Genomic DNA, 121,896 nt, shown 5'->3' with positions numbered 1-121,896 from the left:
ATCAAGTTGTTTATTTTTAATATATTGAAATAATTATTTAAACATTGATTTAAAATGTCGATTCATTAATAAATCAAGTAAACAGGATTAAATAGATTATTATAAATGAGTTTTATATTTTAATTTAATTTGAAATCTGTTATAAAATAAGAGTGGTCTCATGTGAGACCGTCTCATGGATTATAATTATGAGACAGATCAATCCTACCCATATTCACAATAAAAATTAATAATCTTAGTATAAAAAGTAATACTTTTTCATAGGTGATCCAAATAAGAGATTCGTCTCACAAATATGACCCGTGAGACCGTCCCACACAAGTTTTTGCCATAAAATAAATAGTGGTCTCATGTGAGATCGTCTAACGGAGCCTAATATGTGAGACGGGTCAACCATACCAATATTCACAATAAAAAATAATACTTTAGCATAAAAATAATATTTTTTCATGGATGACTCAAATTAGAGACCCTGTCTCATAAATACGACCCGTGAAACCGTCGCACACAAGTTTTTGCCTAAAATAAATTAAACAAATGGATATGTTTTTTTAATATAAAAAAATTTAAAAAAACACACAAAAATAAAAAAGCAGCAGCTTCAGATGTTCAAAGCGACGCTTTTCAAAACAAAGCTCATTTTTTAATTGTTCATCGCCTTGGATGCAATGGAAAAATTGGCGTGGGTCAAAACAACCCACAATTCAAGAATTCCATCACCCTACTATTCAAATCGCTTGATTGATTCTCAGAGAAAACCCATTTCCATCAATGAAACACATATCAAGTTTGGGATTGACTTCCAGCCGATTAAGGTTCAGGGATTAGCATTACAGAGTAGCAGTTATGATGAAGGAGGCTCGATTGCCCAACCGGGGGCGGAAAGCTTGCAGCATTCGATGAATCTGGAACCCATTTCCAGTGAATCCCAGTTCGATAGAGTCGTTGCCGAGGCTCAACAGCTTGAAAAATCTGTTGTGGTTTTGTGGTATGAGTTTGGATTGCTGTACGACCGTTTATTTTTCTTCTTGCTTCTGTTGTTACTGTTACAAATTATTTTGGTTTGAGTCGGTTTGCTTTTGTGCAGTTTGTTGGATAAATTCAAGTTCTTTCGTCAGGAAGAGTAGGAAACAGAGAAGCAATGATAAACTCTAGGAAGTTTGGATTGATTTGGTCCAAGCTGTAGTGTGGTGCCGATGGAAGCTCGACTGATAGGAGCCAAGTGCATCAGTTTCTCTCTGTGTAGACTGTAGATTACTTGGTTTACCCCTAAAGTTTACGACTGCCTAGTGCTACCAAGACTTTTAGTTACCTTAGTCTTACTCGGAACTCTATAGCTAGTGCACTGGAAGTGTACATCGTGTTTCGTCTATCATTAAACCCACCTAATATTGGTTTAATCTGAAATTCAAGTTTGAATCTTTTCTCAAATCAAATCTATCTACTGAAATCCGAACTTCCATCTATACTCACTCGACGTATATTGTTTGTCATTTGATACTTTCATGAATCAGTTATCCTAAATTACTTATTTCTAATTTATCAGTCATGTGTAATTCCATTGCTTTGACTAAACCAGTGTTAATCATGTTGAAAATTTTGTATATTGAGAGAGAATTAATCACATGAGTTGATAAGTATCTCTTGCATAATTTCTTGTGGTGTTAGTAAGTTTCTGCATGCCTGCATATCCATCCTTCACTTATTTGCTCATGTTTATCTAGGCGTGTACTGGTGGCTAAGTATGTGAATAATTTGGTTGTGTAGGATGGCAAGTTGGTGCCGGAAATGTATATATTTGAAACCAAAGCTGGAAAAATTAGCAGCTGAATATTATCCAAGGTTAGTCGCCATTCAAGCTTTGTCTGTTTTAGTGCTCAATCTGGTCTGTAGATTCATTTCTCCTCCATTGAAGTGATAGTGAAACTTGTATTATCATCTATTTCTTATGCAAGATGGTCCATGGTATGTATATCCTTACGCATGCACCAGGTTATGCATGTGCATTTATGTCATATTTTCAAATATCTTACCCACACCCTAAACTTGTTTCTTTATTCTATTGATGCAGTGTACGATTTTATGCAATTGATGTCAATAATGTTCCCCATAATCTCGTTGTTCGTGCTGGAGTTACTGTAAGTTCCTCTTTGTATACTGTTGCTCCACAAAATCAATCATGATAAATTTGGAACATCTTGTTTTGTTAGTTTGGTATTTCCATTAGTTTGAATATGCTCGGAATGTGCTGCAGGAGCTGTTTTTGCCCACTTATGATTTTCTTTGTATCTATGCTTATGCGAACTTTCTGGAATTTGATGGAAAACTTTTTCTATCTTTCCATGTTTCTGCACCCTTTGACTACAAAAATCTGAACAGAGAATGCCCACAATCCAGGTATATCGCCTGCACTTCTTATGTATAAAACAATATTTACGATCATTATTTCGAGCTTTATAGGAAATGCAAGTATAACTATATAGAGGATTACATTGTTTGTGTGACAGCTTTGGAGGGATGGGAAGAAACAGTCGGAGGTGATTGGAGGCCACAAAGCTTATTTGGTAGTGAATGAGATTAGAGAAATGATAGAAAATGAAAATAGCTTGTAATCTATTTTTAAACATCCTGTTTTCTGACATTTTCCCTCTCATTTGGAAAATATATCCCTTGTTGAATGATGGCTGAATTTAGTTTTCTTGTAGAGAAGGAGAATATTGATCTTGTTTCTTGTCTTCAACATTCATCACAAAAAGGGTTTTATCATTTTTTTTCCCATATTTATATTTTTAACTTTTAGATTGTGTTGGAATGGAATGATTTAATTTATGATGAAAGATTTCTTTCGATCAAGGATTTCACCTTTAGAATTCAAATGAAACTCACTCGTAAAATTATCTGAAATTCATCATAATTATTGATACTGATTTGGAATTTAGATAGATTAAATACGTCGAAACAAATCGAATGAATTTAAAATAATAGATTTAAATATATTTCAAATTTCTTAAACCAAATGTATTGCTAATTCAAATGTGTTGTATGCATTTGTTGATGATTCAAAATATATGGAACATCTAAAGTTATGTCAAAGTTGTGACAATTGTCCCTCCAAGGCTTTAAAATTGAAATAATTTTATGCATAAACGAATATGAATTAGTTCTTTTTTGCCAAACCTAAATAATCGATTCTAATTCAATTTATTTGATTTTAGATTTTGAATTTTAATTGAAACTTTCTCCCTTGATTTTGGTAATAATAATAATATTATTATTTATAATTGTTGTTAATTTTAGAAATTTAACACTACTACTACTATTATTATTAATTCATTTCCTTCGATTTATTACTATTTTCTTATATTATTATTAGGTTTTTTATTGAATTAATGAAAAATAATAATATTTGTCAATTTTGTTTTTCGAAATAAATAAATAAATAGATGGAGCTCAGGATGAGAGTGGACTACGCCGATGGCTTCTTTAATCTGCAACCAAAATTCTCATTTCTACTTTCCCCGTAAAACTAATGCACTGCCATTATCTACAAACTCGCATGTCGCGCCTTCTTCTTCTTCTTCACGGGCTTCTCAGTTCAGCCCCAAGCTTAAGCACAGAATCTCAAGAGCATCTTCTCAAGGTCCTTTCTTTAAATTATCTACACTTGCTTCTTCAGGTTTTTTTTTGTATTGTTGGCGTTCTTGATCTTGTGGGCCTATTAAATTTGTGACTTTGTTCTTGTTGAAATAATGAATTTGACGTGATTCTTGAATATTGTCATTCGTTTGCCTTTTTGAATGATGTGGGTTTGAAGGTTCAGAAATATCTTCTTCTTTTCTTTCATGTCCGACTGTTGGACTTACATGGCTGCTGCATCAAGAACAAGGACCACAATTCTGTAGTATGCGTGCATAAGAGATTCCTGACGTAATCCTTCTATATTATGTTTTTTTTTTTTTTCGTTTTAATGTAATGACTTTGAACTGAAATGTTCTAACGATAACAAATGCCTTCTGAAAATAAACTAATCGGTACGAATTTTTTTGGCCCAAACTCATGTAAAATGTTTGAGCTGGAGCTAGAGCTTGAGCTAACTCATTTCACTAACTTCAACTTAAGTTTAAAAATTATCATTGTCCAGTATATAAAGAAAAACTTTATCACTAATTTAATAAGATAAATTCCATCGACAGTTAACTAATTATAATGTTAATTAGGGATATATATTGTGATATACTTAACATGCAATGATGCAGAACATTGGATTCTTCCTTGTATATTCTGTAATTTCCAAAACCTTTGATGTGGAAAATTATTTTCATCTACCATCACTTGAATTTAGTACTCTTTATCACAAAATTTTGATCCGGAATTTGTTCTCTTCGTCATATCACAGATCTTCCCACGGAGTTGATAGAGGATTCCAAGTTTGTTCCCTTAAATGCTGAGGATGAAAAATACGGTCCACCTGTAAGTTCTGGTCCATTTTATCGCATTTGGGCATCATACCTGGTCACACTTTAGATCGACATGCTGGAATTTTGTTTGTCAAAATGATCTACGCTTCCGGCTAGTTATTGATTTGTGAAGAAATTTATGTACTTTTGATGTTACGTTACGAAGAGGCTTCGTGCTCTCAAACTAATTTCTAACTTGGGAACATGCCCATGTTGCTTTCCAGGCCTTGTACGTGTGATAATCTCTCTTCGTCCTCTATTCATTATAGACTGTGATAATTTGGCAGTCCTCAGATTTTTTCATGTTTAACTTTGATATTGTTGATGATCTTCGTTATTAAGTTTTTGTGGTTGGCTTGGCTCTGATGATATTGTAATTTTAATTATAGCAACTGACCTTGCAAATACATAACACATGCTTAACATGTCGTACATTCTCGTCAGTCCAGCCAAACGTGTGAACCAAATGCAGATGTGAAACAGGCACATTTTAAACTCTGACATTTTAACAGATGAAAACGAAGTTTCACATTTATGCAATTTTCAGGCTTTGTTGTTACTGGGGTTTCAGATGGAAGATTCGGCGGAGGTAATATATCTCGCATTTATCTTCTCCTTTGTATTCTAATCTTTTAGACTCACATTCTTCTTGCATCTGCAGATTGTACAAAGCCAAATTTCTTTATATTATTCCTTTATCTGTTTCTCACCGCTCAGTGTCTTTTTGTAGCCTCAATAGTAATACTAAGAGACATATTCCATCCAAATTTCTTTTCAACTGTCATATACTATCATCTAGGCTTATTGGGAGGTCCAATGACAAGAGTTGAAGCTTTGAGAACGCCAGAATTGTGCTGGATCCGGAGTTCAAAGCTTGGAGGACCAAAAAAGTTTGATACCTCTAATAAAGTTGAAGATCAAATTAATTAAGCCATGGGCTGTGATTCTATTTAAGCAGTGGGCCAAGTTTCCCAACAAATGGTCCTAAAGATGCTTAGGTTTAGATATTTTAAGCTATTGATAAGTTGTTTTACATTAATTGAACTTCTTTTAGGACCATCTTTGAGTGTCGATTAGTTTTGTTTTATACAGGCTGAACATCATCTTATGTTAAGGTCTTGTTTTGGTAGTCAGCTTGTATTTGTTTCCTATATAAGTAACTTGGCTTATGGTCCATAGAGAATTCACAAGTTTCAGTTTGAATACTGAGGGGACTTCTTATTCCGGTGACTTGAACTCAGTTCAAGGTGTTTTTTGCCACGTTGAATCTGATTTAGCTTTCTTGTGTTTTGAATCTCTAGCATCACTTATGGTAGGAACTCATAGCATAACGTGGTTCTTCATTTTCTTTGCGTTGTGTCTTGAAGATTACGATTTTTCACAAATGATAGTTGTTATGGTTGGAATCTTGTTTTCTTCCTAGGCAGGATAGTGTTGTTATCTTCAAATCAGTAACCACACGAGCTTTCATTTAGGTAAAATAGGGTGATCCGGTTTTCTTAATTATGAATGTCATAGCTTTTGACGTTATATGTTTTTGCAGATAAAACAACTTCTGAAAGAGTTGGATGGCGAGTTTCTCAAGGTAATTGTCCGCACTGCATTTTTGTAGTTAGTAACGTTATCACCAGTGGTACATTAGCTTAAAATACGGTGGTTTATTTTTTGATGCAGATTATCTTTTGTACTGAAGACATGCTTAATCTTTCGTTGTGGCAAGCTGTGAATACTGAACAATCAAATCTGAAAGCATCTATGGTTATACATCTGAAACTACCTTGTATTTTCTTTTTTTCATATATGACTAGAGCAGCACGAATTGGAAAAGTTAGCTCATAACAAATAGCAATTCACCTCATTCTTGAGAGTGAATCTTCGTACTGTGATTTTCACTTTATGAATGATGGTTTTGACGACGTAAATACACAAAATAAAAGTTGATTAACTAGGTAGGAAAAATGGAAAATATGTGTGTGGTTTCTATATTTTGCTTGCTTTACTTTGTAAGCTCCTGCCTTGGATCTTGTTGTTTAGGGAGAACTCTTTCCATTCAATGATTAGAAAATTATCCTGGTAGAACTTGATCTAGTCACTGAACAATGTTACCTTGCCTTCTCTGTTATTCTTTTGCTTGATGTGCTTTAAGAGATGTATGCTCTTGATTATGATGGTGATGTTAAAATTCTGCTTAAAATGGTGCAGGTTGCAGCGTCACTGCCACGGATTTGCTTCCTATCAGGTCTTACTGGGGAGGAGATGATGATGTTTATTGACGCCTTTCCTGAATGTGGTAATCAATTTTTCAGTGATTTTTTTTGTTCAAGCATAAAAAGAAGGCTTTTCTTCGCTTGCTTCTTGTTTTTGTCTTGGTCAGAAACCAAAAAAAGGTTTTTCGAAAATTTTCATGCAATCGAGACCATTCAAGCATTAGACTTTCTCTCATAATATACTTCAAATCAAAAGTCAATGAGTTATTGCCAATAAAAATACTGGTTGTTCGTAGGTTGTGTGACAATATTACTTCTACATAAGATGGAGGTTTTGAGAAGAAATTTGCCATTTTAGAATATTAAATGTTACTTTGGTATGCCCGAAAGGGAAAATGGCAAATTCAACTAGAGACGAATGAGAGCTCAGCATATATCTGAATAATCTTAGGATTAATCCGTCTGCCATCTGAGGTTGCCATCTCCATTTGAAATTAGATTCACTCAAATTCTGTGAGATTGCATTTTTTTTGGCAGGAGTGAACTTAAGCAATTCGACAGAAAGGGCTGCTTCGTTTAATTCATTACTTGATTCTGTGCAGGTTTAGAACCTCCTGTCTTTGCTGCTCTTGTTCCAAATAGTGCTGACAAACCTGTAACAGAATTAATCGAAGAGATTATGGGCGATCATCAAATGCTAGTAAGTTCACGACTCATTCTCTTCAAAAACCAACGAGCACGCTCGATGCAGTTACTTAACCATTCACATCCCGTTACCTCGTGTAGTCTTCAAGGAAAATGAGCTAGAGGGCAGGCTGCAAAATTTTAACAAGTTCATCGAGGGATGCATACATTGCATGTTTCGTGGAGCATCGTTTATTAAGAGCTTCGCGTGGGCTTATGATAGATTCGAAATCACACCTAAACCTGAAGAGGAAGACTGGAATGTTCCTTCTTACTTCTTGTACTTCCAACCCATTAGTTTGTTTATCTGAATATAACATATGTTAGCTATACTATTTTGTATCGGTTCAAAATATTTATCGACAACTGCAATATTGTTAAGTCACTGGATGACATATAATATATATTTTTAGGATACAGTTTGGTGTGTGCCGAAAATTTTCGTTTTTATCATAGCGAAAATTTGGGTATAATAAAATAATTCGTCGATACCGTAATGAAAATTCGATATAATATAAATTTCATATCGAAAATTTCGATATCAATATAATATTGTTTATACAGAAATAAAAAAAAATATTTGTGCAATACAGAAAAACTATACCTAAAAGGCTAATAATAATAATGAAACATATATTATATTATAGGAAATTTGTTCGAAATTTTATAAATTTCATATTGATGTCAATATCGAAATTTCTTTAGGACAAAAACTTGTGTGAGACGGTCTCACGGGTCGTATTTGTGAGACGTATCTCTTATTTGGGTCATCCATTAAAAAATATTACTTTTTATGCTAAGAGTATCACTTTTTAGTGTGAATATGGGTAGGGTTGATCCGTCTCACAGATTATGATCCGTGAGACGGTCTCACATGTGACCCACTCCTTTCTTTATTTGTTTAATACCAAACATACCATAATTTTATTTAATATTAAATATTTAAACAACATTATTTTATCGTAAACTTAGCAAAACATCAAACTATCTCTACTTTCAAATTCAAACGATCATATACCCCCTCAACAAATTATTATAAAACATATAAATTTATTAAATCAAAATCTTATAGTAAAATAATACATATATATATATATATATATACACATAATATATATAATATATATTAATTTAAACACAAAAAAAAATATTTTAAAACAACGTACACCACATCCCAAGAAACAGATGTGATATACTTTTGGCTAGAGCGAGTGGGTTGAGGTTTGTATCAAGAGTGAGTCTCATGTGAGACCATCTTATAAATGGATTTTAATATGTAAGACGGGTCAATCATATCGATATTTACAGCAAAAAGTAATATTTTTGAGTGAGTCTCTTGTGAGACCGTCTCACGGATACTAGACGGTTCAATACTGTCACGCCCCAAGCCTAGGCCCGCGCCTGCGTGACTGCACAATGGGCCCCTATAGCAACTATTTCGTATTCGTCCTCGCTTTACGAAAGTGATTAACCTAAGTTGCTATAGAAGTCCATTGTAGCCCTTTATAAACTCATTTTAAATCTTTAATTTTTCAGACGTGAGACAAGAGTATCACAATCACCCCTCCTTTAGAACGCGACGTCTCCGTCGCGGCCCGACCACTCGATCCACCAGCACCGAGAATCGAGAGGTGGCTCCTACAGGTTCAAGAGGTGGCTCCCGTCATGTAGCACTTTGCCCCGACAGGTTCAAGAGGTGGCTCCTATGCACATAGCACTTTGCCCCGCATAGCACTTATTTCTCGGTGTTCCATGCCGGTGACCGGCTCTGATACCATTCTGTCACGCCCCGAGCCTAGGCCCGCCTGCGCGACTGCACAATGGGCCCTTATAGCAACTACTTTGTATTCGTCCTCGCTTTACAAAAATGATTAACCCAAGTTGCTATAGAAGTCCATTGTAGCTTTTTATAAACTCATTTTACATCTTTAATTTTTCAGACGTAGGACAAGAGTATCACAAATACTACTCATATTCACAATAAAAGTAATACTCTAAGCATAAAAAATAATACTTTTCATGGATGACTCAAATAAGAGATCCGTCTCACAAATTCGACCCGTGAGACCGTCTCACACAAGTTTTTGCCAATACTTTTAGCATAAAAGTAATACTTTTTCATGGATGATCTAAATAAGAGATTCGTCTCAAAAGTACGACCCGTGAGACCGTCTCACACAAGTTTTTGTCTTGTATCAAATACAAAATGTTTTTTTTTAAAAAAAAAAAGTTACATTGGATACTAACAATATTCTTATTTTAAAATAATGTATTATAAATTAAATTTTTTTTATCAGATTCCTCGTAACATATTTTCAAAACAATATTCTCCATCTTAATTCAAAATGCTTGATTACATACTAAATTTACATACAAACTTTTTATTTTATCCATATTTAATCCATTCAAACAAATGGTGGTGCGTTTTCAAAAACTTAATTAATACTTAAGAATGATAAAAATATATCAATAAATTTTAAAAACTCGACTATATATTTGAGACAATGGAAAAAAAAAAACAGAAGTTTTATAAGTGGACGTAAGTAGTATATCGTATTCATCTTCTATTTACATTCAAAATCGATTCAAAATGTAAATAAATCATAAAAAAATGGAACCAAAACTAAATACAAACATATGAAAATGGCAAAAACTTGTGTAGACGATCTCACGGGTCGTATTTGTGACACAATATCTTATTTGGATCATTCATGAAAAAATATTATTTTTTATGTTAAAAATTAATAGAATTGACCCGTCTCACATTAAACTCATTCGATGAAAATTGCCCTATCAATTCTAAATCTCAAAGAGATGTCATCCATGATGATGACGGGCCTGCATTCTTTTGTCCATGATTACAGCCGTATTTTGAAAATGGGTGTTGAAATATGCCTAATCCACGCAAAATCTATACATATCGCATGCACATTTTCACACGTGGATGTCCACCACGTCGTATTCCGAAGTAGTTGTCTCGTATTTTTTTAGCGTCTAGATGGTCCATATCTTTACTTTATTATTATTATTTTTCCAACTACCAAATATATTTTTGAGGATTGGTCCTTTTGTAAGACGATCGTACGAATCTTTATCTATGAACAGGTCAATCTTACCGATATTCATAATAAAAAGTAATAATCTTGTTTTTGACAACAAGGATTTAGGAGGATTTCATGAGATTTGGAGGTCCAAAATCCTATTTTTTGGATATGGCAAAGTGATTAAAAAAAAGAATTCGGATTTGTTTAGAATATTATGAGATTTCAATGAGTATATCCAACTCTCATCAAATTTGATGATAAGATTTGTTCAGATTTGGATTTTAAAAACATATAGTTATTTTTTTTATCCAAATGAAATTCATTTGAAGATTTCACATCTGCTGGTCTTTGGTTAAATTGGAAAATGGACAACTCATCTTAAGATAAAATCTGAATTTGATTATGCATTAGATTCGTTGATAAATTTATTAATGTTTTAGATTGTTTTGATTTCTTTGTTGATAATTTTTCTGGTTTTAAATTTTCATATTTTGAATTTGTTTGATATTTTTTAATTATTATTTCATGTGCACTATGATTAATAAATAATAATAAATTTTAAATTTACACGCACAGAGAAGAATTATTAATTTCTAAATTTTTTTGAGTTATTTATGTTTAGAAAATATTTAAAGATAGCTTAGTAAAATTTTAAATTTTCAAATTGGAGTAGAGAGTAATTGAAAATTTCAACTATGTTAAATTAATTTCAATGGATTAAGTTACAATTTGCCAAATGGCAAAGACTCTTATGTTTATCCCATATAACATAATAAATCAACACAAACAATGTAAAAGCATGGAATGAATTCAATAATTCCATATACTTGTAGACAAAATTAATCATGTACCATCCCAACAATTGTCAACATTTGTAGCCTTTATTCTATACCATCAGTTTAAAAACGGTGCTGTCCCAGAGTACTCCAATTCCATTGGCAACCACTTCCGGGTGTTTGGATTTTTTAAAATTCTTGGTGTCCCACTTGTGCAAAGAAAAAGTATAGCACCGTTGATAGAATCTTTTCATGCATTTGTGCCAAATTCCATCCAATATGCATCCCTTTTGTGATGTAAGTTCTTTTACCTTTGGAGGGATATGCTTCAAAAATTGGTTTCTGCGGATTTGTTTAATCAAGAAATGTGTTTTAAGTTCTTTTTTGTAAAGCAATCATTCATGTGTGTGGTCTTTTTGTTGGAACTTTTGTGTTATCCTTGCTTGAGCGTTCAGTAAATAAGATGCTCGATTGTTTTTTTCTTGATGGGCACAGAAGTAACTTTGACATTTACGTTGCTGAGGTTTTAAGCTTTTCTTGTAACGTAGAGAAATGATATGATAACCAATAGTTTAGTGAGAAAAGTTTTGTCTTTGATATTGATGAATTGATGGATCCGATAAGCTCATTTGTGGTGATATTTCTCTGCAGCTTCAGCGAATTGGGTAGGGATTTGATTTGGAGAGGTAGAACTAGGAATTGAAGAGCAAAGGGGGTGACTTTTCATTGAAAAAAAAATGGCTCTTGCTCCGGATGACATTGGCAGCAGCAAGGTCCCTAAGCCGACATTCGACCAGCAGGCGGATCAGTTTCGCATCAGTCAGCACCAGAAGTTGGGCTTCTGCTAGTGTTAGGGAAGTATTTACCGCAGCAGGGCAGGATGTCTTTCAAAGAAGTGGGAGAGATCATGACGATCATGAGGAGCTTATGTGGGCTGCCATTGAGAGGCTACCGACGGTCGACCGTGTGAGAAAAGGTATTCTAGAGCAAGTGATGGATGATGGAAAAGTTGTCCGTGAGGAGGTAGATTTTGCTAATCTTGGAATTCAAGATAAAAAGCATCTCACAGAATACATTCTCAAAGCTGTGGAAGATAATGAGAGGTTTTTGCACAGGCTAAGGGATCGAACAGATAGGTTGGGATAATAATTGTTGAACTTTTATGGCTCTGTTAATTATTACCCGAATAAGATGGTATGTAGTTATTTTTTCCTTTAATTCCAAACTTCAGTTTTGAAGTGCTGGTTTACTGTTAATCAGGGTGGGAATCGACATTCCTAAAGTAGAAGTTCGGTTCGAGCATCTTTCAGTAGAAGGTGATGCATTTGCTGGATCAAGGGCACTTCCCACTCTGCTGAACTCTACTTTGAATGTGATCGAGGTATTTAGTCTTTTTATTTTTTTACTATCACGCACTGCTAAAAAGCAATTAATCTGATATTAATATTGGAATGTATATAAATGGATATTCACTCTCTAAACAGGGATTTTTCTTTTTGGGCAACAGGGGATTTTTGAAAACCTAAGGATTCTCCCTTCGACGAAGAGGGCTGTCAAGATTCTTCATGATGTTAACTGGGATTGTAAAACCTTCGAGGTTTGGTTTTCTTGATCTAGATTCTCTTTATTATGTGCACAGTTAAACTTTACGCTAATGCTTGTTTCATTTTGCCACAAAAGTGAAAAGAAACAAACGTGCATAAGCCAAAAACATTTTATTAATATTTCAGTTGGTTTATTACATTCATAGCTAGAAATTGTATCAAGGCATGTCCGGCTGATTGAAATCATGAACAGTGTTTATTTTGAAATTATTAGGATGACCCTGCTGCTTGGACCTCCAGGCGCTGGGAAAACTGTATTGCTAAAGGCGCTCGCTGGAAAGCTAGACACAGATCTCAGGGTGTGCGGTTCTTGGTCTCATTTATCACATAAATCTCCTCACTTTTTCGGGATTACCAAAGTTCATGATTTACTTGAAACTTTTTGAACAGTTTAGTGGACGAATTTCGTATTGTGGCCATGAAATGTCTGAATTCATTCCCCAAAGAACTTGTTCATATATTAGCCAGCACGACCTTCACCATGGAGAGATGACTGTTAGAGAGACGTTAAACTTTTCAGGACGCTGCTTAGGGGTTGGAACTAGATATGACCTCCTAGCAGAATTGTCAAGGAGAGAAAAGGAGGCAGGGATTAAACCTGATCCTCAAATTGATGCATTCATGAAAGCCATTTCAGTACCAGGTCAAGAATCCAGTCTCGTAACAGATTACGCTCTTAAGGTTTGTTTTTCTTCTTGTAGCAAGTTCATCTTCTTTTAAACTGGCCAGTCTAAGCAGTCATCTAAATTTATGTTGCGTCATTTTGTGCACAAACATAGATTCTTGGACTAGATATATGTGCTGATATAATGGTGGGAGACGAGATGAGAAGGGGAATCTCGGGTGGACAAAAGAAGCGGCTAACAACTGGTATGTAAATACAGTTTATTGCTCCACTTCTCCAGTTTACTTTGTGCACACCCGATTTGACAAGTTTCCCTCTCTTTTGTGTAATGTTGATGTGAATGTAGGAGAAATGTTGGTTGGACCAGCAAAATTTTACTGCATGGATGAGATTTCAACTGGTCTCGATAGTTCCACGACTTTTCAAATTGTTAAGTACATGAGGCAGATGGTTCAAATCATGGACGTGACAATGATAATCTCTCTTCTTCAGCCTGCACCTGAAACTTTTGAGCTTTTTGATGACATCGTTTTGCTTTCTGAAGGACAAATTGTCTATCAAGGTCCACGTGAAAACATTCTCGAATTTTTTGAGAGTGTCGGATTCAAGTGCCCTGAGAGGAAAGGAGTGGCAGATTTTTTACAAGAGGTCACGTCCATTAAAGACCAAAAGCAATACTGGTTTAACAAAGATGAACCCTACAGATATATTTCAGTGGCCGAGTTTGTAGAGCGCTTCAGCTCTTTCCATGTGGGACTGAAGCTTTTTGATGAGCTGTGTATCCCTTACGATAAAACTAAAGCTCATCCTGCTGCATTGGTTACCGATAGATATGGAATATCCAATATGGAATTGTTCAAAGCATGCCTGTCCAGGGAATGGCTCTTGATAAAACGCAACGCTTTTTTGTATATATTCAAGACATTTCAGATAACTGTGATGTCTATAATTGCCTTCACGGTATTCTTTAGAACAGAGATGAAATATGGTCAGTTAGTCGATGGAGGGAAATTTTATGGTGCACTCTTTTTTAGCCTCATCAATGTCATGTTTAATGGCACTGCAGAGCTGGCATTGACTATTGTTAGACTTCCTGTGTTCTTTAAACAACGGGATGCTTTGTTTTACCCTGCTTGGGCATTTTCTTTGCCAATTTGGCTTCTGAGGATTCCCCTTTCACTCATGGAATCATTGATATGGATCGTTCTTACTTATTACACTATTGGATTTGCTCCTGCTGCTAGCAGGTATGCTCTTGATCTTCCTCTTAAGATGAAGAGTGTGTTTTTTTCTTTGTTTTTATGACATTGTTTCTGACCTCATTCTTTCAGGTTTTTCCGCCAATTACTGGCATTTTTTGCACTGCATCAGATGGCTTTATCCCTTTTCCGATTTATTGCTGCACTTGGAAGAACGCAGGTTGTCGCAAACACTTTGGGTACTTTCACATTGCTACTGGTGTTTGTTCTTGGTGGTTTTATTATCTCAAAAGGTCAGATAATCACCGCATTATCTAATTTTATTACTTTTGAAAGCAAACTCGGTCTCTAATAAATGGTGCATTTAGAATTTACAAATTACCTGTAGTTATGAATGTTGTTTTTGTCTGTGGTTCGCTGAAATCAGATGACATTAAACCGTGGATGATTTGGGGCTATTACGTTTCTCCAATGATGTATGGCCAGAATGCTATAGCCATTAATGAATTTCTGGATGAGAGATGGGGCTCCGTAAGTTCTTATTGTAAACTTGAGCGTGCAATTATTTGCATAGTTGTATTCAGATTCCTGAGTTTCATTCTTGTTTGTATTTAGCTGAACAACGATACAAGATTTTCTGAACCTACGGTTGGCAAGGTTCTTCTCAAGACGCGGGGCATGTTTACTGAGGAATATATGTATTGGGTTTGTGTCATTGCTCTCTTTGCCTTTTCTATTCTCTTCAACATCTGCTTCATTGTGGCACTGACATACCTGAATCGTAAGATATGACACTGTTTTCTTTGTTTATCTTTATGCTTCAGACTTTTAAAAATTATCCTTGTTAACCATTGCACAAAACTATACAGCTTTCGGAGATTCAAAATCCATTATAACTGACGAGAAAACCAAGGATAAGAACAAGAAAAATACTGCATCCAATAGTAGTTCAACCACCGACGAAGGTACTACCTCTGCAGCTCCAATAGCTGAAGTTACTGGACGATATTTATTTTAGTTTTCTGTTAGTAAATTTCATTTCCCTGAATATTTTCTTTGTTTGCTCATATAGAGATTGAGCTCTCTCAAAATGTTTAAACTTCTCTATCTTCCAAATTTGTCTTTTGCCTGATGTCTCAAATATGTTTCCGTCAAGAGTTGTGTCATCATGCAGAATTTCCCATGAAACCCCCCATTCCCTTCTTGTTTTTCCGTCTACGTGACTAGAATTATGAATAATAATAACAGGCATAGACATGTTCACGAGGAACAAGTCCGGAAACAAATCCTCAGAGGAGGCAATAAAGAAACGAGGAATGGTGCTTCCGTTCACCCCATTGTCTCTAGCGTTTGATCATGTGAACTACTATGTTGACATGCCTGCTGTAAGTTCCTTTTTTGGTATTATAAATTCAAAAGATTATAAGATGCATCCCTTCTTTCTGACGGTAAAATATTACTTTCTGCAACGAGTTCGATGTGTATGATGAGATTATTTTGAAAAACATAATCAAAAGTAGATCTTCCAAAAACTCATGATGAATAAAGCTTTTTTCATTTATTCTATATACATTTTTGAGTAGATACACTATTGCAACAATTGTTGTATGTTGTTTAGGAAATGAAAAGCAAAGGCATGGAAGAAACTAGGCTTCAATTATTGAGAGAGGTCAGTGGAGCTTTCAGGCCTGGGGTCCTGACTGCATTAGTGGGCGTAAGTGGTGCTGGTAAGACAACATTGATGGATGTGTTGGCTGGAAGAAAAACAGGTGGATACATTGAAGGAAGTATTAGCATATCTGGTTATCCAAAAAACCAATCAACCTTTGCCCGTATCAGTGGCTATTGCGAACAAACCGACATCCATTCTCCGTTTGTCACTGTGTATGAATCAATTGGATACTCTGCTTGGTTACGGCTTTCACCTGACGTTAGCAAGGAAGAACGAAAGGTACACTATCTTGACTGGGTTCGAGTCGAACAGCTTACAAGCCAGCTCGACTCCTCTCACACCCTTAGCTACACGTGATTGTTCTTTGCGAGCATCAAGATCTTTGAATTTTTGTATGTTTCTGAATGATTTTTGTGTTAGATGTTCGTTGAGGAAGTGATGGAATTGATTGAGTTGAATCCACTGAGAGATGCTTTAGTTGGTCTTCCTGGGGTGGATGGTCTGTCAACAGAACAGCGAAAAAGACTTACCATAGCAGTAGAGCTGGTTGCTAACCCATCCATTATCTTCATGGATGAGCCTACATCAGGCCTCGATGCTAGAGCTGCTGCAATAGTTATGCGTACCGTGCGCAACACTGTAGATACTGGACGAACAGTTGTTTGCACGATTCATCAGCCTAGCATAGATATTTTCGAAGCTTTTGATGAGGTGAGTTTACAGAATTTCAAGATTGAGCTGGGATCTTCTTTATTTTCTTGGGAAAATGCTGTTGTTCTTAACTCTGCTGCAACTTTCTGTGTAGCTACTGTTACTTAAGAGAGGAGGACAAGCTATTTATGCAGGACCTCTTGGTCGTCATTCTTGCCTTCTTGTAGAACATTTTCAAGTAAGTTCCGAATCAGAAAATATTCAGAGTGAGGATAGAGTTAGGATAGTAAATTATACTTGTAGTATGCACGGAAATGAATAATTTCTATGCTTCTAAAATTAACACTCCAAATAATTGCTGGTATGTTGCACGAGAAAGTTGTTACCTCTTTGATTTAAAATGATTATGCCTCTACTTCAGTCTGTACCCGGAGTTCCTGAGATCAAAGAAGGTCAGAATCCTGCAACTTGGATGCTGGAGGTCAGCACTCCTGCCATGGAGGCTCAGCTTAATGTGGATTTTGCAGAAATTTATGCCGGCTCTGAACTACACCGGTAACTGAAACACATGGATTCTATATTTTCTTTTTGCAGATAATTTCTCACTCTCTCTTTGTAACAGGAGGAATCAAGAACTAATTAAAGAACTCAGCACCCCGGCTCCAGGGTCGCAAGATCTATATTTCCCAACTCAATATTCACAGTCATTTACTACACAATGCAAAGCCTGCTTTTGGAAACAGCATTTATCTTATTGGAGGAATCCAAAGTATAACTCGATCAGGTTCTTTATGACAACCGTCATCGGGATTATATTTGGAGTCATATTTTGGGACAAAGGGCAGAAAATGTAAGCTATTTTGTTAAATCCCAGAACAAAAAATTGATGGAACGATATGCTCATCTTTCCATCATTATTGATGCAGGTCTAAACAACAAGACCTGATGAATCTGCTTGGAGCTATGTACGCCGCTGTTATGTTTCTTGGAGGAACCAATACTTCTGCGGTGCAGGCAGTTGTAGCAGTAGAGAGGACAGTCTTCTATCGCGAAAAGGCTGCCGGGATGTATTCTCCGTTGCCTTACGCATTTGCTCAGGTGGGAAGAGTATACATACGCTTAAAGAAAATTGATTTCATGCTATAGAAACTAACATACATCTTCTACAGATTGCCATAGAGACCATTTACATCGCTGTCCAAACATTTATCTACAGCCTTCTTCTTTACTCCATGATTGGCTTCCACTGGCGAGCTGACAAGTTCTTCTGGTTCTATTTCTTTGTATTCATGTGCTTTGTCTACTTTACTGCATATGGGATGATGCTTGTATCCCTCACTCCAAATTACATGATCGCTGCAATCCTCATGTCGTTTTTCCTCAGCTTTTGGAATTTGTTCTCCGGCTTCCTTATCCCAAGAACGGTGAGTAAACTCGATAATGATGATTAGTATATGCTACATTGTCCAGTCTTATGTCGGAACTTAGTAGTTCACGGGGAACTAAAAATCTGATATTTCCAGGAAATTCCTATATGGTGGAGATGGTATTATTGGGGTTCTCCGGTCGCGTGGACTATATATGGTTTGGTCACGTCGCAGGTCGGGGACAAGACAAGTCCACTCGAAGTACCTGGAATTGCTGTTGATGTTCCACTCAAGGATTATCTTGATAGTTCTCTAGGCTTCAAGTATGACTTTTCTTGGAGCTGTTGCTGGAGCACATGTCGGCTGGACGATCCTTTTCTGTCTCGTGTTCGCTTACGGGATCAAGTACTTGAACTTCCAAAGGAGGTAGAAAAGAACACTTGAAAGTATAAGATTTTTTTTCTTGTATATAAACAGTTGCATTTACTTTGGCTTGTTTAGTGTGGTTTTGATTTAATAAAGGAAAATCTCTTTTGCTGTGGCTATTTATATGTGTTTTGTGTGTTTCGGGATTTAATTTATTTGTTGCTTATATTTTGCTAAAAGTGTTGTATCTGTGGAATGTTACCACATTCAAAGCAATCCATTTTCATTACTTTTCTTCATGAATAATATTAATATTAATATTAATCGGTTAAATATTTGAGTTGGGGATTAGACTTTCATCGTGACAAAATTATTGTTGAAAAATTAGAGCAAGTCAATATATTATATTATTGTAATATTTAATCATCACAAACCAAAGGTCTGGTGAGCGAAATTTAAAAAAAAAATTATGATCAAATATATGAATTTCATGAAAAACAGATCTAAAAATCGAAGGACAAAATAAAAAAATGTGAACTAAAAAATTAGTGCATGATCAAATTTAATTAATAAATTTAGAGTCATAATTGGTATCGTGAAAACTTCAACTGTAGTAGGGCTTCACAAATTTCTCCATTGATTATATCTGACAAGAATTTAAATATCTCGACACTTTTTAAGAATTGAATATTATGAGGTACTGATATTGATAAAACAATAGTAGTAGTCGCAATAAGCATTAAAACTAAATTAATTTTTTAAAATTGGTATATGCCGACAGGAGATATACGCCATATATATTGATTTATGATAATATTTCATTCATGGAAATGACTAAAGTTTGATGACACGAAGTTAATGGTCAAATTACAAGGCTATAGCAAATCACAAATCGGGCAAAAAAATAAAGAGATTCAAGCTTCTGACGTGAGAAACACAGCCATAATCACTTGATCATCAGATAGGAAGGCTCCCATACTAGCGAAGCTATAAGCAGTAACACGTTGCTCGCATTTCACTTATTTTTTATTCATTAGTAGGAGTCATGCCTTCTCTTTCCCTTGTCTTTCTTATGCTTACTATGATCGTCTGAATCGCGAGAATGCTGCTTATGGCGGCCCTCACGCTTCTCCAGGTTCCTCTCCTTGCCATGTTTATCTCGGTTCTCCTCACGCTTTCTTTTCTTTTCGCTGCTTTGATAATCCGACACTTCATCATTCCTTGAAGATAAAGTTGGCCGAGAGACGAGCATTTCAACCCCTTCAGACTTCAGATTAGATGGCAAATCAGACTCTGCTGCAGGGCGATGCCCTCTGCAAAAGTATCAATCATCCAGAAATTGTTAGCAATAACATTTCAGAACTTTCTATGGACCTTTTCGAGCAAGAATTAGTTTTCTACTTTAAAAAGAGAGGTATGGGATAAAATTGCATTCCTTGAACCTCCCACATACCAAAACAGATGCATTTTTTCTGAGCAATGGACGAAGCAAGAGTGGCATTTGATATTACTTTTCACATGATCGAAGAATCAGAGATCTATCTGGGAACATAGTTCAAGTCTGCAACTTTCAATTCATACCTAGAAAAACCAAGACCCTGAACTTGAGCTGCTTCAGCATGGCCAGCTCCCAAGTCTTCTGCTGTTGAGCTTCGTTTAACCAGCTCTGAAAATTCATGTTTATCGAGTCGATTCCCTAGAATTTTTGTTGCACGCTTAGGAGCTAAACCGAGAGCCTCTCTCATGGCCTGCTCCTCTTCCTCCTTGATTCTTCTTATCTCTTCTTTCAAAGCATCCGAATTCGAACTTCCTGATTTTTTATCACGAGCATACCAATGAGGTCTTTTCCTGCAGAAGTATTGAGAATCACAAATATTCCAGAAAACTAGTGAGATCAGACTTCGAAGGATGCCACGCATCATTAATAAAAGTGATAAGGAAATAAAAAATCAAGTAATACGGAGTCCCCTAATGAATGTTCACAGTCTCAAAGCAGTTGCTTGGAGACAACAGAAACTTTAGTCTTTAGATGCCAGTTATGATCCTTGTACGCTTTATGGTCTGTAGTTAGAAGCTTTCGATGAACTAACAGAGCCTGCAGACCAGCCAATATGTTCTCTTACAGTACATTACCCCACCCCCAACAAGATAAATCATTCTAGATTGAACCAAGGAGATCAGAAAGGGGAGGGAGAGCAGGGGAAAAAAGATTGGATTCAGGATTGACATGAATCTCGGATATTCCAGACCTCCTAACACTAAGTAATTCAATTCATCACACTCCAAATAGCCAATTCTTCCCAAAAAGAGAGAGAGTACCTTTCTGCCATCTTCCAACAGGTGCCTTGAGGCTGTGACCTAAATAATTTTCTCGGTGTTTATCAACTTTCACATCGTCCCAGTTGAATTCTGCATACAAAGTTTTGTGGATATTTAAGTAGTTCACAATAGATAGCTATAACTTTTAGAAAACGGGGAATACATGTTCCAAAACAGAGACAAGGTAGAAAGTAAAAGGTAGCAGCACAAAATCTAAAAAAAGATCAATGAGATCAATTATCCAACATCTCATACAATATCAGGATTAATATAGTGCATACAGTTGACGACCAATGTTCTCGAAGAAAATTCTAGAAACTCGAATCTAACTGGGATGGGACTATAGCTACGATATTCAAGAAACTTTGGTCTTTGAAATATACACCTATAAGCAATTTGTAGAACCTACAAGAGAAGGTAAAAAACATATATGGTAAGTTCACAGCCTTTTCTCCACACCCCACTTTCTGCCACCATGCAGCCCTCATTTTAAAAAAACTCAAAAAGACGCTTCAGAAACAGATGTAATAGTTAACTGATTGCCCATGGGTACAGAAGAACTGTTATAGCACCAAATTTTCACACTTAAAACACTGACAACAGTTACAAATTTTCTAACAGTTCATTATCAAACATATAGGTAGGTTCTTATTTCTGACAATCTTTACATCATAGAATCCATTTTCATTGTTTAGACTTTAGATTCCTCATAAATCTTATCAGAAACTGATAGAAGAACTTCATGAAACACTCGGTTCATTTTTTAATAGAAACAGTAACAGAATGCCTCGATATATTTCAATCTGGCTTCTTTTTATTCATGAATAAAGCTACACACTTACAAATTACAAAAAATCACATGAGGTTTGATACTATGCAATCTCTCAGCATTATGCTTCAGAGAAGAAAATTGGAATAGATATAGGAACACCTGGCCTCCTATTGAGAAGTTGAACAAAGAGAGAGGTATACTGAAGAAAGAGAATCCATGTATACTCAAGCTTTTTCTCCATCAAGTCACCAACAATCCCTTCTATTTGGCAATTCTTCGAGAGCCATCTAAAGTAAGCTATAACAGACTGAATTGAAGAATAACCCAGAGGAACAATCAAGGCCAAAAAGAGTCTGAAGTGGGTTAGACATTGTCTTTCATGCCTAGATGCTTTACTTTTCTCGTCCTTTGTCTTTCTCTTCTCTTTTTAGCTTTGTTTCTTCCACTAGGTTGGGCTGATAGCCGATAGGTAAGCTAAATTACTATAAGAAATCCCACATTCAAACTCTGGAAACCCGTTCTGCTAAATAAGACCCGTGACACTCAAATCAACGTATTGCTAAAAAAAATAGCAATCACATCACCCCATAAAGTATTAGGCTACCAACATACTTAGCAAACAACAGCAATAGCAATTTATTCTAAACAATAAATTCATGATGATCGATAGATAAGCTGAAGAAACAAAAATTTCACAACAAGGACATCTGGATTTTTCAATCAATTATCAAAATTGCAGCTAAAATTTCAGTCGCATCGAATTTCAGAAAAGGAATCAGAAGCCCTAGAAATCATGGGGAAAGGAGAAAGAATAAAGGGCTTACGATCACGGCCACCGCGAACTCCACCTCTTGACGGATGATACATAATCTTGATTACTCGGTGAATTAACAAACTGCTGAGTATCTTGGCTCGGTTTGTCCGATCTTTAGAAGGGGCAGAGAGAGCGACGATGCCCAGTACTTACGCGGTCAGAGACTGAACGGAGCACCACCCGTTTCTTTTCGGGTCTAAAAGCCCAACTAGTCGGTCTAATAAGGCTGGTATATAATATCGTGTAATAAGCAGTATTCTAAAAAGCATGTTAAAATGTGATTAAGCTTTAAACTCGATAAAAATGTTTCGTTTCGAAGAAAAACGGTTAAATTGTAGTTTGATCGAATTAAGTGTAATTAATAAGTTTAATTAAACGTACTTAAACACAATTAATTTCATCTTTTTATTTTTAAATTTTTTATTTTGAAGGTATGTCTTTTTATTTTAAAATAATAAATTAAGTTTATAATTTAGATGTTTATTTTTAAATTTTAAATATGATTAAACATGTCTGATAATGATTTCACAAATATTTAGCATTTTTTAATGTGATCTAATTGCAAAAATAAATAAAGGTTGTAATTTTGAGATTTTTATGCTTTTATAAATATGAGAATTAATGCATCATACTTAAATTTATCATAATTTATAAATGATTTTTATAAATCTATGATATTAGGTAGAAATTAAAATCAAATAAATATTTTTATTTATTTTAATATATTATATAAAATGATAATTATATAAATGAATTCGTGATAATTATATAAATAATTTTTATAAATCTCAATAAAATTATTAGTATCATCCGATTAACTTTAAAAATTGATATTTGACATTATTCACAAAATCAAAGGCTCAATTATCATATTATATAATATATAAAATTAGATAAAAATAAATAAATCATGCAACACTATCGACGCATGAACAAATAAAAAATATGAAGTCAAGCAACAATTTTGAAATTATAAAATTTATTATGATAAGGTTAATTTTGTCATTACAATCTAATATATAAATTTAATCACTCTTATTAAAATCATACCAAACATTAAATATGGTATCTTTTATTGATTTGAGACAATTATAATTACACTAAAATTAAAAAAAAATCAAGCTTAAGCATGTGCTAATCTCGCTTAAGCTTAAAAAGCTTAGCACTCGACATCCGCGTTTCAGGGCGCTTCACGCTTTTTAGAATCTTGGTAATACGTACCCAGAAATGTATATAATATAGAGAATCGAAAATTACGATATTAAAAATATTTATATTGATAAAGAAATTTTCGATATATATGATTAAAATGCATATTATATCGAAATATTATGGCATGTTGAGATTTCGATATGGTATTGGCTATACAGTTTTATACAGAACAAAGATCTTACATTTTTTTAATTTTTTAAAATTTTATCGTGTAAAAATATTATATAATATTTAATTTATATATATTATTTTGATATATACCGAAAATTTTCAAATTTCATACCATTATTGTACCGATTTCGGTATCGATATCATATTGTACCAAAATATACCTAAAATTTTGATAAATTCGATATTTTCGATACGATAACCTCGCTATATCGAAAATTCGATATTTTTCTCAATGCTAAGTCTAATACAGATGCACACATGTGGTGTAATTTTTGGTTTTTTAGAAAATCTTTTTTATATTATTTATTTTATCATTATTAACTTATTCCGCCTTCTTATTAATATTTGTATTAGTTCAATGAAGTAGGAATTCTAAATACGTAAATTTAGTTTGGCGTTCGATTGACAGACCAAAACGATAACCATACATAATAATGATTGTAGCTATCAAATTTTCTTTTCTAGTGTAAAAATATCAAATAGTCTAGTCGTATTTGGATCGATGAATTTGATATTGATAAATATTTGAGGGATGAATTTCAAATAATACTCGTATTTAGTGTATTTACAATCCACCAAATTTTTTATTAAAATTGTATAATTTGATATGATGTGAATTTTAAATATGAGCGAATTTTGTCAATCTGTGTATGCTAAAGAATTTGAAACTGATCCAAGCACATATATTAATATTTTCCATTAATTGTCAAAAAAATATAATTATTCGTGGATATGTTGTTTCATCTTCTTTTTTTTATTCTTTTATGCTACCCAATAAAGTATGAGTATGTATCACGTGAGACGAGTCGATCAGATCCATGTATGAAGCGAAAAATAATATTTTTGATATAAAAAATAATATTTGTGATGAGTCTCGAATAGGATATTTATCTTACCAAATTGTTTCGTGACACAGTATCATAGAAGTTTTGTGATAAACTATTCATCTGCATCAATAGGATGAGTTTTATTTTGTTTTTTTGGGCCAAAAAGGTGTTTGATGTACGGGGGAATTGAGTGCATTATATTTACACGAATTAACAAATAAGTCTGTTCGATATTATAAAACATAAATTTATGGATTATCTTGGCGTCAAATAATCGAATTTATCATTAAAAGATTCACATCTATGTTGTTACCTAAAAAATTTGTCATCATATCAAATATTGCACTTGGGTGAAAGAATTTGATTTGGAAAATTTGAAGAATGGATTTAAAATACACCAAATACATCACAAATATCATTACATCTAGGAGTGTTTAGAAATGAGACCAAACCAAATTATTAAGCTAAACCAATCAGCATAGTTGGAGTGGTTTTCAGTCAATCATAATTTTGATTTGTTTTGAAATCATTAGGGTTTTGGATAAAGAGAAGGTCTCATGTGAGAACCCTACCCATATTCACAATAAAAAGTAATACTTGTAGCATAAAAATAATATTTTTTCATAGATAACCTAAATAAGATATTAGTCTCACAAATACGACACGTGAGACTGTCTCACACAAATTTTTACCTTGGAATAAAAATAAATCATGCCAAACCGATCGATTACATTAATATGAAATTTGGTATGATTTTTTTTTTGTATATAGATATATATGGTTTGATTTTTATTTCGTATTTTATTATTAATAAGTTTCGTGTCAATTCAATTATACGAGAAATTTATTTATATAAGATTTTAACCCAAGTAAATATGACACCACCCATAAAAGTTTGGTTTTTATAAAGTTAGGTTTGATAATTACAATGTGTTTTTGTTATTTATACTTCATTTATCAATAAATTTTTAATGATACGATAAAAATCATATCAATCATATCAATTATATTTTAGAGATATTTCAAAATATTGCATAGATATAGATAAATTTAATTCTCATACATTACAAAATTATATATCATATGCGATTCTCTTCTCAAAATAAAGGTTTCTTAACCCTAATCAAGGTATGATGTGCAGAGTCATCTCACTCATTTTCTTTGATATACAGTTATACTTTTGGACGGATCGATTCGATTCCATTGGTTCGTGATAATTGATTCTTTGTTTTTTATTGGGTTTGATTTTTTTTTTTTTATCACATCAAATTTGACACACATTTTACACATGAGTTGAAGTATAAATAACACAAAATGTATTGTAAATATAAATCCCATCTTAATTTATGATATTTCAATTATAATCATTTTATTTTTATTATTAAATAAAATGTTCATTCAAATTTAAAAATTAATTTTTCAAACTGGACCAAACCGAAATTTATGGTTGGATTTGGTATAAAAATAAAACAAATATAATATTATTTGATTCGAATTTCTATGTATAATCGAATAAAATCTTAATTAAACATCCTTTATTACATCATCATAAATTAAAAGACGAATGAATTTTAAATTCTTACCTGGTTATAATTCATTCACGATAATGGAGTCAAAAAAACAAATTTATCATTAAAATATTGGGGTTTTTTTTAAAATATTATAAATTAATAAAATAATTATAAAAATATAGCAAATTGGGAAGGTTTGTAAAAATATATCAATCCGGGACTTGCTGTCCCGGATTCATATTTTTTTATATTTTTTTTTTAAAAAAAGGAAAAGAAAGTGGGGCACGGATTTTTTTAAAAAAATATAAGGGAAAATGGCGCCAGTTTATGTAAAACCGTCGCTAGTGGCGACAATTTGCAAAAACCCATCGCTATTCGCGTCCGTTTAAGCAATAACTGTCGCTAAAGTAAATCCGTGAAGTACTGCCACGGATTCTGGGAACACGTGCCCAACTAGAAATGCATGTATTTTTTCATCATCGTAAAAAATAATTGTTCCTCATATTCATTCTCGCAACTTATTTTTTCATTCGATTTATATGTTCAAAATCAATCTTTTTTTCTTCGATCATATATTAATATTATTTGTTGATTTTATCGTTCATTTTATTTGAAGAGATACGAAGATGTAATTTTTAATTTCGTTGATAATATTATAATTATATATTAAGAAGTAATTTTTTTGTGTAATTTTTTTATAATAGTTGTCATTTATCTCATATATTAGCATCGTCCGTTGATATTATTACAAGTTCCGTATAATTACGTCTGAGAAAATAATTTAATTAATTATTTAATATTTTGTTTGTATTATTTATATTATATTAATGTAATTATAATTTTATTCACTAACATTATATGATTAGAGATAATTTAATTAAATATTATATTTTTAATATTAATCGTGATGTTAAAAAATAGTTTGATATAATATTATATCTATAATAATTATATTTAATTTACGTGATATAATATTATATCTACAATAATTAAAAAATTTAATTAATATACTTATTTTAAATACAATAATTATATTTACTTGATATAATATTATATTTACAATAATTACATTTAATTTACGAGATATAATATTATATCTACAACATTTACAATAATTACAATATTATAATATTAATTGTTTTATTGGAATTAGAATATGTATATAAATAACGGATTTTATATTTACGTGACATTTTATGTATACTATATGTATAATTATAGTATTAATTGAATGATAAATTACGGAGGTTAAAATTACGTGAAATTTTAAAAATTATTCTCAAAATACTTTAAAAACATAACAAAATACTTTATAATTTCATTAGTATTAAGTACACTAATATTAACTCATTCTTATATTAAATTAAATTATTTATATTAAAATTACTTTTTAATATATAATTATAATATTATCAACAAAATTAAACATTACCTCTCCGTATTTATTCAAATGAAATGGACCATAAATTCAACAAATAATATTATTATATGATCGAAGTAGAAAAGATGGATTTTGCACATATAAATCGAATGAAAAAAATAAGTTGCGAAAATAAATATGAGGAACAATTATTTTCGACGATGCTGTAGTTGAAGAAAGCGGATTTAATTTAGCGACGGTTATTGCTTTAACTGTCGCAAAAAGCGACGGTTATTCTGTCGCCAATAGCGACGGTTTTACATAAACCGTCGTCGATTTTTATTTTTATTTTTAAAAAAATTAATAAATATGAATCGGGACAGAAAGTCCTAGATTGTTATATTTTTACAAATCTCTTCAATTTGTTATAGTTTTACAATTATTTTATTAATTTATAATATTTTTTTAAAAAACCCTAAAATATTGACATTTATGTAGTTAATTCGTGAGTGGAAACAAGTTTTTCTCCCAAAAAAAAAATTTAAAAAATAAATAAGAAATGTTAAGATCAGTAGGTGGCAAAAACCCCGAGTGCCGCCCCGAGTTTTCGAAAACCGCTGCAGGTACCGATTCAATCAACCCGTTGCCCGAATCCGACCCGTTTCATCTCTCGCTTTATATTTTGGCTATATATAATTCAGGCTAGTTAGGGTTGAGCTCGAGCTAAATTAGTCAGCTCAGATTTAGTCAGTGGGGTGTGTTGATGGCGATGAGATCTGTGATAACACGCAGCGGAGTTCGTGGTTTAATGGAAGGTAGCAAGGGAAAATGGGTTCAGGGGCCGCGTTATTTCAGTGATGGCAAAGGTCGAATTCTCAGCGAGGAAGAACGCGCTCAGGAAACCGTCTACATTCAGGTAATTTCTGTTTTGTTTTGTTTTCTTTTCTTTTCACAGTTTGTGTCAGAATTTTGAAACAAAATTTCTTTCTCTTGGGTTTTATGTGAAGAAAATGGAGAGGGAGAGAGCGGAAAAGTTGAAGAAGAAGGCCGAGCTTGAAAAAGCTGAGAAGGAGAAAGCTGGCAAGGTAAATTACACTGTAAAGATTTATAGGTTTATATGCGGAGGATGCCATGTTCTGATCCTTTTCATTGTTTTCGTCCGGTTTTTTGTGGACAAGGATTATTGTATGGGCGATCGAAATTTTGTATATATTTTTGAAAATGGTTTGTTTCATTTTTAAAAAAGCACAGCTAATTCGCGCACAATGCATTGAGTTACCGGATCGAGTATTCCTGCTTTACGGCCTAGCTGTAGATTGATTTGTAGCTTTGTGATATTGCCATGTGAATTGAGGAACATTTGTGTATATCACTATGATTTGAGATCATTTAGATTCTGGAAATCTCATTTAAGATCAAATTTGCTCTAGGATTTGTTACATGAGTCATGACAATGATTTTCGTTTTATTGCATCCTGTATTGTAAATCTCACAAATCGTTGAATGGAAGCTAGTTTTGGGTTTTTGTTAGTTTCTCATCTTGAAACGCCTTAAACATGGCATGTAAATCCTTGTATTATTCTCATTTCTGGCATTGACGGCCCTTAGATTTGTTCTAGATTATCTCCAGTGACCATTAAAACTAATTATAACTTTTTAAATGTGGTATTTATGCCATTATCTTTTTGTTATATTTGAAAAATATGCGGACTCTCTATTTTCAGATCCAGTACCATCCTCATTCGTGTGATTACTAGTTGAGTCTTTGAGATCAAGGATGATGTGCTTATTTTCGAGCATCTTTGAGTCATGGTTTGGATATAGTTTAAGTTGTAATTGTGAAATCATAAATTTGTAAATTCTGGCCTGTGATTATGAATCTCAAATATCATTAAATTATGGATCGTAATAATACTAATATGGGAAATAGACTAATAAGATGTTGTTAGGATAGACAATGGAATGATGTTTTAAACCCACGATCACCTCTTGATGTTGAGGTTTTGTGACTTTAAAACATCATTACCTTGTGACTGGCGTTTCTGACCATATATATGCATGTGGAGAGACTATGAACTAATTCACGATCTCGTGTCCAAACACAGTATTTTTATGGAGAATATAAAAGAAATAATATTATCATAGGTTGTATAGAAATCAAATCCGATATGTCTTTATTGAGCTTTGTGAAAAATAATTACTCTATTAATCACAGCACAGTATAAAATATAATCATAAATGAAATATGCACATCATTAATCAAATATTAAAACCAATCATAAATATGTAACAATCGTATCATGAACTGATAATAAAATGTGTTTGTTAGTTATTTGGTCGAAACTTGTACAAAGTTGGCAAGTTCAAAGCTTAATTCCCATAGTATTAGGAGTTGAGGATTGTGGTGCGAGTAAAATAAGCTTGTATAAATGATGAATTTAAGAACATTTTACCCAGGTGCCAGATGTAGATTCAGATTATTGACCATATGGCATTGAAAGATACTTTTAAAGCAAATGTTGTGTTGTGTTATGGATCACTGTTTCTCAAGCAGTGATGTTTGTTTAATCTGCATTATGGACACCAGTCAGCCAAAATTACTGTTTTGCTTCATCTGACATGAACCTGATGAGTGTTGATTACCTAAGTTGCTTCCTTCTTGACTTATTTCTAATTTCCATGTTATCATGCTGTTTATTTTTAAAAAGCCTACTTAGTTAGTTTACTTCTCTTTTACCAGAAGGCTGAAGAACAGACTCAAAAAAGCTGAAGTGGGTCCCCTACTCTGTAAAGACTTGTGATCTTCTGGTTTCTAGCCTACGGAGAAAATAAATGTAACCCGTGTAGGCGTTATTTATGTTTACGGTGGTTCTTGTACATAGTGCTTCGCAGTGCTTTTCTTGGGGTGGTTGTTATGTTTGTTTTCCAAGTTGAAGCGAATCGGAACTTTAAAAGTTTTCTATAATCTGTTTTGCATGGTCTCTCATTGTTTTGCTCACTTTGCTAGCCTAGCAATCAGTCCCCAGTTATCCGTGACAGGAGATGGTACAGTTGAGGGTTTCATCCAGGGGAAAAAACCAGCAAGAGGGTATTGAAAATTTCAGGTTTAATTTGCCTAGAAATCCATGTTTTGCTTCTCCTTAACACAAGACCAACTCAAATTTAAGTATTTTTTAAAAAAATTCAGATTTGGGATGTATATATCAAAATCGGGTTATGGAAGTTGTTTTCTAGATAGAATTTAGTGTTAGGATTAAATTTATATGATTAAATATCTAATTATTAAAATAATAAAATAAATATTATACTATTATTTAAATAGTATTTATAATTTTTAATACAAATATTTATAATAAATACAAATAAAAAAATCAAACAAGAAAAGAAGAAGAAGCACAAATTGGGCGTAGAGGAGCGCAGCCCCCATTGGGTGGAACCAAAATCGTGTTTACACCAGTTTTGGAGATGGCCTTAAAACACAGAATTTTGCATTATTTGCATTACACCTGTCTTTCTTTCAAGATCAAGATACTACTCCTATGATTTCATTACAGGGAAAAGAACTTAAACCTCTCAAACTCGGAAAAGAAAAATCGAATCTTTCTTGACCAGGAGCAATAGACACCGAAAGGTGTAAAGTGAGTGCCTCCGCTTCTGAAAAATCTGCGGTTAGAACAACACAAGTATCGACTTTTTCTTTTCTAATTTTACATAATTCCTTTTATAAAAAAAAAAAACAAAATTACTATCTTTTTGGTGTAAATGGTTTCTTAATTCAGAGTGAAATGAGAATTAACAGGTGGTTGAAGAGCTGTTAAACAGAAGAAAATAAGTACAGTGGTGACTTTTCACTTTTAAAATATGTTTGATTCGGATTGACACTGACAAAGTTGTTTGTAATGAAATTACGAGGTCAAATAGACAGGTAAATTTGTGAAAAAGATCATCTTCTGATGAGAGGGATCTCCCCTCGCTTTGTTTCATACTAGAATTCAACAATTTGGTATGTCCTCCCCTAATAAAATTATTTATTCATATGATCAACATTCCAGAGGAAACATATATGAAATTTCGACAACTTTTTGGGATGTTCGGTCGGCATATATGTATACTAAAATACATTTTAAACAACTTTTACGTTCAAACATTTACTTGAAAATGTTTAGAACATAGTCAAATCGAAGCTTGAAAATTTAACCTTGAAACTGAATGTCTGGGTTTGAGAATCTGGACGTTCCTCACGGTTTTGAATTTTTTGGGCAAATTCAACTTGTGACAAAATTTGATATTTTTATCATATTTTCTCCATATTTCTTTTTATTTTTTTACCCTCATACGATCTTTTATTTCTCTCTCTACAACCCATGAATTTTTGGCCAATTTATCTGATGAAAATGCTTCGAATGAGATTTATTTATAGCAAGAAAATATAAGGATGAAACATTGTTACATACACTTGATTTTGACTACAAGCTTATATTTTTACATAATAAAATAAGAATCATACAATATTATATTTATTCTTTAAACTCTATCATATTTTTCTGTGTTTATTAACGTCATATTATTTTAATAGCACATTTATGTATTTATAGTGTTCAATATGTATTTTTTTTTAATTACAGGAAAATGAAATTAATTCCATATAATTAAGTCGTTATTATTTTAATAAATTATTGAGAATACTAGTAGTAAAAATTAATTCCAAATACCTATTTTCCTAAGATTGTTACACTGATATCCTCAAGAATACGACTTCTTTCAGAAGAAATCCACATTTCTTTTCCGATAGATATAGGAGATGTAAACGAAACGAGACAGTACGAAATAACTTCGAAATTGATTTGCAAGACTTAAAAAATAATAATGCTCACAATTAATTTATCACCTTGAATTTACAAGGAACTGCATTGAATTAATTCTACTTTGAAATTTTATCAGTGAATGTATCAATTTTGATTCCATTCATGCCTTTTATAACCCGATAAATAGATACCATCGCTCTGAGCTGCCCAATAACATTGATCACCGCTGCATCTTTTAGCCCAGGAATCTCTGAAAGCATCAAATTGTATGTCTTTCTTACCCCACCAGAAATGACAAAAAAACAAAGTGCGGCCAAAAGCTTTAGTGCAGAAACTCCAGTTGAATTCTTGGTTCGTGGTCAGATTGTGAAAACCTAAGTCGTCGTCCTTCGATTGACAACGAATCTGTAACGGAGCAGAGTTCGGAGGGAGTTTATTTGCTACGTAAACTGTATAATCATCGGTGAAAACACATATACGAGCCTCCGAGTTAGGGAGATGACTTGCAAACAGAAGGACCAAAAATAATACAGTTTTGGCTAAAGAGTTTCCCATTGTGTGTATAGGGAAGATGATCGTGGTGTTCGTCACTATTGAATTAAGTCATTTTTATAGAGTTAAGAACTCAGTCAAAGTTATAAGAATCTGAAAGTAAATATTCGATCTATCAAAAATAGGATACAGGAATGTTACTAATGGTAATAACACACAGAATATGCGATATAAATAGCAGGAATTTGTCATAAGATTACAATGGAATAATAACCTAAACAATTGATGTTATGTAATTTTTTTAAAAAAAAATAAAGATAAAAAATGAAATAATAAAATTATATTTTTAAATTCCTCTTGCTGCCGCAACACCGTTTTTGAATTGAGTAGGTATATTGTGAGATGGTCTCACGAATCTTTATCTGTGAGACAGATCAACCTTACTCATATTCACAAATAAAAAGTAATATTCTTAGCATAAAAAATAATGAGTAGTTCTCCTGTGAGACGGTTTCACGAATCTTTATATGTGAGAGTGAGACGGGTCAAACCTACCGATATTCACAATAAAAAGTAATAATCTTAGCATAAAAAGTAATACTTTTTTATGAATGACCCAAATAAGATATCAGTATCACAAAATACGACCCGTGACACCATCTCACATAAGTTTTTGCCAAAAGTAATATTTTTTCATGGATGACCCAAATAAGAGATCTGTCTCACAAACTACGACCCGTGAGACCAGCTCACACAAATTTTTGTCTTTAGAATTATTATTGTCTTCCATCTTTGGTCTTATTTTCAATATTTTTCGAATTTCTATATATATATATATATATATATATATATATATATATATATATATACTTATTTACTTTTATATAAGTAATTTACTGATTTTTGTAATTATCTCTGTGATTCTAATTTTTATATACTTAATTTAATCGAAATGATTAAAGTATTATTTATTGTTAATGTTTATAGGTTTGTACAATATTTATACGTATATTCTTTTGATAATCGATAAAAAAAAAATTTCGGCCCCTTCGGAGTTTAATATAATTAGAAATTTATATAAATTCTGATGCGATGCAAGTGATTATGATTTTAATCCATTATTTAACTTTAAAATGTTTAGTAAAGTCAACGAAAATACTAAATAAATAGAGATTTAATTCATGTCACTTTCATTGAAATAGATAATAATTACATTACATTACAGCTGCGCAAATACTTTATTGTACGACAAAAACTTGTGTGAGACGGTCTCACGGGTCGTATTTGTGAGACGGATCTTTTATTTGGGTCACCCATGAAAAAGTATTACTTTTTATGCTAAGAGTATTACTTTTTTGTTTGTCACGAAAATTTGCGGACGTGCCAGGCACGTGTTCGTGCCGAATTTGTGAAATAATCTGACTTCGTTTACCAAGCGTTGCGGATCTCGATTCGATCGTTCGTTCTAATTCCTTCGAAATGGCTCCAAAACTAAGATCACAGAATGAGGAATATAATGGAATTAACAGGGAAATCCATAAACAACATCAACATTAGTTATGTTTTTATAAATTCTAACAAAGTTTTTACAAAAGAGAAATCTATGGAAGACGATTGCTGGAAATAAAATAGACAACAGAATAAATGAGAGCAAATTTGCAGAAACGTTGCTGTAGATTTTTTGTGTGTAGTTGTTGAGAGCCTTCTCTGATTCCTTCGTTCCCATTTTTGTACAACTCCCCTAAACGGTTTGGCCATTTTCCACGTCTATCCATTATGAGTCGTGGATCACCTCCTCCGTCATGGCCTTCAACTGACACTTTATGGGCTTGTTCATTGGGCCTTCTCATATTCTGCAGGCTTTTATATTGGATGGGTTTTCAAATATTTGGGCTAAACAACTGCCCCCCTAGCCAATTTGGGCCAATGGCCAATTTGGGCATTTTTGGCCCAATTTTGGCTATTTGGACATTTTACTAATTTGGCCCAATTTTGGCCAAACTAGCTATTATACACTGCGAAGAAATATATGGTTAAGAAGGAATGGTTCTGTGACTTGAATATGAATTGACCGAGACACATGTTTTCCTTCCATCGGGTTAAATCAAAGTGTGCATTCCCTGAACCCCCTAATTCATATTACCTTCCTCAAACCATTCTTTATCTCTTTCTTTCTCACTTCCCCCAAACCTTCATCGGTGCCCACCGATTTTCCCGAAGAAATTGCCGCTCCATCGACTTTGTGATGCCATTCAAGTTTCTGAAAGTTGTCATCGTCAATCTCCTTCACATCAAACCACATCTTCTCGAGGTAGGTATATTTCACCATTTATCCAATCCCTCATCACAAAAACGTTGTAGAATATATCATATTTCATGATGCACTCAAGGTGTTCGTGAATATGTCAGAATGAATTTTTTATGAGCAATACCTTGCAACACCCACTGCTTGCATCTCAACAGGACGGCTCCCTTGGCGCCCATATTCAAAACTTGGCATATAGCTAGTGCAACTTCTGTATTCCATGCGCTTAAAAGAAATGTACCAGCACAAGGAATGGTGATGCTCCACCCAAATTCACTGAGGATGAGATCTCATTTTCTGGAATCTTGGCAAGCCATAAATTAAAAAATGGCAAGATTCATTCCATCTCACAAAAAAGTGACACGTGCCACATCAATGACAACAATAGCACACACAAAGCATGGTTTTGTTGATCAACATCCCATTATTTCTAATGTGCTCCCATTTATTTCGCAGGAACATAGTTGGATAAATTGAGGATTTATCTCAAAGGCCAATGCAAGCAGTATCTTAAATACCAATGGATATGGAAATTACCTCTTGGGAATGCCGCCGGCCAATCCAAAATAATTTCCAAGCTTGGATGAATATCTTTGCAACTGATTGAGCATATATGTATGAAGTGTAATACACATTTGAAAAAAAATAAGTAGGCTAGGGACGGTAGGTGTACTTTTTTGCACTTGTTTGCCATGGTTTGGCAAGTGTCTTTTATGAGGTGTAGGGTTGGAAAAGTGGCTTGATAGCCAAACTTTGTTTGTAAAATACATTGTTGTTCTGGTATATGTTGCTTGAGATATATTTGCAGGTGTTTACAATTTTGGCATATCACATTTACAAGGGAAACTCTGCCAAAATTTTTGTAAAAATCACTTAAAAATAACGGCTAACTAGCCTGTTTCCTTTAAGATTCTCACAACACGCTATCACCAATGCTCATTAACACCCATACTTTCCAAACACCATCAAAATATCGAAATATGTAATAAACGTACTCTACACGTCATCACTTCGGCTAACAAGACAACACATTATTCTCTTAAAAATACATCAGCTGCAAAGGATTCCATGAGCAAATTTTCTTTTTATTTATTCACAGATGCTTCATCACTATTTGCAAACAAATTCAGCAAGGAATGAACTTTTTAGCAAGGAATGGCTTAAAAGCCTATTCCTCTCATATTTACAGAAACTTCTTATAAGCCAATATGACAAAATTAACCAAAGTGGCCATCCAGCCTACTTTGTACAATACTTCCCATCTTTTCAATTTTTATAAACCACATGTCTCCGGCTGTCGATCTTTCATCCAAGCCGGAGCTAAGATGAAATCCTCATTTGTAACTTTTCTTCCTCACTACCTCTACGTTCCTCCTCAAATATTACTTTAGCTCCATCGATATCCCACAACTCCTGAGATTGTACTTCATTCACCAGCTGCTACAATGTGGCTTTCCATTCGGAAGTTGCAGCGACTTCCATCTCTTTTTTAGTGAACTTAGTCATCGACCTCCTCGATAATAGGTCGGACCATAGGTCTAGGAGAGACCATGGCAGTAGGTTTGAGAACCTTCTCAACTATTTCTTTAACCTTTTGAGTATCCATGTACACTGCTCCTGGTTGTCCATACATCTTGTAGTTACAAAACTTGATTGGACCAAATGCTCCATCATAATATCTAGCTTCCACGGCATTGGAATTCGATTGATACGGCTGTGAATCAGCCTGTATCACTTCCACTTCATCCTCTTTCCACATTAACAGTAACTGGTGCATAGATGATGGTACACAATGATTGGAGTGAATCCAATCCCTCCCTAACAACTCATGGAAGCTAGCACTGGAATGGACCACGAAAAAAGCTGACAGCGAGGATGAGACCTCACAGTAACATTTTCTAGCAACACTCCTAAAGTTTTTGTAGATTCCCCAGTAAAAGCTGCCACAGAGAATTCGGTAGATATCAAGTCTTCCACATTCTTCCCAAACTTCTTAAGGATTCTGTATGGCAAAATATTCACAGCAGACCCATTATCTATCAGCACCCTAGAAAACGGATTTCCATTCATGTGCGCTACAATGTAGAGTGATTTGATATGTTTCGTCATTTCATTGGTAGGTCGCTTCATTAACACTCTTTTCTCTTCATCGATAAGAACATCAATGCTTTCATTCAAAATATCAGTTTGGATAGGTTCTGTACCACTTTGACTTCCAGGGAATACATCGGATTCAAACACCCTTTTGCGTTTGAATTCCTCTGGCAACATTAATGAGCCAGTGGCACACTCAAACGAAACTAAAATCTGCCCCACTTTAAAAGTAGCTCTCTTGACAACATTACTGTCTTCCTCCGTTAACAAATCACCATCTTCCTCTTCTTTATCTTCAGTAGCCTTCCTCCCAAATTTTTTCTTCTCTCTTAGTGATTCCTCCACCTTAGATCTGCGCTCAGCAGCTTTTTCTCTCAACAAACGTCGTTTTTGGGTCCGAGAAAGCGGTTTTGGGAACTTTAAATGCTCCGCCCGTTTCCATACACCATTGAGGATTGCTCTGGGAGGAATAACAAAACGAGATTTTCTTTCATATCTATTATCGGTGTCTAGAGGTGGTGGTCTCTGTATTAGCTTCTGGAATGACTGTCGGTCACTCCTTCCCTCGCCATTCATTGACCCATGAAATGAAACCTTTCCAAGGTGCTGGTTCTCCGGCCTTTTGGCCATGGATCCCCTACTGTACCTCATATTCCTCCCACTATAATACATATCATTTCCACTGTGACAGCGGCATTTTCCATGAAAAGTTTCTGTCTTGTTCTCCTTTACCTCAAACATCATTTTCCGAGGCAGTGTGGCATACCATGTGAAAGCAGTGCTGGTCAAGGAATTGGAGAACAAACGTAACTTGAAATTAGGAAAGTTCTCCAAATTTGCCAATTCCCCACACTGAATTGTAAACCTGGCCACATGTTTCACGCTGCACTGACCGTCTTCCCCGGAGTATAACGTGAAGTCTGGAATGCGGTATCCTCTTGGATAAGTGTTGTCACGATCCACAACATCAGAATACGGTTTATAGAATTCTGGTCGGTTGATTGGCCTCACTCCTGGGCCATACAACTCTTGAATAACATCACGTACCATCTCAAAATCCACCACTGGAGTTTGTCGTAACTGGTAAGGAGGATATATTGCCCCCCGAGTGTTATTCCCTGAACCTGGCGCTGAAAATCCACGCATTCCCCCATCACCATACATCACTGGATGTGAGTTAGGAGATGTCACAGAGAACATATTAGCAGCCATTTGTTTACTGTTATTGCAATTCTGGAATTTCAACCCCAACTCCTCGTCTTTTTTGTGCGGAGGAGTATATCTTCCTTCCTTGGCAGATTCAGGAATCAGTGCCTCCCCCAAGCGGCGACTTTCACCTGCTTGAGAAACTCCTAATCCTTGGCCTTGATCTTTCAGCGATTTAACATCAGTTTCTTGAAGTTTGTCATTCTCTGTAGTAACCACCTCGCCTTTTGCAGACTTTCTCCATTCCTTCATTTCTGTCACAAATTCCATCATGACAGTAGCGAAAGTCTGGTTCATTTCTCTGATATCACTGCGGATATTTTTCTCCATGGCCAACATAAAGTTCAGTGAAAGCCCATCACCACCAGAAATAACAGTTCCTTCCTTCATAGTCTCCTCTTCAAACTGGTGAACTAGCCTTTCCACCGTTCTTCCATCTGCATCAGTTTCCTGAAACTCTTCTTGTAAACGATGATCTTTCCCCAGTGATGGAGGAATTCTTTCACTCTTCTCAGTACGCTTTGGAGGCATTTGGTCCCACCGGGCGTGCCAACTTGTTTGTCACGAAAATTTGCGGGCGTGCCAGGCACGTGTTCGTGCCGAATTTGTGAAATAATCTGACTTCGTTTACCAAGCGTTGCGGATCTCGATTCGATCGTTCATTCTAATTCCTTCGAAATGGCTCCAAAACTAAGATCACAGAATGAGGAATATAATGGAATTAACAGGGAAATCCATAAACAACATCAACATTAGTTATGTTTTTATAAATTCTAACAAAGTTTTTACAAAAGAGAAATCTATGGAAGATGATTGCTGGAAATAAAATAGACAACAGAATAAATGAGAGCAAATTTGCAGAAACGTTGCTGTAGATTTTTTGTGTGTAGTTGTTGAGAGCCTTCTCTGATTCCTTCGTTCCCATTTTTGTACAACTCCCCTAAACGGTTTGGCCATTTTCCACGTCTATCCATTATGAGTCGTGGATCACCTCCTCCGTCATGGCCTTCAACTGACACTTTATGGGCTTGTTCATTGGGCCTTCTCATATTCTGCAGGCTTTTATATTGGATGGGTTTTCAAATATTTGGGCTAAACATTTTTATTGTGAATATGGGTAGGGTTGACCCGTCTCACAGATTATGATCCGTGAGACTGTCTCACATGAGACTTACTCTTATTGTACATGTTGTGTACTTCCTATAAATGTCTTTTATTTGTTAGCAACTTCCTATAAAAAGTTGAGTGAACATGTATATTTGGATTCTATTTTTATTCAATTTTTTTTAAATTATATATACTGTATTATTAAGTTTGTAATTCTTAGAATAACTAATTTTTGGTGTCATTGTCTGTTTTAATAATTATATATATCAATAAAGTGTTAGAATTTTAATGCGAGTCATACATATGTAGCTTAGAGGACAGAGCATTTGTTTCCTAAGAATTGAGTTGTAGGTTTAATTCTTATTTTATCTTTTTTTAATTTATTTTTTCATCATATATCAAAATTACAGTGTAGACTTTCGTTATTCTTATAAAATATTTTTATCTTCATTTAAATATAAATCAAATAAATTATAAAAATAAATTAAATGCATACGTCGGTATATTAATGTATATTATTTTTTAAAAAATATATTATGTTTTATACAAATAAATAAAAATAATAGAGAAATGAATATTAGGATTGGCCCAAATAGTTCAACTACTCAACTACCATTCCACTCTCTTTCTCGTTAAACAACCGCTGCTCCTGTAAGGATGGCCCTCCAAACCCCTAAACTTTTTCTTCACCCATCGGAGCCGCCGATGCTGCTCCGCCACGCTCCCACCCAACTCAATTTTCGCATTTCTGCGGTCTCCGGCGGCAATAGCAGTAGCGGTAAGAAGGGGAGTGCCGCCCCCGCCCCGAATTCCAATTACATGGTGCCTCTGGACAAGTCTTCCTGCATCACTCGTCCCCTTGCTGAGATTCTACGTGACCTCAACAAGAGGATCCCAGATAATATCATCAACACTCAGGATCATAAATCCACCTTCATCCCCTGGTAATTACCGTGAAAATCTCTGATTTGAAACCAATTTCGAGTTTTTTTTAACTCTTCCGATCCCTGTCTATGACCAGGTACCAGGCCAATCGTATGCTCAGCTTTTATGCTCCAGGTGATTTATGCTAAATAATTCATCGCTCTCTGGCTTTTGCCTGATCTTGATTATGCTTCTTGTCGATGGGTTTTCCCTGAATTGGAAGTTAATGTTTGCAAATCCCTTCTCGACATGTTTATAATAAAATTTAAATTCAATTATCCGGTGTAACGCTGTTTCATTGTATTGGGAGAACTATGCTTAAAGCTTAATTTTTTTGACCAAAATCTTTTTCTCCAAGTGATTAGGTGTTTTTTTGGGTGTCTCTTTCCTTCTTGCATTTGAGAATTAAAATAATGTATCGAGAATTGTGCTATGTGAATTTACGATTGTTCTTTACAGTTTATTGAAGTTAAAGAAATCAATACAAAAGTTCATATACATGCAGAGGGTGTAGATTTCTCGATGTAGTATAGGATAATCCGAGAGATACCATACCAACTGTGTTAGTAGATAAAGTCGAATTATTATTCTCGACTATGTCCGATATGCTAGCATTTTGGGAGTGTTAGGTGAAGGTTTTTGAAGTATATTGTGGTAAAATAAATAATTTTTGGGTTATATCTTGGAAAAATAGATTTGTTGTTTTAAATCGCAAATAATGCCAGAAAATTTTAAATAAAATTATCTTTTACGTTCAGATTAATATATTCTGGATTAAAATATTGTGTGAAAATAAAGATGTTTGATACGGTTAGGCTAAGAGTGATGATTAAGTCGATTTGTATCGGTGTTGGCCGCAATTCGTGGTGGCGATGGCAGGCTGTGGGACGATTGTTCCTTTGTATTTATCAGTCAGCATGTTGCTCTTGCTAGGGCACATTGGTTGTGCAATTAGATCTTAGAGCTAAGAACATGTGACAAATTGGCCTCAATGGTGACTGATGAATTTTGGCCAGCGAATATTTGTTACCCAAGCACTTGGATTTGCACATCTCTTCGTCAGCTGAAGTGCCAAATAGTTTATTACTGATATTTCTTTCATAGGTTGGTGTGGAGAAATTCGTGATGTTATATTTTCGGAAAATGGAAGTGTGACAGTGGTTTACCGTGTCACTGTACGAGGATCGGATGGAGAGGTATATTTATGGCTGTATTTCATTATGCTTGATTTATGATATATGGAAACTGAAAAAATGCGTTGGATGTGCGAAACGATGCAGGCACATCGTGAATCGACTGGGATGGTGTTAGCCGATGATGTCGGCAGTTCAACAGATCCTGTTGCCAAAGCGGAGGAAATAGCTTTTTGCAGAGCTTGTGCTCGGTTTGGACTTGGCTTATATCTTTATCACGATGTTTAGATAGAAACTTCTGTGATGGAAGATCCGGAAGAAATTACACGCCATGTATCTGTTATTTTTTTCCCCTTGATATTATGATGTACATATTAATGCTATTTGTGTTCTGACACTGTCCTGATTTTGAACTCTGGTTGTAGAAACTAATGTTTTTACAAATTTTGATCTACGTGATGTTGGACAAATATGGATAAACAAATTCCCAAGGTTCATCATAGTCATTAATTTATAAAACCTTGCTATTGATGAAGGTGTGGGCTGCATTGCATGAAAGATGACAAGAACAATGGCCAGAACCCACAAAGCTTTTGCATGCTAACTAATTAGGGTATGTTTGGTGTGGGTGATCGGTAAAGGATAGATTGTTAAACCTATGTTTGTCTCATTTTTTATGGTTGAATTAATCAAGAAGCTCATGATAAAAAAACATATTTGATTGAAATGACATCCCATTGTTTTGGTGGGATTGACGATCTAATCTATATCTATATCTATACTATCTATACTATTTATAAATATGTGAGTTTGTATTGTGAATTTACTTAGTTACCTTTTCACTCATCGTTACTTCATTAATGTTTTACTTAGTTACCTTTTCAATCACCATTACTTCATTACTTCAATCACCATTACTTCATTAATGTTTTATTTATTTAGGTGAGATATGAGTTTGATCAATATCTATATCTATCTATACTATCTATAAATATGAGTTTGAATTGTGAATTTACTTAGTTATCATTTCACTCACCATTACTTCATAAATGTTTTATTTATTTATTTATTTAGGTGAGATATGAATTTGTATTGTTAATTTACTTAGTTACCATTTCACTCACCATTACTTCATTAGTGTTTCACAAATGATCCATTCTGATATAAAATTAACTATCAATAATATGTATTCTAAAAAAACAGATAAAGTTAAACAACATCGGCAAGGGGTTAAAAGTTAGCAGATCTATATAACTATAAATATATAAGTTTGATTTGTGAATTTTCTTAGTTACACTTTTACACACAATTACTTCATTAATTTTTCATTTATTTATTTTGGTGCATTTTTAATTTTCTGATTTAAGAGTTGAGATGGAAAATGAGAATAACTTTATTTCATTATTTTAGTTAAATTGACGAAAAATATTACAAATACATTAGTATGATACTTTTTTATATTTTTAATTTAATAAATTGTGATATTAATTAATGTCTCAGTATATATCTCAAGCATACACTTTTCTATAAGTGTTATAAAAACTATGCGAGAAAATGTCATTTTTCTTATGTTTTTTTCCAATTAAAATAGATATTGAGAGCCGCAAATTATATATGATCTTTTGCAAATTTTCTAATATTTTATTTGCAATATGATTTGATTATTTTGAATTATTTCAACTTTATTCATAGAAAAAGAAATTAATGAGAAATAAAAAAGAATGAAAATTACTTTATACTTTTGTATTAAATTATGAGATAATCCTTGTAATTTTTTTAATTAAGATAATATTTATAATAAATATGAATTATAGTGCTAATTTATTATCATTTTTTATAAATTAAACTTTTTATATGTGATATTTTTAAACTGAATGTTACGTATATGTGTTTTACTACACATATTTATTTGATTGATATTATTTTAAAATTTTATTTAACATGAAACTATTAATCATCAATATTAATTTTCGAATGATCAATTATGATATAAATTAACTATGTATAATATATATTATTTTAAAAGAAGGAGAAAGTTAAGTAAAATTCGGAAGGAGTTAAAGTTAGCAAAAACAAATTTGATATTTAACTTAATAACAAGTTTATGGGTTTTATTTTAACATCATTATGATATTTTAGTTAATTAAGAGAATTTTATTTGACAATCGCTATATGCACTTCATTTAAAAATATTGTGATTTTGGTTGTCTATTAATTTTATTTTTATAGTTTTCCATTGTGAATAATATTTGGATGAAAAATATCTTGTTAATTTGATAGAGCTATCATTATGTTATAATCATACGAATTGAAAAATGTTATATAAATAAATGAATATATTTGATTTATCGTCATAATGTATTTTTATTTATTGTGGTTTGATATATTTAGATTAATAAATATTTATAAACAAGATGTTATTCAAACGATTTTAAAAATTATCTAAATCTTTATTTTTCATTATTAGTCCCCTACGTGCATCGCACGTGATCATTCATAGTTCTTTAGCCAAAAACTTGTGTGAGACGGTCTCACGGATCGTATTTGTGAGACGGGTCTCTTATTTGGGTCATCCATGAAAAATTATTACTTTTTATGCTAAGACTATTATTTTTTATTGTGAATATGAGTAGGGTTGACCCGTCTCAGAGAACAAGATCTGTGAGACGGTCTAATATGAGACTCACTCAGTTCCTAAAATACAACATAAATTATCATTTTACCCACAAAAGACTCAACATGAGAGATCTACAATTTTAATATGCTCTCGGCTCAGGTTTTAGGAAATCAAAATATTCTTTGGTATGGGTATTGCGGTGGTAAGCGTTTGATTTTTTGCTGATTAATTTTGAAATTTCATTTTTTTTTTCTTGAATGAAATTATTTAAATTAAATTGAAATTTATGAGTTTTGAAGGTTAGAACCTCTGTGATTTGGACTCTATTATTTGATTGTTTATATTTTTTTTATTTGCACACATATCACATAAATAATTTCATGATGAAATTAAATAAAATTTAAAAAATAGAGAAAAAATAATTAGAAATCAATATTAAAAATGAGATAAAATACAAAATCATATTAATTTTTCTTAAAAAATAAATTATCAGATAAATACATATTCTATAATTTAAAATTTTATAAAATATTTATTTATTAACAGAACACGTGATTTTGAAAACACTGATACAAATATAATTTTATATACCAAATTGTCATCAATACTTATTTAGGGTATTTTTGTCTCGACAACAGAAAATGAAAAATTTATCATACTCATTAAAATCTTACCAAACAAAATGTGATTTATCAAAACACATTATATATCATCACCTTGAGTTTTGTCATCAATCCAATTAGTTATCTTATCCTACACACCAAATATAGCCTTAGTATATGGGTAGTGTCTTAATATTTTATCCAAGGGCTACTGGAGAATTCACGTCTATTTTTGTATTCGCATTGAGCAACGAGAAATAATACTTACATAATTTGGATTAGATATTTGTGTAGTTACCATAAGTGTAGGGTGGAATAAATCCTGATTAGACGAGATCACGGTTTGTATCTTTTTAAGGAGAAGTTATTGAAAAATCCCCAACCAAAAAATTTCTTTGGCTTCACTCCCTACCCACAAAATTGTGGTACTATGTCATACAAAATGTGGTACACTTCATGTGGAAATGTGGTACACTTCATGTGAAAATGTGGTACTAAAAAAGTACCTAGGGACTGAACACAAAAAAAATGACGGCTGAGGACTGAACCCAAATTTCCCGTCTTTTTTTTAACGCAAACCCTGACCTGAAACTATAACCTACCTCGAAATTTGAGTACGGGATCTTTTTTCTGCCTTATTTTCGAAACCCTTGTTTACTTTCTTTTTGATAAGTTGATTAACATTGTTATTCCTTTTTTCACCGCTAAAAATACAAAAGAGTAGACGTTGATTATGATATTCGAACCATGTCTTATTTCATACACAAATTACAACAAATGTTACACACAATTTTGTAATAGATACAACATATCTATACATGCTATTATCATTCTTGTCTACGTTCTCTCTGTGCATCTCTCTTTCTTTCTTTTCTACGGCTTTAAAAGCCTTGTTGGACTAGGATTTGAGGCTATCCAAGTTGCAATCACATCGACAAGCCCATCAATATCCTTGGAATTTTCAGCGAAAATTCTCGAGTCTGTGCTGAACGTGTTGCCCACTTCTTTGGCGACGGCCTCCCAGGGTGTACCTGCGGTTAATGTCACCAGAAACTCCCCGCTCCGGCTGACAGCATCTGCCATTGCTGGGGGAACATCAAAAGGAGCCTGAAATTGAGAATATCAACAAATAAGAGTTTTGTTTTCGAGATCTTACTTGGGGAGACATATTTTCATCCTAAAATTAAAGTGCTTGCCAAAATAGTAAATGAGAGCATATCTATGATTCCTACATATCGTGAACATTTTAAATTATGGCTCACCTGTTGCAGAGGCAGCCCATGATCCCCAGGCAACAAACGGATAGACATGTCCAGCATTGAACTGATGGCAGAATCTGAAGTAAGAACCTGGGCTAGTACTGAAGTCTCATCAATGGTATCATCTTTGAACTTTATCAGAAGATTCCTTGAGATGCCATAGTAAGACCTGATCTGTCAATTACACAACCAAATAAAATAACTTACAGACATTAATCTTGTCACGATTGACGGGTATTAGTTGTTACTAAATAATGCATTTTGCTCTGAAAACTTTTTCTCGAGAATTTCCACCAAATTTCACAATAACCAGCCAGAATCCAACCCAAACTAATTTCCGAAGAACATAAGCTAGATTTAATAATATTTAGCCCTCACAGCACACGGAAATTAATAAAACACACCAACTATTATAGAAAGGTAGCCATCTCATGATTATCATTGTTTATCGGTATAATATTGGAAAGAATAATGAAAATTCGGACTCTACCAACAGGAAACATGGTTTACCAGACGCTGAGTTTCTTCTGGCTTCGGTGAGAAATTTTCCCTCCCTTTAGCCAAGTCCATGTACAACGGAGGAAGCTGCTCAACCAAAGGAAGAACTTGCTTCAAAATGGCAGGACTGAGGTTCTCAAATTGCTTCCTGGTCATCTCCGCCTGCAAGTTTCAAATATAGTTTGCTAGTCTGAAATTTATCAGTAAATAATAGCAAGAACTAACACAAATTTCAAATGTAAGACTAAAATGAAAAAAGAGTAAACATGTCCCATCCATATAGAGAGAGAGAGGATCAACATGAAGAAAATATTTTGCCTAAAACAAGGAAATAGTTATTGCAAGGGTTATTCTGCGTGGAGGCTGAGAATGCCATTGTAATGGCTTGGTCATCGATTTTATGGAGCCAAGTATTGAAAAACAAATTGATTCCATTCAAAGGCTAAAGAAATAGGGATAGCGGACAAGAATGTATAATTTGACATAGAAAACAAATCACAATGTTATCTAGTTTGGTAAAATCCAAAACACCAACCAAGTCACGACTGTCAGCGAGTATTATAACATACTCACAGGTGTAGGGGCCTAGGATTTTATGACAAACCATGAAACTCAAGAAACATGATGAAAACTCCATGGAAAGCTGCCTCATTGTAAAGCAAAGAAGAAAAAGGGCAAAATCGCATAGCTCTCATCGCAGCAAATGAAATGGTGACGGAAAGTGGGCTGAATTTCTCAAAATAAACAAAAGGGATCTGTTACGAAGGCTTTTTAAATAATCAAAGATCTCAAGTGAGACTTCAATTGAGCCCTCGATGGGATTTTCAGCTGGAATGAATAGCGTCTCCTATTCTCATGGCATTGGTTATGATATTTTTAATGGACCAACTTAGCCAATAGAGGTGATACAACCACTCCCTTTCATCAACATCTTCATCAAACAAATGTTGGATAATTGACACTGGAGCATCTGACCATATGACTGGGTCATACTAATACAAGGAGTTGTCGGGAGAAATGGGTTGGTGACTGATGGAAGAAGATCATTCTCCAGAAAGAGTTTTTTTATAATACCATATTTTAACTCACCATTTAATTTAAAATTTTAAATATCTAACATGAAAATGAAATAAACAAATACATGTGATGTCATTAGTGCCTCATATAACTTGGCAGTTGTGGTAATATTAGCCTATTTTGAAAATAAAAACAAATAGACATCACATTCTCCAACAATATTCCATAACACATCTTCCCGAAAATATTTTCCATAATATTTAACAACACTACTAGCCTTGCAGAAAAAATAGAGGTATTGATAGGAGGCGCACAATCACAGTTAAAAAGCCATAATTAAAGGAACGGTTTTTGATAGCACATAAAACTAGTTAATTTTCCAAGATTGCAATATTTGTTCAGCATAAATTGTGAAGCTAACAAAGTTGCCTGCTGTAGTAGATTAACGTCTGAAAATGCATAAGATGGAAGGCTCACCCCAAAGCGAATTGTTGGCGATGATGCTAATTGTGACAAAAACGGCCCAATGCTTTGAGCCATTGGAACGAGAACGGGTGAAAGCAAAGGAATGGCCAGGCTTGCTTCCTAAAAGTAGAATAAACATGTAAAGCACCTAAACTTTAAACATATACTAGTGCACACCCTTTGCGTGCTTATATAGCTAAAATATTTATCTAATCATGATAAAAAAAATTCAAATTAATGATATTTTCATATATTTTATTAAGAGTGATATACCGTCTAAAAATTTAAAACTACATTAAAATATATGACTATTTGAGGTAAAAAAATCATCGATAAAGTTATGTAATGAGGGCATAATTGTAATCTAAATGCAATTTCACCAAATTTATTAAAAGTGAGTTAGTATAGGGGCCTCAACTTTAATTAGATAGTAAGATTATTTTGTAGAGTAAGAAGTCAAAAAACACATGAAAAAAAGGGACAACCAATAGATTAAGTCAAACTAGGAACTTATGTCCATTAGATGATTGTCATTTAAATTGATGATATTTTTTCTACTCAAGACAGAATGTTTCCAAGGTGACATTTGTCTTAGGCTGAGCTACCATATATCCATTATATGAATAAGTCAGAGAGTATGGTGAGAGCAATATAAGTGGCAAAGCATAAGAAAATTGTCATGTTCCTCGCTATTGTGAAATTTATGCAATAAGTGTGCAACTGTTTGCACAAAATACACGAATGTGCACCTAATTAAATGGTATTTCTCCCTCTTCCATTCGTCCTAATTCTTCCTTCAAGAACAACTTTAGGATATCAAAAGACCTGGGGCCTAATGAAGTTGCTACCTAATAAGAAAACGAATAACTTTGTTTTAATAAAACATTTTAGGGGTGTACTTCTAGTACTAAGGAACCTCTCATTTGCAAAACCCGTTCAACCTTTGAATGAAGAGAGTTGTCAAATGGTATTCAATTTTTAAAAGAAAGCTCCCATTTTACCTTAAGGTTAGGCTTGTATAGAGGGATTTAAAACTATGGATTTCACCCTTCCCTTATCATATATAAATGCAATGATGATTATGATAGATTTGATGGGTGAATTTCAAATCCACTTTTCAAATCTCTCTCCCGAATCAAGTCCTTCTCTTCAAATCAAATTATTCCATCCACGCACAACCTAAGAAAAGTAAGTTGGACTTGTAGTTTCATACTTGTGGCTTGATGAAATTACCAAACTGTCAAGTCTGGATGTCTTGTAACTAAATTTTACATCATCGAACATGAATACTTAAAGCCTACATTCTCTTGCACTCATCTCCTAAGACATATATGGACATCAACTTACGAACTGATTCGGAAACCCATGAATACGACACTCAAAGAAGTCTTCAATTTCACGAATTCAGAGACGTTAAGATAATCTTATTTGTCTTACCTTGTTGTTGAATGCCATTAATATATTCCCATTCCTTTGTACAGCATACCTTGAGCCTGATGATCAGCAAACCAAATCAACTATTACCAGGCCTTGTCTTGATTACAACTGCTATAAAAGTAATAAATATATACATAATATGTCAACCTATGAGAAGATGAACCACAGATCCCAATGAATGTCCAATGCCATAAGTAGGAATATCTTCCACCTGTGCAACAAAACAACTCAACAATAAACTTCTGGTTTAGGAAGCAAGTTACTTCTACACATTTGAAGGTAAAACTTACTCTTTCCTGGAGACATCGAAGACACCTCTCAAATTTAAACTGAACTTCATCAGCTATGAGGAAGTGGTCAAAACTGCTAGCAAAAGGTGTGGCTATAACTAATATACCCCTGAATCAAACAGGGCAAAATATGCAAGTTATTATAATCAAGTTCTCAATGATGATAGAACAAGATATTTATCCTATTCCTTGGAAAGTATGAGAAAATATTTTCTTGTATATTTCTGAATGAATACAAAGTTCTCTTAGAAAAGAGATTAAGATGCGAAAGGAAAACTGATAAAAGCTAAATTTAGGACAGAATTCTACTTTCCTAATTACAATATTTACGTTCTCTGTTCACGAGAAAATAATGATCCTAGAATATTCTGAGGAACACAATCATATCACAGCGTTGGTTATCCAGATTTCCAACACTATTCGTCCCTGTTCTTCTACGACGGCCTTCCCCCCAACCAAAGCACAAAAGACAAACCAAACAATTATAGTGTAAAGGAAAAAGAAAAAGGGAATCCTAAATAGATAAAATGGAACTTCGACAAAGTGATGCTAAAAAAATGGTCCAGCTTCTCCTATAAAGAGCTGATAACAATAAACAACAAATAAGGAAGATGAATGAAGGTCAAAGGCAGAGTAGTAAAATATTCCTTATTGTAGCAGTAGAGCATAATATAACAAGGGTACGACATCAAAGAGGTAAATGGAAGAGGTCAAATAAAGAATCAGCAAACATTTTCAGAAGTAAAAAAATCCCCACCTATCTGCAAGGCGTTCCAAGAACAAGCGGTAAGCAAGCTGTGGGGCAGCCCCAACAAATATACCACCAACAAAATGTACGATAGATTTAACCTTAGAAGCTTTTGGTCTCAATACCCAAGCTCCCTGAATATTACATAGAAATATTATGAGAAATCTCTGCACATTAAAAATCCCTTCATCTGTTCAACAACATAGTTGCTCCACCAAGTAGTTTTAGCACTTTTACAGGACGAGCAAAAAAATCTAAAAGAAGCCAAAATATAATCCATTCTCAAGGAAAGCTGACAACTCTTGATAGAAAACTGCCAAATCCATAAGACAGACGAGCGGCACTGACTAAAGTATACCTCAATTTCATTCCAGTAGACTAAAGTATACCTCTATTTCACTCCAGTCTCCTGAAGCACCCCTGCCACCTTGAGATTGTTTCACAGTCTCTGTGATTATTCTGTATATTATCGAAGAAACAGCTTATTTAACGTAATTGGTGAATGAAGAATCATGGAGATTCTAAAATAGGTTATGTGTTATGTCCATATATATGCTACCAGAAAAAGAAAGCGAGGGAATGAAGCTGAGAAATAACATCCCTTGATAGAAAAGCTAATACAATCACATGTCAAGGGCTAACTCTAAAAATATCAGATTGAATTCAAGCAACAACACTAGTAGCATAAAAAACACCAAGACATAAAAGATCAAACCTGTCGATATCTCGGTAAAGCTGAATTCCCACTGTTTCTGTCTGATTATTCGGATCGGAGCTGCTACGCAATCTACTGGGACCACGAGCAGAACAAAGGTTATCGGCAAACGTGAGTGAGGAACGGGAAAGATGACGTGGTTGACTAAAACGAAGGGGACAACCGAAATTCGGCCATCGGAGATAAATAGGAGGAGGCTTCCACACACAAGTCGCCATAGTTCTACCTCTGCCGCAACAAGCTCTGCTGAAATGAAATCTATGGAGGCGAGGATTGCACTCCACCTCTCTGCATACACGAGAGTCGCACCTTTGCTTGCTAAGTGGAGTGTGGGGCTTGTATTACTGCCTGTGAAATAGATACAGGTGGTATTTAGGCATTATTAACGAAAAAATATCAACTTATCAAAAAAATCGATATACCGAAAATTTATGATACAATACCAAAATTTTTGGTATCGATATTGGTATAGAATATTTTTTTTTCAATATTTCGGTATATATTAATTTTTTTAAAATTTAAGTTCGATATACCGAAAAAATGTCGTACCGACAAAATTTTTCGGTATCAGTACGATACCGATATGAACTTTTTTACCGAATTTTCGGTATCGATATCGGAAAAATTCTATATCGATATTTTCAGTACAATATACTACCCTAACCACCCCTAAATAGATATACTATAACTGTAGGACGGATTTCCGATCCAAATAACACTTTTTCACGTGGCCCCACTCAACCGAATTGGATAAATATTTTTTAACTTGACCCTCTTACTCGTCGATCTTCACACAATTTCTCGAGTCAAACATATTTAATTTTCGAGTTTTTAATATATGGATTTTTTAAAAAATTGTATGTTGTCGAAATGAGTACTAGTTATTAAATTTTTCTCAACTTTATAATCTCATGTCTGCACAGTCTTAAAATTCTTCTCATTCTGATCATGTTCGCCATGTCCTTGACATTTAAAAAAACAGTTAAATGAAATGTTTAAATTGTGTATTATTTGAAACATTTGACTTGTATAATTACCGCAGAATATATCTTTCAACAATAGTGTCACATACTTGATTAACGACAAAAATTTGTGTGAAACGGTCTCAAGATTCGTATTTTGTGAGACATATCTCTTATTTAAGTCATCCATAAAAGATATTATTTTTTCTGCTAAGAGTATTATTTTTTATTGTGAATATCGATAGGGTTGACCCGTCTCACAGATAAAATTCGTGAGACCGTATCACAAAAGACATACTCTTGATTAACATACATGTGATAAATAACTTATATCAATGAAAAATTATATGTTTCTAATGCACATTTATTACCCTTATTTAGTGGTATATCATGAAACATGATAAAAACAAAACATGACAATTTATTGAAAAATACTAAGCACAATAATCACCCAACAAGCAATACTGGGCTGGTCTTATCTGACTTGGAAAATTCCTTTGAATTTTTTGTACTATTTTTTTTGAAACTAATTCTACTTGGTATTTTATGATCATTTCATAAAAATTACGAAAACAATTGATTCAATATCTTATCTTGAATTCGTTGTAAGCCCTCCATTCATCATTTAACGAGATGTAAGTTATGTTTTATTCTTTTTAACGAACGTATCAATAGATCGAGAATCATTTCATGTTATAAATTAACGATAAATCCAACGACAAATCCAACAACTTAAAAGAGGTCAAATACCCACGTGATTTTTTTTTCTCGAACAAAAGTTGATGGTAATTTGATTATCATATTTATTGGTCGATCGATGGTGTTTATGATAGGACGACATACCAGAAAATGGAGTCGCGAAAGTGCAAAGTAGCATGATTTTGGCGGGAATGCGAGACCTGTAGGAACACGTGGCGCACAATAATTGGTTTGATGCATGTATGTATGATGGGTTGGCATGCCATGGCCATGTTTTTTCCCGCGCAACCAGGGAGGGTTTTATTTTCCCACAAAACAAAAACCATGTAAAAGCCTATCCGATTGATAACACTTGTACTTTGAAACAAACCCCGAGCGCACCCCCCCTTTCTCGGTAGAGTGAGCGGCCGACCGGTGGTGATGCGGCCAGCTCTCGGTGGTGTAATTTGAGAATATTCCGACTCTGTCTACTGTTGGCAGCTTCTTGATTTGGTTTCTCTCCTTCTTGATTCTCCTGATCTGTCGATTCGTTAGATCGGGGATCGGAAAGATATGGACGAGCTGAAGATTTTCCATCCCGAAGATTCACCGGAGACCTCCATTGAAGCTCGATTCGATTTTTTTTTCAAGGTTTCACTTTTTGTTTCTTTTTTCCTTTCAATTTCTCATGTCTTCTGTCTTACCGCTGCCGCCGTCACTGTTTTTTTTTTTGTTTTCGACATGGATCTTGATTTTGGTTTGTTTCCCTTTTTTTATCGTTTTAATTAAATTTTATGTACGGGTTGGTTCAAAGATTTTGATTTTATGATATTATTTACTGCTGATCTGCTCATACATAAAAAAAAAGTATCAATTTTTCCAAGAAGCACGATGTAAAACCCCGTGCCACGAGCTGTTCTGTTCAGGTTTTGTCTACTTATTACTTGCTAAATTTTGAGGATTTTCATTGTGTTTTGCTGCAATTACTCAATGTAAAGCAGATTCTGTAATTTTGATGTTACATGTTTATAGATTTGAAGTTAAATGCATTCGATTTTGAATGAATCGTTGATTCACATATGTCCTTGTCCTATAAACAGAATGATTTACAGTTGGACGAGGAATTTTTTTTGGCACAAGCCATGAAGCTGTTGGCCGAAACCAAGAGTGTTTTGTTGGCCAATATATCCGCTGTTGGGAATGGGATGGTATGCAGTGACCTTCGCCAATTTTCTTGTCTCATTTTCGTCACCGATTGCATGAAATCTTAATGGACAACGCCTTATCATGAATTGGTCATTTTACTGTCAGATTAACCCAGTGATAGTTGATTGATGTTTTTGCATTATTAGCCGGAAGAAGCAGAACGATATTGGTTTGCATTTGTGCTTTTCACGGCTAGAAGACTGATGGATAATGGTGGTACCACAGAAAAGGGACCTACTCTATGCCAGATATTGATAAAAGCCCGGCTCAAGTATTTTGATTTTTCCTTTACTTGCTTGATATTTTTCTTTATTGTGGAAAATTGGAAGTTCGAGATAATAGAAGACTATTATTTCTTGGCCTGCAGCATTGTCGACTTTTTTAAAGAACTCCCTCAGTTCTTGATCAAGGTTGGAACAATTTTAAGTAACTTGTATGGAGGGGACTGGGAGAAGAGAATTGAGGTACTTGCATCTCAGATTATCTTACATTTTTTACCAAGTTATCCTATATTTTTTAGCGTGTTTCACACCGTCACCTTATATTTTGGTGCTATGTTTTTAATGACTCCTTCCTTCTTTGTGGTATCAGGCAAAGGAAATACAAACCAACTTTGTGCACTTGATCCTTTTGAGCAAGTGGGTATTTGTTTAGTATGTTATCTTTCTTTAATTTTGCATTTATGTCAATTTTCAAAGTTTCAGCAGGTTGCATTGTCACGGTGAATTATTTTTCTACATGTTTTCAGAGAGTGATTTCATCATCTTCTATAATTATTCCTTCTTGTTTCCTTTGTAATATATGAACTTACATTTGTCTTCTAATGTTTTTATCAAATGAAGTTGATATCATTTAAGCAGTGTATCATTATTTATTAGTTGTTTGGCATAAAGTAAATAAGCTGAAATTTATATCCTTATATGGTACTGCTTGTCAATCATCAGCAACATTGGAATCTTTGGTGTTCGCCCTGCACAACCCCTTGCCCTTTCCCAAGAGAATAAAGTTCCAAACCCAGTTAAAAAGTAAATAATTGCAAATTAGGGCCATATTATCATAGAGAATGGACACTATACTCTTTTGTTAAATCAGTATTCTTTTTCACAGACAATATCACACATTTAGCTTGGATAGGCTCCCTGAGTTGATTCAATATTTGTACTATGATTCCAGGCATTACAAGCGTGCATATCAGCAATTTTTCTTGACAGTTGATGGTAGTGATAACAAGCATTCGACTGGTGACAACAACCCTGGCTGTGTCTCAGACTATTATCGCTTTGGATGGTTGCTTTTCCTGGCGCTGCGTGAGCATATGCTCGGCCGTTTCAAGGACCTTGTAACATGCACCAATGGTCTAGTTTCTGTAGTGGTTGGTGGATTTTAATATTTAATCAAATTTGTGAAATTTTACTAAATTCCAATTCTGTTAGTGTTCACTCATACGAAACAAGAACTGTAATATGTATTAGTAGATGCTAATTACCATATTTGTGTGCTTTGGCCCCAACCTTTGGCAACAGTGTGGTCTTCTTATCTTAATATTTTTGTTGAATCTAGTAGTTTTACGATGCTCATATTATTTTTTTTGCAGGCATTACTTGTTATACATGTACCTGCTCAGTTCAGAAAATTTGATATTTATGACTCTGAACGCTTTGGTAATCTTTCTTTGGCCTTTTTTTACCTCAAAATTAGAACTATGTGATGTAGTTACTTTGTAGCTTAAGATATCTTTCCATTTGTTCTTTTGTATACAGTTATGACAAATGGCAAGGCTGACATACTTGCATCACTTTGCAAATTGTACGAGACCTCGGAAGATGAGTTGAAGAAAATGCTGGAAAAAGCAAATAACGTGATAACTACCATATTAAAGAAAAAGCCTTGCTTGGCTGCTGAATGTACACCCCAAAATTTGGAAAATATTGTCACTGGTTGGTATATTGAGTTGGCAATTCAACAGCTTTCTTCCATGGATGCTGTCATTTGAACTGTGTAGTATTTAATATTGTTGTTGTGTCCAAGTGCAGATGGGTTGATCTATTTTGAAGATTTGATGGATGAATCATCTTTATCTACAAATATGATGTTATTAGAAAAGGATTATGATATGATTCTCAATAAGGGTGAATTGGATGAGAGAATACTCATCAACGAAGATGACAGCTTGCTAGGTTCAGGCAGCCTGTCTGGGGATGCGATAAATATGAGAGGAAACGGAACCAAGGTTACTTTGTAATTAATTATTCCGCTGTTTCCATAAACTCAAATTTCTCAGTATACAAATTCAATTTTTTTTCATGCTTAGAGAAAATTCGACTCGGTATCATCCCCGACAAAGACGGTCACAAGTCCACTTTCTTGCCACCCTTCTCCTCTAGGTCATTCGTACGAAATTCCTTCCGTTGGCTTGTCCAGAATGGTTGCTACACCTGTCAGCACAGCTATGACTACTGCTAAATGGCTACGAACTGTTGTAGCTCCTCTTCCATCAAAACCTTCAGCGGAACTGGAGAGATTCCTGTCATCTTGTGATAGGGATGTGACTGCTGATGTCATTAGAAGAGCTCACATAATACTTGAGGCCATCTTTCCAAGTAGTGGACCCGGGCAAAGTGCAAGTTTGATGGATAACATATGGGCTGAACAACGTCGACTGGAAGCAATGAAGCTTTACTACAGGGTTCTACAAGCGATGTGCACAGCGGAATCCCAGATTTTGCAAGCAATCAATTTAACATCTTTGCTGACCAATGAGAGGTTTCATAGGTGTATGCTTGCCTGCTCAGCTGAACTCGTTCTTGCCACGCATAAAACCGTGACAATGTTATTTCCAACTGTGTTGGAGAGAACTGGAATTACCGCTTTTGATCTCAGCAAGGTTATAGAAAGTTTCATCAGGCATGAAGAAAGTCTTCCTAGGGAGCTTAGAAGGCATTTAAACTCATTAGAAGAACGACTCTTAGAGAGCATGGTCTGGGAAAAAGGTTCATCAATGTACAACACCTTGACTGTTGCAAGACCTGCCCTTTGTGCGGAAATTAGTCGACTAGGCTTGTTGGCTGAGCCTATGCCATCTCTTGATGCTATCGCCATGCACGTCGACATGTCTTGTGGAGTCCCTCCCGCTGTGCCAAAGCTTGAAAAACATGGTGCTTATTTATTTGATTTTGCATTTTGGCTGCAAGATATTTCAAAATGAAAAATAATTTCTTTGTAAGATGTTAATAGAAGACTAACTTCCCAATTAATGTTCAGTATTATCGATCTTTAATTCTTGTTTATGTTTTGGAATTGTATAAATTTCTTGTGCTCCAACATACTTGAAAATAATCATCTCAGGTCAGAATGGTGATATTTGTTCCCCCAAAAAAACGTCCTCTGAGTACCGAAGTGTATTAGTTGAACGGAATTCTTTCACGTCTCCTGTGAAGGATCGCTCATGGCTCTCAATAATACAAAGTCAAAATTTCCACCGCCTGCTCTACAGTCTGCTTTTGCAAGGTATTTTGTGAACAGCCCAGGACACAGGAAACTTGTTCTATTTTTACATTGTGCTAAGTGGTTTTCTTCATGCTTGTTTTTCAGTCCAACAAGACCAAATCCAGGTGGCGGAGGTGAAACTTGTGCTGAAACAGCAGTTAATGTGTTTTTCAGCAAGGTACAATATATTCAATGTGATTGCACTTGTCAGTCACGAGCTTACTCTGGTTGTGTTGATATATTTTGTTTCCCATTTCATTGTCGTCGGAGATTGTGTCTGCGCTGTGCTTTTTCTCAATGACCGTGTAAAAGTGGTTACTTTTTTTTAAAAAAATCTCATTTCTATTTCTCATCAGGTCTATGAGAGTATCTCATAAGTCGTATTTGTCTGGCAAAATTTTTTTCGTACATGCTGGATGGTCTGTCTTATTGCAGATTTTTTCCTTTATGCACTTATTTAACGTTTAATGATTTCACATATTTTTTCACGTGTTGTGGCTCTATTCAGACTATAAAGTTAGCCGCTGTCAGAATTAATGGCATGGTTGAGAGGCTACAGCTGTCACAGCAGTTACGGGAGTCCGTCTACTGTCTTTTTCAGAAGATTCTTGGTCAAAGGACTTCTCTATTCTTTAACAGACATATTGACCAAATTATTCTCTGTTGCTTTTATGGAGTTACCAAGGTTTGCTCAACTGATTTTGAGTAGATATTCACCAAGTATTTGCGGTTCTCTGACATCTGATTATTATATATGCAGATTTCCCAGCGGAACTTAACCTTCAAAGAAATCATTTTCAATTATAGAAAGGAGTCTCAATGCAAACCGCAAGTTTTTCGTAGTGTCTATGTTGATTGGACAGCGGTGCGCCGCGATGGGGTATATTAATCTTTCTTTATTGTTTGCAACTCCCTGTAAGCATTGGTTGTTTTCCCTTTTCATGATACAGTAAGAAATGTAAGCATTTTTGGTTTTTCTCCTGGAACAGAAAAGTGGTCCGGATCACATTGATATCATCACATTTTACAATGAAATATTTATACCTGCTGTCAAGCCTCTTTTGGTTGAGTTTGCCTCTACTGGATCGGCTGAAAGTAGTAATCGTGGCCAAGAGACCAGGAATAATAATGATGGTTAGTGTTATTGTTTTTGTTTCATTGGTTATGAATCCATCTGGGCAATGGTTAGGTTTCGATGGTCTTTTTTGGACAATGTTCAGATAAGGCGAGGTGAGAAAAATAATAAACAAATGAGAGAACAACTTTATATTTCCGAAACCTGTCTTGATTTTTATTTCCAAATCCCAATCAGGTCCATGTCCTGCATCGCCAAAGCCGTCTTCTTTTCCAAATATACCAGACATGTCACCAAGGAAAGTATCATCAACACATAATGTGTACGTCTCTCCCTTGAGATCAGCGAAGGTATGAAGTTTCCTCTTAATTTCCTTTTCTGTTACATTATTCTAATCATTATTTATGTGTACATGTTGTACAAAATATTCTTTCTTTCTGCTATTTTGTTTATGTGAAATTAATGATACTTCTGCTATTTAATTTTTTTCCCCAGCGAAAAGTCCAGATACTTCTGGAATATTATTACATGTCTCATTTTTTATATAATGTGCATTGTGTCTTTGCTGTTGAATCTGTGGTGAGACATTTCTTCTTTTGTACAGCTTGCATCTTTGTGATGCAGCATTTTTGTTTCTAAGTGTTTTATTTTTCCTTCTGTTCATTGCACACCAACAATAAAATAGAAAATCCAGGTATAAACCAGCACCCACAGACTCTTTGCTCACTTCAAAAGCAGTGGAGTGGACTTATTTTCTTTTAAATAAATTCACGATTATATTGACAGATGGATGCGTTAATTTCACATAGCTCTAAAAGCTATTATGCCTGTGTTGGAGAAAGTACTCATGCTTACCAAAGTCCTTCAAAAGACCTTACCGCCATCAACAAGCATTTGAACGGGTAAAGTCTACTAGAACAAACTTCATTGAATCTTTAATATATTTATCTGTACACATTTGATCAACACCGTGTTTTTGTTCAATTTTCAGAACTCGGAAGCTCAGAGGAACACTTAATTTTGATAATGTTGATGTAGATGTTGGATTGGTTACGGACTCCATGGTTGCCAATAGCCTTTACCTCAAGAATGGAAACATTGCTTTGAAATCCGAGCAACCCGACTCGTAGGTGGTTTGGTTCCATAGTAGCCTTACTCTGTTCTGTAGATATCTCGTTAAGTAGGTATAGTTTGTTTAGGCGATGGTTTAGGGTATTGTTTTCTAGTGTGCATCTGGCCAAACATGTCTTGGCATTCCGTTAACTAATAAGGTTGTAGCGTTTTCTTCTGAGTTCCTTTTAAATGAGCAACTGCAAGAGCAGAGTGACTAATTGGTAAATGCTGGTTTACAAATTTAAGAATTTATATTTCCCTTGCCAAGTCCTTGGAACAAATAAATGCTTGTCAAAATACATTTTATGTTTTTGAAAATTCGGAAACTATCGTTTTCTAATGCTTCTTTTGCCAGTTTCGTCCATCAAAATAACTTGAATATTTGTTGAACTTATAATATTTTAGTGACAGTAAAAAAGTACTCCCTTTTTTACCTACGCTGATTTATTCGGTACTGCATAAACACTCGAACTAGGGATATTAATTTAATCCTTTCGAAAATAAATAATACTTTAACCAGCACTTGTGTCTTGGAGTTGGGACAAAATATATACGAAAGGGGTGATTTTGCCTTAATATCGAAATATATTGTATGGTAAAAGCGAATTTTACCAAAGTATCATTTATTGGTTTGAGTGGTAAAATCTTGAATTTTTTAAGGTAAGGCCCCAAAAGTCAAAACATCTGAATAAGATAATAAATTGTAACCTTCATTAATAAACACGTATTTTGGACGACAATTTCTATCGGAAAACTCGAATATGTATAAGTATTACAATCCACGTAATATAAATTTGTAGGAGATGAAAATGCATACAAAATAGTCGAAAGCATGATCCGGGCTCTCACATTCATCAGATGGAAAGAAAGAAAGAAAGCACTCCATCGTACAACAGGTATATACATCGTATCGATGAAGGCTATTTATAAACCGACAAACCATTGTAAGAAACGAAATCCATACCATATTTAATATATGTAATAATCAAGCATGATTAATAAATTTAGTGGTGTGAAAATTATCAGAACCATCCATATCCGCTCGGTGAGGCGAAAGCGGTAGTCGTAGCAGTAGTGATGTTGGTGAAGGTGGAGGCGTCGAAATCGTATGGAGCTGATCCTGCCAATTCAAGATACCTCATGTCGTTCAGAACTCCGTGTCCCGTTTCTGATAGCACGACCGGTGGCTCTCCGGAGTAGCAGCTGCTAGTAATGTCCGGTGGCAACGGTGGGAGCTCGTGGTCGCCGACATTTTCATTCTGCTGCTGCTGCTCCTCCATGTAAGCAGCATTAGTCCCGTGATTAAGAAAATAGTTGTAGTCATGATCATTCACATGTTCTCCACCAAAGAAAAGCAAATGGTGTTGGTGTTCTTCATCATGATTATGCTGTTGCGAATTGGCGAAGATGGCGAAATCTTGTTGTTGTTGATGGTGCTGGTATGATTCGTCAGGGGAAACAATGGAGGTGACCGACGAACCATGAGGCATGTCTGAGTAAACAAAGTTGGTTCGAGCCCTGGAGCCACGCATGGAACGTGCAGCCCGGTCGTACGCTAAGGCCGCCTCCTCAGCAGTGTCGAAAGTACCCAACCAATGCCTCTCTTTGGTTGAAGGGTCTCTTATCTCAGCCGCATACCTCCCCCATGGCCGCCTTCTCACCCCAAGAAACCGGTTCGAATCTTGTGGTTGCTGATTATCCGTAGAGGCATTCGCCTTTGATCGTTTGCTCTTGGAAGGGGAAGCGGAGTTGTTTTTATTTGATTTATCCATTAAGTAAACAAGTATAGCTAGAGGTAAGCTATATATAAAAAGACCAAGTAGCAGTATAATATGTATCTATATATATATTTGATTTGTTGATAAATAATGAGTCAACAGTTGGTTGTTTTAAAAAGTTAGATTTGGTGATGAAGAAGAAGGAATGAAACCAAGGAAGAGACAGAGACAAAGATAGTGATAAATTTTTATTCAAAATATCAGTTGGTTGTTCGTTGAATCTGTGTTTTCTGAGGCACTTTATATAGGCAAGAGTTAACTCCTTATTTTTCATTTATTTTATTCTTTAAAAATCAAAGTATATATATAATATCTAGAAAGAGCCTTGACTAATTAATTTGATGATTGTCACATGCAAATATATTTATTTATTATAAGCACCATATGCATGCACTCATTTACACATTTATAAAATATATATTTTCCTAGCCGATTATTGGACAAGACTGAAATGAATAATTATTACCAACAGTTTCAAAATCTTTGATGAACTTTTTTGCAGGACTGCAACTAATCAATGATTGCTTCATTCATGGGATGATGGTGGTATCATGAGATTTAATCATAGGATTTGGATTGGTTTTTAATGATTGCTCCACATACAACATATCTGATATTGGACTTTTTTACTTTGACGTAATCAATCTCCACACTCTTTCATTTCCTGTCAATGAATGGAATAAATAGCTGGATGACAATGGATTTTGTATCCAAGAAAAATGTCTTCATTTTCACCTTTAATGAACTTAGGATTCACATGCCAAGACATATTAACGTCGATCTAAAGCCAGTTTTCAAGCCTCATTTCTGTAAAAGAGGATCGACTAAATCAAGTCCACGACTTAAAAGAAGATCGGTTTTAAGTCGTGTCTCAGACTCAGTATGACTGACAGACTAGACTGATTATCGTCTTGTAAACTATTATCTCATCAACTCTTGTTATATGGGAATCAATACACACGCGCCAAACTCGCAATTTTAATGGTACTATAGCTTCATGTATTTGCATGCAAATTGATGATGAAATTCAACTAATGAAGGGGAAGAACCGATTAACTTGTTAATTACTTGGATAAAATCTTATTATAAATAATGTCACGTCAATACAAGAAAAAAGTGGCATGCATGCGTGCATGTTCAAAAGAACAAACTCCAAAATAAGCACAATTTGTTTAATCACATCAAGTAAGAGCAAAAACTCAAACGATATATGTTATAGTGGGAATAATAATTATGATATAAGTTGAGCCATGTGCGCCCAATTCGGAGGCATCTTAATTTTGTTATTTAATTAGTGCTTACTTTTTCCAATAAATATCCAAATACATGCATAATAGTTTGGGAGTAGGTTTCTTGTGAGTCGGTCTTACGAATCTTTATCTGTGAGACGGGTCAACCCTACCGTTATTCACAATAAAAAGTAATACTCTTAGCATAAAAAGTAGTACTTTTTCATGGATGACCTAGATAAGAGATTTGTCTAACAAAATACGACCCGTGAGACCGTCTCACACAAGTTTTTTACATAGTTTGGTACTCTCTTGCTTTTATCTTTTAAGGAATATCCACCAAAATGAGTACCATTGTGTATTCGACAACGATAAAACCTACGATCACTATTTTTAAGTGTGTAATGTTAATCTGTTTAGAACGAAGAAAATGTTTTTAAAAACTATTAATGTTCCCAACAAATTCTACTCATATATTTTGATAAATGCAAACATATAAAAAAATGTTATGAAATTAAATAGTATGTAACTTAACTACTCCACCGTTTGCTTTGATATGAACCAAAATAAAGTTTGGAAAAATATTAAAATTAAGTGGAATTGATTGAGGTTCCATGTGACACCCATTTTGTCTTCTAGGGACAAAAACTAACTGTCGTTGGTACCTAACCACTTGTGGTTGTGGATGTGAGTGAGACCAAACCAAAATCAAATAAAATTCCCAAAAAAAAAAAAAGAAGAAGAGAGAAATCAAAATATGAATAAATTTTTAGGCAAAAGAAATGTAATTTTGAATAATAATAAATAACCAGAAATTTAAAAAAATAAATATGTATTTTAATAAAATTTTGATTTACGATACGTTTTTATAACCTCAAAAGCTTAAACATTATATTCTCCGCTCATAGCTATGTATTTCTTAGAGTAGGTCTCTTGTGAGACGGTCTCACGAATATTTATTTGTGAGACGGGTCAACCCTACCGATATTCACAATAAAAAGTAACATTTTTTTATTGATGACCTAAATAAAAGACATGTCTCACAAAATACGACTCGTGAGACCGTCTCAAATAAGTTTTTGTTAATTTCTTATTAGAGGATGAATATTTTTGAAAATTAAAAAAACAAATTATTCGGTGCCTATTTTTAGCTATATAATTTACTATATTTTAAATAAATAAACTATTATTTTGGTAGCAGGACTGATCAGTCAAAGAACACACGTAATTATATTAAGGGGAAATGTTTAATTGTCCTACAATAAATTAATTAATTAATTAAGATCATCAATAAACTCCAAAATTTCCAAATTGACTTTTGGTCACACAAACAAACTACCTCGAGACTTGCCTTATTGGCAACTTTTGACCATCAAAATCAACAATCTATGATTTTAGTATTTCATGTTTTATTTATTTATTTATTTTATTTTTTTATATATAAAAAAACATTTTCCCACTATACTATTTAATTATACATATTTATGTAACTTCCGTTGATGTTAATAATAATAATAATAATAATAATAATAATAATAATAATAATAAATTTCTTCTTTTTTAAGAGAAGATGCTAGGATTTTTTATTTAAAAAAAAAAGAAAAAGAAAAAAGGGGTAAAATTGCATTGAATCTACGTATCCAATAGATGTGCAATATATACCCACAATGTGCTTCGACAATGATACCAAAAACATGGCCTCCTATAATTCCTCTTCCTTTTGATGTTTTAAGAAACAAAATAAAATTTTAAAAATTTACATTTGACTCTGCTTTTTGGTCGTAAGAATCTCTAAACCACAATGAAAATGGCAATAGGTAAATTGAGTGCACGTGAATCGAAGGATATATATATATATATATATATATATATATATATATATATATATATATATATATATATATATATATATTATATATAAGTATATGAGTTTGTATTGTGAAATTTGCTTAGTCACCCTTTCACTCATCATTTACTTCATTAATATTTTATTTATTTGTTTAGGTGATTTTTCAATTTTCTGATATAAATATTGATATTGGAAATGAGAAAAACTTTATTTCATTATTTTAATTGAATCAACACAAATATTACACACACATTAATATGATACTTTATTTTAGTTTTAATTTCATATATTGTGATATTTAATTAATGTCTTAATATATATATATATATATATATATATATATATATATATATATATATATATATATATATATATATATATATATCAATCAAATTAAACTTACCTTTTTCTACAAGTGTATTAAAAACATGTCAAAAAATGTATAATATGTATTATAAAAAAAACACAGAAAATTAAACAAAATCAGCAATGAGTTAAAAGTTAACAAATCTATATACATATAAATGTATAATTTTGATTGGTGAATTTTCTTAGTTACATTTTTACACAACATTACTTAATTAATGTTTCATCTATTTATTTAGGTGACTTTTCAATATATGATTTAATGATTGAGATTGAAAATGAGAATGATTTTTTTTCATTATTTTAGCTGAATTAACGACAAATATTACAAACACATTAATATGATACTTTAGTTTATTTTAATTTAAGAAATTGTGATATTTAATTAATGTCTCAATATATATCTCATGTTTTTCCGCAAGAGTTATAAAAACCATGCGAGAAAATGTCATTTTTCTTATGATCTTTTTCTAAAGAAAATGGAAATTGAAAGCATGCAGATTCTAAATGCTCTCTTGTAAATTTTTCTAATATTTTTTTTAATATAATTTGATTAGTTTGATTTATTTCAACTTTATTCGTACAAAGATAAAATAAAAAGAATGACAATTACTTTATATTTGTATTAAATTTATGAGATAATCCTTATAATTTTTTAAATTAAGTTAATAATAAATACGAATTACTGTGATAATTTATTATCATTTGTTAGAAATTAAATTTTTTACATATGATATTTGTTAACTGAGTATTATGTATATGTGTTTTACTACACATATTTATTTGATTGATATTATTTTAAAATTTTATTTAACATGAAATTATTAATTTACAAATGATCCATTTTTATATAAATTAACTATGTGTAATATCTATTCTAAAATAGGAGAAAGTTAAACAAATTTGCAATAAGTTAAAAGTTACTAAAAACACAATTGATATTTAACTTAATAACAAGTTTAGGGGTTTTATTTTAACGTCATTATGTTAATTTAGTTAATTAAGAGAATTTTATTTGATAATCACTATATGCACTCCATTTAAGGACATTGTGATTTTCGTTTTAATAAAATTCACTATTCTATTAATTTTATTTTTATTGTTTTTCATTGTGAATGATTTGGATAAAAAAATATCTTTTTTAATTTAAGAGATTTGTCATTAAATTAGAATTATGCAAATTGAAAAAAATTATATAAATAATTGAATATATATTTATTTATTGGCATGATGTTTTTTTATTAACACACAAATCTAATAATGTCAGGGAAACTTGATAGATTCTCAATCACCTCCGCCACCTGAATTTATAGTGGAAGTTGTATTGTAACTTGATCAAAACTTGTATTTTTCGTTTGGACAGACAGTATTCCTTGGAACTAGAATGTGAATAAACATTAACCAGGACGCACTTTTCATGGAAAGTTCACTTCTTTATCATTAAATTTGGTTTTGTAATATTGTTAAAGATTCCATGCATGCATGTACGATATATGCCTTTTTATCTCTAAATCCAAAGACAAAAGTGATTTGTGTTTGTGACAATTGACTCTAGTCTATCACATTATAAAAATTTATTCTTAATACTAAGAAAATACGACCCCTCACGAGACCATGCGGACACAATTTTAATGTTGTCTCTCAGATAATACTTAAATTTCGTACTTTATACATGTAGATAAATACCATTTACCCATAAATTTATTCGAAACTCCTTATAAAAGCACATTTTCAAAATTTTAAAAAAACACACAAAAATTTATCAAAAAATTTCATTTGAAAGACAGATATCAGTCATAGCCTCCTACAAAGATCCGCCCATGCTTGTGAATCACAAGAATTTAGAACTATTTAAACATGAGTAATGTAGATACAAACAAACTGGTACAAATAAGGATTTGGCCATTTGGGTTCCCAACTGGAATTGTTCATCAGAGAAGAAATCCATTACATTAGCTTACATGCATCAGTTACCTGTATAAACTCAAGTGTGCAACATTACATGTGAGAAACAATTGAATATAAAGAAGCGGGGTGATGTTTTGAGACACTAAACTTGAGGTTTTCATTGCTCTTCTAATGGGGATCGTTATCAGTCTTTAATGCAAAGAGTTTATATTACTCTCTTTATCTTCATAGAATTGAATGCCTTCATGTAGAGAAAATACAAACCTGTAGGCTGTTGCACATTGCACGACCGTTTGGCAAGTCATGTTGAGCTCAAGACTGCCTTCATCATCAAGTAATAACAAGTCTTATTTGATAATTGTAAACATTGCAAACACCGAGCAACCTTCCAGCATATTAACAGTACACAAAGAAAAATCAAGCACTGTAGTGAGTACCAACCAAGATGATGCCACATTCACGAATCAGAACTAGGGTGCACAATTTTTTGCACCTACTCGTGGTCTTGGTCACTGCCACAGCAATTTTGAGAATTGCCCGCCTGCTCAAGTGAATCACTCTTGGGATTGATACATGGGGTAAGAGGTGGGAAAGAGGGAACAGATTTGAGTATGTATTTGACTGCATTTCTGAACCTTGCTGGTGAGCTCGAATCAAACTTGGGTACCCGACTGTGAGGGGGAGAAACACGTTTTTTATTTGGGGAACTTACTTTCACAGCGTTGAGAGGTGTGGGAGTATCCTTCAGTATCTCTGGTGTATCATCTTGCATAACATCAAATAAATCATGATCCGAGTCCATCACTTGCTGATGTTTAGTCCCACTGAAATTAGCTACTGGGGTGTTTGGCGAACCACGAAAATGCGATGATCTTGCAGAAGAATAAAGTTCACTCCTGGAAGAAGATTGAAGTGCTAAGTTATTCGCCCATCCCTTGGAATCTGGTCTTTGAGATAGAAGCCCTGTTTTCTCAGGTTCTTGATGGGTTTCTGAGATTTCATTTCCTGTTTCTACATTACCGTAATCTGATTCTAGATCAAAAGAAACCAGATCCAGAATTTCCTCGGTAGTTTCTGAGATTGCATCATTATCTAAAACTCTAGGAGACTTTGGGGATGTTAGAAATGGTGGTACAGAGGGGAGACCAGGTTCAGGTGACAGGAAGTATTTTCCAGGAGGGAACCAAGCTTTTGCTGCATCCTTTTCGTGGCTATATAACCAGAAAGAAGAACAAGTGAAATGAGGAACAAAGAATCAGTACCATGCGGCATTAAAATCCATGGGATCCAAATGTTATTCGAAAGAAATGAAACTTACTTCAAATACTGGAATTCTGGTGTATAAGGATTTGAATTGTGAGGACTGCAAAACTCAGTATGATGTACAGTATCTCCAGATGCCAACATGTTGGAGTCATTGACCAAAGATGCATCTTGTATTTCGTTATTTTCTTCATCACTCAACACATTCTTAGTTGTGCCAAATTCTGGGAGTTAAACAAAGCATCCAGATCAGATCAAAGTGAAGATTCAAGGCAATGACATGAGTCAAAGGTTGTGCAAGTAGGTCAGAATACAGTTCTAAACCCGAATGTTCCAATTTTGGAAACAAATCACTAGAATACGGTTTCAGTTCTAGCTCTTAATGGTTTTGGTTAGGCTCGTTCAAATTTGAAATGAATTAGTTTATTTAAATTTTATATGAGTAAATGTGCTAATCAAACTAAATTTAGTTATTTAAAAATTATATTTACAAAATATTAGAAAAATTTATTTTTTAAGAAATAAAAATGAATGTTAAATTGAATTTATATGCAGTCCACAAATAAAATTAAGTACCTCAAAACTTACCATGAATTCACATTTCTGGTTTATGATTTTTAGGAACCAAAACCAAACCATAATTCTTTGATTCTGCTTCCAATTTCAGAATCATAACCGAAAAATTGTTCAAATATAGTTTTTGAAAGATGGTTTGTGACTTGGTTCATGGTTGGACGAGTCTATGCAAAAGTTTGAATTATTGAGGCACAATAATACTAGCTTGGCACATGCATAGATGCTCTCTGTACAACCTCAAGTAACTTGGTACCAGATAAGCAAATACATAGTGAAGATAAGACAGTTGAAGATCGACCATACAGACAGTTAATCCTTAACAAGATCATTCAAAATAAATTTAAAGTCATTGTAATTTGCTAGTAAGTATTCGAATTGAAGGTCTATGGAAGCATCCATACCACTGTCAGCCTCAAAGAACTAAAAAATTTTAAATATTGAAAAGCTGGGGCAACATTAGTGTCCCAATCATCAAGATGGTGCCAGAGCAAAAATGAATACTAAAAAAGTTTGAAAATTGGGTGGGTAGGATATGAGAAAAGATTGACATAAAAATGAGAGGGGTTTGGGATAAATGGAGGCATCAGATTAATACAGGTGCAGGATGTGAAATGTATTAGAATGAGAAGATTTGGTGATATCCTTTGTTAGATGAAAACATAAATATTAAAATAAGATAGTTGTGAAATATCAAATATTATGAATTTATAATCATAAAAAATAACATAAGAAGTTGAAATGAAATCTAAACAGATAGAGAGTCTCCCTATACTGATATTGCTGCGATGATTGATTCCTTCGGTGCAGGTTCTAATGGTCGATCACATAAATTCCATAGCTTAGAGCTGATATTTATTACCATGTGTATATATATAAATAGGTCAGGAACTAATTATCGAAGGAAATGAAAACCTGCCCACTTCCCTTTACAAATAAGAAATATTTTAACCACAGTGAAACAGAAGTAGCTCAATTAATCATGTTTATGATCAGAAACATGACTCAAATAATAATAACTTCATAATTGAGTTATATATTTTAATCAACAAGCAATTCTTATATAATAAAATAATACTAAAGTAATTTCAAAGCCTATGTCTTGGAAAGTGAGCAAAATGGGCAAACTTAAAATTCTAATTCACGCAATCAGTAGAAGACTTGAAGAGCAAGCTACTGGACCACTTCAAATATGATAAATATTTTTAGTCACCAAGAGGTCAAAGGTAATTAAACATGGAAGGTGCATATAAGGTTGGAAAGACCCAGTGCCAGTAATGTTAAGCATCAAAGATGTGTAATTCCAAATTACTTACATAGTAGAGTCATTAAGGATCTCAGTAAAAAGCATACCTCCCTTTTGGCCGAAGACATTTTTACACCCTTCACAACGGCATCCATCTGAGCATCCGACATTAGCCTTTCCAAAAGAACAAAACTTACTTCTTCACAAACAATTAAAGATAGCAAGCACTGGATGGCATGATTGAATTTCTCTTCTCTCCCAATCCCCACCTCCAAGTATGCAAAATAAAATGCAAAAGAAACAAAAGCATTAAAGAAACATATAATGCATACACATATATACCACCACATACCTGATAGCACTCACAGTACTTTTTGAGACACATCGACTTCTTGCAATTGCATCCTCTTTTATGTCTTGCAGAAGATGGTGTGAAGTGCATTGTATCTTCCTCTAACTATACGAAATTTTGGTCAATACATCACTAATGTGCAGTGTAATTACGAGTTTTGATCAGAGCAATACCCCACAATTACTTCCAGGTGGCTCGATGATGTGTTGCACCACTTTAGGAGCAAATGCCAGAGGATTGCGAGTTTCAATTTGCTGCCGTGTTTCAAGAACTGTATCAACATGTTCAGGTCTGTTTAAACAGCCTTGGCAAGCACAAGGTTCAGCACAATATATTCCAGCAGCAAAGCAATCACAGTAACTGCAAGGAAAAAAAATTAACAAGACGTCTTGCAGAGGTTGAAGAAAAAACCGAAAAAAGTTTAATGTACTTACAGCTTTAAGCATTTACTTTTCTTACAATTGCAGCGTTTGCAACCATCACCATCACTGGATTCAGATATTATTTTCCTAGAAAATTACAAGAAGATTGATTCCTGTATAATTATGCAGATTTTAACATCAAGGATGCATGCTAATCATAGGCTTGCCTTTTCTTCTTAGGGTTTGACTTGTTTAACTCTGCTGCAGCCCCATCATTTACAATGTTACACTTCCTTTTAATGCCAGGAATTGATTTATCCTCTATTGAATCCAAGACAAGAGAGTTGTTTGAACATTTGATATTGTTGCTAGACGATGAAGATGAAGAACTAACTACCATTGGCACATGAATATCAATACTAATATCCTCAGCATCTGCTGTAACACTTTCTGCCACAGAGTTCATCTCAGGTACTGAGTTCCTCTCCCAAATGCTAAAATTACCCCTTGAAACTGATTTCACCTTTATTGTTGCACCAGATGCAGATTGTACAGAATTAAAAAGGCTATTTAGGTGCAAGCCAAAACTTGTACGCTTAGGAACATTCACGGTAGAATTCAAACTACTTCTAGGATGCAAAACAGCCTGTATGGTAACAGCAGGTTTCTGATTGATGGGAGTTGGCGGTATCTCTAAACATAGTGATTCTGGTTTCTCATCATCTAAAGGAATCTGAGTGGGCCTACTTGTTAACTTCAGCATGGCATCTTCAAACTGGAGACAGCGTTTACGTATTCCGCGATGATGAAAAACCTACTCAATTTAAGCAAATTTATGAGGATAACTTCAAACACGAGATAACAATTGAAATTCCTAAATAATGTGATATTAAAATTCTAAGAATTTATGAGAAAATGACCGGAAGGTCCAGTGACAAACAACTCAAAGATTTTTCCAATGTGAAAAACTTAGTAGCGATTTTGGCATCCAAACTATAGAAATGGATGTCTGTAATCAGCACTGACCTCATTCATGGAATCTCCTTGATCTAGATTGGTAAGAGTATGGTTCACAGACGGCTCAAATCCAGTCTTAAGATATTGCTCAGCTAATATATCTTCTTCGTGCTTTATATCTGTTTCTGCTGCATTTACATCAGCTGATGCTTCTAGTGCATGTACCTCCTCATTTGGCCTAGTTATGGAAGGAGATGCAGCAACAACTATTTCTTCATGTATAGTAGTATTATACTTGTATTCAGGTTTCACAGAAAATTCCTTGCCTGCAACATTATCTGGTGATTGATGATTCCATTCAGATTTTTTTATGGCTGAATTGGAATTAGCAACAGTGATATTCTTCTTGCCACCTTCATCCTGCCCAGATAGTTTTCCAGTTGATGCTTCAAGAAACTTTGTCCTGCTTCACATAAATCAGCTCGTATCATAAACTACCATCATTAAAATAATCAAAAGGGAAGCGCGTATATTATTCAATATAAGAGAACAATAGCCAACCTTTTAAGAGAGGTCTGTTGGCTGTTTGGTTTGAGTTGGGGTGACGTGAATACAAGAGGAGGAGAACTGAGCCCTGGAAAGCCTTGTAGAGTTGAAGGTGCATTGAAAGGCTGTATGGGAGAAAGATTGCTAATGTAACTAAAAATTGGCGATTCCTGAGAGTCAAGGAAGCAACAGGTTACAAATAAACTTTAAGAAATATCTTAAGATGCTAAAATAGATTAGTGACATATTTTCTCTGAAAGAGATGGAAACATGTGTCATAAAGTAATAAGAGAACTAGTTCTTCCTTTTGCAGCTTACGAATGGATCATCCAAACATAGAACAGATATACATCATCTTACAATAAATTTTGAAAAAAAGAATTGCCAACATAAGCAAGATATGAGCATCCATTATCGACCACATAAAAACGGAACAGTTGATTGAAATAATGACCTTATTTTTATTTTTAAACATATGACTCTAAATATAAGGCAAAAACATATAAATAGGAGGCTATGTATCTAAAGGATACTAATTTAATATTTTTTTTTTCAAAATGTAATCAATAGGATAGGCCATTGAGAATTAAGCCTCGACACTAACATCCCAAATTGATACTCTCCAGTAAAAATCAATGTCCAAAAGAACCACAAACACTGTAGGTCAACAAACGAAATTTCTGGAAAACCGCATAACCAATAACCTCCACTTTAAATAACTACACCAAAACCACTGCTTATAAAATCTAACTACTATTCAATCGAAATCCAGGAAACCTAACTGCCAACACCCACCCACTATTCCAACTCAAATTGCCGAAAAATGGACTTAAAAAAACCTTGCCTATAATCCATCCCACCGAAAACAACAAAGTAGACACTATTTCTTCATAAACACCAGATGAACTTCATTCTTCCTGGCCCATCTCAAAATCACACTAAACATCCAAATCCCATGACCAGGCTCACCCAAATTCACACGAATCGAGCCAAAAAACAAGATGCAAAACTCTAGGAATGCAAATCCATCATGCATGCATAGTCACTACAAAAAGCATGTAAAAATATACTTGGGCAGGAACAGTTTCAGCATCATCATTCGCAATGGCGGAAGTTTTCGAAGATTCAGGAGAGTCCATTTCCATAAACCCTGAATCGCAATCTCTGCATTTCTTAGCTTCTTTCTACATAAATATATATGCAGATCATCCGCTCTTTCCGATCTTCCGCGCAGTCAATGCAGATGTGAATTTAGCTGATTATGCTAACATAAAAACACAATTTCTATATACATTTATATTTTAAATTTTTTATTTAAAAATGGAAATAAGACAGAGATTTGTTGTCTCTGCGAAAATAAAATTAGAAATTAAAAAGAAAAAAAAAGCTGGGTTCGAAACCGTGAGTTGTCTGAGCGGGAAAACGAATGTTATTTTTCGAGATTAGGGCTAACAGAAATTGGGTTGGGCCGGAATTGTATATGGATTAAGCCCATAACGTTTAAGTTTTCTCGGGCCTATTGGGCTAGAACAAATTGAATGCCGAATCAAGGCATTGATCACGTGTCTTTTGGAAATTGCAAACATTAATTCTCATGAACAAAATCAGAACCAAGACATAGTTGTATGGAGATGATTTTTAGCATTTCCATTCCACAGATTTGAAACTACGCTATATGCTCGAAACGATAGGTTGCATCGAGAAAGTTTTTTTCTTTTATTCTTATCATCCATCTATCAACGACGTGTTTAATGAAATTGTTATCATCGAGATAAAAAAATGTGTTTGTGTTTCCGAGACCGATCGCATATAAACCATATTGAAATGAAGCCATTACAGCCGGGAAGCCAAATATATGATCAATTAGGAGACGAGATTCCCAATAAAACAATTTGAGAATTTAGGTTCAAACCCTTGTTTGTCCCAAATTTGTTTAGTGAGAAAAAAAAAATGGAGGTGGACCTCTCTTTTTTCCTTTTATGCTACAAAGTCACGAGCCCAAAAAATTCCAAAAACTATTAAGCCCAACAAACGGCCCGTTGGGGCCAATTTGTGGGCCGTCGTTCGTTCGGACCAATGTGGTGAGGCTCGTCCATTTCTCTAGCAGTCTACAAGGTTTTAAATACAAATATTCGAGAAATGTGATGGAATTCTCCATATTATATTGAGTAATAAATCATATATATCGAACCGTTTGACTCAAATTTTATAAAAGATTACAGTTATAAATTATTATGTTATTTATTAGAGGCATAGCCAAGATTTTTCATCGGGAATTATATTTAAAAAATTTCAAACCAAAAGAATAAAACACAAAAAAAATATCAAAAGAAAATCGTCAAAACATAATCGAAAAATTGTGTAGGAACTTGAAAAATTGCAAATTTGATTAAAACATAAATCTTTTAGACCCGTCCCGCCTCGCCCAGCAAACCCGGTGGATCCAATCCTGATCGAACCTAATTTTACATTTATTCAATAAAAGATTTAAAACTTATAAAATCATTAAATTTATATTTCCAAATTTATATTAATAATATTCAGGATAAAAATATTATCACAATTTAAAATTTATCGACTTTTATTCATTAATAACCAAAAAAATTTGCAATTATGTTTTTTCATATTAAACATATAACAATAAAATAAAATTATTTCAATCCTAAAATTTTATAAACTAAAATTATAGTTAAGATATTGGTTATTTAGAATAAAAAAATATAATTATATCATTAATAATATATATACATATATATTTTATATTTTCAAATACATAAACATATTTTGATTGGGCGGATTTGATCAAACCCGAGATCCATTCCGAATCCACTTTTAGACTCGCTAGATCGAGTGGACAAGTTTAATACGAGGATGAGTTTATATCCAATTTTTTGTCATCTTTATAAATAATAGCTATAACATTATATGTAATTGATACGATCACAATTTTGTACCATCTATTGAAAGAGTAGGTCTCTTGTGATACGGTCTCATGAATCTTTATCTATGAGACGAGTCAACATTACGGATATTCACAATAAAAAGTAATACTCTTTGCATAAAAAATAATATTTTTTCATGAATAACCTAATAAAAAATCACTCTCACAAAATACGATATGTAAGACCGTCTCACACAAATTTTTCTGTTACGTATTTAAAAAATGACATTCATAACATCGTAAAACAAATAATAATAATAATAATCCTGTTACGTATTTAAATGAAAGAAGGTGGTAATCGTCTTGCATGGATGCGTTTCCCGAAGAGAATCGAATCAGTACTACTTTTTTTTTGCTTTTTCGCAGTTCTCTTTTCCACTGCCCGATAAAATTGTGGGCATAATTTATAGTAATAAACATTTACAGGTACGATGAGATTTATTTTTAAATTAGTTCACGAAATATATAATATAATTTAGATTTATTTTGTAAGGCCATGAAATTTCGAAATGCTGGACATGTACAACAGTTGGAATTGCGGACAATTCAGTTAGTTGGGATAATGACTTATTTGATAACAATCAAAAACTCTATTTTTAATTTGAGTAGATCTTTTGTGAGATGATCTCAGTCAGAAAAATTTTTGACCTAGGGTTGAATGACTCGATAAACAATAGTTATATTAACTAGATATAAGATACTCTTATGTGGTTTTTCATCGAATAAAACTCATCAATTATTGAATCAGTATCTATCATTTCACTAAACTTTCTTTCAATGTAGATCATCATATAATCTGCCAACAACTCTTCTTTCATCTTATTCTAGAGTGAGGCTAGGTCTTAAGAAATTTCATAGCTGAAAATGATCGTTCAGTTGTTGTCGTAAAAACATGAAGCATTAAAACAAGACAAATCAAATCTTTAAGAAAAATGCACCGGAGCCGCGAGACAGGCATGCTAGCTAGGGCGGAAGATTTTCCCCGTCATAGTGCCCCGGGTGAAATTTTCTGTTTGAAACTCGTGTTGGGGCGGAAAAACAGAAAATCCACTAAAAATGTAAATCATACGGAAGTTAATCTCGAGCTCTATACATACAAAAAATCTAATCTTCTATTACTTCATCAGTACATAAGCTGAAAAATAAATACAAAATCAATCAAGCCATATTTTGAATCTTTCTGCATAATAAATGAAATAAATTAATTAAGTAGCAAAAAACAATCATTTCACCTCGTGCAAACTCAATCGAGACCCTCTCCCACACAAGCTTTTTCATATCTCTTACCAGAAATCTCTTTCAAATCCTCACCCTCACAACTTTTTTCAACTCGAGGCCCTTGCTTACAAAAGTACAGTTGTTGATAGAGTAATTTTTATTATGGTTAAATGGGTTGAAAATAATTTTAATGGGCTAAGTTAGTAAATATAATTATTTTATGGAATGGATAAAATTTTAATGTATGCTAAAATTACATATATACTATAATTACTAATAATTTTTTTTTTATTCAGGGCTGGAGCCCACTCCAGCATTTGGGGTGGCTTCGTCCCTGGATGGTCCCACGAATCTTTATTTGTGGTCAACCCTAAGTGCCTAACGATATTCACAATAAAAAATAATATTTTTTTCTGGATGACTCAAATAAGAGACTCGTCTCACAAAATACAACCCGTGAAACCGTCTCACATAAGTTTTTGTCAATTAATTTTATATATTTGTCATTTTGATTTTATCGACACTTCTTGAATCTTCTAGTGAACAAGGTCATCTCCCCGACATCATCTTATATGGTCAGACGTGTCTCGAACAAAGGCAATGCCCTATTGAACTTAGAATAATTATGTGTTTAATTTTACTTATGAATCTTAATTTTCTTGATTTCTTCTTCAACTCCAATGTCACACGTATACCGATCGTAGCCACCAATTGTCAGTTGATGTCTCGGGTAGAATTTTTTCTGTAATAAATTGGTAATGGATTTCTCGAGTGAAATTGCAAGTGTTGGCTGAAACTCAAAGTTTAGTCTCATCCGTCAGGCACAAAGTCTTATACGTGATGCCTAGGGGTTCGTTCGATCCTACTGTCCTCACAGGATTTAGATGGTCCATATTTAGTCATATTTGTGATTTTAAAAAAAAATAGTGGACCTCATGTACTTGTGACTAAATCTGGACTCTTGATCTACACATGGGACACTGCCCCACATATAGGGTGAAATATTCCATGCCTAGGATGTCGACCTTGTACTCAGGCACTCACGCTCGTACTTGAACTGGTACGTGATACAGATAGTTTGTCTAGTAACTTGGGTTTTTTTTTAGACAAGTCGATTTCCGTGCTTGCATATTTATATTTGTACTCTCAGCCCTCTCACCCCAGCTGGGATATCTGCATTCATAAGTAATATAGAATAGTCGGCACTGCTAGACGAGGAACTCGGGAACAGTGTTTTTGGCATCAAACGACTTGTACATCTCGGAGGACATAAATTCGGCATGATGCTTACTTCTCGAGTTAAGTTACATTTTTCCCGCTATTGCTTACTTCTTCCAGTTAAATAGGATTTATTCTATCTACGATCAGGGCAATACCCCGCTACAGGATCGAACTAACCGTTAAATAGTTAAGTCCAGTTGACTTGTTTGCTGCTGAAATTGGTCCGATATGCGACAACTCACTAATTAAGTAATGATTTTTATAATTTAATGGCTTTATATGTATAATTTTTTTGAGTAAGTCTATTGTGAGACGGTATCACGAATCTTTATTTGTGACGTGAGTCAACCCTACCGATATCCACACTAAAAAGTAATACTCTTAGCATAAAAAGTAATACTATCCCAAATAAGAGATCCATCTTACAAAATACGACTCGTGAGACTGTCTCACACAAGTTTTTGTCAATTTTTTTAATAAAAAAATCAATGATTGTATATTTGTTCCATGCATGGCTTGAATGAAAATCGTGGTGGAATATAGATTGATATATTCAAAAGGGGGTATGAAATAAAAAGATGGGTAGGGGGGGAAAAGAAAACGTGACAGCAAAAAAGCCATGGCAGTGTAGATTGGAAAAAAAGAAAAGATATTTCATTATTAAAGAAAAGATGGTCAAATTGAACCTCGAAGACTCACTTCTTTATCGAAACTCCACCATTTTCACTTTCTTTTATTTTTGAATCGTCAGGCCTTAAATTGTGAACTAAGTAATCTCCTTTTATATAATATAATAATAACACAATTTTAAAGTATTACAATAATTTTTTTTAATATAAATATATATAATGTATATTTTATTTATATAAAAAAAAAACACGAACTGAGCATATCGTTCTTGGGAGTTCCCGGCCATGTGATTCAGGATACAAGACTGACACCCACGAGTGCAGGCCAATATTAATTATTATACATATATACATACATACATAAATATAAAATGATTGAAACTATATGTTAGTGGATTAATTTATTTATATTCTTCTTGTATCGTTTGAATTAGAAAAATCTTAAACTTAGATTTTGTGTTCGATTATGCTAAATTTAATTAAAACTCAGAAGTTGATAGGATGGCGATTCTATACTTCGCAAATACATCTTAATTTTTAAAATAAAAATTCGAATATCTATGAACCCATGGTCGTATGAATCAACTGCCTTTATTTAAATGACAGATTTAATTTTTCCAATTTCAAGATTTCAATATGCTTCGGCAGTTTCATTTCTACACATCCATGGATCAGTCTTAGGACAGCTGTTCTTAATTAATAATTAATTACTAGTTCAAGTTAAAAATTATAGTTTAAGCTATATTCGAATCAACCATCAGTACCATAATATATATTCCAAAATTCGTAGACATACTTTTCACAATAAAAAACTCGGATATTAGCAACCGAATATCATATTTTTTCCGCTAAAATAGATAGACGATATCAAGTTTTGAGAATTCATGAGAGAATTGAGATATATTCCCCTCAAACAAGAATATAAACATTTGACTTATTACAGTACAATGTTCAAACTTGAAGTACAAAACATGAATATTCAAAAGAAACCACGATTTTTGCAATCATATAGCGACTGGTGGAGGGGTACGTAGGGTATATATGAATATGTGGGATACTACGACTGAAAATGTATCACCCCACCCCACCACCCCACCCACACCCCACCTAAGTATAATTTTTAAAGATAAGAATAACAAGTAGGCTCACCTTGATCCATGGAATATTCAATCTGTCTGCCAAAAATGGGAAGATTTGTTCTTACTTATCCAATCATGACTCAACATCGGCTTTGAATTCTTGCCAACTTTGAATGTGTACATGCATGTATATGGGGGAATCAAATTATTTTTGAAAACATGTTATAAATATTTGTATTAAATTTTTATTAAGATACATATATGAAAGTTATATTAAGATACAAAATAACAATAAAAGTTTACGGGCAATTAATATACCAAAAATTCACGGTGGTAGCATATTATTTTTTGTGGAAACTTTTCAAATATGATAAAAACTATGTTTATATATAAATAGATATAGATATATGACATTATTTGAGAATGTTATTCACTCTTTCCATGATCGGAGATTGATTATTCCGTATATGTGTTAACCCTATAAAAAAAAATACTCGTAAATAAAAAAAATAACCTCTTGATAATGGAAAATGCATTTTAAACTAAAATATATGTTGTTTCAATATACAGGTAGATCATATCAATGAACTAATCAAAGTTTAAGAGTCATATATATTTTTAAATGATTTATCTCATGGGTGATGTTGAACATTGCACCGATTTTTTTTTTATTTTTATCCTGAGTAAAAATTGGTTGTCTAAATATGATACAAAAAGCAGTCTGAATTATTTATATAGTTTATAATAATAACTAAATATGACATAGCAACACAAAATCATATCCAAAATTAAATGAATTGGTACAATTAATGCAAAAATTTAAAGATAGTTTATGTTTTCAATGAAATTTAGTTTCAATTTGAATAAGAAAATAAAAAGAAATATAATTCATGATTTACATTTGAATTGATATAAATATGAATTAAATTAAAATTTGAATTAATAAAAAAATTGATAAAATCAAAGAAAACAATAAATGAAGTTATAATTTATTGCAATTTATCTACTTCAAGATTCATTATATATCTTTTTTTTAGAAATGTACTTTTGACAATAACTTACTATTTTAGACAAAAACTCAGCTATATATATGTGAAATACTTACATGATATAATGTTGTTGAGATGCGATAAAAATTACCGATGGTATAGAAAAAATCAGGTAAATAGATAGGAGTTTGTCCACGACCACATTTTTCCAAACCAGACTCAAAACACTTTTTTGGACAAATTTTATCAATAGAGGGATTAAGATTGCTTAAATGGTAATTAAGCAAATCAATATTTAAATACATATAAAATTCAACAAAAAAATTCAAATAACTATACATCAAAACTGAGCAAAATGATTGCCATTCGTACTCTAAATCTTTATCAATGCCAAGCACTACCCCAGAAACCAATAAAAGGACACTCTTTGAATGCAATTTCCACAGTGGTCATGCACTTCGCAACTCCAAAAAAAAAATTCCCTTAAAGCAAAGTTGGCTGTAACAACTTTATTACAATATTTCCTCTCTTTAGAATCCAATTTGTAGAAAGAAAAAAAAAAGAAGATTAGAATTTGGTGTTCCTTTTTTGTATCCAATCTTACTTACAAGGCCACTGTTATTTTCACTTTAATTTAGTATTTTTATGTGATTCCCACTGTTCAACAATGGAGGCGAGTCAGGACAGGAGAATATATTTAGCTTAGGAAAAAGAACCCACCCACCTCCCTCGATTTTCGAACCCATCTTTATTTATCACTATATAAACAACCTCACTCCACACCAACATTTGTTACAACAACTTGTTTTCAGCTTGCACAACATTTGCCTGCAGATTTTGTCCCTTTAATTGCGTAGGGTAAGTAAATTGTTCGCCCACACACACACACATACATATATATATATATATATATATATATATATATATATATGAACATCGGTGCATGGGAAGCCATACACGCTTTGGCCATGCAGTTTTGAGATATTGCAGAAAAAGGCATAATTGTGAGAGAGCGTCGTGATAATTTGTCAGAGTTACTAGATTTTTTCTTTTGAACGTGAAATGTTTTTATTTCAATAAAATAATTGCACAAATTCTTCCTTAAACTTAAAAGTTGCTTGAAATCCAAATTTCATATTTGGGTTATAATGGTGCTTTACTTCTTATTCAATAAATTAGTTTAAGTCGAATGAATAATTAATGATAAAAATAAAATAATTATTTATCCTTGACAGCATATTCATAAAAATATATATAATATATTTTACACTTGGGTATTCAATTTTGATACTAGATCAAATTCTCGACTCTAAAATTGCGTGCATGTGACTCGTGCAAATTATGAAATGAAGTAAATTAAAAGGGGAATTAATTTTTTTTTGGAACCATGTGATTGTAGGAATAATGAACAGGCCCGGAGATTGGAACTGCAGATCATGCCACCACCTCAACTTCCAAAGGAGAGACTCCTGCCAGCGTTGCGGAGACCCGAGGCCCGGAGAGAGAGGTGATTACGGCGGGAGAGGCGGGACGAACTTGTACGCGTTCACGGGACCCGACGTCAGGCCCGGCGACTGGTACTGCTCCGTTGGCAACTGCGGAGCCCACAACTTCGCCAGCCGCTCCAGCTGCTTCAAGTGTGGCGCTGTCAAGGATGAAGCCTCCGGAGGCGGCGGCTCCGCTTTCGATGGAGACTATCCGCGCCGTAACTTTTCTTTTGGCGGCGGCGGCGGGAGCCGCTCTGGTTGGAAATCTGGTGACTGGATATGCACCAGGTACACTTTTTATGTTTAGTACTTAAACCTGTACAAAAAATATTTATTTAATCTTGACAGATAATTTTTAAAATATTTTAATAAATAATATTTTGTTTATATATATATATATATATATATGTATGTATAGGTTGGGTTGCAACGAGCACAACTTTGCAAACAGGATGGAATGCTTCAAGTGCAATGCTCCCAAGGAAAGCAGCAGCACATCTTCGTTCTAAATGCATCAGGCTGATTCTCTATTTTTTGGGTAAATTAATTAGTTTATTATTATTAAATTAAACTTTTTTATTTCATTTATATTTTATATATTCTGATCTGTATATAATATTGGATACAATTTTCAGGTCCACATATTATTAAATTTGAATGAGTAGAGAGAATCGAGAACAAAAGAAGCGCATGCACGTTTTTGGCCTCACGACAAGCGATTTTTAATTTTCGTGTTTTTTTTTTTATATAATTTATTATTGTCATGTTCATTTTAGGGATCATTAATTAGTTTAATTATCATGATTTAAAAATTATGTCACCTAGGTTTTCGTTTTAATTTCATTGTGAGCTTAAGAATGTTTGGAGTACCAGATAAAGCTAGCCTTGTATTTCTTGTTTAATTTTAATTTGGTTTATATTAATATTGTGTGCTAATTTATAAACATCCCTGTAATTTTTTTTTTTTTTTCATTTTCCTCATTTATATACACCCAAAAAAAAACATGTTTCCATATAAATTTTATCCAACTCAAGGTGGGTATTATAATATTAATTTCACTTCATATAAAATTAAAACTTTTTTCGAGTAATTAACATTATATTATAAAAATAAAACTCTTCAGTGATAACTTCACCGATATGTTTGTAAAGATCTCCATGATCATATATATAGTTCAAGTCTTTAAGGTGTATATGTGTGCTAGGACTTATAATATCACCCAGAGTCCACGCCCAGACAAACACGGTCGAGCACAACATGCTTCGTTGGCAACCATTTCGTATACTTCATGCTTACACGAAAAATGTATAACTCGAGTTATTATATATATATATATATATATATATATATATATATATATATGATTATGTCTGGGTAGATTGAGTGAGCTTGGGTGGACAATCTATCCGAGCAGAGAATATCATTTTCACTGTAATGATTTTGACATGATATGATGAATATTACCTGGTTTGATCTCTTGGGTGGTCTGGTCTAGTCTGTCCTCCTGGGTGGTCTGGCCTGGTCTGTCCGGATGCTCTGGCCTGGTCTCCCGGGTGGTCTTGCCTGGTCTACCAAGGTGCTCTGGCCTGATCTTCCCGGGTCAAACAATCTGCACACACTCAACAAGATAATGTCAGTGGGGCGTCGGAAAGGTTTCCAACGTAGCCACTTCGACACTCAAGTCAGTACAAGGTCCACCAAGTAGAGAGAGAATTTATTGAACGCAGTAGATTGCAATGTTTCTCAAATAAGAAAACCTGTGTATTTATAAGGGAGAAGATGAACACGATTAGAGTGCATATACACTGTTCTTGATTAAACATATGTCCATGCCCTGTCATATCTCAGTAGGCATGACGACCCATATTGTTCGGGTCTTGTCATGAGCACTAATTATCATGCTAATGATGCATAGTGACCCATACTGGTCGGGTGAACTGAATCATATACGGGCGAGAGGGCCCTGGTCGGGTGAGAGTATCATGTCCCTGCTAGAGGACCCTGGTCGGGATAAAGTATCTGGTTGGGAGAGAATACCATGTCCGGGTGAGAGGATCATAACCCTCCTAGAGGACCCTGGTCGGGCGAGAGTACCATGTCCCTGCTAGAGAACTCTGGTCGGGATAAAGTACCCTGGTCGGGTGAAAGTACCCCATCTAAATTTTACACATGCTCTAACCTTTGCAGCAAATTGAAATTTGACTAATTTAAGTTTTCTCTTTCCGCCTGAGTCGAAGAATGACCCGATTCCTTTTCAGGAATCATCAATATAGTCACTCTAAGTCAATGGGAAATGTTATGTACAAGGGTGGCTAATGTTGGTGAATCTTTCGTATTGTCAGTATGGTATGTCAAATGCGAAATTTGTTGTGCAATTGCCTATAATGGTATGCCATGCATGTTGTACTTAGCTGAGGTTACGACACATTTCAAATTACATTGATATGTATTTATTTTGGCTATAATGGACCTAAAGCAGTTTATTTTATGATTTTATGTTGGTGATTAGATTTAACACCCGATTTTATTTTTATTTTTTTTAAAAAAAAATCTACTAAATTACACATTGCATGTTCACTAATAAGCATTTAAAAAAATTCTAGCCAATACTCCATTCCTAATATGACACGAAGCTCTTTCAATCTAATATAATTCTTAAAGTTGAGATAATTTAAAGATAATAAAAATAAATGATTGCAAATCCAAGTTAACATCGGATTCCCGAGCTTTTGAGTTCTTTTCATTGACCTCTTTAATGGGGCATGAAGCAAAGAGATAAGTGGTCAAAAAGTAACAACACATTGATTAACGTCTATTACTACACTCTATTATTTAGATTTTATGGAGACTTTTTTTCAACGAGGACATGTAATCGCTATTCGTAGGTGTACACTAAATAAACATTTGGGTTGAACGTAATAGTCTGCCAAATCATGTCAATGAGATAAAGTATGCTATGTAATTTTTGTGTGACAGACTTTTCCAAAAAAATATTGGTCAGAAATAAAACGTAGAACACCTTAAAAGATGAATAGATTCTTGTCTCACTTTAAGATGGCTTTACATTCCCTTGTGGTTTGTTGATACAAGTCAATTGAGGCCTCGGGAATAACTAAAGATACCATCTCACTTGGAGGGTCCAACATATGATTACATTAAATATAATCAAAGATCGAATTGTTTTTTTCTATGTTATCGAATTTCATTCTTAATTTACTATCAGATGTGAATATGATCTGATATATAATATCACATCAACAACATTTTTGATGAAAAATATTAACATTATCAAAAACAAAACGACAAGAGAGTGATAGTGATATTTAATAATGTAAAATATCAAAATTCGAAAGAAATAAATATATATGATGAAATGAAGATATATTTTATTACTCGTGATATTTGTACGACAAAAACCGTTGTGCATGTCCATCAGTTAGTGGAACGCGCAAGTTGATTTTGAGTACTCTTCATTCCTTTGCAATAATAATTCGATCTTTATTGAAAAGCAGCCCGCGCGATTTTGATTTGATTGGCTGAAATATTTGGAAATTGATATGATTGTTTATTTGAAGGGCATGTCGATGATCGATCTCGTTGATTTTTATCCATGTGATGAGTTAATCATGTCTATATTTACAATAAAGAAATAATATTTTTGAAAAATATATAAATAGAGATGAATTTTGCGTTTTTAAAATTCTGAAAGTATCGATTTTAATTATTTATTACTGCTATGGTCAATGATGGCGAAAACTGGGAAAGATTTTTACGGGCTCTTAGTGGGATTAAAAGATAGCTTTTGTTATTCCTTCTTTTCACATGGCCAAAAAAAAGCTACCATTAAACTGTTGTCGGGCCAAGGCTGACTTTGATATATACACATATAATGCGGATTTTACTACATAATTTCTCCGTTCAAATATGTAGATTGACTTGTTTTATTTTACTCAAATTAAAAATTTATTATAAAAATAAAATTTACGAAGAAAATTCTTATTTTAATTTCATATTTTTAATTCAAAAAAATATTTGAACATTTTTCCAAAACTTAGTTAATAAAAGTGTATTAATAAGAAAAATATTATTAAATGTAGAAAATGAGCTATTGCCTTGAGTCCTTGACTAAATGATTTAGCACCCAAGTTCATCCATCAACATCGAGAGGGGTCATCTTTATTAGAATTAGATGCCAACGGTAAATGTAACAAAAAATTCCAACTCTTTGTGACCAAATTGTATCAAATCTGTCGTCGAGCTCGATTTTTAGCAAGAATTATAAAGAAAACTAACAAATGCATGCCTATATTAGGATCTTCAGACTTCAGATTTGTTTGCTTTATATCAAATTCCTTCCTTTGATCCGGTCATTAATCTTGTAATCCTTTTCAAATGAGTAAATATGATGGAAAAACATCAGCATGTAACGGAAATAATGATGAATACAAACGGATGCATATGCCCATAAACCTCAAACATTGGAAACAAAATCTCACCACTAATTTCTACACATACATGTATTCACCTCCACGTATGGCATTTGCAGCGCCTTTCCTCTCTTCTTCAGCTTCTTTTTCCTTCTCCTTCCAACTTTCGTATGCATGATCATCGGTCTTCAGTTCATGCCGACATATTGGACAAGAATTATGTACATCCTATCACGTCAAAAGATTTCAAGAGTAAGCTGAAAGTCAATTCTTGCAAGTCCGGCTATTGAACAATTCCCTGAATTATGTTCATCTCATCAAGCGAAAAGTTTCGACAAAGTCAATTAAAAGTTAGTTTCTTAGAGGTTGGATATCCTTGAATTGAACACATCACAGACAAGTTGTTCATTCTATCGACTCAAATGTAACTCAGAAAACATTGGACGGTGGAGAAGCCCGTTATTTAGTTGGCTTGGAGGGGGCAAAATCAAATTCTCAAAATTTAAGGGGTGATATATTTTAATACATATATATCAATATAATACATAAAAAGATATAGTTTGTAAGAAAGCTTAAAAGGAGGGCAGCGACTGCTCCTTTTAGCCCTCTCATCTGGTACCACCAGTATGCATACATTATACTAGATGCGTCAATCGCGTCAATCTCTCATACACGCTCTTCGACTAAGACATCGCCCCTGATAAATTAGAGTAACAAGCAAGGAAAGGTACCAGCCATGGTTTGAGACAAGGAGGATGGAACATGTGTTTGCAGGGTAATTCTTGCATCTGATCTTCAACAACCATATTTTCTTGGCAAATGGAGCATGCAGCGTCTTTACCAACTTTACTCAAGATTTCTTCTGTAACTGTAGTAACTGGAAGTTTTGCCACAACTTCCTTGCTGGCAGGTGGGGCTCTAGGGATACCAGAATCGATGTCTAGGATCTTGAGACAAAAGAAAAATAGTGATAAATCATATCAGATGCAATGAGTTCAGCAAAGAACATCATTTTTAGGCAATTCTTAGTTCGTAACAGATTTTATACACTTTGCCTTGAAGAATCTAGATTGAAATTGCTAAAGAAGCAACAAATCATCCATCTAGACAAAGTGTAGTGTTATTTGTTATATTCTCGTCTGCACTAAGTCGCAACAATTAAAAAAACGAAGGATCGGTTTGGATACATAAGCTATTTCTTTAAAACCACTTTATTATTCTCAATTTTTAACGTTATTCTTGAAAAGGAATAAGCAGTTTTTATATTTGAATACAATAACGAAAAACAGCCTTTTTTTCCTTTACTTTTAAATTGAATTCAAATATAAAACAAGGTAGCAGCTGCTGTAAGCAAATTCGAGAATAAGGAATTTTAAATATTTTAAACAGCTGGAAACTACAATTCTGGATTCTTAAAAAGTGTTTTATAAGCACTTCATTTGAATAAGTTATCCATCAAAACGTCACATTTGTGTCCAAGAAAGGACTTTTCTTTTTCCCATACCAGTTTGGTCCAATTTCTCAACCCTGATGGAATCAAAGAAACTCATTGGGAACAAAAGATTAGCCTAAATGCGAACTACAAAATATATCAAATTAGGCCAAACTGGTATGGGCAATAATTATTAAACATAAGAAAAACAAAACGATGAACAATCTGATTCTTTTGCTGATGTCTGCTTAAAAGCTGATTTCATCAGGAAAATATATTGGTAGACAAAAGAGAAATGACAAAAGATACCTCTGGGACAATATTATCCAGCCTATCCAACAACTCCTGATATATGTCGACAGCACCATCCGTGGTGCTACCACTGTCCAATTGCACTGAAGATTCACCATGAAACAAGGTGGCAGCTGCTGTAAGCAAATTCGACTGCACTAACCAATCAGGCTGTGGAGGCTCAGGATCGACAGTGAGATGCCCTTCAAAGAGATAACCTGAATCAAGGATTAAAAATTAAATTAACCGAACTTTTCCAATACATCAAAAACTACAAATGATAGTAATGATGCAGCTCAAATATTTTAATTCATGCACCAATCAAACTCAATGTTTCAACAATTGTATTCTATAGGTGACAATCTTATAATGATGCAGCTCAAATATTTTAAATCATGCACCAATCAAACTCAATGCTTTAATAATTGTATTTTATAGGTGGCAATCATATAGATCATTTATGTGATTTTTCCCACTCAACAAATTTCAATGAATAATTTTCTCTCCAACTTGAAACAGAAGGAAATCGAAACCATGAAAACCAATTAATAGTATCATCAGACATTCGGTCCTATAAGTTACACCCAACACAACTCATTTACGATTATCGATACTAGGGAAAATGAGATGTTTACACCTCTATTAATTCTATTTTGTGTCTCTCTTAAATCTGCAGATACGTTCTGTATTTCACCCAATTGCTCTCGTGCCTGAGTGATGCAACTTTGCAAGTGTTTCTTCTTGGAGGTATCCTTGACCATCTGCTCAGCCTCCTGGAAAAGCCTAAGCCCAGCATTCCAAAATCCAGGGGACGTGTATCTCGTCTTCAAAATAGTTGAAACTCGGCAGAGTACTGAATAGAACTGCAAATAGCAAATAAAACAAGTGGATTCCTAGAGAAATGGATACTAATGTACTAATGTTAACTACCAGCACCAGAAAAAGGAATCTGAATGGATAATATACACAGAAACAACAGTAAATGAAGGATTAAACGTTTGACACTTACATTGACGATTATAATTACGAATCCCTTTATAAACCATACAACATCCCCAACAACTATATTTTTATCACTTTTTCAGTGTGAATAACTGTTACTTCCTATCAATCCCCACCTAAAACTGCACCAACTTGAAACTTACGGAATCGAGTAGATTGCGGCTTTGATGCCAATAGTAGGATCAAAACACGTCGTTTTTAGACATAACTGATGCTAAATGAATCCCTCCAATCTTTTTTAAATGGCAAGCAACCCCACCAAGAATTGTTGCTCCCAAGAATAAACTTTTAAGCTACAAATGCATCTCTTGTAAACGTAAAATAAACATTACATTGTGAATAAGGAATTCTAATTAAACTAACTAAAATATAAATTTAAACTCACGCAAATTCATACACGTAAACGAAGATGATGTTAAACAGTCTGATTCTTTCAAATCATATCATCAATACACAAAACAAGGATTATGTGAACGGCGAGCCCAAACCAAAAATGGGCAAGGAGGAAAAAAAAGACGAAAAATCTAAAACAGCCCAAATGAAGTCAATTCCATCGAACGGATCACAACCATTGGCATAATCCAGTTAAACTTTCATCAACCAGCCATCAAACTCAAGCGAGAGAAAACCCTTTAATTTTTTATTAAAAAAAATAGAATTTAGGGAATAAAGAAGCAGACCGATTCTTGGAGAGATGGCGAAGCAGATGGATAACGCTGTCGAAGGAGAGATCCGATGTGGGAAACAGATTCCTCGAACATCTGCTTCTTGGCAAGCTGTTTCTGCAGCTCCTGCAGCCTCGATTTCACGTCTTCCTCTTGCGCCATCTTCTGTGTAGCTCTTGAAATAAATTCGATAGTTTGGTTTTATGGTTTCGCCTTCCGGATATGTTTGATTTCTATGATACGGAAGTCCGAACGAAACTGCCTTCTTTACCAAGTTAAATAAATAATTTGGATGGACAACTTAAAGATATGATTTTTATTTTATTTTTCACTTTAAACCATTCGAAATCCCATACCAATTGACCCAAGAGGATTTGTCTAATGTTTGTTGATTTTTTCTTTTTTTTTTTATTTGTTAGGATGAGATTATGTTACTTATCGCGACGTGCATTGATTAAACAATTGGAATAACACTGGAAACATTAAAAAATCGCACATGACAAACCAACTTGGGAAAGTGTCTTAGATGATTCGACTCCGTTTAGATGAGTAGGAATTCTCGTAGGGAGAATGAAACTTAATGTAATGTTTGCTGATTATTGTGGGAGTAACAAACAACTGCGACATGGTAGTGCCAACCAACTCGGCAGGACAGGGCAAGGTCCTTGTATGAACTATACTCCAGGCAGGGGACTGAATCAGCCATACCTCGATGGCTAGATCAATCGATTGAAAAAAGAAAGATGGATTAATGACCAGCGTACTTACAATTTATATCCAAGAATCTGTTATGATGGTGATATGATTGTAGAGTAATTGATATTTGGCAAAAATTTGTGTGAGACGGTCTCACGGATTGTATTTTGTGAGACGGGTCTTTATTTGGATAATCTATTAAAAAGTATTAATTTTTATGCTAAGAGTATTACTTTTTATTGTGAATATGAGTAGTGTTGACCCGTCTTACAGATTAGGATCCTTGAAACGGTCTCACATGAGACATACTCTAACATAAATATGGATATTATCGGTCCAACAAAAATTCTAATTTTAATACAAAGATAAATAATAAAATGTTATTTGATAAATTCGATCCGATAGAAATAACACATAGTCTAGTAATAAACATGTTTAATGGATCGGTTCTTATCCGATATTAAGTCAGGAATCGATTTGACGTAATCGGTTCCGAAACCGCCTCGAATCCATTAGTGAATGGATCAGGGCGACTTTTCACATGTGCAATCGCAGCGGGAATAGGTTAGAATTTTATTTAAAAAGGAATAGAGTAGTTGGTCCAAGACGCATTGGGTGGTAAAAAAATAATCGTCATAGCACGCTTGCTCCTATCTAGCTTCTTTGGTTAGAATTTTTTTATTTAAAAGGAAAAGAGCCATTTTAAATTTCTATCTTTTTGGACACGTTTTCCTACAAAATAATCGATTCGAGTGAGGATTGACCCAATATCATAAATAATGAACTAAATGAATGAAACAAGGATTTAATATAATAAAATCATGCAACAAGAGACTAAAAAACGACACATTAAAACATGTAAAATCGACATCTATTATTCAATATAAATATCAAATTTTCATTTATATTTATCATTTTTACGATATATTTTTCAACTTAAAATTCTTAATAAAAATTATATTTTTCTACGGTTTGTTTTTGTTCATTATTAATTTTTTTTTAAAAGTTCGAAATCGGTTAGAACGGATCGGTCCATCCACCTGCTGGTTCGGATAGCGGATCGGAATGGTTCTACCTGGGAACAGAACTACGGCTGGCAAAAATAAAAAAATTCCCAACCCTTCCCGACTTCCGACCCGGGCCCGACCCGAAATTTTCAAGACCCGAATGGTCGAGATTTTTCCCGACCCGCTCAGAATCGGGAAAGGGATCGGGAATATATGATATACCCGACGGGACTCCCGACCCTACCCGAATATATTAATAAATTTAAATATTTAATTTAATTTGAAAAAGAGATTAAAATACTAATTTTATTTATTGAATTAACATATATTTTTTTAAATTTAATCTTTACATAATATTTATATTTATTTGGATTATTTTATATATATTTAAGATTTTATTAACTTATATATGTATATATTCTTAAATTAGTTAGTCATATTATTAATTAGAGAACAAATGAAAAACGAAAAGAAATTAAAAAAAAATCAAGAATAGTATAGAATGTATTTTTGTGCACCCATCATTTGCTTTTAAGATATATGAAAAATATTGTTTCGCTTAGGTATATTTTAGTAATTTACTTCAAATACAATCATAATACTAAAACGTTCTAGTAATTTTATATTTATATTAGGTATATTTTACAATGACAAGCTACATGATTTTATCCGTCAAAAAAATAAAATATAAATGAATCTTATTAATTTGATTTGATTAAAAAATATTAAATTTTATACTTAAAATATATATTTTTATAAATATAAATCGGATCAAACTCTAGGTCATATTAAAAGGTGAAAATATTTAAAACATTCTTCAAATTTAATCTCTCGTATCTAACAACAATAATAATAAAATAATATGATGAAAATAAAAAATGAACAGAATGAATTACTCACTCTTGGTCATAATAATTAAAATTCAGTGAGAATACTGCCTTCTGTGCATACGATCCTTGAGAATCCCACTGTACAAAGCTACATGATTTGCAGGAATTTTCTAAATTTCATTACCGCAACTCTTTCGAATTTCTCCGAATTTGACAGGTTCATTTCTGTGATTTTCTTGCTTGAATCTTTCACATTTTCCGCGAATTTCACTCTATTCTTCTTCTTCGCCTGATCACTTTTCTTCTCCCTATGAATTCATGAACATGTAGATGAACAGAAAAATCCAATGAAAAAGATGTGTTTTTTTGATATTTAATACCTAAATCAGAAGCTAAATACGATTTGAGAACCTTCTTTTCAGGACAAATAAAAAATATTTATCGTGATTTTGTCTCCTTTCTCGACTCGATCCCGAACATTCAAGTCCCGATATTTGTCGGGTACGGGATCAGAAATTTTTTTTTTCTCAATTCTTATCATGACAGGGATCGGGTTAAGGGGCTACAGGACGGGTCCCTACCCGATCCCAGCCCTAAACAGAACAGAGTCAAAACCTAATTCGGACCTGTTCCGACCGTTTCCAGACCGAAACTCCGGTACCGTTATGCTGTCATAATACAGGACACGTTTTCCCCAAAAAATAGTTAAAATACTCGCAAAAAAACACGTTGTTGGCTAGCCTGAAAGTGCGACTTCTCAAAAGAAGTGTTTTGGAAATCACATGGACTACATAAACAATGAACCCGGACAGCTTTCCGCTTCGTTTCTTCGAACGTACCATTGCGGGCATGTGCTTTTCCTCCTAATGTATGTTCAATTTTCTCCGATGAAACTTTTTGGTTTGCTTTCGAAATCTTTGTTGAGAGCATGTTAAAGGACTTTTCCGTGTTCAGTAGTTTGCCATTTTCACATGTTTGTTCCTTTTTTTTTTTGCTTTTTATGTCGTTTTGCTTTAATCGGTATATTGTATGATCTATTGGCCGATGATTTGGTATGTTTGATCTTAACACATTGCAAGATTTGTCTGTTGTTCAAGATTGAGATTTATATGAGCTGAACTGGTGATTCATTGTTGATGTTTCCTGGTGGCGACTTGCGTTCTCCAAGTATTTGTGAATTGTTCAAAAAATATTTACCAATGCGACAGAGTTTTGTTTTAAATTTGTGTGTCTAGTTTTATTTTTTGATGTTTTTAATTTGAGAGAGTAATTAAAATTTTCTTCTGCCTTTAATTTTGTAGTTCTCTTTATAATCTGAAAAGGCGTTCGAAGATTTGTTTTTTTTCACCTTAGCAATATAATCTCGTATTACGAATTCTTTTAGGGTTAGTTGTGCTAATTTTGTTGCAACATTTGATCTTGAAATTTTAATCTCTTTGGTTATTGGGATTTTTTAGTGTGAGTTGTAAGCATTTCTTATTTTCTGAACCGAATAATGTACTTTTACATTATTTGTTTGAAATTACTGAATATTCTGTAAGTTCTTGCATGAAATCCAGCAGGTTTGAATCTGTTTGTGGTGTAACTAAACTATACAAAGAGATAGTCTTCACACGGTTTCCCTAATTATGTAAATAATCGAATGGTGGTTGGATATGAGGAACAATTTCTTGTTCTTCATTGACCAGGATGGCGGGTCACCATACATTTTTTCGACAGATCTCCTTATTCCACATGGTTCAAGGTGTCATTGGCCCTCTCATATTGCTTCATTGGTTGACAGTTCAAGATATCTTTATCTACATGGAAGTGTTGTTCTTCAAGAGGCTTTTAATTCCATGTCAAAGTTTTCTAGCGCTCTAGTGTTATGGTTTGCAACTGGGTCGAATACCAGCAATTCCAAACTACAGGGTGATCATATTGGTTCCGATTCCAGCTATCGTAAAGCTTGTACACATGTAAAGCATATTTCTTCAGTAAGATGGGAATTAACGGGATTTTGGTGTAAGGTGAGGTCTAGAAGAAAACCTTCCATTTTCGGAAAGATATCGAGTTTTACTCTGAAGCAATTTTATAGAGAAACTGAACGGATTCAGTCATTTCCATTGGTTTCATTAGCTGCCATGTTGGTTCCACCATTCACGAATGTGTAGGTGCAGTTGTTTTATCTTCTTTATTAACAATTATTTCGGTGCTTTCTTTTGCTCCTTTCTTATTTAAATGTTTATTTTACATTTTCATTTAAAGTTTAAGGTTATTTTGCGTTTTTCTCAGAGCTACAAATGCACTAGCTTTTCCGCTAGAAACAAGCTCTATAGAGACACAGACATGTTTAGATCAGAAGCCATGTGAGATTGAAAATGGAGGATTTGAACCCTTCAATAATCTTTATTTCCAGAGTTTAGCTTTTTCCAAAAATGCAGTTGAGCGCAGAACAGGCATCGAGTTCCCCACCATGTTGGCCAGCAGAATGGATGGAGAACAGGATTCCAATTTCAATCCAGAGGTAAGTGCATCATATGTAAATAATTTGGCGAAAGGTTTCAGTTTTCTTGGCTTCTATTTTCTAATTTGGTAGTTGGCTATGACCTCTTACAAGAGGTGCAGAGCAGTGAATCAATTATCTATGATCTAACATATCTTTGATACTGGCCCAAGTCTTTCCTCTATATGGAGTAGTTAGAGTAAAAAAAATATGAGAACCTTTGAGTAAAGCAGCATATGAATTTTACTTTCTAATGCACGATAATTCACAAACAAATGGAAAAGTTTTCTGCTAATTAAGTTGGTTTTTACCATTACGATTTTTTAGGCACATATCCTAATGCTGACTAGATGTAAAGAGCAGTATGCTAATTTTATGTTAAGACATTCTTTCACATTTTCCGTTGGATTTCTGTGATGATCAATGCTTGCTGGCAATGCTGCCTAATTTTCAGGTCCTTGTAGGAACTGGATCTAGAATCATGACAATCATCATTAAGTCCCTAAATATATATGCATTTGGCTTTTGTGAGTGCTTCACCAGCTTTTGTTGCCTTATAAAATATTTTATTGCTTCAAATTCCTACGGTACTAGCTCATTTTGCTTCTCCCAACAGATGTTCATCCGTTTGACATTTGTGAGAAATTGGGGCCAAAGTATGCTTGCATTCCAGAATATGAGTTGAACAAGTGCCGAGATTTTTATCAGGATCTTCTTAGGTTTGTTATAACATTTTTATCTTATGATTTTTTCACCCGCACACACGAAGCGTGACTTGATTCTAGAAACCAAGTCCTATCAACCTGATTGTGCCAACATTTGGCAAATTGATTGGAGATGAGGGGCCTCTGCCTGTGACAAACTGTTTGAGAATTGAATGTTTCTTGGAACTTCTCGTAAATTTTTGGCCCATGTGCTGCAGGGAGGATATAAACATGACAGTTAGACTCGTGGTCAGTTGCAATGGCATCAAAATCAATGCCGTGAAAGAGTATGTTACGCCTTGCTAAATAATTATCATTTAAAGGATAACGATATTTGGAACGGTTGTGGGATAACTTTTCATTAGCTTCTTAAACATCATCAAATGGAGAAACTTTACTATGTTTTCAATTTTCTGATATTCTCCCCATATATCTAAAATCAGCTATAAAGTGATTTGCATATAGAGAAATATTATATTAAAAAATGTCTTTCTTATGAAGTCTCAAAGAGCAAAATTCATGTGATTGCATCCACACAGGTTTAAAGAGAATGAAACGAGACATATATGCATTTGAAATTACAACTTACTAATGTTTCTGATTCATTTTTCCAATTCTTTGTTGTTAGTGCTTTTGAAAAGTCTCTCCGAAGTCGATTAACAAAAGTAAGTACTTTTAGACTTTTACCCGTTATTCGCTGTAGCATTCCCTCAAATTCTTGGAACTGACAATTTTTTTTGATTGTTTTAGACAAACCCTAACGCTGACTTTCGCTGCTTAGATGCCTTTGGTTCATTATTTACACAAGACATTCCCTTAGACATGGTAAGAATCAAAATTTTGATAATTTACTTTCTTATCTCATGCTCCATTCCGAGATACACTTCTGATGACATTCAAAATATTCAGGGAACAATAATTGATTTCAGGCGTACAGCTGATGGATATATAATTACTGAAGGTAAGAGGCCAATAAGAACTACGATGTTCTTCTGTATATGTAGAGGCAATCTTGCCCAGCCTTTTATGGACACCTGTGTTTTGGTGCATGTGATTAATAGAAGAAACGTTCTTCCAATTTGATGTGTAGTTTTCTTTTTTGTTTGTGCAGTTGGAGGAAATTACATTGGAGCAGTCCAAAGCAAAGATTTGTGCAGTAAGTCGAAGTCACCTATGTCTACTTTCTACTGTATTGTTATTTTACAGTGTGGATATATTTCTTGTTACAGGGGCATTTTTCGACATGTACATTGGTGATATACCTGTGTGTGAGCAAACAAAAGAAGAAATAGGGAAAAATGTGGCAAATATAATGAGGAAGTGCTGAATCAACTCTCTTAGCAACATTTTATTGTTACCTTGGTGCTCCCAACTTGTGCTATAGCATTGATACAAGTTAGACTGGTGGTTGAATATTTGACAAATCCCCATACTACAGCGGAGGTGTTTGCCTCTTAATGTCTTTTTCCGATAAATGATTCTTTGTAGGTGGACCATTGTTTTGGGAGCAAGTGTTGCGTATATTCACAATATTTTTTGCGTATTTTTGGGTTTATATTAAATAGTTTTTGTGCTTTAAAATTTTTTTTAAAAAATTATATGATTTTATTGTCTCTCTTATATTGGACATTTTAAAAAAAATTATATGATTTTATTGTCTCTCTTATATTGGACATGTTTATACGTGTGTGTATGTATACATATATACAGAACAATCGTGTCCTAATTTTGAAAATCATCTTACCTTTTATGTGTAAAGTCGGCCATCTAAGTACATTTTTTTTTTCTATTTTTCCAACACCCAAAGCATACTCTATAATAAAATACACAATGTTCTTTTTTTTTCTTTTGGGTTTTGATAGACACCATTTTAATTTTTACCAGCCATAATTTAAGAATCTGATCATTTTTTCACTTCATAATATTACAGAATTTCATGTTAAACCAAACCAAAAGATTTATTATATACATGCAACCATACTACACACAACACGTATACCTGGCGACTATGCTAGAGAATAGAGATTTGCAGAGGAGATGCAAGTTCTTGGTGGTAATTTACCAAGGCTGAGCTATGCATTCATTGATTCGAGTTTTGTGCAATTGTCACCATGGAATTCTATTCAAGTTTTCAGCATTTGGATGACAGAATTGAATAAGGAGAAATATATTTAATTTACAAAAGAATATAAATAAAGAAATTCAAATCACACCCTTAACTTTTTTAGAACTGATATACATATATCAATGTATGATTTATAAAGCAACGATCTGACAAGTGAACTTTCAAGCTAAACATGTAAAAACGGGTCAGTGAGAAGGATTTAGCTGCGACTTGCCGCTCAACCTACTTTTTGAAGCGTCTACATATTTTAAATTACGGGACGGGGCGGTCCGGTCCAAAGGTCTAGCTAAATTTTTTTCCCCCTAATTTTAAGGGACGAGCAACCATTTTGGCAATTTGGAAATTGTAAATCCAATCCACCAATTTTATATGACATTTTGACATCTTTATTATAAACAAAAGAAACTCCACCTCTTCTAGACTGTGATCTCAATGTCAACAGTAGTCTTTGCATACAAAGAGAAACCAAAGATCCAAGTAATACAAAAGTGAATAAAACAAAAAAAAAAAACACAGCTTCTAATGCCCAAACATGTAACCATAAAGCACATCTGTAAAGCATGTCAAAGTAACGACAGTGAAGATGCAAAGAATACGACAAAAAGGCATCATTGCTAAGATATTGAATAATGTACATAGCCCAATGAAAAGCTTTAGAAAGATTTAAACTTGAGCCTTGGGGTAAACTTGCGACCTATTTTTTTGTACAATCACATGATATCCTTCCTAATCTAAATGTAATTTGAGTAATCTTATGGCATTGACCAATATGTAACACTTCTTCCATCATCTTAAACTCTGCCAGAGCTAAAAAACAAATTGTTCTTATATTAGGCAACTCAACATTCCAACCAACACGGATAAGAAGCAAGAGAAATGCATGGTACCTCGGCCACCAGTGTCCACAATCGGACACATGATCAACAAGCCATACTGTCAAAACAAAGTGGGATAATATTTCACTTCAAAGTCTGCTGCGGTAATTTTGCTGAAGGATACTTTGAAAGGAACTCTGGAAGCTCAATATCTGAAGGATCTATCGCCGGAATTGCCATGTATACATCTTCAGTGGAGAAAGGAATGCTGCAGGGATAGAAAAGGAAAAGCAAAGCAGAACATAAGAAAACTCTATCAACTGTATAAATACATTATTTATTGTTAAACACATATATAGCACCATTAAAATGCAGAATTTTCATTAATGGAATTCATTCAACCAAGCAACGGTGCAAATATTGGATGTAGAAGCAGAACAAGTTGTGCACCATATCATTCACGAGGTTAACCCTAATTTTATATAATATGCAATTTATCACTAATTTTTAAACAGAGCAGTAAGTTGTCACCTAAGATCGTCATCCAATAAAAAGGAATTTGATGACAAACTCTGTGAATCCTTATTTACAATCTCCCTCATCTGGGACACAACCTGACAAATAAAACAAATATAGACATACTGTTATTTTAATCACAATCCAACAAAGTAATGAACCGACAGTAAGTAATTGGCTAAACCACTTACCTCAGCTGACACACTGTGAGTCCCATACTTATCATCCCAGTACATTGTACTTATTCGATAGATTTGCCTAACTGTTAGCATCTGCCAAATCATTCAGTACCGAAATACGATAAGACAAACTGATGACATTCTTCATACCAAGAGAATTAATTGAAAGGTACATAACTGTACATGTAAACTAACAAAGGTCTTACCGGGCAGAGATCCTGTTTTATCTCATCTAAAGATTTTTTCCTCTTTTGATGTATTACCTAGATGGGTGATCACAACTATGAGTACTGTGTAACCGCACATGAAAAGATTCAATAGCATTAAAAAAAATTAAACAGTAATTGATGTATACCAGAAATCCAACAGCTTGTCTAATGTAATTTAGCTCATGCCAAGAGGTTCCTGCAAACTGCATTTGAAAATGCTTAAGAATACCCAATCTGTAAAGGAAAAATAAAGGAATTTAAAAAAAACTAAAAAATACCTCCTCTGTGGCATTGACTATCCATTTTTCTAATTCAGCCAAACCAGATTTGACATATTCACCATTGGTAAATGTGCAGCATTCTCGCCGAAGTAGAAGACTACAATAAGTTCAGCCAGTTATTTCATCTTGTTTGAAGGGAGTTATATTTTAAGTATTTGAAATCTTAAATCATGCCTATTAAACAATTGTATATTGATGAAAGAAAACACTTGTGTAGTGAGCTTCCGGATGAAAAATGAAGGAACCTGGAAGTCAATGAATCAGTCCATTAATAAACATAAAAACCAAATGCAGTAGATAATGGAATATTATGGATACAAAAAAGTATGCTGACATGATTTCCACGTAAACGCCCCATAAGTGAATCCAGGAATTTAATGATGCTATCCCACTCACTGCTTGGCGATTGCTGAGGAACTCCAGAGGGGGACCTAGATAATTTTCCGCCATGGACTCGCTGATTTTTTGGTGCCTTTTGAACAGACCAACGAGTATTAGGCACAGGAGTTTATAATGAAAGAGATTATCAAAGTAGTTGCAGTGAATCTCAAGAGCGAAAGCTTGCTTGAGATGGTTAGACATCCAATTTAAACCCAACGACGCACATAGGAAATAGTATCACGAAAATCAGAACTCTACCGATTCTCCATCGGGGGAAGCTTTTCAAATAAAGATAAGGGTACGAGCACAGAGCTGTAAGCTAGGCATAATGGTAATCTACCTGACCTGACTAACCGCACATTTCAAGAACAATCCCTACTCATGCTAGCATCTAGTGAAACCCAGTAAAGAAAGAAATTACAGGTAAGAAGTTGATTATTTTAAACGGAATAACCAAATTTGGATGATATTATTCATCAACAATATTCCAGATGCCAAATATTACAAGGATACAACTACAATTTTTTATAAAAGAAAAGGAATACAAATATATTTAGGTTTAAGCTGATGACAAACACACCAATGGGATCACAAAAACAAGTTAGTACAAAGGATATATCATTGTTTTAGTTACTCAATTCGAAAAGATTTGAACCAAGAAGCTTAGCATATCAAGAGATGCAGGTAAACAAGCCACCTGAATACATTGTCCCAGTAGTGGAGAAATTTCTTTCTTCAAATTATCCCGGATAAGCCCAAAAATTTTTTCTACACAAGCAGTCAATTGTTGTTTGAATAATAGAGCTGGATATTTTGCTTCCATGTGTGATAAACCATCATCTGATCCAAGATACTTGATAGAAAACTTTGGACCCTGATTAACAATAACAAGGACATTAATTTTGTCATACTCCAATGAAAGGAAGTTCTGGATACAAGGGTAAAAAACAGAATGTGCTAACAAAATATACTAGCAACCAAAAAGCTTGATTTGACTACCAACCATATAAAATGGCACCTGATGTCTCATAGTCACACAGGAGTGTTCAGCAAAGAATTTATTTGGACACTCTTATCTATCATGGTTGATTACAAATGCAGGACATAGGAAATCCGTAGTCAAGAAAGTGCTTGTTACCCACAAGGTTGCATGGGGAACCAGAGAAAACAACCATGTTTCAGTAGAGCCTTAAACTCAAACGACGTCATAAAGCAACATCTTCAGTCCACTCGACTTACATATTAATTTGACATCAGAAAACTTACATGCGTTATTCTCCCATTCATGCCTGATCGCTGAGAAGAGGTAGTCAGAAAACCATTTGAGGGCTGGTTTCTTTGGAGAAGGCATAAAAGTGCTGATGCATTAGATAACCAGTAAGGAAAAGTGGCATCCTCATTACCCTCCTAAAATAAAAGGCATATAAGAACGTGTATAACAGATGCAGTTTTCACCACAATCATAAATGACAGCAATAATATCCCTTCTGAATGCCACATTGCTACTGTCACATAATCAACTTGAGTATTTTTAAGCATAACCATGAAACTGTTGAGTTAATTTATCATTTAAATATATTAAATCTTAAATTATATTTTCTGTATTTCGACTAGAAATTTTTAGTGTACAAACAATGTCAGTAACAATTTTGTTTAAAATAAATAAACATTATGACCAATTATCCCACAAAATACGATGTTAAAAAAGACAAAGGAAGTGTGTGTTACAGAATAAACCTCGAATTCTTGCTAGAAGATCTTATTGAGCAAAGCAATTCATTAACCAGATTCTACAGATTATGGTAAGCATTAAAACAAAAAAAATATATGACATATAAAATGGGCTTGGACAAAATTTAAAACTCAATCATGAATAAGATATAAATAAATAACCTTCATAACATTGTTGATGTTCTCAATAACAAAATCAAAGTAGACAGTCCTCTCAGATTCAAAGGCATGCCAATGAAGAAGGTATCTATAGATGACACAAGCAGCTGTTGGTTTTCCATCTTTGAAACCCAAATTCTCCTTAATGCAGCGTGATATAATTTCAGAGTGCACCTGAAAGAGTTTCAATTCATGAAGTGGGATAAAGACGACCATTTTTATCTTGGCACAAAAACAAGGTTTCTGGCCTCTTTTAAAGCTCACTTATTTTTCTGCCAAAAACAAGCCCTAATCACCCAAACAAAATCCAAAAAGAGACAAAACCTGAAGATTTTCAGCGACCGACTTTGATCGACGAGAATCAGAAAATCCTTGTGCTAGCGGTGCTATAAACTTGGAAGGTGTGGGTGATTCCTACAGTTGAAAGGGAAAAATCAGGAAAAAATACGATCAGTCATTTAATGGAGCCACCAAACTGAGCATTCATTTGAAGGAGACACCAAACTTACATATGAAGACTTCTGATCTGCAGAAGAAAGAACAAGCGCACCAGAGAATTTCTGTTTCAAAAGGAAAAGGAACCATTAGTTACAAGAATAATTATAAATTGAGAGTAGAAGATCTGACTACAGTCATTAATAACAAGATAATCATTATGTGGCACTTTATCTCTGAAGCAAAGCCATATCATACGCTAAGTTACATAAGTTGTGCACTCATTAAGCCACAAGCATCTTTTATGCAAGGCCTGCTTACATCAAAGAGAGGCTTGACAAACCCAGGCCGGTTACTTCTTGGAGACAGATTCAAGGTCTTCTGGCGTAGGATATGATTCTCATTCTCCAGATTCAAGAGCTTCCCTTCCATGCTGGTGCAAAAGACTCACAATGGTCACAACTAAGCATATGCAAAAACATCTCTTCAAATTAATTATATCCATGATGGTGTCGTGTCATTGGGCTTACAATAATGTAGACGTACTATTTCTTTATTTTTTCATGTTTAGAGTGAGGTGGAATATTTATGGAGGGGCAACACAGCATTCTCAGAAAATACCTTTGCATATTTTGTTGGAGTTGCAGACATGTCTTTTCGACTTCGTTCAACTTCGCAAGAGTTTTGCTGCCATCTTCTTTAGCCTTGGCCAGTTCTTGCTCCAAAGATGAGTTTTTCCCTTCCAATGCATTTAAGGAACTCTGAAAAAGTAGATTATTGAAAGTTCACGAGTCATCTAGTGAATAATCTAAAACAAGTTCTCATATTATTATATCAAACCTAGAATGAGCAACTGGGTAACAATGGTAGCAGCAAATATTGCAAAAATTAAAGAGCTAACCAGAAAGAGTATAAAGTAGAGCTAAAGTCATATAGCAAAGTAAAAGTGAATTATGAGCACTTTAGTCAGAGAACATTAACAAAACAAAATGCTAAAAAGTCGAAAATGTGAGAGAATTGATGATGGACCCACAAATTAGGTCATGAAAACTGGTTTTGCCACTATTTGAAGCCGATAAATATAGTATCCCAGCGTTAAAACTTTAAATATGCACAGATCTAATGGAAAATACAAAATGGAAAAAAAATGCAAATATTACAAATATCTTTAAAGATTCCAATTTATCTACATCAAAATTATGTAGTAGATCAGAAGCATTAATAAAATTAACTGATAAAATTATGACAAAGATAAATAACAAGAACATCATCTTAACATAAACAAAATTTTAAATGCTTAATTAAAATAACCACTGAGGGAATAAAAAATCTTTAACAGAATAAGGAAATGTAAATCTACCTTTAAAAGGGTATTTTCACTCCTCAGTTCAGTCAAAGAAATTATTTCTTTTTCCGATGCTAATTTTTCCTTAGCTGATAATTCAAGCTGCCTTTCAAGCACTATGTTCTTATTGCACTCGTTAACAGTTGCCAGTTTGGCAGCATCAAGTTCAAGCCTCAGCGATTCCACAATCTTTTGAAGTTTCGAAATTTCCAATAATTTAGCTTCTTCATTGGAAACCTGCACTCCAAATCAGTGGCAAAAGGTGCAGCACATTATAATTTCTTTTCAAACCATAAGAAGACAAAGAACTCATTCAAATGTGCATGTTTACTGGGCATGTTTTATATAATGACAATTCATGTTATATATGATAAACAAAGCAAATGCATGACACAAAAATAACGAAGGCGATTACACTCCCATATTCATTTTTTCAACCACGACCTTGAATTTTGTAACAACAAGAATACTTATAATAAGATAAATAATTTATCAGAACACATAGGGCAAGAAGTTTGATATGTACGAAGACACCATAGATGTCCGATAGTAACATATGATCGAAAAACGGAGATATCCATCTAAATAAAAAGAAAATATTCTTAGTTTTTTTGGTGAAACACGATAAGAGATAAAATGAATCCACCAATTATATATCACTAAGATGAGAGTTTTTAATCACAGTGGTCACATGCCACATGCTATAAACATACGAGGAAGAAAAGAAAGCTAAAACTTAATATTGTTAAGCAAAAAAAATCACAGATCTTAATTCTACCACAAACACTTTAAACAGGTCAAGTTTGAAAATTTTGGAAGTATACAGCAGAAAACAGAAATGAAATAGATTAAGAATAGAATATCATCAATACTTATTCTAAATTCCTTCAGTAAATACTCCATAATTAATACCCGCAATCTTTTCTCCAGATGCCATCGCCAAGTGAGATCCTCCAATTGTTTTTCAAGCTTGCTCTTCGCTAAACGCAAGGCACCAGCCTCATTAGCCTCCTGTAGAAGAAATGGAGAAGCTAATTATGTAGAGAGTACAGATATTGTCCAGTTTGGATGCATCGTTGGAATAACAATGAAATCTGACAGAGAGTTGGCCAGATGTGCCTTTTAAGAACTACGGGGAGACACCAGACATAGTTTAACTGCAAATAAAACTAGACTTGCCAATTCAAGAACAGGCTAATCAAAAGTAACACAAGGATCCCTAAAAGAAATGGCTGGTGACACTAAGCAGGAAAACACGGTGAAATTAATGTTTCACCTGTAGATATTCTGTGTGCCATACATTTTATATTGGACAATACACCATGTTAAATCATGTAAATGTGCTGTACAATAATGTATAAAACACCAAGAAACATTAAATCCAATCAACTGAACCATTCTCACAACTGATTTGAAGCACCAACCCAAGAATATTAGACTTTTATAAATTTTAAAACATTTCATATTTTACCCACTTGAATACTTGTTCTCTAATTTGAACCTCGAAAAAACGAAGGTTAAAAGTGATTATACATCGAGAATGACAACATCCTAACACCTCCTATATCTCATGAAAAAATTTAAGATGTGCTGAAATTGCAACATACCACGTCAAAAAAGAAAACAAATCTTCACATCCTATGATACAAAACAATGTTTTCACCTTTTTAAGCCTCCTAAATTCTCTTTTTGCCAACTTCTGCCTCCACAGACATTGTATTTTAATAATCTTAGATTGGCGGTTGTGATAGATCGACCGAACCTTGAACATCCTCCAATGGGCCTGAGACAAATGTAATTTGTAAAATGTAAACAATAACATATCTTGGAATACTTTGTTTACTTCACTTCTAGAAATACTTCTGTGTTTCAATATTTTCCACATGCTTGAACAAAGAAAGATTTTCAGTTAATCATCACATAAGTTAAACAAAATAATGCAAAATATGTGATTTTCCGAAAATCTCTCGTGCAAATTGCAAAGCATGTTGCAACATAAAACAAAACAACGCAAACATGCTTCAAGCAAGCCAAAGTCATAAATATGATTCCTCAAATATTTGATGTTCCATGGGCAAGTATGACTGTTCATGGTGAATCAGAAAGTCCAAGAAGATTGTCCTCCACAAACACATTGCAAATAAATTATGAACATGTATATCAAGATCTAAGAGAAAATTCCAAACACAAATAACAGAACCTAATAACAACCTGGATAATAGTGGCAGCTCTGTGTTCCTTCCAATAAAGAAACTTCTGGCGGGATAGGAAACCCCGGATACTAGACTGTATGAGTAGAGAAGCTGCACAGAGTTGCATATATTTATGCCTTAAAAACCAGCATTTGACGTATTTCTGCATCACAACGGCAGCTGCTGTCTCCCGCATAAAAGCAAACCTATTTCGGTCAATATAACCTACACAAGAATGATAAAACCACAAATTGAAAACCACTTCGTGGTCAAATTCTAGAAATCGAAATTTTCACCAAATAATAAAAGATCGCTCTCAAACCCACGTGATTTGCTTCACCAAATAGCAAAAATAAAATTCATGGCACTGCTAAGGTAGAAGGGAAATGGTTTACACAAATAGATGTCTCTTGATGATGCTAATACCTAAATAACATTACAGAAGAAAGTTCTGTATTATAAAATCAAAATCAATCAAACATACAGACATCCCAAATTCCTTTAGTCATAATAAGCATCCACTTTAGCTACGAGAGTTATGATCCACTCTATAACAATACTTTTTATAATCATAATTCCTCTAATTTTAGGTAACTGAAAACTCAAACATACTGACGACCACATACATCAAACTTCAGAGGTCATCATCCTCGGTTATTCTATACAGCGTCACAGAAGTTACAATTTGCAAGCTGTTTTCAAGTTCTGAGCATGTAAAGATTACCTCTGCAAGATGCTTGAAGAGAAATTGCAGCAATACGTCTTGTAACAAAATCCCTGCGGGTAACAAATGTCCGCAAACGACTCTGAATACACTTGGCTGCAGAATCCAAAACCTCAGCTCGTCGTGAGTCTAAGATACCAATCTGTCCAGCCCTAAGGAAAACTTTGGTTTTTCCCAACTGCAAAGGAGAAGGGCAAATATAAAATGTACATTAGGTGTCATGAAAGAAACATTGAAAAGTCAGAATTAGGGACTACATAGCAGCAGATGCACATTTGGCGTGTTAACCTCTGACTATTGACAAACTAACCTGAAAGTTCCCAAGCTTTAATCTCTGTAATATTTTCTCAGTCATTGTTCTGGCATCATAACTGCAACAACAAAAAAAGTGAATATTCAACTTGTATAAAAAATTCAAACAAGAAACCACAATCATGAGCAGGAAGGAGACACCATACTGCATCAAAATTTAAATCTTATGTATCTAATATCAGAAGTCCAGTAAAGTGCAAGAAATTTGATACCGTGTTTGTAGTTATCATTGCAAAATATGCAAACTATCAATATGTTGACATGTTCATTCTCCATGGTGATGAAGAAACCCACAAAATAGTGAAACAAAAAATTTACTACCGAACAAGATCAATAGTCATAACTATAGCAAGAGAAAGGCTGCCAATTATATACCATAAAGTATCAGGAAAAGAAAGAAAAGAAAATATACTAAAGACAGAGTGAAGCTGAAAATTAATTGAGATAACTTGAAGCTTATTCACAACAAATTTATTAAAAAAAAAAGAACTGAGAAAATTAAGAATCCCACCTTCTAACCATGATATCTAATAAAATAATTACAAAATAGTGATACAAAAAATTACTACCGAAATAGCAAGAGAAAGGCTGCCAACTATATACCATTTAGTACCAGGAAAAGAAAGTAAAGAAAACACACTATAAAGCTTAAAATTAAATGAGATGACATCAAGTTTATTCACAACAAATTAAAAAATAATAGAACTGAGAAAATTAAAAATATCACCTTCCAACCATAATATCTAAGAAAATAATCCCATATCGATCTACAAACTCATGATAAGTCTTCCGTGTGGGATAACCTGCCAGGCTAATACGGACAGCCTCTAGAACACCCTACAAAATTATAGGAAAATCCATTTAGTAAACTTATATGGACCACTATTGAAACAAATAAATCTATCTAAAATAACTTTTGTGAGTTATAACACCATCGGTGCCTCTTTCTTGTGTTTCCAGACAAACAAAAAGGAAGAATAAAAAGAACACTAGCAATGTTTTAGATGATCAGTTATGCTTGAATCGGAAAGTTCTTGACTTAGAAAGAGCATTTGTATTCAGAAGAAAATTATTGAAAGATGATCATTTCGCAGCTTGCAGGGCTTAATGGAACTCTAAGATTGAAGACAAAATGAAAACAAACATTTGCAACCAACACAGACACTTGACAAAAAATAAGGTTTATATGGAACTTGTGACTGTGAGAAGTTTGCTGGCACTGACCCCGCAACGCAATTGATGTAGTATGCTCTGATTCTCAAACCTGTGAGGCCGATTGGACGAGTTTGGCTTCACACATCGAATGTAGTGTGGCTCTGTGGAGCTGAGGGTTTCCATAAGAGCTTGAAGTTGTTGCTGCGAGAAAAGTACAAAGGAGTGACTGACCCATTATGAATCGAGTATTGAGTATGAAGCAAATGGGAGAGTGGATTCTTGAAGCAACACGTAATTCAGGCAACTAAAGTGTAACTCAAAAATAGGTGGGAAAAAATATAATTGAAGTAAATATAACACTTTATAGCATTTAAGCTAAGCATAGACAACAAGGGCCTATCAAAATATAAAGAATCACATCCAAATTACGTAATTAAATACCACGATAGTTTATAAATCAATTCTACTGATAAATGATCGTAACAGATGACTGACACAGCATAAGTAACATGTAATCTTTTAGTAATTTTGGATCAATTTTTTCTTGTTTGTGGCATGTAAATGTAGTCAGTGACAATTCAAAGGTTCATTATTTTGGGGCCTTGCATGTAGCTTTTACCGACTTCTAGGCTCCAAGAGAGTGAAAGACTGCTGAGTCCTTAGAGAACATCAGGCTGGCACAGCGCATCTGGTTGGAAACTCGGAAATGCACTACAGGATGTATCACAGGATATCCGATTTTACTCCATATTTTATGTTACAACGCATCTGGCTGGAACTCAGAAATGCACTACAGTATGTACACAGGATATCCAATTTTGCTCCATATTTTATTTTAAATAATTTACATTTTAGTAGTGTGCAGCCCTGAGAGAACACCAGCCTGATAGGACTCTTCCCATCAGCTGGCTAGAGTTTTCTCAATCCCTCTTTAAAAGAGAATTAGTAGATTCTTTTTATTCCCACAACTTAAAGATGACACGTATTACCAAGCAACTAGCACAGAAAAGATCCACCAAATCCAAAAGGAAGAGAGGACCACAGTATGAACAGCAGCTAATCTTCCACCAACGAGTAACTTGACAACTATTTCTGTTTAGACCAGTCAAACACCAAGAGTTCCTGGCCGTCCAAAAAGGCAATCACAAGTTCAACAAAAATTAGAAGGAGAAAGCATTTTTAAAAAATTTATAAGATTGATACAACTGCCATCTGAAGCTCTCTCCTACGAAGAGCAGAAAGTCGGCTGAGCAAAGATTCTACGGTATAAAGTATAAAGTCGATTTAAACTGATGGGAGCAAAACCAACTGCTTTCTAATTACAGGTGAACAGCCTAATATCATATCAGCTGTTAGAAATTAAAACGCCTCACATAATAACTACTCCGGTACTACCTATGAAATAATTTATAACCCAAACTCTAGTTTTAATTTAAGACATTTAAATGCTTTTTAGTTCACTATAGCATGGAAAAAAACTCTGAAACAGCTTGCATAAGAACAAGGAATAGATTAAAGGCTATATTTGGTACCTTAAATCGAGATGCCACTGATGAAAACTTGTATGATGATCGAGAAGCTTCTTCAGGTAGTGCTGGAAAAAGGCTAGCGATGAAAGAACACTTTGAAGAAGCTAATAAGTTGCAGTGTTCGACCACAACATAATCACGATTTTTGTGTAAAAATGTATCGGTCTGATAATTGACCTAGAGAAATAGGGAAAGTAAATAAATGACAGTGATTAACAAAATTAGTAATTCATCAAAACTATATAACATAACATACTTTGCCAGCATAGTGTGAAATGATAAAATCTGTTTCAGAAAATTTAGCACTCTCCCATCGTGGGTGTGATCGAAAATTCTGCAATAGCCTGTTCGAAAATGTTTTGTGCGTTGATTTGGGAAACATGCTGCATGAAAAAAGCAGAGCAATATGATCAGGGTGAGTCCACAAAACAATTAAGAGCAACTCAAAAAAAAAGTCACGTAATATTATTGTACCAAGCTTCATCCAACAGAGCAATTATTCCAATGGGCTTCTGCAAAAGGATAGATATAAAGCTTGAGTCCAAATGAGAAACATGTAGACTTAGAAACAAATGAAACAAAAAAAGCCATATAACCTTTTGGAGTCCTTTTGAAAGTGAAAAATTCATGGTAATGTAAAGTGAAAAGGTTAATCACTTGAAGATTTTTGAGTGATTTCAGAGGTGACAAATGACTGTAGGTTTCAAGAGCACATAAGGTGTGTCTACAGTTATAATCTTAAAGCTTGAAAAACTTCAGCTTATTGCGTTATACTCCTATTTAAAGATAACTCTTTAAACAATCAACTGCATGGAATTCAAAACTCAACATCATAAACATGATTTACTCTAATCATATAGTCACAAAACAAGTTTCAGGCTAAAGCAGACATCATGGGTTGTAAGCATGTGGCATAAGCAGGTCAAATTATCAAGATTAGTCAAATCATTTCAAATCTTAGTATGGTTGCTATCCATACGGCTGCTCCTTGACAGAAATTGCCGCTGGTGGAAAAATGGCGACTTTGCTCACATGAAAGATAAGATAGAAAGTAATAAGAGCATCAGATCTCAAATTAGTCAAGTTAAGGGTAATGAAAGACCTTCTCTATCAAGTCCAAAACATCTTGATTGTCAATAAATTCTATATAGCTCCAATCAATTTCTTCTCTACGATATTCCTCCTGCTCCATCTTAAACACATGCTGGGAAAAAAAAGGATAAAGAAGATAAAAATAAAAGTAAGCAAAGACCAAGCACATCATGACCACATTCACCAAAAATCATGCATCACCTCATTAAAATGTTGTTGGAGTTTCTCGTTCGCGAAATTGATGCAAAATTGCTCAAAACTGTCCAAATGGAAGTAGATGAGCCAAGTTCATCAGAAATAAAAATAAAAATAAAAGGTTAAAAGCAGGAAAAGTTAAGTTCCCAAAGCAGACAACCATCAAATTAAAGAATAGGTGATCTACAGAAACCAGCAGAAACATGGAACTATGCCAGATACCAACAACAAAGGAGCTCTGATGCCTGGTTTCCAAATATCAATTATGCACCAAAAGCACAAAAGACCAGACCAAGACTAGAATATTTATTAACAAAATCGACCGAGAACAGCTAGAATGAAGCATTTATAATCCCCCTCATACATGATGACATTCTAAAGAAGCTCATTTGCCTCAGGTTTCAATATTCCGCTTCATTATGGGTACTTTTAGAACAACCAAATTGATCTCTTTAAAATGCTGTAAATGCAATCGCTCGAGAAAAATGGAAACACGATGTGGAATAGCATTGATGTAACATAAAATGGCACTTAGGCTATTTGAGCTAATACTACATATAACATGGCCTTCCTTGCTTGGTCAGGCTCTTCTTTGTTTAATCCAATTCTCAGTCTTTCTCCAGATATTATAGGAGTTAACAAGTACATGTTTTTAAATGGAAAAAGAAACAATTCAATGACGATTTACCTGTTCGACTTAAAGCATTCAAACCCATAAATGTCCAAAACTCCAATTTGCATCTTAGATTCCAGATCTTGCCCAACTGATCTATTAATCTTCTCAACAAGCCTGAAACATATAGAAATTGTCCAGATCAACATTCATGTAATCAAGCCTTGTATCAACCGTCCATAAATATTTAGCATACCAATCAAATAGTCTAGCATAAACAGTCTTGACCAAAGCATCCCGGCCAGCTACAGCAGCATTACAATCTAGAGCTTTCACTATTATGCCTTCATAAGTTTGAATTGAGCGCGTGCAAAGTGTGTCTAGCAAAAGATTAACATCACACCTGAGCAAAGAGAATAACTAATGATTCTCAAAAGCAAACGAACCAACCACATAAAAAATAACAATACTACACAAGTAACCAACACATAAGCAACAAGAAAAAAACGGGTAAGAGTACAAGTAATAAAGATATAATCAGAAATATCCAGGAACAAAAAGGTTGCCTACATAAAAAGATCAGCAGCCATCTGCAAATGCGTAAAAGAATTCTCATCCTTCATGACTGATGAATCGTGCTCTTTTCCAGGAGAGAACTCCACATTTCCAAGATGAAGAATAGCGGCCAAGGTTCGAAATATTGATTCCTGTGGGAAAATGCAAACAAAAAGACAAGCCAATGAAACATCACTCGCATGATAAAAGAAATTTGCAGCTTTTAGTTTGACAAACCTGTTCCTCCTCACTTATGCCAACTATACTCATTGCTCTCTTTGTCTTCACATATTCTTCAGCACTGCTCACTCCATCTAACTCATAAGTCTTACTCTGATTCAGGTAATGATACTCGCTGGGATGACCTAGTTTGTAAGCTTCTGCATCCTGAACAAAAACAGTGTCCACAAACAAGAAATCTGGACATTAAAAGAGCTAAAGGTTGTATTGAACTTTTAATAACTGATGTCCATCCACCACCCATAAAAGCGCACACAATCTCATCAACTAAGCACATAAAATAAAAATTTAACTATTTATCTACATTTATGGAGGGGTTACTTTCGATGATCCATAATACAGTATGTTATGCACGACTAAACTAAAAGCAGCAAGCTATAATCGAAGTAACAGGCAAACAGAGTAACAGTTATGAGTTCCATTAAATGGTTTAGGAGGTGTCATTCTAAACATTTCTGGAATGCATTGGCTGACTGCTGACAATGGTAAGACTGCAATAAATTAACACGACGAAGCACAGCTTCTCAAAATTGATAGCAAATGTGTCGGGTAAAAATCAACAAATGATTCATAATCACCATTGCACCACATCAATTCCAGATAGAAGGAAAGTACGTTCAATTATTGGATTGTTAAATACTTTGAACAACTTCAGAAAAAGTCTTATCACAATTCTTAACGTACAAAAAAATTTACTTTCAATTTACTAAAGCATTCTTCAAGAGATGCACGGCAGATGCAAACAACTGATAAAAAGAGTCCTAGATGCACAAACTAATGATTGAGAGTACCCTGCCAGATGCACACAACTGATAGAAACAATGGTAGTTTCTCTCAGGGTCAGTAATTTGAACAACACGAGATCGCTCCAGAAGGTATGTTCTAATTGCAGCTCCTGAAATTCTGCCACTTGAATTAAACTGGATTTCAACAAATTTGCCAAAGCGACTGCATGTAAGCAGAAAACATTAGTATTATAATCCGAAGTTGAACAAGGATATGATATCTAAGTTCTGATAATGAAACTTTATCATTTTTTTCCACAACATTGTTGAGGACAGGAAAGCAAATAAAAAGGCTAAGCCTGGCAATAGTACAAGCTTCAGTTGACATGCTGAGTAAAATAATAGTTAGATTGAAATTATCCTTGGATATATGCTTAACATTTCATTTGAAAGAAACTACGTAATCATCGACAAGAAAAGATTGACAAAAGCAATAAATCCAGGCTTCCATCAGATGTCATTCATTGATATGGTCTCAGTTCTACAAACACTCACAAGTACAAGCAACAGGGAGACAAGAAATTCGACAAAAACTCTTCTTCATATTTATCAAAGTCACGACTAGTTTAAACAATGAAATTCCAGTCTTCACTATCAACTATGTGGAGGAATTACTCAAACATAAGCTTTACTTGATTAAATGAGTGTCATAAGATACCTTGAATTATCATTCCTAACGGTTCTCGCATTACCAAATGCCTCCAAAAGTGGGTTTGACTAAAAAAGAAACAGGTAGATGTTAGCACTGATTGCAGCTCAATAACACATTCTGGTTCACAGTAACAATAATACAATAATTTTGTTATTAGGTTTCTTAACCAAAATAGTATGTTATTTTTCTGTATCATCTACAGATCTACTGACACGAGAAGAAATTTTAACTAAAATGACACTTAAGAAGGGTTGAAAAGACCAATACCTACAGCTATTAGTTCTATAGTGCAAGTGTTGACTCAACAAGCACTAGATGATCAAATAGATTAAAACCCAACCTCGAGAACTTGTTGTTCAACAGTTCTATCGTCACAAGCAACACGGCCACCGACATGCGTAAGATATTGCATTATCAACTTTGTTGTCTCAGTTTTTCCGGCCCCGCTTTCTCCACTGACCAGTATAGATTGGCTCTTACCCTCACTCGTCATTGCTCTGGACCATAAATATCAAACCAGCAATGATCAGATTGCATACAAGAATACTCATTGAATTCTAACCATAACAAAGTGATCAAATGAGGAAAACCTGTAAGATGCATCAGCCACTGCAAATACATGGGGGCTCAGTTCACCAAATGGAGCGCCTTTATACTGCTCCATCATGTGCATGTTATATAAATGAGGAAGCTTGGTAAATGGGTTAACTGCTATCAGAATGCTTCCTGTATATGTCTAACAAGGACATAAAGCTATGTCAGACAAAAACGGAGAGACCGGGATCGTGAAAATTCTTTTTGAAGAATAAAAAGATGGAAGACATACATACATATTCTTTTAGAGGAATAAAAGAATGAACACATACGTACATACATATATGTATGTAAATCAACAGTTAAGCTTAAAATTTTAGATGGAAAATTAAAATGGTAAACCAATGCAGAAACAGATCAAGAAACCAAAATCCGTACTGTATCAAAACAAACGACCAGTTGTCTTGATTCATAAATCGATTTAGATATTACAAAAGAACAAAACTTTACTGCCCGTAACCTCACTGACAAGTGCATGATTCAAACAGTTTGTACCTGACAAAAGAGGATTAATCTACAAGATATACAAGGTCGAAAAAACAAATAAGAGACCTAAAAAGAAATGAAACCGGGCATAGAACGATCCATCGAGCTAAAAGGAAACATCCAAATGAGGCTTCATAAGCTTTGTTCCACAATTTCCACTCTATAAGAAGTCCCTCTACTGTGAGGGCTCGTTACCAAATCATTTTTAATTCACATGCAATTAGCATTATTAAGGTAAATAGTTGACTAGTTTTCGATGTTTAGGTTAATAATCCTAATTGCAAGCTAATTAAATGTGATTAGGTACAAGGCCCTTACATCTAAGATTCACAAGGAAGCAAATAAAAACAGACCGCTGATATGAAATCATTGAGGCACCAACGAGGTATAAAGTTCACACAATGCTAATATTTATGTACAACTTATCATGTACCGCTATCTGTATAAGTAATTAGGTAGTTGGAGTGCATGCATAAGACCAAAGGATTTTAACATGCAATCATCAGTCTAGCAACAATATGTTGGATTCCTTCGCAAGTTCAAACTTAAATCTTTCTTTCTCTGCGACACTGATTCAGAGTCTTTTTTTACCAATGTTTCTTGCTTTTTCTAATTGATAGACATTTTGCAAAGTAGTATTTAGATGTGCGATATAAAAATTGTTCTCTTCTAATTGAAGCCCATAATGAATTCAACTAATCATATCTTCTGGATGTCATCTTAAAATTGTAAACGGTGTGTCCCTATCAAAAACTATAATCCTGCTACTGCTCAAACATCTGCAACACCAAAAATGAAGACAAATATCCCTACGCTAGCAAGCCATGCGGAATCACTCTAAGCATAAAAACATATTTGTTATACGGCAATGGCCAGGTAAAGTTCTCAAGTTCAGAAGATATTGGACCAAAAACTGGAATGCAGTGAAATTGGTCGTTCTACTCTTTGAAGTATAAACGACAAAAAACTAACAAATTGCTTCTTCAACATGCAATACATTCCCAGATTGAAACATGATAATCATTAATATATGAAGCAATAATATAATTAACGCACAAAGGGCATAAATAATAGCAAAAGTTAGCGTATGTTTTTAGAATTTTGACTTTGTAGAACTGCGAGTGGAGGATTTGTTTACAGCCAAAGAGATGATAAGATTGTTAAACTAATGAAGACTAGTTATTGCACGACTTGGAAAAAATGAGCAAAAGCGAGATTTATATTAGAGAATCTCCTTCCATAGTAAGTGTGGAAACAAAGCACAAAAACTTTCCTTCAAAGAACATTGAGCACATAACAATTAGTTCGTGTAATAACTAAACCTCTCTTCATAATGGATATACAACACATCTAAAATCGCATGAAATTGCCGTCAGTATCACCACCGCTTTAAACATAACAATGCCTGAACAGTAATCTAAGGCATACGTGACGCTCGCAAGCTAACTTTCCCCCCTCTCATTCATACAAGTGAGGCAACATTGCAACCAAAACAAGAAAGTGAAAACCATTGAGGAGCTCACATATATTTCGTTGAGGGCGTATCTTCTCTGAAGATTATCAAGAACTCCAGGCTCATTCAAATAAGTCAATTTCGTCATGTCGTCCACTCCTCCAAGCTCTGCCTCCGTGTCCCGCACATGCAATTTCTCCGGCAACGCCAGCACCTGCATAACAACACATGTATTCCCATACAAAACCCATAATTACACTGTCCAAGTTCAAATTTAGGGAAAATCAAAGTATACATACGAAGAAAAACATTAAAAGAATCACCTTTTTGCCGGATATAGTAAGGAGCTGAACTTGTCTACCAACAAAATCGATAACTTCAGCAGCAACCCAGGCCGAGTCCTTATCTTCCACCCACACCTTAGCCCCCTTCCGGAGAGCCATTTTTTCACTTCTTCTCCGATTCCCAGAAAACAAAGTTTTACAGCAAAAAGATGAACAGCTTTTGAGATTTGAATACTACACAAAATCACAAACCCTAGTCCCCCTTCATGAAACAGAACAAATATAGCAAGTAAAGGTGAAATTTTTCATCTTCCCGCCCTAATAGGAAGGGTACCCGATAGTCAAAATTTGCAATACCAACCTTCCGGCCATTTCATTACAGTTATAAATATATATTTATTCAAAAACCCAAAAAGACAGCTCGTTTATTTATGACACAGCACTGTTCTTTCAACAAAAAACAAATTTAAAATTTCACTTCACCTCCCCACACGTAAATCATTTTTTTTATAATTTTATAATCTGGAAAAGGATTGAATTTGGAAATTAAACACACAAACAAATTGTGGGTCTCGCTCCCTGTAAACCATCGAAGGTGACACGTCAACAGCTGCGGCATTTGAATTTTATTTTATTTTATTTTCATTTTTGCTTGTTAATTAAGATTTAAGACAACGTACAGGGGAGATGAATTGATTGTTTCATTATCCCATCACAGTCGGACGTATGGCTCTGGATATTTTTCTTTGTTTTCATTATTTTTTGCTGATTTAGATTAACAAGATTGTTCTATGGATCCCACAAAAGTACAATAATATCAAATTAATTAATCTCCATTTATATTTGAAAGATCCATACGTTTTACACTCTTCCAACTTATCCATTTCATTCCCAAACAAATAATCCAAACGCAAGAACCGATAGAAAAACAATATTTTTAAAATAGACAAAGACAATAATCATACGTGATTTGAAATATATACTCGAAAAATAGGGATTTTTAAGCCTTTAAGATTGATTAGTCCCTGTAAACTCTGTCCCTTCAATGTATCGATCATATCATAGCTACCATTGTGCCGATTGCCTTATAGAACTAGTATTTCACGTATTGAAACTCGTATAAAATATGATTAAAAATTAATCAGATTTACGATTTTTAAATGTTTTGTGTGAGTTTTGGATGATTAATTTTTGTTAGTAGTATATTTAAATATGTATTTTGAAAGCTGTGGGTAGTGAAAATATATGTGTCGGACGCATGTATTAAATCGAGAGTAGGTTTTTTTGTGAGACTGTCTCATTAATTTTTATCTGTGAGACGGATCAACCCTACCTATATTCACAATAAAAGGTAATACTCTTAGCATAAAAAATAATATTTTTTAATCTCACAAAATATGACACATGAACAGTCCTACACAAATTCTGTCTTAAATCGAAACATTTAATCAGATTGAATATATATATATATATATATATTCGTCTGAATTCATTACATTTTGTTTCGAATATATTGTTTTATGACCTCAATAATGCTGACTTGAGTAATATTTAATAGTCAATTAGTCATTGACATATTTTCCAAAATATACATACTATCGATGATGTTAGCTCTATTTAGGAATATAGATTTGGATGCGAAATGTCTTATTTCTATTTTGTGAGACTTTTCTGATTAAATTTCAAAACAATTAATCGATGGATTGTGGTTCTTGGGAAATGAAATAAAAGGAATGGACCAAGGATTGATTGATGACTACCCATGGAATAAGGTGATTGGGGCCCAATACTTCTGACAAACCCATGTCCAATGCCACTGGAAGGAACCAATGGACAATGATATATCCACGATAACAGCGTTTCTATAAAGCGTGTTACTTAAATATAACTACGAGTGCAGTCTTAAATGTATACGTGGCATTTTTCTACATACAAATAGTGACTATCCTTAAAAAACGTCTCCCAACTCGAGACATTTTAAAAAAATATATAAACTGTCAATATCTTATATTTCATCTGGTCTGAGTATGAAACTAATTATTGAATTCGTTGTCTAATTGTGACAAACTGACTCAAAATAAATGTAAATTATATATAGCAATAAATCTTGATTTTTCTTTTTTACATTGTTGACTACTACAATATTATTAAAATAAGTAAGAGTCTATCGGGAAGAAGATATCGAGTTTGAGATCCGACTCGTCTCCAACTCGAAATGAATCGAACGGTTCAATTCGAGTGTAACTAATGTTTATACCTCTTTTAACTGGGAATGGACTTGATGCTACAAGAATCAGATTCCCCACTATTAGTAGAATGCTGCACTATTCATTCATGTAATTCATTCTTATCCACAGATTCTGTGTGCATAGCCAGCACCTTGATTCACAAGCTTACATCTCCTTTTATCTCCAAATATCACACCTTTACAGACTTGAATTAAGACTGAATCCATAGCGTATTCGGTTTAAACGAAAAATTTCGCATTTGAATGGAGCAAGCGGCTATTCGGAGGACTGGTCGCAGGTTTTCATCACACGATCAGAGGCTTGTAGCCATAGGCTTGACGATTCTTGCAGTAGTTTCTCCCCTTTACATTGATAAAATATCTTTAACCGAGCCCGAGTTGGATGAACAACCCTTCAACCTCTCTTCATATCTCCCTCTGCTGCTGCTGGTTTTGATCACTGCCATCGTTGTTTCGGGCTACTGGGAGCTCGGATGCTCCAGGCTTGATCCGTACTGGATTCATCGTGCCGGCGGCTCTTCGGTGGGAATTATTATCGTCTTGATAATCCTAGCTTTCATTTTGAAGTGTAAAGCTGCTGACATGGATAAAGATGTTAGCTTTTTCACTTGAGATAGTTTCATTAATCTCTATTAACTGCTAGTACTCATGTTCCTAAAGCTTCTAGTATTTCCATACAATACATTTCTGTACTGATTCATAACGAACATGTGTTTGATGCTTTCCGTAACACGGAACGACATGTCGTCTCGACTAAGTTCCCGTGTGTTATACAGATTTAGACGATGCTTAATGATCATAAACTCGAGAAACAAATAAATAAGCCAAGCAAGAAATCTACAGGTCATATTTTCAATCTTGTGTATAAATAAAAGCAAAGTTCCTCCTGAGGACCATGTTCCTCTAGAACAACTAAGACAGTTAGACTTGTGGTCTGTTGCAATGGAATCGAAATCAATGCAGCTAAAGAGTAAGTTACGCCCTGCTCAAGCATTCTCATTTAAAAGATGATGATATTTGGAATGCTTGTGGGATAACTTCAATTACAGCCGCGGGGCTTTTTTTTTTATATGTACTGTAAAAACTCAAAAAAAAAAAAAAAAATCAGCTCAGATTTTCGAAATTTGAAATGAGATTCAACAAAGGATAATAATAACTTGATATCATCTAATGCCATTCTAAAGGGACATTCAATGAGTGTTTTGACTGCACAAGTAACGGTCATTTTAAGGCTAATGAAAACCTTAAAAGATGGTTGTAATGGCTTTGAATGACAGCATCTTCGTCTCACCTCAATAGGCCTATAAATATCGTGCATGATGGCACAATAAGCCATAAAAACATCCACAAACACTCTGAAAGTTTCGGTAGAAAGTTTGCTAATTTTCGAGCAAAATCTGTCCCTTTTTGCAATACTTGGTAACATAAAAAATTCAAGCAAATTCTGCATGTCTTGGATAGCAGAAACAACTCGAGCGGTTCCTATAAATTCGAAACACCTACAGCAGCCAAGTTCCTATCCAATTCGAGGCAAGTGAACAACATTAGAGTTCGAGTATTCCACTTAATCTTCATCCAAGTTTCTTAATATCTAAACCAAGTGGGCTTGTGTATATGTGTTTTAAAATACTGATATTCTTTTTTTTGAAAACTCAACCGTACACTACTCGTTTCATGTTATTTGGTTCGTGCATGTTTCGTTCCACATGATTCATCTGTTATGCTTTGATGTTTTGAAAACACACTGTTATTATTCGAATTTAAAATGATAAAGAAATTTCCAATACATGATAAGATAAGGCCCTGATGCGTTAGTTATAATAATTGATATATGGTATCGGCCTCTTAGACGAATAACAATTAGAGACTGGTCAGTATATCGTAAATAAAAAGATGAATAACAATATCTTGTTTTAATATGTTATGCGATCTTTCACCTTATAACTCATATTTATATGTATATTTCGATATTTTTGTGTGTGGTTGGCTCTCACATGCTGAGTGTTTCCATTAATACTCATCCCCTTACTTTCCTCTCCAGATGAGGGCGAAGATCAATTGGAGAAGGATGAACAACACATGTTTTAGGGATGATGATCAAGTTCGAGATATAAAGTTCAAGCATCGGTTTTAGTTTTATTTCCTTTACCTTATCGCTTATGAAATTGTGCTATGCACTGAAAAATTTATGTAATAGACTGGTTTTTGGCTATTTTATTTACGACGTGACTTGTTATTATACGATTTTAAATTGTTAAACAACACTGATGACACGTCTCGGTTTCGAAACGTGACATGTACGTTGATGATAGTTAGTTCGACCCTAGTTTAGAGATAATATCTTAAACAATTATATCATTAAAAAACAATATTTTTTCCACGACTTGAAAACGGAGACGTTCCCTTCATGCCAATTGGATCAAATCGACAAACTGGTGTTGAATATAAATGCTATAGCACACGTTAGACTGGTGGTAGACTAGCAAAGCAGAGGTGTTACGGTTTAATGTATTTTTACTATAAATGATTATTTGTAGGTGGACCAATGTTCTTGGAGCACGTGTTACGAATATTTATAGAATCCTCTTCATCAGATTTTTGGGTTTAAAATAGTTTTTTATGCTTTTACTTGTTTTAAATTTTTAATTTTTTTTTTTTTTATTTTTAGGGATGGTTTGGCGGTATTCATAAACCAGGGCCAAAGTATTTTTATGATCTCAGTTTTCATCTCGAAAACAATAATTATACATGGAACAAGTTTTATCGATTCTTATTATCGGGCCGAAGATTTCAAAAAACCAGAGGCAAAAGCCCACCCCAAACACACCTAATGTGCCGACTGCCGACTCAACTGGAGAAGCTACCTTTTTGAATAAGGCCGAAGTGTCAATTTGGGGCCCGACTAAAAATAATATGTCCAAATCATTAAATGCTCGACGATCATCACCACGCATTTTTTAAAAATAAAAGCCAAATAAAATTTCATTATGAAAATTACAATCGTCCATTAGGCAGATGTGAAAGTAGGCCGCTGGCTAAATTATATACAATGGTTACGTTTTGGTTGGAGGATAGAGTAAACTAATGATTAGTACGTAAATGATAAAGAAAATGATTGTGATAGGATTGTAATATATGGTGTAAAATAATATTATGTTTGGTACGATTTTTAAGTGTAGGATAATTTTGAATTTTTTGATGAAAAG

The 121,896-nt window shown here is 33.9% G+C and overlaps 15 protein-coding genes across 24 annotated transcripts; 9 read left to right on the top strand and 6 right to left on the bottom strand.

Annotated features, from left to right (window-relative positions):
• The first annotated feature begins 587 nt into the window (after positions 1 to 587).
• LOC140816515 (thioredoxin-like 3-2, chloroplastic) lies at positions 588 to 2,761 on the top strand. Of its 2 annotated transcripts, none has more exons than XM_073175843.1 (5): positions 588 to 988; positions 1,768 to 1,842; positions 2,072 to 2,138; positions 2,255 to 2,397; positions 2,508 to 2,761. In XM_073175843.1, exons 1-5 carry the CDS (start codon positions 669 to 671, stop codon positions 2,539 to 2,541), a joined length of 639 nt encoding a protein of 212 aa, XP_073031944.1. In that variant the 5' UTR covers positions 588 to 668; the 3' UTR covers positions 2,542 to 2,761. The 2 variants fall into 2 exon arrangements, with proteins under 2 accessions (XP_073031944.1, XP_073031945.1); XM_073175844.1 differs by having other exon boundaries at positions 591 to 988; positions 2,380 to 2,397.
• Positions 2,762 to 3,443: 682 nt separating this feature from the next.
• Positions 3,444 to 7,775, top strand: LOC140816988 (uncharacterized). Its single transcript, XM_073176526.1, has 8 exons — positions 3,444 to 3,640; positions 4,397 to 4,470; positions 5,005 to 5,046; positions 6,001 to 6,042; positions 6,132 to 6,215; positions 6,660 to 6,747; positions 7,267 to 7,364; positions 7,451 to 7,775. Exons 1-8 carry the CDS (start codon positions 3,475 to 3,477, stop codon positions 7,469 to 7,471), a joined length of 615 nt encoding a protein of 204 aa, XP_073032627.1. The 5' UTR covers positions 3,444 to 3,474; the 3' UTR covers positions 7,472 to 7,775.
• A 3,922-nt stretch (positions 7,776 to 11,697) lies between these two features.
• Positions 11,698 to 18,941, top strand: LOC140817568 (pleiotropic drug resistance protein 2-like). The gene is given in 22 exon segments (XM_073177324.1): positions 11,698 to 12,304; positions 12,429 to 12,549; positions 12,676 to 12,741; positions 12,743 to 12,765; positions 12,987 to 13,071; positions 13,163 to 13,453; positions 13,552 to 13,642; positions 13,744 to 14,644; positions 14,729 to 14,889; positions 15,024 to 15,127; positions 15,212 to 15,377; positions 15,466 to 15,561; positions 15,845 to 15,981; positions 16,215 to 16,547; positions 16,689 to 16,979; positions 17,074 to 17,157; positions 17,341 to 17,474; positions 17,542 to 17,769; positions 17,846 to 18,017; positions 18,089 to 18,343; positions 18,443 to 18,622; positions 18,624 to 18,941. Coding segments are annotated over 22 exon segments (4,395 nt in total). The 5' UTR covers positions 11,698 to 11,921; the 3' UTR covers positions 18,717 to 18,941.
• Positions 18,942 to 19,450: 509 nt separating this feature from the next.
• Positions 19,451 to 22,770, bottom strand: LOC140817052 (uncharacterized). The gene is given in 5 exon segments (XM_073176618.1): positions 19,451 to 19,965; positions 20,234 to 20,489; positions 20,492 to 20,500; positions 20,972 to 21,061; positions 22,568 to 22,770. Coding segments are annotated over 5 exon segments (678 nt in total). The 5' UTR covers positions 22,611 to 22,770; the 3' UTR covers positions 19,451 to 19,685.
• A 5,518-nt stretch (positions 22,771 to 28,288) lies between these two features.
• LOC140817133 (uncharacterized) lies at positions 28,289 to 30,619 on the top strand. 2 transcript variants are annotated; one of them, XM_073176740.1, is made up of 3 exons: positions 28,289 to 28,554; positions 28,646 to 28,723; positions 30,382 to 30,619. In XM_073176740.1, the coding sequence occupies exons 1-3, from the start codon at positions 28,402 to 28,404 to the stop codon at positions 30,406 to 30,408; spliced, it is 258 nt and encodes an 85-aa protein (XP_073032841.1). In that variant the 5' UTR covers positions 28,289 to 28,401; the 3' UTR covers positions 30,409 to 30,619. The 2 variants fall into 2 exon arrangements, with proteins under 2 accessions (XP_073032841.1, XP_073032840.1); XM_073176739.1 differs by having other exon boundaries at positions 30,379 to 30,619.
• A 9,627-nt stretch (positions 30,620 to 40,246) lies between these two features.
• LOC140817362 (DNA repair RAD52-like protein 2, chloroplastic) lies at positions 40,247 to 42,201 on the top strand. The gene is made up of 4 exons (XM_073177016.1): positions 40,247 to 40,591; positions 40,669 to 40,706; positions 41,676 to 41,767; positions 41,852 to 42,201. Exons 1-4 carry the CDS (start codon positions 40,305 to 40,307, stop codon positions 41,990 to 41,992), a joined length of 558 nt encoding a protein of 185 aa, XP_073033117.1. The 5' UTR covers positions 40,247 to 40,304; the 3' UTR covers positions 41,993 to 42,201.
• A 3,433-nt stretch (positions 42,202 to 45,634) lies between these two features.
• On the bottom strand, positions 45,635 to 51,710 carry LOC140816574 (uncharacterized). Its single transcript, XM_073175925.1, has 10 exons — positions 51,353 to 51,710; positions 51,027 to 51,096; positions 50,647 to 50,771; positions 49,890 to 49,998; positions 49,747 to 49,810; positions 49,600 to 49,655; positions 48,175 to 48,282; positions 46,693 to 46,842; positions 46,186 to 46,356; positions 45,635 to 46,030 (listed from the first exon to the last, which is right to left on the bottom strand). Exons 1-10 carry the CDS (start codon positions 51,568 to 51,570, stop codon positions 45,797 to 45,799), a joined length of 1,305 nt encoding a protein of 434 aa, XP_073032026.1. The 5' UTR covers positions 51,571 to 51,710; the 3' UTR covers positions 45,635 to 45,796.
• A 1,595-nt stretch (positions 51,711 to 53,305) lies between these two features.
• LOC140816278 (retinoblastoma-related protein-like) lies at positions 53,306 to 60,190 on the top strand. Its single transcript, XM_073175423.1, is given in 19 exon segments — positions 53,306 to 53,643; positions 54,093 to 54,200; positions 54,345 to 54,469; positions 54,566 to 54,662; positions 54,790 to 54,836; positions 55,372 to 55,570; positions 55,793 to 55,859; positions 55,959 to 56,135; positions 56,232 to 56,428; positions 56,510 to 57,353; positions 57,544 to 57,639; positions 57,642 to 57,705; positions 57,790 to 57,862; positions 58,193 to 58,369; positions 58,445 to 58,564; positions 58,674 to 58,818; positions 58,997 to 59,109; positions 59,546 to 59,661; positions 59,751 to 60,190. Coding segments are annotated over 19 exon segments (2,982 nt in total). The 5' UTR covers positions 53,306 to 53,565; the 3' UTR covers positions 59,890 to 60,190.
• Positions 60,191 to 60,745: 555 nt separating this feature from the next.
• On the bottom strand, positions 60,746 to 61,841 carry LOC140817368 (ethylene-responsive transcription factor LEP-like). Its single transcript, XM_073177022.1, has one exon. The coding sequence runs from the start codon at positions 61,642 to 61,644 to the stop codon at positions 60,895 to 60,897; it is 750 nt and encodes a 249-aa protein (XP_073033123.1). The 5' UTR covers positions 61,645 to 61,841; the 3' UTR covers positions 60,746 to 60,894.
• A 5,079-nt stretch (positions 61,842 to 66,920) lies between these two features.
• Positions 66,921 to 73,634, bottom strand: LOC140816676 (protein tesmin/TSO1-like CXC 3). Of its 4 annotated transcripts, none has more exons than XM_073176071.1 (10): positions 73,372 to 73,634; positions 72,317 to 72,426; positions 71,825 to 72,221; positions 71,026 to 71,612; positions 70,871 to 70,945; positions 70,610 to 70,796; positions 70,437 to 70,541; positions 70,192 to 70,258; positions 68,321 to 68,489; positions 66,921 to 68,213 (listed from the first exon to the last, which is right to left on the bottom strand). In XM_073176071.1, the coding sequence occupies exons 1-10, from the start codon at positions 73,444 to 73,446 to the stop codon at positions 67,496 to 67,498; spliced, it is 2,490 nt and encodes an 829-aa protein (XP_073032172.1). In that variant the 5' UTR covers positions 73,447 to 73,634; the 3' UTR covers positions 66,921 to 67,495. The 4 variants fall into 4 exon arrangements, with proteins under 4 accessions (XP_073032172.1, XP_073032170.1, XP_073032173.1 ...); XM_073176069.1 differs by having other exon boundaries at positions 66,922 to 68,213; positions 72,317 to 72,471; positions 73,372 to 73,633; XM_073176072.1 differs by having other exon boundaries at positions 66,922 to 68,213; positions 71,825 to 72,218; positions 73,372 to 73,633.
• A 7,444-nt stretch (positions 73,635 to 81,078) lies between these two features.
• On the top strand, positions 81,079 to 82,788 carry LOC140816501 (RNA-binding protein involved in heterochromatin assembly dri1-like). Its single transcript, XM_073175823.1, has 4 exons — positions 81,079 to 81,236; positions 81,778 to 82,153; positions 82,284 to 82,403; positions 82,501 to 82,788. Exons 2-3 carry the CDS (start codon positions 81,783 to 81,785, stop codon positions 82,372 to 82,374), a joined length of 462 nt encoding a protein of 153 aa, XP_073031924.1. The 5' UTR covers positions 81,079 to 81,236; positions 81,778 to 81,782; the 3' UTR covers positions 82,375 to 82,403; positions 82,501 to 82,788.
• A 3,502-nt stretch (positions 82,789 to 86,290) lies between these two features.
• LOC140816936 (E3 ubiquitin-protein ligase AIP2-like) lies at positions 86,291 to 89,955 on the bottom strand. Its single transcript, XM_073176446.1, has 5 exons — positions 89,699 to 89,955; positions 88,654 to 88,879; positions 88,035 to 88,234; positions 87,025 to 87,240; positions 86,291 to 86,521 (listed from the first exon to the last, which is right to left on the bottom strand). Exons 1-5 carry the CDS (start codon positions 89,843 to 89,845, stop codon positions 86,372 to 86,374), a joined length of 939 nt encoding a protein of 312 aa, XP_073032547.1. The 5' UTR covers positions 89,846 to 89,955; the 3' UTR covers positions 86,291 to 86,371.
• A 2,984-nt stretch (positions 89,956 to 92,939) lies between these two features.
• LOC140815865 (fatty-acid-binding protein 2-like) lies at positions 92,940 to 96,948 on the top strand. Of its 2 annotated transcripts, none has more exons than XM_073174863.1 (11): positions 92,940 to 93,084; positions 93,779 to 94,365; positions 94,491 to 94,722; positions 95,156 to 95,228; positions 95,318 to 95,420; positions 95,624 to 95,692; positions 96,034 to 96,070; positions 96,156 to 96,230; positions 96,315 to 96,366; positions 96,517 to 96,561; positions 96,635 to 96,948. In XM_073174863.1, exons 2-11 carry the CDS (start codon positions 93,872 to 93,874, stop codon positions 96,730 to 96,732), a joined length of 1,278 nt encoding a protein of 425 aa, XP_073030964.1. In that variant the 5' UTR covers positions 92,940 to 93,084; positions 93,779 to 93,871; the 3' UTR covers positions 96,733 to 96,948. The 2 variants fall into 2 exon arrangements, with proteins under 2 accessions (XP_073030964.1, XP_073030965.1); XM_073174864.1 differs by having other exon boundaries at positions 92,972 to 93,084; positions 93,776 to 94,365.
• Positions 95,445 to 117,033, bottom strand: LOC140815862 (myosin-15). 4 transcript variants are annotated; one of them, XR_012114462.1, is made up of 39 exons: positions 116,482 to 117,033; positions 116,229 to 116,372; positions 114,216 to 114,361; positions 113,966 to 114,122; positions 113,632 to 113,690; positions 112,980 to 113,136; positions 112,186 to 112,335; positions 111,964 to 112,100; positions 111,650 to 111,796; positions 111,469 to 111,570; positions 110,787 to 110,844; positions 110,596 to 110,697; positions 109,968 to 110,005; positions 109,750 to 109,876; positions 109,497 to 109,670; positions 108,034 to 108,165; positions 107,537 to 107,646; positions 106,808 to 106,868; positions 106,498 to 106,675; positions 105,793 to 105,998; positions 105,245 to 105,364; positions 104,494 to 104,592; positions 103,597 to 103,818; positions 102,858 to 102,997; positions 102,558 to 102,669; positions 102,311 to 102,361; positions 102,126 to 102,215; positions 101,805 to 101,975; positions 101,178 to 101,318; positions 100,609 to 100,785; positions 99,865 to 100,002; positions 99,705 to 99,775; positions 99,528 to 99,627; positions 99,396 to 99,452; positions 99,247 to 99,303; positions 99,053 to 99,133; positions 98,877 to 98,959; positions 98,418 to 98,613; positions 95,445 to 95,617 (listed from the first exon to the last, which is right to left on the bottom strand). XR_012114462.1 is itself a non-coding variant. In XM_073174861.1 (38 exons), the coding sequence occupies exons 1-38, from the start codon at positions 116,599 to 116,601 to the stop codon at positions 98,490 to 98,492; spliced, it is 4,539 nt and encodes a 1,512-aa protein (XP_073030962.1). In that variant the 5' UTR covers positions 116,602 to 117,033; the 3' UTR covers positions 97,960 to 98,489. The 4 variants fall into 4 exon arrangements, 2 of the variants coding, with proteins under 2 accessions (XP_073030962.1, XP_073030963.1); XR_012114461.1 differs by lacking the exon at positions 95,445 to 95,617 and adding an exon at positions 97,960 to 98,337; XM_073174861.1 differs by lacking the exon at positions 95,445 to 95,617 and having other exon boundaries at positions 97,960 to 98,613.
• A 1,712-nt stretch (positions 117,034 to 118,745) lies between these two features.
• On the top strand, positions 118,746 to 119,553 carry LOC140816782 (uncharacterized). Its single transcript, XM_073176224.1, has one exon. It carries the CDS (start codon positions 118,934 to 118,936, stop codon positions 119,300 to 119,302), a length of 369 nt encoding a protein of 122 aa, XP_073032325.1. The 5' UTR covers positions 118,746 to 118,933; the 3' UTR covers positions 119,303 to 119,553.
• The last annotated feature ends 2,343 nt before the right edge of the window (positions 119,554 to 121,896 follow it).

Source organism: Primulina eburnea, chromosome 16 (genome assembly GCF_022965805.1).
Source record: "Primulina eburnea isolate SZY01 chromosome 16, ASM2296580v1, whole genome shotgun sequence".
NCBI lineage: Eukaryota > Viridiplantae > Streptophyta > Magnoliopsida > Lamiales > Gesneriaceae > Primulina > Primulina eburnea.
This window is presented reverse-complemented; position numbering and strand designations above follow the sequence as displayed.

What these genes read in the sequence shown, in the direction of transcription:
- LOC140816515 (XM_073175843.1), top strand. Translation starts at nt 669, where the DNA reads ATGGAAAAATTGGCGTGGGTCAAAACAACCCACAATTCAAGAATTCCA. An exon ending in TTGTTCGTGCTGGAGTTACT is followed by an intron (nt 2,139 to 2,254) that starts GTAAGTTCCTCT and finishes AATGTGCTGCAG; the next exon opens with GAGCTGTTTTTGCCCACTTA. An exon ending in AGAGAATGCCCACAATCCAG is followed by an intron (nt 2,398 to 2,507) that starts GTATATCGCCTG and finishes TTTGTGTGACAG; the next exon opens with CTTTGGAGGGATGGGAAGAA.
- LOC140816988 (XM_073176526.1), top strand. Translation starts at nt 3,475, where the DNA reads ATGGCTTCTTTAATCTGCAACCAAAATTCTCATTTCTACTTTCCCCGT. An exon ending in AGATGGAAGATTCGGCGGAG is followed by an intron (nt 5,047 to 6,000) that starts GTAATATATCTC and finishes ATGTTTTTGCAG; the next exon opens with ATAAAACAACTTCTGAAAGA. An exon ending in CAAATCTGAAAGCATCTATG is followed by an intron (nt 6,216 to 6,659) that starts GTTATACATCTG and finishes AAAATGGTGCAG; the next exon opens with GTTGCAGCGTCACTGCCACG.
- LOC140817133 (XM_073176739.1), top strand. Translation starts at nt 28,402, where the DNA reads ATGGCGATGAGATCTGTGATAACACGCAGCGGAGTTCGTGGTTTAATG. An exon ending in AGGAAACCGTCTACATTCAG is followed by an intron (nt 28,555 to 28,645) that starts GTAATTTCTGTT and finishes TTTTATGTGAAG; the next exon opens with AAAATGGAGAGGGAGAGAGC. An exon ending in AGAAGGAGAAAGCTGGCAAG is followed by an intron (nt 28,724 to 30,378) that starts GTAAATTACACT and finishes CTCTTTTACCAG; the next exon opens with AAGGCTGAAGAACAGACTCA.
- LOC140817362 (XM_073177016.1), top strand. Translation starts at nt 40,305, where the DNA reads ATGGCCCTCCAAACCCCTAAACTTTTTCTTCACCCATCGGAGCCGCCG. An exon ending in AAATCCACCTTCATCCCCTG is followed by an intron (nt 40,592 to 40,668) that starts GTAATTACCGTG and finishes GTCTATGACCAG; the next exon opens with GTACCAGGCCAATCGTATGC. An exon ending in GCTCAGCTTTTATGCTCCAG is followed by an intron (nt 40,707 to 41,675) that starts GTGATTTATGCT and finishes TTTCTTTCATAG; the next exon opens with GTTGGTGTGGAGAAATTCGT.
- LOC140816574 (XM_073175925.1), bottom strand. Translation starts at nt 51,570, where the DNA reads ATGGCGACTTGTGTGTGGAAGCCTCCTCCTATTTATCTCCGATGGCCG. An exon ending in CTTTACCGAGATATCGACAG is followed by an intron (nt 51,097 to 51,352) that starts GTTTGATCTTTT and finishes GATAATATACAG; the next exon opens with AATAATCACAGAGACTGTGA. An exon ending in GAGACTGGAGTGAAATAGAG is followed by an intron (nt 50,772 to 51,026) that starts GTATACTTTAGT and finishes TGTAATATTCAG; the next exon opens with GGAGCTTGGGTATTGAGACC.
- LOC140817368 (XM_073177022.1), bottom strand. Translation starts at nt 61,644, where the DNA reads ATGGATAAATCAAATAAAAACAACTCCGCTTCCCCTTCCAAGAGCAAA.
- LOC140816676 (XM_073176069.1), bottom strand. Translation starts at nt 73,446, where the DNA reads ATGGAAATGGACTCTCCTGAATCTTCGAAAACTTCCGCCATTGCGAAT. An exon ending in CTGAAACTGTTCCTGCCCAA is followed by an intron (nt 72,472 to 73,371) that starts GTATATTTTTAC and finishes CTTGACTCTCAG; the next exon opens with GAATCGCCAATTTTTAGTTA. An exon ending in TCAAACCCTAAGAAGAAAAG is followed by an intron (nt 70,946 to 71,025) that starts GCAAGCCTATGA and finishes GTAATTTTCTAG; the next exon opens with GAAAATAATATCTGAATCCA.
- LOC140816501 (XM_073175823.1), top strand. Translation starts at nt 81,783, where the DNA reads ATGAACAGGCCCGGAGATTGGAACTGCAGATCATGCCACCACCTCAAC. An exon ending in GGTGACTGGATATGCACCAG is followed by an intron (nt 82,154 to 82,283) that starts GTACACTTTTTA and finishes ATGTATGTATAG; the next exon opens with GTTGGGTTGCAACGAGCACA.
- LOC140816936 (XM_073176446.1), bottom strand. Translation starts at nt 89,845, where the DNA reads ATGGCGCAAGAGGAAGACGTGAAATCGAGGCTGCAGGAGCTGCAGAAA. An exon ending in TGGATAATATTGTCCCAGAG is followed by an intron (nt 87,241 to 88,034) that starts GTATCTTTTGTC and finishes TTTTGTCTCAAG; the next exon opens with ATCCTAGACATCGATTCTGG. An exon ending in CTTGTCTCAAACCATGGCTG is followed by an intron (nt 86,522 to 87,024) that starts GTACCTTTCCTT and finishes TTGACGTGATAG; the next exon opens with GATGTACATAATTCTTGTCC.
- LOC140815865 (XM_073174863.1), top strand. Translation starts at nt 93,872, where the DNA reads ATGAGGAACAATTTCTTGTTCTTCATTGACCAGGATGGCGGGTCACCA. An exon ending in TATATATGCATTTGGCTTTT is followed by an intron (nt 95,229 to 95,317) that starts GTGAGTGCTTCA and finishes TTCTCCCAACAG; the next exon opens with ATGTTCATCCGTTTGACATT. An exon ending in AAGACATTCCCTTAGACATG is followed by an intron (nt 96,231 to 96,314) that starts GTAAGAATCAAA and finishes CAAAATATTCAG; the next exon opens with GGAACAATAATTGATTTCAG.
- LOC140815862 (XM_073174861.1), bottom strand. Translation starts at nt 116,601, where the DNA reads ATGGCTCTCCGGAAGGGGGCTAAGGTGTGGGTGGAAGATAAGGACTCG. An exon ending in GTGAAAATACCCTTTTAAAG is followed by an intron (nt 102,998 to 103,596) that starts GTAGATTTACAT and finishes CTACTTTTTCAG; the next exon opens with AGTTCCTTAAATGCATTGGA. An exon ending in TAGTCAATGCCACAGAGGAG is followed by an intron (nt 99,453 to 99,527) that starts GTATTTTTTAGT and finishes TTTCAAATGCAG; the next exon opens with TTTGCAGGAACCTCTTGGCA.
- LOC140816782 (XM_073176224.1), top strand. Translation starts at nt 118,934, where the DNA reads ATGGAGCAAGCGGCTATTCGGAGGACTGGTCGCAGGTTTTCATCACAC.